The sequence below is a fragment of the Tachypleus tridentatus genome, chromosome 13, assembly GCF_004210375.1.
Source record: "Tachypleus tridentatus isolate NWPU-2018 chromosome 13, ASM421037v1, whole genome shotgun sequence".
In the NCBI taxonomy this organism is placed as follows: Eukaryota; Metazoa; Arthropoda; class Merostomata; order Xiphosura; family Limulidae; genus Tachypleus; species Tachypleus tridentatus.
Genome location: NC_134837.1, coordinates 28,438,096 through 28,582,274, shown reverse-complemented (window position 1 = coordinate 28,582,274; position 144,179 = coordinate 28,438,096). Strand labels below are relative to the sequence as shown.

Sequence of the window (144,179 nt, the reverse complement as noted above, 5' to 3'; positions counted from 1 at the left end):
AATTTCAGCTCTCTAGTACCTGTGCATTATTCAAGGACTTGCAAAAAAACAACAACCAAAAAAAGCAGCAAGTGGCTCACATATCGTTCACCACCTCCAAAACTGTTTAGAGATTTGGTCCAGAAGCTTTATCATTTTTCAACTTTCCAATTTTTACCTTACCCAGCTCAGAATAAATATGATCATATTGTTCGAATTTGTTTCCATGTTTGGGCCTGGCATGGTCAGGTGGTTTCAGATGTTCAACTCATAATCCGAGGGTCGCAGGTTCGATTCCCCGTCGCACCAAACATTCTCGCCCTTTCAGCCGTGGGGGCGTTATAATGTGACGGTTAATCCCACTATTCGTTGGTAAAAGAGTAGCCCAAGAGTTGGCGGTGGGTGGTGATGACTAGTTGCCTCCCCTCTAGTCTTACACTGCTAAATTAGGGACGGCTAGCGCAGATAGCCCTCGTGTATCTTTGCGCGAAATTAAAAAAAAAAAATTGTTTCCATGTAGTAACTGTTCAAGATGAGGAACATTGCATTAAAGGTGAGAGGGGTAAAGTTTCAATATACCAGAAGTATTTGGAGTAACGTTTTAATATATTAAAATGATGTGAAGTGACATTTTGAGGTACCAAAGGAAGTGGGTAAATTTTACATACAAATAAAGTGTCACGTAACGTTTTATTTTATTATTAAAAGGTGAGATGTCAGCCATATAATTACTAGGATATAAAAAGAAGGTTTTGGACAGAAAATTATGGATGTTGGAATTTCTCCAGTCCGGTATGACGTTTCACTAACATTTTGTTTTTTATGTTTCTACTCGAGGCTCGTGAAGCTAACAGGTGCATCATGGTAAGGACAAAACGTAGTGTTCTTTATGCCTTTCATGTACCTTAACAAGAAGTTTAGGTTACACGCATGAATCGATGATGAATTTCTTAACACCAGCAACACGTGGAGAGGAAACAGACAACGTTAAGACGCTAGCCCAATAGCTATCGGCCCACGCGATAAATGTAATGTCTCGTTGTTACCTCAGTGCATAAGTTATTGTAGCGTGATTAAACCGTGTAGGACCAGCTCATCAGGGACGTATAGGGAGTTTTTATGAATGAACAGAGGGAAACACGAACAGATTTATGTCTGAAACTAATGAATTTATGAATTCTTCTGCCACACCTTGAACCATTACAAGAACTATTTTATGGCAGTGCTTGACATAGCCTCCCATTACAAGCTTGCTGCTCGGGGTCAAGCGGCGTTTGGTGTGAAGATACGCCAGCGAAGGCCAATTAAAAGTCTCGCCGAGAATAAAGAGCTCAGTATAATCTAGATCTTCAACAAAAGTTACCTAGTCCCCTGTCGCCTCCCCCCCCCTCCAAAAAGGAACATACAGTGAAAAAAGAAATAAAAACTTTCATTTTATGATCAAAGACTGAATGAATACTCGATGTAAGCAGAAACATGTGCTGTGAAGTGATTTATAACAATATTATAAAAAAAAACAGGATACTTGAATATCTAGTCGACGATAAATTGGAGTGATAAAACACCCACTGTCAGAATGTTACAGAAATGTAGGTTATCTTTCAGGCACTACTTGGGTTTCTTTGCTATATATGTATTCCAGATTTCTTTTGTGTTATATTTCTCCACAGGAATGTTCGACCTTTCCTTTGCTTATTTTTATTCCACGTTAATTAGAACCATTATTGTGTTATTCTTTTCCGTCGAATAATGAGGAAATATTTCATACTGCTGTCTCTTTTCCTTCACTTTATGCCCGGCATGGCCTCGTGGTTAAGAAGCGCTTGACTCACGATCTGAGTGTTGCGGTTAAAATCCGCCGAACATGCTCAATATATACAAGGAACTTTTCTGAATACCTCAACTTCTGTAAAATTTCTAGGCCTCACATGGAGAAACTAAAATACAAATAAAGGGGCTGTCGGATAAAAATGTTCTTTCAGCAGTGGGGGCGTTATAATCTGACGAACAATCCCACTGTTAATTGATAAAAGAGTATCCCAAGAGTTGGCGATGGGCGGTGATGATTAGTTGCCTTCCATCTAGTCCTACACTACAAGCGCATGTAGCCCTCATGTAGCTCTGCGCGAAATTCAAAACAAATCAACCTTTTTTTTTAACAAATATTTTGTTTATTATTTTTCAATGTTCACTCATTAAATTTTAATTGTAACTAGTTGAAAAACAACAGTAACAATAAAGCAGAATGCGTTCTACACTTTGAGGCCTACATTTTGTTATAAGAATGACAGTCGAATATTTCTACGCCATCTTACAAGAGCAGCCCAAGAACCGGAAAGAGATCCTGTTGATGTATTATCTGTCTTACTCCGAGTTTATCACTTCAAAATTAGGGACTAGTTGGTGAAGATAGCACTTGTGCTGCTTAGTGCAAAGTTTTGAAACACAAAAAAAATATGGTTCACTAATATCATAAATGCAGAATTGGTCTTATTATGGAATCACAACATCATATCATGGGCAACAGTTTTAAGCAAGCTTTCTTCTCCAAACGAACAACTTTGTTTGGAATGACTTCCTTATTCATAGTACGTTGTAAATGAAGTTACCCAGTCGAAGAATATTATTTTTTACAAAAGTTTGTTGCTTCTAACGAATTATGAATGAAGGACATTTTCACGAAACTGGAAAAAAAAACAGAATGTTTTAAAAGAAGAGTCGTGGTTAACTTAATTAAAATTTCGAACATTTTAAAATAATACCTGTAAGTACAGCTTAATTTTCTGTCACTAAGAGCACAACTATATTGTACACACCATTCTCCGAATTTTTAGCGTTATAAATAAGGCTTCGGATTTACTGCTCATCCACAAGAGGGCGTTAGATAACAAGAAACTTAAAGTGGCTCTGATTAGATATTTCATTATTCGGTGCATCTTAAAGGCTTAGCGCTACGTTATAAAATTCACGAAGTTTTATCCTAATAAAAGTGTCTAAGATGAACACAAAAGGTTTTCAGGATTTTTTTTTTATCTTTAGACCTTTAACTAGATGTGATATCATCGTCTTTAAGGTTATACATGAGCGTTCTTTGTTTTGGTTTTATTTATTAATTGCGTAGGTACAGAGAAAACTGAATGCCCAGCGGGTGTCCATTAAGATGTTTTTGGTTCAATAATTCAAATAGAAAAAAAAAAAGAACACTAAATTACATGGTGCCAAAAACTCATATTCTAGGGTTAGGTCATCATTCCAAATAAAACTTGGAAACAGAAACAGAAGAACGTTACTTAGATACTAATTCTGTTCTCTGTTATACTGTTCGTGACCATGGTGACGATGCAGGCCATTATTTATGTCATCAGAAAAATCTTCTGTACCAGTTTCTCACGAAAAACCCTTTCGCAGCCCGCCTTCCCCAGCTCTTCATTAAATAGGCCTAATAACACAGCAGACTTCGGTTCTTCAGCATCACTATCATAACCGTCTACAGAATATTCTAGACCTCACACCGCTCTCTGTCCCATTCTTGCATACAAATGGAGACACCATAGTCTTGTGGCAACAAACTGGTAGGTTAATTACATCTTATAATAATGGGCTTATTCAGTGACTTTTGAATATACGGTCTATCCACTCTTGGACAGGCTTTTCACCGATAGCAGATGTTTGCTGTTTCACACGATTTCTGTGAGACTTCGTGATTATGAATAATCAAACCTATTCTACTTACATTATAGTCAGATACTTGCACCAGAATATACCGTGCACGAATACTAATTTTTTTTTTTTTTTGTTACGGCAAATAAATCATTTATTTTGCACGTTCTGTGTATCAGTGTAAAAAGTGTCACATCCTTAGACATATATGTTAGAATAAACGCTTTATATTTTGAATAAATAAATGAAAAATGCAAACAAAACATGTATTAGCTCGTCTATTTTTGATAAGTCACGCGAAAACTTAAACATATTTAAAGCGAGAGGAATGTGGCGAACGTGCATCAAAAGATAGAGGGCGCTTCAGTGTATGAATAAAGTATTTCATGATCACGCAAAATCCTCAAATATTTTTATGATAAAAAATAGCGTTGTTTTCATGCGCCTTAGATTTAAAAGATCATAAATTATTGAAGCTACTATAAGCTGAAAAGTACAGATTTATTTTTATTTCTAGACGACTGTAAAACTAAAAAGAAGCTTTAAAAAATGTGAGGATATCTTGGTTAAAATATAAAGGCGTCTTATGTAATAATTTTTTTACTTCGTCTCCTCTCACCCATCTTTTTGCTTTCCTTCTTCAACGGTTCGTTTAATATTACGCATACTTGTCATAAATACATTCAACAGTTTTAGGCTACACTCATACTGCCCGGATCTTGAAGCTAATCATCGTTATAACTTCCACGCAAAAATGCACTGTCTAAGAAGGGCCTGAGCCTAAACTCGCACGTGAAACGTTGAGGGGGGGAAGGGAAAGGTTAAATACATTGATGTTATGAGCAGGCCTAGTGGATGGAAAAGAAGGGTAAGGGAAGATGAATAGAAGAGTCAAGTTATAGCCTGTCCAGGTCTTCTGAAAGTTGAGCGACATCTCGGTAGAAAACACACCATTATCACGTGACAGTGACAAACGACGTACATTAATAAGCGCGCTGTTTACGCGAGTCTTACACTCACGAGACGGTATCAGCAACAAGTTAAGGAAGGGATCACCATATGTCTTGTCTACTCCTTATCGGCTCTCTTTCTGAGATTACGGCTTCGCGCCATTCCGTTAATTCCTTTTCGGGATGCTTACTTTTGTTATCCATGCCAAGTTATACAACGCACCGTAATAAAACTTGCAAAAGTAGGGATAATAAGATGCAATTTTCACAACATTTCACTTCACAAATTAATAAATAAATAATAATAATAAAAGTGTTAGGGTGATACTAATTCTAGTAATTGGCGGTAGATGACGCTACTACACAACACGACTGGTCTGAGATTCCTTGATACTTGATTTTGACATTTTTAGCTTGCCTTCTATTTACCATCTCACTTTAACCATTAAGCTAATTGGAAGAAAACCAATAAAACAACAAATGGAATGTTAATTTAACAATTGGAAGTGTGCAACAAAAAAGAATCGGTGTGAGCTGTATTTCTCCTTTTGTAGTTCCAGGCTGAATGATTGATTCAGAGGATTTTCTGAAACAGTCGAAACCTAACTTGTGCTCTGACTAACAAACTCGAACGTTATAATCTCTAAGTTAACAAACTCTACATGATCACTTGTACATTAAGAATGCATGTTGCGGTAATACATACATTAACAGTTTATTCTATAACAACTTACACATGAACAAACTGTCAGTGATAACTCTTACATCAATAATGTACACTGTTGTTGTAACGTGCGCTTTACAAGATCTATATTTCATTAATATACGCTTTAACAAACTTTGCTCTTTTAGTGTTTTATTGCTGTTCAAACTCCAATTTTTATTGCTGCTTAAACTCCTATTTTTAGTGCTTTACATGTTGCTTAAACTTACATTTTTCGTTGGTCTTATATTTTACCAGGGTTTTTATATTACTGGTTCTAATTTCAGCGAAAATGACTGTATTTATTCTTTGTCAACCTTCTCTGTATATAGGTGACTCATCATGGCCTGTGACATATGACACTTGACTCGCAATGTACAGTTCGAATCATATCACTGATCACGATCCACCTTTCAACCTTATGGGCGTTGTGGTGTAACGACCAATTTCAATATTCGATTAGAGTTGTCAGTTGGCGGTGGATGGTGTTGACTGGGTGCCCTTCTTCTAATTTATCATTTCTTATGCCTGACATGGCCAACCGCGTAAGGCGTGCGACTCGTAATCCGAGGGTCGCGGGTTCGCGCCCGCGTCGCGCTAAACATGCTCGCCCTCCCAGCTGTGGGGGCGTATAATGTGACGGTCAATCCCACTATTCATTGATAAAAGAGTAGCCCAAGAGTTGGCGGTGGGTGGTGATGACTAGCTGCCTTCCCTCTAGTCTTACACTGCTAAATTAGGGACAGCTAGCACAGATAGCCCTCGAGTAGCTTTGTGCAAAATTCAAAAACAAACAAACAATCATTTCTTAATTAGGGACGGCTAGCGCAGATATTCCTAGAGTAGATTTGCGCGAAATTCAACGAATAAGTTGTAGGAGTTACAAAAAGTAACTTTTATTTGTTTTTTTATTTCGTGGAAATCTCCTGAGCTAGCCTTCGTTAATTTCGAATTGATGAACAAGAGAGAAAGATAGCCAGTCAAAACACGTACCGCCAATTCTTGAGCTGCTACTCTTCGCAGACTGAATAGTAGGATTTGTCACACCCATGGTTCCAAAGTACGAAGAGCGATATATATATATTTTCTTTCTGTAAGGAATTGCGTACCGCAAAATCCATAGTCCGACACGCTTGGTCCAAGTAAAATACACAGCGATTGTGCAACTAGTGTCATCTATTGGCCAAAAGATAATTATTTATTTTTTGAGAGCCAGTATTAAGAATTTGCTGGTGTTAAGAATCTACCATTCCAATCTATGTTTTAAAACAGTTTTTTTATAGGCCTAATGTTTCCTAAAGCCCAGAAGATTTACAGCGAACATAAAGCATAAAACAAAACTTTTCAACGAAAATTTTTAAATTTATTTTGAAAGTCAGACGTTTTCTCTTCGCTATAATTATTTATAAAATTTGGCAAGACCAGAAGAATAACCATGGTAATCTAAGATACGAATGTTTCATTAATTCAGGATATTTCGAAACTCATAACACGTTAATATTTTGCACAATTTTTAACCAATATTGATTTACTGTTTATTTTTAATATTATTTTGTTGATGAACCGAAAATCATCATTCTTCTATTAATTAGTCAATTTTAAGATTAACAAAAACCTTCCTGCAACCGTAAGCATGAAATAAGTCTTCTATACTTATGGCTTCAACTAATTTGTTTATTCCACCTAAACGTCAAATAATCTTATCTGCTAATGATGTGTAAGTTTTACCATTTTCTCACATTCCCTGAGGTCGTTTGTGTGTGTGTATATATATATATATATGATTACGTATGTTTGGTATTGCAATTAATTTCTCGTAAATATTTATAATAAATTATCATGTTGGAAGGAATAAATAAGCACGCTGATGCAATTGAAATTTTTATCATTCGTATTGATGAAACAACTCTCTAAGCACGTCAAGTATCCATGGTGACACGAAATATTAACCCTCCGGTTACCGCGCTGTAGCTGGTTGGCCACATCTTATCTTAAACTTATAATGAAAGAAAAATCAAAAGAGCTACTCTGACGTCAGCGCCCTCTACTCACAAGGTGCTGATATACATCACTAACGAACTGAACATGACACCGACATGGCTTCTAAGATCACTTATAAAGACCAGCGTCATAATCTCAAAGCCCGAGCCCTCCACGTTGTATGTGATGCCTTGAGGCCAACACAAGGCTGCCTTGTAAGTCCAACATTACACCAAATCGATTTGCCTTGCAGTGCTCGTAAATCTTATCAGGACACTAACTCTGCTCGCGCTGCAGTCTCGCGTGCGACTTGATATCACTAACAGATGCGCTAGACACTGAGACCATACACATAAACTAGAGCCGTGTTTAAAATCCATGGATAAATTAAAGTTCCTGTCAAACCCAGGGATCATCTTCGGTAGTTTAATTTAAATAAGTAATAACCTTCCTCCCCATCTCTATCCTCAAGCCAGGACGTAACTACCACGGGAACCCTAGTCTACCAGTTACAGTTCAACGTTAGATGGCGTTGATCCGGAGACAATATCATTTTTGTGGTTTATAAAAATTCATGTTGAGTTAAACAGTATTCAGCTGTTGTTTTATTTTATTTACTGTATTATTAGAAGTGACAGTACGGCAGCTTTCTTTATTATTATTATTTTTAGTGCTTAACTAATTATAAAATGTCACTTTAATAAAAAGAATAAATCTTGGAGAAAGTTACCCCAAGTGGTGAATCAAATAACTATATTTATTACCGTACGATCGGGTTAGTAAAACATTCCTACTGTAACACAGTACTGGTATACATAACACGTTTCTATCAAAGTAACAGAACTACTTTTTTGTCTCTATTTTAACTGAATATTTCAAAGATTTTATGGATTACAACTTATACCAGCTAACAGCTACGTGTCATTGTACCTGATATTGTTTCAGGTAACGACCCAAGTTATATATGACATGTTATTTCTTCGTCTAACAACAGTTGTTGCTTTTAGAGATAATCATTATCAATTTGCCGATAGATGGCACTACTTCAACTCAATGCTAGCGTAGCGTGCGTGTGTTTTCTTATAGCAAAGCCACAATGGGCTATCTGATGAGTCCGCCGAGGGAAATCGAACCCCTGATTTTAGAGTTGGGCTAGTGTAGAAAGAATACAGAGGTAAATATATATCGCTATCCCCAATGTAAACAAAATTACGTGTATTGAACTGTTTTAACACTCGTTTTTTTTTTAATTCAGGTCACTAATATCATGTCAAAATTTTGATTATTAATAATTTAATAGCATTATTTATCTGTGCTAACAGATTCAGGAACCAATTATTTTGGGGCTTGTTTCGAATTTCATGCTAAACTAAACCAGGGCCATCTGTGTTAGCCGTCCCTAATTTAGCAGTGAAAAACTAGAGAGAGAGAAAGCAGCTAGTTATCACCACCCACCGCCAACTCTTAGACTACTATCTTACCGATGAATAGTGGGATTGACCGTAATATTAACGCACCCACTTCTGATAGGACGACGTTTATAGTGAGACGGGGACTCGAACCTGCGAACCTAACCACCTGGTCTTGCCAGACCAATTTATTTTTGGAAGTATATGTAGTTTTGCACATGCTATTACCGGTATCACGTATTTAAACAATAAATGTGTGTATCAAAATAACAAATAAAACATTAGTATAGATATAAAAGTAAAACTAGATTTTTAACAAAACGCAACATTTTGGGTCGATCTGACCACCTTTCCACTATTTGAAAGTGTTTGTTTGGTTTTTTGAAATTTGCACAAAGCTACTCGAGGGCTGTCTACGCTAGCCGTCCCTAATTCTGTAGTGTAAGACTAGAGGGAAGGCAGCTAGTCATCACCACCCACCGCCAACTTTTGGGCTACTCTTTTACCAACGAATAGTGGATTAACCGTCACATTATAACGCCCCCACGGTTAAAAGGGCGAGCATGTTTGGCGCGACCGAAATGCAAACCCGCGACCCTCAGATTACGAGTCACACACCTTAACACGCTTGGCCATGCCGGGTCGTTCGAAAGTGTCAGATGTTTATATATTTGTTTGTTTGTTTTATGGCTGAACTACAATATACGTCCACACCCATTTCAAATTTTGAGTCGCTAATCATAGGAAAGAAAACTGACATGCAGCGCCCACCGCCAACTTTTGGACTACTTTATACTACCGATAGTGGAGTTGACCGCCACGCTATGACATTCTAACGTGTGAATAATTGCCAGGTTTCGATCCACAAATTGTAATCCAAGTGCTAACAGCTGGAATAATAAGTTGACGAAATAAGGTAGCAAAACAAAATTTTAAACTATTTTTAGAAAATATATTTACTTTTTTGGACGTTGGAATCCTCTAGTTATACGAATAATTTTCTTGAAATTACAAATACGTAAACAACAAGAAGTGTTCTGTAAACAACAAGAAGTGTTCTGTAAACAACAAGAAGTGTCATGTAAACAACAAGAAGTGTTCTGTAAACAACAAGAAGTGTTCTGTAAACAACAAGAAGTGTTCTCTTACACACTTCATCTTTCTACATCTTCATTTTCTGTCTTATTTTCTTCTTTCTCGTCGGATCTTATTTCTGTTAAATTTTACTTTGTATAAAATATGGGCATTTGGTATCGAAAACATATATAATACACATATAATTAAATGTGAATTCAAGAGAAAGAGAAAAACAAATTGAATCCACAATGCAAACATCCAACACCAGGGTACATATCATAAGGTTGGTCATTATATAATGTATCCTGGTTTGTAAAGGTATTGGAAAAAGTAAGACACATATTGTGTTGGAGATACATCGTCTATTTAGTTTAACCTCACCTTCGATGGTCTCGCCTGATTAAGAAAAAATAAAATACACATATTGAACAAATGTCAGTGCTCTAGCCCACAACGCCCCACATCTTTACCACCTTTCGCTGTCTGCAGCCAGATGTGAGAAAGGTGGTCGGTCGCTCAGAAGAAGAAAACCAAAAATAACTAAAAATTAGCAAGAAATAATAGAATACATTACATCAATGAGGAGATAGCAAAGACTGTTCTAGAAGCTAGTATTCCAGCCCCAGTATGATGTTTCGGTATGAATACTAAGATGTTAGGGTATTAGTATACTAAGTCCAACCAATATTATAAGTATAGCTCCATCTTCCACCCTTGGATGCTACTATCTGGATCTTCGATGGTTCTAAAGAGATCCACACAGTTACAGGTTTTATATAGGGAATGTGTTATAACTACCAGTATATTAATATAATTACAGAGATCGACGCAGTAGCAGGTCCAGTTTAGGGAAGGTGCTATAACTACCCTATATTGATATAACTAAAGATATCCAGACAGTAACAGCCTTATATAAGGAAGGTGATGTAACTACCACTATATTGATATAACTAAAGATATCCAGACAGTAACAGGTCCTATATAGGGAAGGTGCTATAACTACCACTATATTGATATAACTAAAGATATCCAGACAGTAACAGGTCTTATATAGGGAAGGTGATGTAACTACCACTATATTGATATAACTAAAGATATCCAGACAGTCATAGGTCCTATATAGGGAAGGTGCTATAACTACCACTATATTGATATAACTAAAGACATCCAGACAGTAACAGGTCTTATATAGGGAAGGTGCTATAACTACCACTATATTGATATAACTAAAGATATCCAGACAGTAACAGGTCCTATATAGGGAAGGTGCTATAACTACCACTATATTGATATAACTAAAGACATCCAGACAGTAACAGGTCTTATATAGGGAAGGTGATGTAACTACCACTATATTGATATAACTAAAGACATCCAGACAGTAACAGGTCCTATATAGGGAAGGTGCTATAACTACCACTATATTGATATAACTAAAGATATCCAGACAGTAACAGGTCCTATATAGGGAAGGTGCTATAACTACCACTATATTGATATGACTAAAGATATCCAGACAGTAACAGGTCCTATATAGGAAGGTGCTATAACTACCACTATATTGATATAACTAAAGATATCCAGACAGTAACAGGTCCTATATAGGAAGGTGCTATAACTACCACTATATTGATATAACTAAAGATATCCAGACAGTAACAGGTCCTATATAGGGAAGGTGCTATAACTACCACTATATTGATATAACTAAAGATATCCAGACAGTAACAGGTCCTATATAGGGAAGGTGCTATAACTACCACTATATTGATATAACTAAAGACATCCAGACAGTAACAGGTCTTATATAGGGAAGGTGATGTAACTACCACTATATTGATATAACTAAAGATATCCAGACAGTAACAGGTCCTATATAGGGAAGGTGCTATAACTACCACTATATTGATATAACTAAAGACATCCAGACAGTAACAGGTCCTATATAGGGAAGGTGCTATAACTACCACTATATTGATATAACTAAATATATCCAGACAGTAACAGGTCCTATATAGGGAAGGTGCTATAACTACCACTATATTGATATAACTAAAGACATCCAGACAGTAACAGGTCTTATATAGGAAGGTGATGTAACTACCACTATATTGATATAACTAAAGACATCCAGACAGTAACAGGTCCTATATAGGAAGGTGCTATAACTACCACTATATTGATATAACTAAAGATATCCAGACAGTAACAGGTCCTATATAGGGAAGGTGCTATAACTACCACTATATTGATATAACTAAAGATATCCAGACAGTAACAGGTCCTATATAGGGAAGGTGCTATAACTATCACTATATTGATATAACTAAAGACATCCAGACAGTAACAGGTCTTATATAGGGAAGGTGATGTAACTACCACTATATTGATATAACTAAAGACATCCAGACAGTAACAGGTCCTATATAGGGAAGGTGCTATAACTACCACTATATTGATATAACTAAAGACATCCAGACAGTAACAGGTCTTATACAGGGAAGGTGATATAACTACCACTATATTGATATAACTAAAGATATCCAGACAGTAACAGGTCTTATACAGGGAAGGTGATATAACTACCACTCTATTAATATAACTAAAAATATCTGTACAGTTACAGGTTTTACACAAGGAAGGTGATATAACTAAAGATATCCCTACAGTAACAGGTTCTATACAGGGAAGGTGGCATAACTACCACTCTATTAATATAACTAAAGAGAGCGACACACTAATACGTCTTGTATATGGAAGGTGATATAATTATCACTACATTAATCTATACAAAAGTATGAAAACCTCAATAAGTAATTCCAATTATTTCCCCTACAATAAATTTGACAAATTATATTTTATTCTACGTATTATAATTTTGTTCAAATCACTATTTTCAAAGCTGTATAAATAGCTTATATATTTATTATAGAATAATTTAAAACATTTAAGTAAAGTTTTTTTCTTAGAACCTGTTAAAATACCTTAATATCTTGATATCTATGCCAAAACTGGGGTCTAGAATTCTAACTTCAAGAACAGCTTTGTTGCCTCCACCATGTAATGTACTCTATTATTTCTTCCTGTTAAAGGTGTTAAAGATGTGGTACGTTGTGAACTAGAGTTTCCACACTTGCTAATTTATTATTATTTATTTATTTATTATTCTTAATCAGGTGAGACCAGCGAAGTTGAGTTTAAACTGGATAGACGGTATAATTTAGGTCTGACTTCTGCCAGTACATTTAAAAAAACAAACTACATTACATATTGAACGACTGATTTTCGCCCTGGTGTTGGATGTTTGTATTGTGGACGCAATTTGTTTTTATCTCATTTGAATTTACATTTAATTGTATTTAATCTAAGATTTGGATATGCTGTCTATGATTCGCGCTATCCTTCCATTTGATGTATTCTCTTCTTTAAGTTTTAGCTTTTCTACATATATATACTACTTGTGGATGGTGGCTTAAAGTTATAGCGTATTAAATAAAATAGAGCCTATTTAACCCACAAAATAAATAAAAAAAATTGTTGTATTTCATAACCCTTGTCTCGTATTTTCCGCTACTTCACCAATGATGCATGAACCAATATTAACCAAAGTTTTACTTTTCTGAAAAATGTTCTTCAAGTTATGGTTATATGGTTACATAGCACGAAATTATCTCTTATTTACTATTACTTGAGACTTTCAGTTCTTCTAATAAAACAAAGAAACAAAAAATTAGTGATTTCCGTAAATTCGAAATCGTGGTCATACACAATAGTCCAAACAATATATTGCATTGCCATCTTTAGACGCTTTTAAGAACTACATCAAAAAATGCAGATAAATTATATTTCACATTTCTTTTCAAGAAGTATAAACACTTTTATTGAAACTTTCTTTTAAAAAAAAAAAAAAAACTGATATGATAATTTTTACCATACTAAAAAGTGACCATAGATAATAATTTTACCTTTCCCAAACTGATAAAAGTTGATTTTTACAGTAATAAAATTAATTAGAAATTATCGTTTTTATTATATTAAAACAAATGACAGATGATGAATTCAATGTACTGAAACTAGCAACAGAAAATTTTTCCTTTACGCAAACGGATCACACTTGATAATATTTACTATTCTGAAACTGATAAATACTTTTAATGACAGGCGATAATTTTGCTATATAGAAAACTGACGAAATACAATACATTTTACTATTTGTTTGTTTTTGTAGTTAAGCACAAAACTATACAAAGGACTATCTACACTCTGCCCACTGCGGGTATCGAAACAGGGTTTCTAGTGTCATAAATCTGCAAATATATCGCTGTGCCACTGGGGAGTATTTGACAACAGACAGTCCCCTCCCCGCTAGTACAACGGTAAGTATATGGATTTACAACGCTAATATCAGAGGTTCAATTCCACTGGGTGGGCTCAGTAGATAGCCTCATGTGGCTTTGCTATAAGAAAAAACGAAAGACGAAATTTGCTATACTGATGACAAATGATAATTTTACTGTATTTGATAATGAATGGTTATTGTCCTGTAAAAACTTTAAAAAAACAGATGACATTTTACCGTACTGAAAACTGATGACATTTAATAATTTTACTGGACTGAACCTTACAACGAACGAATACTTTACTGTACTGAAAACTGATGACATTTAATAATTTTACTGGACTGAACCTTACAATGAACGAATACTTTACTGTACTGAAAACTGATGACATTTAATAATTTTACTGGACTGAACCTTACAATGAACGAATATTTTACTGTACTGAAAACTGATGACAAATGATAATTTTACTGTTCGTATGTACGTTTGAAGTTTCAGTTTGCTGTAGTTCCATCCAATCGATCAATCAATCTTTATCCTTATTAACAGACTTTCCACTGTCCTCGTCTGCGTCAGCCGGTGGGACAGATATAGAAATGTGCACTGAAAATGTTGAAATTCGCGGATAACACAGTAATTCGCCCATTATGGTTTCGTTCTCAAACAAAGAAAGAATTCACGTCTTCAAGACATGGGCACGGACAAGGTTAACAACGATATGGGCTTTGAACATCTCGTTTAACATCATTTCGAGCAAAGAATTGGTGTAATTTATTTCATACCTCTGTATACGAGGAATAAATACGTCGAGGTTGTTACTAGAGATTAAGCTATAACAATAATAGAACGAAAGGTAGGTTTAAAGATACCTTGAACATAAAATCGTGTTCCCAAGATATAAGTTAGTGGAGCGTTCAAGTCTCGTAACAGTACATTGTTTGTGAGAATTGTTCTTCCAACCAGAAAGAAGGCTATTATACTCTGTGATGCAAACAAGATAATTATAATGCAAGCAAAAAAATAATTGGGGTAAAATATACTATAGAACAATTTTGAACTCTGTGGTGCATTATTTTATCTGAACGATGCATTTTGGTGAAATTCGTGCAAAGCTATACGACGCCTGCCCCAGCTAGCTATCCCTCATTTTGAAGTGATATACCAGGGGTAAGGCAGATAGTTAACAACATTCACCGCAAATTCTAGGGCTACTCTCGTCAACCCCCCCCCCCCACACACACCGATAGTACAGCGGTAAGTCTCGGATTTACAACGCTAAAATCAAGGGTTCGATTCCATTCGGTGGGTTCACCAAATAGCCCGATTTGGCTTTGTTTTAAGAAAAACACACACACTCGTCAAACCGAATATTGGAATTTAAGTGGCTCTCTTATTAAGCACCAGTGTCACCAAAGTACAAAACACAATTTGATTTTTATTTTATTTGCGTTGTTATTATTTTTTGCAATCACGAAACACGAACCACAGAACCTGAGATCAGCGTTCATCAATGAGACATTCTTGGTTCTATGTAAGTTCCGCTGAGTAACTAGAAATAATAACAAAATAAGGAAAGACCTTCTAGTACATCATAATGTGGGAGTTTCAAAATCACTGTAATAACCGCCCTTTGCACACGTTTTTCGAATTTTATTCTACTTCTTTTTGAACAAGCTTTTCCATTGGCTGACTGATAATTACCAAATGCCTGTATAATCGCTCACATCATTCAAGGGTGTCATCTATTGGTGACTAGCAGAACTAAACATATTGAATTAAAGTTTCGAGGATTGATGCGTTTATTTTAATGCATTTTATGTGAAATATGTATTTGATTTGTTGATTATTCTAAATATTTTAGCCATTCTATAAATCAGCGGAGACTTTGAAGGCTTACAACGCTAAAAACTACAAAGCAAACAACATTTAACAGTGTTTGACACGTGTCAATTTGACTTTAAGACATAAAACACAAACAGATCCTCAAAAAAAAATCCAAATGTAAGCAAATGTTAAGTGTTTGAGATCATTTTCTAGGACATGGTGAAGTTCAAAACAATATATTAAAAGGCAAGTTTTCCATTTGAAACACTTTGGCTCTCCTTAAGTGAGATCCGGCATGACCAGATGGTTAATGCGCTCGACTCGTAATCTGAGGGTCGCAGGTTCGAATCACCGTCACACCAAACATACTTGCATTTTCAGCCGTGGGAGCGTTATAATGTGACGGTCATTTCGCCATTCGTTGGTAAAAGAGTAGACCAAGAGTTGGTGATGGGTGGTAATGACTAAATGCTTTCCTTCCAGTCTTACACTGCTAAATTAAGGACAGCTAGTGCAGATAGCCCTCGTGCAGCTTCGCGCGAAATATACAAAAACAAACAAACATTTTAAATGATTGAATAGTTGCATCTCTTATGTGAGTACACGTGTAAAGTTTCACCCTGTTTTAGTGATTGATTAGTTACGTCTCTCAAGGGAGTACGTGTATGAAGTTTCACCCTGTTTTAGTGATTGATTAGTTACGTCTCTCAAGGGAGTACGTGTATGAAGTTTCACCCTGTTTTAGTGATTGATTAGTTACGTCTCTCAAGGGAGTACGTGTATGAAGTTTTACCCTATTTTAGTGATTGATTAGTTACGTCTCTCAAGGGGGGACTGTGTGAAATTTTCACTCTCATTAAGTGATTGATCAGTTACACCTCTCATGTAAGTTCGTGTGTAAACTTCACCTTTCGCACTATTAACAATTCTTCATTAATTATACTCTGCTGTAGGTGTGAGAGTTATGTGACGCTACTAAAATAATAGAAGCCTTGCCTTCTTACCATATTATTATGGAAATACGAAGCAGTGGCAGGGTCACTCCTCAATTTTAGCAGTCCAGCGCATTTGCGGTTCAAATAACCATTTGGATTTTTAATATATCCTCTCAACTTTAAAACCACGTTTTAGATGGGTGATGCACGTAAGGAGTAACGAGGGAAAGGAGGTGGGTGGGAGATGTTGTTCCCAACTGTAGGGATATAATGAGCGCTTTGCTAGGTCCAGCCTAAGGGGGAAAAAAGAATTAATTTAGCTTTGCTTCTGTTAGCAATGCATGTCTTTGTTGATTAAAAACACGTGCTTACTGCATCGTGATAATCGTATTGATTATGATTAAAAGCGAGCTGCGCTTATGTTCCTGAAGGCAACACGAGAGTACAGACAAACTGTGCTTCAGGCTGGCCCAGGGACTCGAATGGTTGACTTAAGGAACTTGGACACGTGTTTTTGACGGATGCTTGCTCACTTGGCAAACGGTTGTGACACTTTGACTTGAAAGTTTACGTAAATTTACGGCTCGAAGCAGAGGAGCCCGTGTTACTTCTATGTATGGATGATCTGGGTTTAACAATACCTTATGAGGCTTCATTGCGACGATAAAAAAAACCGGAACGTTATGCGTATAACTCTAAACCTTTCTCTGTAGTTGTAATCAAGTGATAGTATTTTTTTTTCGATGCTCGTTAATGTTACTCACATACCACGTAACATTGAAACTGGTTGTTCATTCTGGTTGAAAAAAGGTTTCCAAATAGCACCTAGTACGGCAGTTAGTGATAACAGTTCTATCTGCCAGATGGCTGAAAACATATTGGAACAGTTAAGTTTAACTTCATAGTAGTAGCTATAACGAAATATCTCAAACTATATAAAGTTAAAGATGATTTTTACTACAAGGAGGCGCTGCACAACACTACATAACAAAACTTAAAATTCATACCAAACAACGATTTTTTGTTTTATAACACTCTATTGAAGTGTTCATATCACAAGGCTAAAATAGTAAGACCATCTGCCCCGTTCTTAATTTCGAACTACCGACCAGAGAGAAGGATTGTTGTTGTTTTGTATTAAGCACAAAGCTACACAATGTACTATCAGTGCTTTGCCCACCACGAGTATCGAAACCCGGTTTTTAGCGTTGTAAGTTCGCAGACATATCGCTGAGCCACTGGGGGGCCCAGAGAGAAGGAAGCCATTCAGTAGTTCTCTACCACCCATCATCCACATGAAGGGATTCATCGTTATATTCTAAAATGCTTGAATAACTTGTGGAACCGCACGGATTCGAACCCCGTTCACCACATCCAGAGCTCTACCAGAAGACTGAATCATGCCAAATTGTTTGTTTGTAATTTCGCAAAAAGCTACTCGAGGGCTATCCGCGCTAGCCATCTCTAATTTAGCAGTGTAAGACAAGAGGGAAGGCAGCTAGTCATCACCACCCACCGCAAACTCTTGGGCTACTCTTTTACCAACGATTAGTGGGATTGACCGTAACATAATCACACTCCCACGGCTGAAAGGACGAGCATGTTTCATGTGACGATGATTCGAACCCGCGACCCTCATATTAGGAGTCGAGCGCCTTAACCACCTGGCCATGCCGGACCCAATTAAAGAAGAACGAACAAACTCGTGCTATTATAGTATTAAAGTGTGTCGCAGGTTCGAATCCCCATCACCGAACATGCTCTCTATTTTAGCAAGGGGAAGACATTATGATGTTTTAGTCAATTACACTATTATTTAATAAAAGAGTGGTCCAAATGTTGGCGTTGGGTGGTATTGACTAGCTCTCGTCCCTCTATTCTATCATTGATGGATTAGGGACGACTAACACAAATAAACCTTCGAGCAGCTTTGCACTAAATTTAAATAACAAGCAAAAAAACAATTAAAGAATCTTTTATACACCAATATGCACCACATAAATTAAATACAACGTTTTGGCTTGTAACGCGTGATGAATTATTTCTCGTGATAGCAGGCAGGTTAAGTTGTTGGCAGCTTTCTCTTCATCAGGTTAATTCTCTGGTAGTTAGGATATAGAGAGACATGTAGTTTTTTACTTTCATGTAAAATTCGTAAATGGATTAATTAATTAAAATAAAACTGGAAATGAGCCAGTATCTTTCATATCGGTTATCATATTTTATTATACATTTATCTTTCTTTTAGAGCAGAGTTTCTCAAATTTGTGGCTCGTTCCACGGCGGCCAAAAACTGCTCTTTTCTCGTCCCACCGATTGTAAATCACCGTTTGAGCGCAAAGCTATACAATCGTCTAGTCTATTTGCGTTTAGTTCAACACGTGAAATCGATCATGGATTTTAGGGTTCTAAGTTCATAGACTCGTCACTGATCTACTTGGGAACACTACGTGTGCTAGAGTTGTCTAGTCCTGACTTACTTATACAATTCGTTTTCTTTAAATCCCGAGCGCCCCCTTGAGAAAATTTACCCTCACACATAACTCTATTATTGGCCCTGCATGGCCAAGCGTGTTAAGACGTTCGACTCGTAATCCCAGGGACGCGGGTTCGAATCCTGGTCTCACCAAACATGCTCGCCATTTTAGCCGTGGGGCGTTATAATGTTACAATCAATCCCTCTATTCGTTGGTAAAAGAGTAGCCCAAGAGTTGGCGGTGGGTGGTGATGACTAGCTGCTTTCCCCCTAGCCTTACACTGCTAAACTAGGGACGGCTAGCGCAGATAGCTCAAATGTAGCTTTGCGCGAAATTTAAAACAAACCTTTTCTTTAAAACAGTGAAAGTTATTGCTTATATTGTATTATTTTATTTCTTAAATAATTCTAAGAATCACAAATGCTTGTTATGAAATACTGAGAAAAGCGCTTATTTAATATCTCTAGCTCTCCCTTTATAGATATAGTTAATACAAAATACAAAAAAAAAAACAATAAACAAAACATTTCGAAGTTTCAATATATATATTTGTCATCTATTGAGTATGTTGCGCCATCTATCGTACTACTAAGGTAACAAACATACACTTTTAATAAACTATTTATTCAAATAACTTACTTTACAGTCGTATCACGGAATCAAACCTACTTCTTACCGGAAAAAAACAAAGAGTTAAATATCACACTTATTAGACTCATCTCTCCATCAAACAAGTTTCATATTTTTTCATGCAGAATTTTAATAAGTCGTAAAAAAAATTGTCTTTGGAAAACATTTTTACTTGATGCATGGCGACACGGATGACTGCATGAGGAAATTGTTCATTTTTAAAACTCATAAGGGAAGTCGTAAAAACCAGGGATTTGTCAAAACGTAGTTAAGTATAAACACAGTTAAACACTGCTGAATAGATTGCACAGAATCTTTCGTCCATATTGAAATTCCTTTTAAGATTTTAAACAGTTTTTGACGATTATATAGAGTATAATAAAAATAATCGCTGACGAAAAACTGATAAATGTAATGAGTACTTAAACATAACAAATACGTTATAGTGGCATGCATACAAACCTTGCCTTCTCTGGCTTCTTGTATTTTTCGGTATTTTCCAATTATTCTCGCATGTGGAGTTTTCACAGAACAAATGGTAAAAAAAGTGGACAAGTTGCTATCTTTCTAGTTATTTTTGTCTTTGCTATTTCCACGAGAAAACACCTGGCTGTGGGTGGGGGGCGTCAGAAGAGCTACACAGTGTATGTTAAAGATATAAGTTACTCCTAGTCAGTCAACTGATATGCCAAGGTGTTATAACCATCTTTATATCTTAATAGGACAAACCAATGGTCCTGGGAATATATGGAATTAAGTTTACAATGTTGTAATATCTTAGTTATCTTTCTCTTTGTTAGAGTATAAGTAGAGCAAATGGGATTTGTTTAATTTCCGAGCAATCGACATTTTCAACTATAAATAAATCCCTACAACAGCAACTAAGTTTTTTCTCTTTTAAGCTCAGTAATTTATTGAGAGAGTTAATACTGTTAATTATCTAATTCAGTACATATTTTGATTTCCTTCGTAAGTGTCAATAAAGATTGTTTCACTGCTCCTAGTTTACTTATTTCTAAAACTGGCAGAATTCAGGATTAATTTGTAATGTAATTCCTGGTCGAATCTCCTGTTATTCTGTGGACATATCTTGAGAGAAAACAGTTTTTTTTTCTGAGAATGTTGAATACTAACATGTGATATAAGAGGATACACAAGCAGGTCTGTACCTTAATTCAGTAAACACTGTTTGCCAATCAAATCTCTCGTAATTAATCGTTTGACTACTTTGTGTCGTGACTTAGATGAATTGATGCAACATTTATAGTTTAATTAGTAACATATCACATTCCGTAAACATGCGTCACAGTATGGAGATATATCTAAAATATCTGTACTGTCCTCTAGTGATACCAGTACGTACAGAACACTTATCAGTATGAGTAACATTAAACGCACAAGCCTTCCAGCACATATGAACCACTGATATGAAGATCATAGACTGACTTACAGAAAAAATAAAAGTGTTTTTAACTTTTTAAAGTTACTTTAGGTGGTTATTATTATGTCAATATTTGCTTTACTTTAAGCTGTAAGAACAACATAATACATAGTATGAGATATAAAATATATAAATAAAGTACCCATGAAAAACTTTACTCAACTTGCAAATTACACGTTTCCCATATTGCTACTGAGGTCACCACTGTCGTTTGTTTTTCACATTTAAATGAATATTAGTGGACTTGTTCATCTCATGCAACGAACATGGAACTGACAAGTGTGAAGAGAACCGAAACGTTATTTTAATAAAGAATTAAATATCGGGTTAACTGTAGGGGAGTATCGTAGAATGGAAAAAAAAAAATCTTCAGGGGTTGTGTTTCTGGGAGACAATATTGTTGAAAAAATAGGAGACATGCTGCTCTTGTAATGTGTACAGGCAGACAACTGACACCTGCTAAAGCTATATCACTGAGTTCAGACAAGCCATAGTAAAACACACCAGCACATTGGTGCAGCAGGGAACATCACGTCATCTGATATCTGAACCGTCCGTCAGTTTCAACTCTTTGGTCAACATTATAAATGTTGCCTTACAAGCTGCATCACGTTCAAGCACTGAAGGAAATTACGTTTTGCAGTTCTCGACAAGTTTGGAGGTGGATGATCTATGGCTTGCCAGTCAATATCGTATGGACTCCTGAATTTCAATTCACCCTTTATGGACTTTTCAACACAAGCAACTTCATAATCCACACGTAACATTTCACAAACACCTTCACGGTGCCAGTGAAATAAAATGTTCAGGTTTCATGGCTGACTTTGTTACAGGAACATCGTCTTGAAAAACCATCGGCACGGCTGGTTGACTGGAAGCCTGCAACTGAACGCTTCATGGTAACAAGCAATGTCAACATACAATATAACTCCCATGATGCACCATCAACATGTGTTAGACGCTTCACTTTACACGCAGGATGGTTCCTTCCACACACATATTGATAAAGCACGTCTTGCGGTAACACGTTCGAATTATTTCATGTCAGTTTCTTTCACTTTCCTTGTGACTGTGTGTGTGTGTGTTTGGGGGGACGTCCTGACGTCATGCCTATACCGTGAGGGAGCATCGCGCACTTCTAGACCACAGGGAGGAGATTCACACTGTTGCTCTAATGTCCGTTTTCATACAGATGCAATGCATTCTTGGCACTGTATTTGATCAGACACTGGGTCATAATGACACCCTGGTGTCAAATGTGATAACTAAGGCAGTTGCATCCAAATGTACCTTTAACACCATTGTTTAATTTCTCTTACGTAACACTGTTTGTGAGATGTGGCTCGCTGAGTAGTGGATCTACTCACCCTTTAATACTGTTTTTTTTTAACAGTTTACTGCTCAAAATAGCTTCTTTTATTTTGCGAGGGTTTTCGCTTTTAACTTATCTATGTATAACCAATATTACATATTATTTGTATAAAGTTGTTTTTTAAATATCTTTCAGAGCATATAGATAAAAACAGAATTTATAAAAAACTTAACCAAATTCAATGAGATCTCGATTGTAATTATCAACATAAAAATATGATAAAGCATATTATACTCTAATAGCTTTATCTCTAAAAATACCCATTTGATTTTATTGTGTTTGCTGTTGGTGGGATCCTCGTATTGCATAATTTTACGTTTCTCACAAAATACACCACTCAGTGTAAACAACTGATAAAAATTTAAGTAAATCACCAAATTGTTTTGTGAAATAAACAAGAAACACTAGCAGTAACTAATGACATCAGCTATGATACTGATAATATATTCTTAAACGTTTTGTGTACTTTCTATCTTATTAGCAACCGTACAGTTAAGGAAACCATGGTTTCACAATTTCTTGCATAAATAGTTCGTGTTTGATATTATAGTGGGGTCAGTATCAGTTCCCTTCAGTAAATGTATGTTTAAAGTACCAGGTGGTAATACAAACAAACATAAATTTACCACATGAGCTAAAGAAAACTTCATGATTTTACACAAAGTTGCACACGAGTCATCTGCTTTTTGTTGTCACTAAGTTTGAATGGATGCTCAGGCTTGAAGCCCAGCAGTTCACTATTTGGCAGTGAGTCATGAATTATGTGTTCTTAGGTTCACAGTCTTAATTATGCACAAGCCATACTTAGTATATGCACGTATGGGCTATCTCTGCTGGACCCCTCTCTGGCATGGTAAGCTTAGGTTCACAGGCTAGGTAAACTAATGACGAGGCCACACCTAGTGTGTAGGTGTACATATTATATATACGTTTGTAAAATTAATTTGTTAGTGTATTTATATATTATACTAATAACGACTAGTTTCATGATACGTATCACTTTTCAGATACATCTAGGAAAGCAAAAATTAATACAAAGTGTTTGACATATGATATTAATAAATTTCGCAGACAAAGGTGAATATAGTTTTTGTAGTAATGAAATGAGCTATATTTAAGTTTGCAAAGCTTCTCAAATGTTAACTCTTACAAGACTGTTTGATTGTGAAACATCAAAAGTATCTCTGTTTATCCCCCCCCAAATGGCACAGCGGCATATCTGCGGACTCATACTGTTAGAAACCGGGTTTCGATACCCGTGATAGATAGAACACAAATAACCTATTGTGCACCTTTGTGTTTAATTCCAAACAAACAAAATATTTGTTTAGATGCAGGGTCAACAATAAGATTATTGTTTGTATTGTTTTTGATGTGTAAGTTAGAACTCTGGTTTGTAAGTTTCTTGTAATATTAAGAGAGGGCAGAAATTTTATTGAAATATCACCCCCCCCCAAAAAAAAAAGAGAAGAAAATCTTTCGTTGGCTTCTTTATGTAATAACTATGTGTTACAGCATGACTTCTTTATGTAATAACTATGTGTTACAGCATAAAGTACAATTTTTAATTACGAGATTTGAAGCATTTCTATAAATATTTTATCATGTTTTTCGTTTTGTTTTTGAATTTGCATACAAATCTACTAGAGATCTCTCTGTGCTAGCCGTTCTTAATTTTTAATGTGTTAGACAAGAAGCGACGCAGCTAGACAACTACCGGTGTTTCGATATCTATCGCCAACTATTGGTCTACTTTTTACAAACAAATAGTAAGATTGACAATCACTTTATAAAGTGCTCGCAGCTGAAAGGACGAGTACATTAAGCACGTGGTCTCGTTATATTTTAAGAGATTTAGTTTCAGTCTTATATAATTGTCTATTTGACTTTAAAATCAATATTCTGGCACAGTTGTGGGTATGAAAGAACTATATATCCAATTATTTTAATGGGTTAGTTTGAGAATAAAATTATTCACGTGTTACTAAATTACTTTAATTGATTGTATTAGGTAATTAAAAACGCCACGAAACGTTTTTTCTTAACACATTGCTTTGTAAATTGTAATTGTTCAAGAGAACCATGGTGATTTTTATCAGCCAGTCAACTGGTCTCCGTTTGACATGTGAAAGGAATACTAATCAACTTTCATTCCTAGTGGTTGTGGTTATAATGTATGAAAACCGATATTCATGGTGTAAGTGATGTTTAATTTAAAGTGACCAACTATTACAGATATTTACATTTTTACAGCAGCTGTCCTAAACACATCAATATTATACAGGTTGGCGTTTAACCTTGTGTTCAGCTAAATAAAATTAAAAGGGTTAAAGTATTATTCATAATAATGTCACTACCTCAAAAATATAATTAGTAGAGATTTTTATACTTTTAATACTGTCAAGTAAAGGCCTGAAGAGTGCAGAAATCTAAATAATAGAAAAGATATTCTACCATTCGATTTTAATTGATTTGTTACAAAGTACAAAGCTACACAATGGATTATTTGTACTCTATACATAGCTGGTGGTCCAGCACAGCCAGATGGATAAGGCACTCGACTCGTAATCCGATGGGCGCGGGTTCGAATCTCGATCGCACCAAACGTGCTCGCCCTTCCAGCCATGGGGGCCTTATAATGTGACAATCAATCCCACTATTCGTTGGTAAAAGAGTAGCCCAAGAGTTGGCGGTGGGTGGTGACGACTAGCTGTCTTCCTTCTGGTCTTTACTGCTAAATTAGAGACGGCTAACGCAGATAGCCCTTTGTGTAACTTTGCGCGACATTCAAAACAAACAAACCACAGCTGGTATTAAAACAAGATATTCAGCTTTAACGTTGACCACCAGGAGGCCTTTCGCTTGATATTACCCACGGTTCAAATGCACACATAAATTAAAATATACTGAACAAAAATCTTTGGATCAAACTAGCCTCTACCTTGTGAAAAAAATAACGTGTACTCAGAAAATAACCATTTGTGGAATGGCCGATCCCCTAACCATTAATTATGTTTGCTTTCTAGTGTAAATAAATAATTTAAAACAGAAATACACCAAAAAAATCACCCATACTAGACTATATGTTCCTTGGGACTCAGCACATGAAACAAAACAAAAACTCAACATACTAAGAAACCAAATAAACACAGCCATAAAACTATGCTCACCAGATAAAATAAACGATGAATTAGACAAAATAAAACAATACTTCATCAACATCAATAAGTTTCCTCCACAAACCGTAAAAAACATTATACGCACACACCTAGACAGAAAGCAAAATCAACCAACTAAAGTAAATATATCTCACGAATCAAAAAATCACGAAACCATATACTGCTGTATACCATATATTCCTGACATCAGCAAACAAATAACCAACATTTGGCAAAAATTAGTAACAAAATATGACATTCCAATTAATACCAAATTTATTCAAAAAACCAGGCACAAAACTGAGGTCTATACAATGTAAAAACTACACTGACAAACACCACACCAACATTATTTATAAAACACAATGTGATAACTGTCACGACTTCTATATTGGAGAAACAAATAGAAAAATGGAAACCAGATTTAAAGAACATAAAAAGTCACCTTCACACGTTTTCGAACACTGCAAATCAAATAAACACAACATAACCATAGAAAACACTCAAATACTAAATAAAGAGACAAACGCAAAATTAAAGAAGCCTTACTTATACAACAACTCAAGCCCAAAATAAACCAATACAAAGGAACGCCTTTACACCTATATTAATAAATATAATCAAACATCTAAGCACGCCCTCTATATTCCTACACTCAATTACACAACCCCCTTCAAACATGTAGTCAGCTATCGGTCAGTTACCTCTTTCTTTCTCTGTGAACCTGACGATGATCGAGAAAAGTCGAAACGTTGTTCGCTCCTCTACATAACAAATTTTCTCAACCCATACCAGCCGTTTTTACATATATATAATAATAATTCCAACATAGTGTTTCTTTCCAAGTATTCACGGTTAAGAGGAAATAAACTCTAACAAACAGTAATAAAATTAATGCATTCCCGGCTGCCAGCAACATTTTATGTCATAAACACTGGTATGACCACATGATTCGCATTACGTGTGACTTATCTGAAGAGCGATCAGAACTCTATTATTTTCTCTCAGTTTTTTATTGTTACGTTTCATTAATCATATTCCTGAATAAGGTGCTCAAGTGCAAAACATTTACAGTGTTATAAAGATGAATTTCCGACCTAAATTCTAACTATTAGAACAAAAGTAAAGCAATGCAAATAATTTACTAGCAGCAAGGGAACATTTGGTTCATCAAGGCTGTTCTTGTAAACCCACCCTTTAGATTCCAGGAAATCATTAGTACCTCGGTCACATTCCTGTAAAGTGTCGGAACCCAGCATTGCCGATGGCTGTTCATTCCATAATCCAATTATACTGTTTGTTAGGAAAATAAAACTGTCTAAACTGGAGACTGGTCTGTATTTTTTTTTCTTCATTTTAAACTTGTGTTATTTTGTTTTATTAACTTCAGAAGTTAAAGGGTTTCATTAACAGGATTAACTTCGATAAGATCACATTTTAGTTTCCCCTTCTCATAGAGATCTTAATCTGTCTCTATAAGATAAATCTTCTATCTTTAGAATAATTGTCCTAACCCTTTTCTGAATCCTTTTAGTTGAGGTAGTATCCTTTCTCATACATGGCCCAGCATGGCCAGGTGACTCGTAATCTGAGGGTCGCGGGTTCGCATCCCCGTCGCGCCAAACATGCTCGCCCTTTCAGCCGTGGGGGCGTTATAATGTGACGGTCAATCCCACTATTCGTTGGTAAAAGAGTAGCCCAAGAGTTGGCGGTGGGTGGTGATGACTAGCTGCCTTCCCTCTAGTCTTACACTGCTAAATTAGGTACGGCTAGCGCAGATAGCCCTCGAGTAGCTTTGCGCGAAATCCAAAACAAACAAACAAACTTTTTTCATATAGAAAAATTGAAACTGAATACAGTATTCCATATGATGTCAGATAGTGATATGAAAGATAATTACATCTTTGGTATTACAAATAGTGTATCTGTAAATACATCCTGGTATTCTACCAGATTACTATAATCCAGCTTGCATATATTATAATTAAACATAATTTTCGAAAAGTTTTCCCAACGTATAAAGAGTCCTTTTGCAATACTTAAACATTCTCAATAAACTATAAATCTCTGGGAATTGTAACATCATCAGCCAAACTGATAAGTGGACTTTTCCTTCCTCTAGAAATCAAGTAACATCCTCCACATAAATATAATAGAATGGTAAGTGAAGATAGTTCCTTGGAGAATATATGTTGCCTCTCATACATAACATTGTTGTAATTTGTTCTATCATTCTTACTGATTATTTTGTGAAAATAAGAATAATGTAAAGATTTAATCTATTTCTTCAATAACGTTTGCTAAAGTCTAAATTTACTGGTAGGCCAAATTTCAACAGAAAGTCAGAAACTAATGTACTCCTAACTCATAAAATTAGTTGAGAAATTCCTCACTTGTCAATTATAACAATAAAGGAAACAAACACGTTTACTTTTAATAAGCTTACAAACTGAACCACTGTCTAAACCCCTTAACTGAAACTGATTCCAGTCTTTATAACATGACGTTTTGGGACAACATGGGACCTATTGCACCATCTCAGCTGTTCCAAGCTCTAAACTAAATTAACTTAAAGAAACCATCGTAAAGCTTTTAGCCAGATATCCAGATTTCTAATCATCCCGTATATAAACAGAAGCAATATACGCAACTCTCTAACTGCTGACCGACCAAAAATGAGAGATCCTAAAATATCTAATTTTGGAACTTTAGGAAAACCTTGTTCAGATATAGTACTTCATATATTTTCATTCCCTCGAACTGTTTACTTATCACCAAAGGATTAGTATCTACGTGATCTAGGCTTTTATACTATAGGATGGTCTAGACTAATAATATTGCTAATACAGTAGTAACAGTTTAAACGGAAACTTTCAAACAGTGACGTAACGCTAGGCTTTTAAACTATAAAATGGTCTAGAGCTCAAACCAATAATGTTGCTAAAATAGTGGCGACTGCGTAAACGTTGATTTTTGTAAAATGACGTAACGCTGGTCTTTTACATTATGCGATGTCATGGTAACCATGATAGTCCGTCAATCACTCGTTGTAACAAGATTTATAATTCTTGTTATTGTTAATACTTGCATGTGCTGCCAAGAGATGGCAGCATCGCATTTGAGAAAAGGTAATAAGCTCATAACCAATAAGCACAAATATTTTTTTTTTTATTCTATAGGCAGCTAAAGTGTGCGAGAAGTAATTTTATCTTCTACTTGTAACAATATTCATTAAAAAGTGTGTAATGGTAAAGTTACACCAGGTTATCAGCTGTGTTCACTGGAGAATAAATCCCCTGATTGCATTGTCACACATTTTAACAATGAGTGAAAAACAAAAATAATCATAAACGTAAACGTTTCGTAAAATTCTCGTGTTATTTGCAAAATGTATAGGAAGTCCTAACTGTAATTAATGGAATTGATTACAATATTTACATTACTCCTGTTTTAAAGATTTTGAGAGACTCGTATATCATGAAGGGCATTGAATCAGCAGAATTTTGGAAGATAGTTTAGAAATATGTGTTTATAAAGACTGCGGTAATTGCAAGTTTAACATCTTCACATCAGTTTAAAACTTGCAACTGCTGTTTCATAATTGTTTAAGAGTTGTAAGTAAACTGAATAATGCTACTGGAACAACAAACAAATTATAGGACTTATTTGGTGGAGTCTTACCGCCTTCCCTAGTACAGCGGTAAGTCTACGGATTTACAACGCTAAAAGAAGGGGTTCGATTCTCTTCGGTGAGCTCAACACATAGCTCGATGTGGCTTTGCTGTAAGAAAAAAACCACATTCTTATAATTATGATTTTTAACTGAAAATTCAATTTTTGTCTGCCATAAAATACGTACGTAGAAGAATCATACAGTTTTTAACGAAAACCATTAGCCTTGAAATTATGATTGAAATATTTCATAGAAAGGACAACAGTGTTTTACCACCATGGGTCGTGACATCAAGCTGTTATTTAACCAAGTGTTAAAAGTGAACTTGTAGTACCACCGACTGGATTTTATTAATTTTTTAAAACTTTCAATTTATTTTATTGTACTTTTGTTTAAGTTATTGAAGTGTCATGTTCTCAGTTACTAAACAAAATGTTAAACGAACATCAACTTAGGCCTAGTCATAAGAATACATTGTAATATATTGCCGCTCCCTAAATGTTTTCCGCACGTTATGTTCAGTCACAAGTGTTCCAATGCATTAAACATTTTTTATCATTGAAAATAATATGCATATAAACAAGCACAACTCCGTTAACTTTAATAATCTAAAGCTTCTTTGAGTGCAATTGTTTATCATTAACCTTGCTTGCGAAATAAAACCGGAGACAGCCTTTAAATATGTAGCCTTAGCTTCAACACTTTTGAGGTTTGTTAGTTAATGTTAAGTAAACGTGCTTGGTTGTTAAACTTTTGTTATAACAAGTGAAAACCTATTTTAAAACAATTGAAAGTGTAGGAATGGATACATCAAAAAGTGAGGCAACAGGGTAGGAATGGGCATGCAATGAAACTTCCTATGTGCAACTTCACAATGGGGCTATCCAATATCCTGTCCATACGTACTTCATTCGTTCATTTTGTTCTTGATATAATAATTAGGTGGACTAAACTTATCAAACTTAGTTATGTTTATCATAAAATGGGTAGAGGTTTTTGTGAATCGAATTATTAAAGACTTTAAGTATAAGTTCTGTTTATGCAACACAAGAAGAATCAGATATTCATGTGGACCTATAACTTGTGTTGGATATTCAAGACTGTTCGATTTGAGAGTTATTATTTAGATTGTTAATAATTATTTAGTTTTCTTAACAAGAGTGTTAAAAGCTAATTATTTGAAATATGATAGTTATCACATGTGTAGTTACGCGACTCTGTATGAGTTATAGGCTGTAGTGCAGTTTGATTGTTTTTTTCTATTACATTTGATAAGTAGGTGCAGCTATAGAGAGGACGTTAAGTAACTGAGAGATATAGATATAGAATGTTTTTAAGTTTAGCCATAAGGAGGGTATCAGGTCATCTCTTGAGTAATGTCTTTATAGATTCATAAAAAGAGAAAGGATTTCAAACGCTTTTTATGTTACTTAATCGATAATGTATGTTCCATTATTATTAATTACTTCCTGTCAACAATTCACAAGCTTCTGAATGTCACTTCTATAGAATTCTTGGGGTTTGAAGGAAAAGAATGTAGAGAGGGTAGTTTTGACATCTTCGTGTGTTCCAAGCTCTTTTCCATCAAGATAGTTCTGCAAACTTCGGAATAGATGATAATCACATGGTACAAAGTCTGGAGAATAAGGAGGATGTGGAAGTTTTTCCCAGTCTAGCTCTTCAGTCTTTACAGATGTGATCCTTGCTGTATGGGGTCGTGCATTATCCTGGTGTAACACAACACCTTTACGATTGATCAAAGCAGGCCTCTTTGCTTTCAATGTTATTTCTCGTATTCCAGGTTTACCAACATATAGTAGTTGTAGTGGGTAAGTGGATAACCAGGTGTTACTTCTTACCTTTGTTTATGTTAAGCAACTTCCATATTTGCCTTCGAGCACACTTTTGTCCAATTACTTAAGCACACGTGTAAAGGTACTGGAGTCTTTGATTAACAGTAATTCGTCTGTAGACAGCTGTTAGAAAGAGTAATCCAACATTTCACTCTAAAATGAACACGAGTACCGTTTGAATACGACATAAGAACAGTCCTATAGTGCATTATACTACAATCCTAGAATAGCTACGTCAGAGACTGTTCACATTGTAAGTATATCCACTGTGCATGTGTGTGTGACTCCTGGTTCGTACTAGCTTTGTCATTACCTTTCTACTTACATGTTTAACCATGTAAAATTGCATTTGTCATGCTTACGTGTTTAACCACGTAAAATTGTATTTGTTATACTTACGTGTTTAACCACGTAAAATTGTATTTGTTATAGTTACATGTTTAACCAGATAAAATTGTATTTGTTATACTTATATGTTATATGTAACCCAGGTACCTGACAAAGATTCGTTCGAGTTTGTGGATATTCAAAGTCCGTTTATTTCAACCAACCCTCTAGAACTTTGCGCACAGCTACACAAACCGCTGAGTTTAGCCATCGCTAACTTTGAGCTGATGCACTCGAGGGCAGCTACCCGACAACAACTACTGCTAAACGAAGGTCTGTTCTTGTCTGACCGAATGATATGATTTGATGATCATTCTTATATCGCAACAACGGCGCCAGAGTAAGAAACACATATTACATCAATCGGCCACGAACCAGGAAACCTTGGATTCACAGTCCGAACACACTAACCTTCGGCCCCATCCTACCCACATACATTTAAATTAGGTAGGGGTAAAACAGGAATTTTCTAACAGCGGTCATCATCAGTTAGTGCTGCTACCTACAACATTAGTGCTGTTTAAGGGTCAAAGTATAAAAGGTCAGTATGTACATTTCCTCTTAATTTGTTCGAAACGTATTTTTCTTCATTCTTACCTGTGTTAGAAGCTCTTTTGTTTTTAAGGTGTTCTATCAGACACTCATAAAGTTACCATTACTATAAATTTACTGGTAACGACGTAACTTCTGTAAAACTGTGTTGTTTGTATCTTTCCAAGTGATATCTTTAATTGTTCTAAACGTTCATAATTGGGCCATTTCATACTTCGTTAATTTAATTTGATCACTTTGAGTCTATTATAATAATATTCATTTTTCACTTTTTGTCTGTTCTGATAAGGCGCGCGCATCTTACTATTTACACATAAAGCATATGTACATATACTTGAAAAGATTTTTTGTGCAACATGTCAGAAGCTTATGAAAGTTTTGAAAAGGTCTAATGCCAGGCTTTATAATAGTCTTATAAGGTTATTTACTGATAGTGTGTGGTAAAGTTTAACGCTAACTAAACTATAGCAGTAAACATAGATAAATTACAGTGATAAATTATCTCGTTATCGAATATCAGCAAAACGTAATAAACGCTTAAAAATATAAGGCCTAAGACAAGTGAACTTATAGATTTTGTTTGTTTGTTTTGTACTTCGCGCAAAGCTACACGAGGGTTATCTGCGTTAGCCATCAATAACTTAGAAGTGTAAGACTAGACGGAGGGCAGTTAATCATCACTACCCACCCACAACTCTTGGGGTTACTCTTTTACCAACGAATAGTGGGATCGACCGCCACTATATAACGCCCCCACAGCTGAAAGGGCGAGCATGTTTGGTGTGACGGGGAGGATTCGAACACGCGACCCTCAGATTACGAGTTGAATGCTTTAACCACCTGGCCATGCCGGGCCTTATAGAGAGAAAGTGAGGTATGCGCGCATTTTCAAGACAGGGAAGAAAACTGTATGTTATTATGATACATTTAGAAAAAAGAGACGCTTGCATGGATTGCAAAAAAAATATATTTTAAGGAAAATATTTTTTGAGACTTGAGATAAAATTAAATTCGGTTTATCCCACTATAATAAAGAGATAAGACATATAGTAATGCTGAATGAGTGGATTTAGTTATTAAGATGTGGGGTAATGAATAGGTTTTAGGTTTGTACAAAAATATTCTGAATATTCAGGAGAAAAATTACAAATTGTTGGCAGCATTACAGTTGAATATTACAAAATGAGTACTTTGAAGAGCCAGCTTAGCATAGTGTGGAGCGAATTGAATCTGTGGATACTAAATTACAGAAAAGTGTGGGTTAGAAAAGATACAAGTTTTTTTTTAAATAATTGCAGATACAGTTGAAAAACAACACACTCTTTTTAAACTGTAAAAACATAACACATATAAATGTGTTGATCTTCACATAGTTTACATACACACTATGATAAAAAAATAAATTACTTAAGAAAATGAATTCATCTCAAACAATGCATAAAAACATTTAAAAATTGTCTTTTATGAAGATTGATTCGTTTCAACAATGTATGTGCTATTCCTATAAACGACCCAAATCAAAAAGTATTCAAAAGGCTAACCGGTATGTTTAGAGACTCACAATCCTAAAATTCAGGATTTGAATCACCGTGGTTTACTAAGCTCAGAATGCCTGTTTTTTTTTTTTTAGCTTTGTGGTAAAACAACGACAACCAAACCTGAAATAGTGGTCAAAATGTAGTTTCACAAAAGCGTTTGAAAACCTTAAAACCGTACTTCAAAAGTGTTGCTAAGAGACATGAAAAAGTAGCAGGTATATAATTATCAGTAACTTTCACCTGCACGTGAGTAGATATTACTCATGAAACCAAACACAACTTCACAGCCGTCAGTTATAAACTGTACAACACAAACACAACGTTCATGAAATACAGCGTTTCCCAAACTTTTCCAACTAAGGACTGTTTTATTTTCGTAATTTTTCACGAGGCCTGCCCTCTTCAAATATCTAATTAGATAACCCCCTAAGACATGGCTAGGTATTAATATGAAACTGGAAGCAATAGTACTATAATACATCACCGATAAAATAATATACAGGTGTTTTATATTACTACTATGTAAAAAGAAATAAAAGAAATTATACTTCATTGTTATGTAATCTTTACATGAACTGTATAATTATTAATGCTCTTTTAAAAAGTATCTTACCTAATGAGAAGGAGATGCTGTTTTTCGTCACACGCCAACTTCAAATCAGGAAGAAATGAAATGTAGTTCGACATCTAATCTGTTCCTGTACTTGTTTCATTTAAGAAAAACAATGTTGAAAAGTCTGATGTGCATTTATAAGTCCCCCGTTAGTTTACAGCGGCAAGTCTACGGATTAACAACGTTAAAATTATGGGTTCGATTCCATTCCGTGTACTCAGCAGAAAGCCCGATGTGGCTTTGCTATAAGAAGACACATACACACGCATTTATAAGTCCCCCGTTAGTTTACAGCGGCAAGTCTACGGATTAACAACGTTAAAATTATGGGTTCGATTCCATTCCGTGTACTCAGCAGAAAGCCCGATGTGGCTTTGCTATAAGAAGACACATACACACGCATTTATAAGTCCCCCGTTAGTTTACAGCGGCAAGTCTACGGATTAACAACGTTAAAATTATGGGTTCGATTCCATTCCGTGTACTCAGCAGAAAGCCCGATGTGGCTTTGCTATAAGAAGACACATACACACGCATTTATAAGTCCCCCGTTAGTTTACAGCGGCAAGTCTACGGATTAACAACGTTAAAATTATGGGTTCGATTCCATTCCGTGTACTCAGCAGAAAGCCCGATGTGGCTTTGCTATAAGAAGACACATACACACGCATTTATAAGTCCCCCGTTAGTTTACAGCGGCAAGTCTACGGATTAACAACGTTAAAATTATGGGTTCGATTCCATTCCGTGTACTCAGCAGAAAGCCCGATGTGGCTTTGCTATAAGAAGACACATACACACGCATTTATAAGTCGTGAAAAAGGTGCCTACAGTGAACTACACGTATAGAAGTTTCTTCCACATTTTTCACCATATCCACAATTCAACACTTCACTGTATTAATATATAGGAATAGTAAATTCAACTAATTTTCTTGTGTGTGTTTTTTTTTATAAACACGAGTTGTAATTATTGTTACTGCAAGAAGTATTAATGTTTCATCCAAAGTATGTAAATAACATGTCTCGGCTGTTAGCTTTGAAATGTCATATGAAGCCATAACCAAGTCTTCATTGGAAGATCTCGTGGAAAAAGTGTGTGAAATTATTTGTTTGGAAAAAAACTTTCATTTTTCTTTCTTATGAAAAATCTATTGGCCAACTGGAGTATTCCGGATGTCTGGTATCCAAGTGGCGTTTCAGTTTCGATGGTGTCATGCACTCATTTGATAATGTCAAACGAAGAACACATAATGACAGGTCATTATTACTACGACCATTTATAAAACCATACTTCAAATATTCTTCACAATACTGTCCAGTTTAATAGATCTTTGGTTTCTTTTCTTTGCTGCCAAGCTGCACACCTTTTACACGTTTATAATTAGTCCTATTATTTTCACTAACTTTAGTTTCACTGGAACTAGACTGCACTCGCGCATCACTTGTGGTTTTCTTGTGTGATACGTGTTTCGTCAGCCATATATATCCATGCTAGACAGCAGTTTTCTTAAAAATGAACTACTTTAAAAAATCTTAGTTTGCAAAACTAAGTCGCAAACCATTATCTCTCTTCTCAGAACAAACTGATGCTTCTAGCACCAGGCACCAGCAACTTGTCTGCTGCAAGACGTAAGACTCGGGTCTCACATGTCTGTCAATTTCCATTAACAGAGTAAGCAAATTTAACGCATTTGGAATAAAACTTTGGTGTTGAAGAACCAGTTAACTTGGATAAACAAATGATCCTTTTATGTGAGACTAAACCACATCTTTGATCTTACGTGCAGAAAGAGGAAGATCGGCCTGGACTCATGAGGGAGAAGGGGCTATCTAGCTAACATGTGGTTTCAATTTACGGCCCTTCACAAGAATCTCAATGTTATCAACACCGTAAAACGTAATCTAAGTATCTCGAACTTGTACTAAATGAGAGCACTTGAGGGTCTGACGGTATAAAGGCAAGTGTCAACTTGTGAATTACAGTTTTGTAGCCTTAGTGCAATGTTCCACTTTTCCTTCCTGTTATATTAGCTTAGTTGAAATTCTAAAAACCCAAATTACATAAAACGGAAATTTAACTTATAATGTATTTGAAAGTATTAATTTTATAAGAATATGTTTATATTAACTGACTTAAATACATGTTTCTTTAATATACAACATGGACTTGTAGAAAATTTTAAAATGGCGGTTGGTAGTAAATAGTTAAAAGTAATTTAATTTAATTTGTTTAGTTTTCTATGGACTAGAATGTTTTTTTTATCATGGACTTGTACCGGATCACGAACTACAATTTGGGGATCACTTAGGTAATACTCACCACTCAGTACAAAGTCAATTTGAATGAAATGTGATACGAAAGAAACTACCATGAAGTTTAAACTATGTGAGTTTCCTCTTGTTCTTCAAACGTATACTGGGGTAATAGTTTTATCTAGAGATTATTGTGTGTATGTTCTCAAGGTAATATGCACAACCTGAGGATGTCATTTTCCCTAAATTCACTTCATAGATGTACATTGTGTATACACGTGTGTTTATGTTATTTTGTTGATGTGGTACCTTTATAACGTAATAGAAGTGATAATTTTCACGCCAAGAAGATCGTTCGACATCAGGTTAGTAAAGTTTGTGTTTCCAAGAAATATAATAACTTAAGAAACTATAACAACTGGTATAAATTGTGAAGTAACATTGTGTTGAGATCTTAACCGGTCGAAGAAGTTGAGTTTTAAGTCGTCATAAACACTGTGTTAATTCACAATAAAGTGAAATAAATACCAACTGATTATTCTACGATATATATATATATATACACATGTTGCCAAAATTTATTGGGTTTAAGAAAACCAAACTTGAAATTAAATTTTTCTTAAAACAATATAGTTGAAAAATAAATGCTAAGCCTTATTTTTCTGAATATTTCCGGTTTAGCTGTCGATAGTTTTATTTCATCACAAAGCTACACAGTGAGCTAACTTGGTTTTGTCAGTCGCGGTGAATTGATTCTCGGGTTAAGTCCCTTTAAGCTTACCACTAGCCACCGGGAAACTTTCAAGTTTGGGTCGTTTGGAAATAACACATACCTGGCAGAAATTAATAGCCCTTCATAGGAGTTGTTTTTATCTAGTATTTAGTTTATGTTGTAATATGATTTACTATTTACTAATATTATTATGCGTGTGTAAGATTTTGTAATAGTCAACATATTAAAGTGTGTTTTGTTTTTTTATAAATCTGAAATTTTTATGTTGTTTTGAAATTAAACCTGCAGTCACTTAAACAAGTGTTATTTCTTATGCAAGTTTTTGAGTTTATCACTCGCAGTTTATTAAATGTGTTATCCAACATGGTTAGCTTGCTCTTCGGGGCACACATTTTTCCACGTGAAATGCTATCAACAGTTTTAGTCGTTTCTTGATATCTAGAATATCTTTAAAAAATAACCTTTTCATTACGTAACAGGCTAATAATACTAATAATGAAAGCCACTCCCCAAACGTTACGTATGTAACAGGCTAATAATACTAATAATGAAAGCCACTCCCCAAACGTTACATATGTGACAGGCTAATAATACTAATAATGAAAGCCACTCCCCAAACGTTACGTATGTAACAGGCTAATAATACTAATAATGAAAGCCACTCCCCAACTAATATTTATAAGATATTTGTAATGTTACCACTAGTGGTATTACTTAACGTTGTCAGTAGTGGTATTTACATCATGTAAAATATTTGTCTCTGTTGTTAGTAGTGATATTAACATTCCTAAGAGAATGTTTGGTATCCTTAGTGATACCAGGCTTAACAAGATGTTTTTTTGTTACTCGTCGTGGTAAAATATATTATTCTATTGTTTGTTGTGACATCAATTTTACCAAGACATTTAAGAAGTTTTCTGACACAAGTATAGGTATTGGGTTCCTTAGGATGTTTTCTAATGCTAGTAATGACACTGGGTTTCTTAGGAGGCTTTGTGATGCCAGTAGTGATGTGGGGTTCCTTAAGAGGTTGTTTTGAATTAAGCGCAAAGCTACACAATGGGCTATCTGTGCTCTACCCACCATGGGTATCGAAACCCGATTTTTAGCGTTGCAAGTCCGCAGACATACCGCTGAGCAACTGGAGGGCTACACGAACCTAATACACTGAAAACACAGGCTTTAGAAAATAAAATACATAAGCTGTCTAAAGGAAGGGTCAAGCTTCTAAAAGACAAGTCATTGACACTGACAGCACATAGGTGGAGCATGCACAATATGTATCAAACAAAAACCTAACGCCTTGGAAATATAGTCCACTGACAATGAAACTAACCATTATAGAATACAGTCTACAGACAACGAAACTAACCTTCATAAAATATAACATGCACACAGCGAAGGTAATCATTATAGAATACAGTCTACAGACAGCGAAATTAGCCTTCATAAAATATAATATATATGTACACATTGAAAATAATCATTATAGAATATAGTCTACAGACAGCGAAACTAACCTTTATGAAATATAGTCTAAAGACAACGAAACTATTTGTAATATTTCCACTATGAAATATTCTGGAACCACCTCCTTTTTCTTGCTTCATAACTCCCTTAAAACAGTTCAACGGCTGTGAATTGTTTGTTTTAGATTTCGCAAAGACGGCTATCTGCGCTACTTGTTCTTAATTTCTGACTAGATGGAAGACAGCTAATCAACATTACCCAGTGCCAACGCTTGAGCTACTTTTTTACCAACGAACAGTGTGATTAACTGTAACTTTATAACACCTCATGAATGAAAAGGCGAGCGTGTTCGATGATGGGGATTCGAACCCGCAATCCGCAGATTGCCTTAACCACCACGCCAAGGCTGAAAAATTAATATCTCATATCCACCTTTCTTAAATTCCACAAATTCTGTGTTTCAAAGACGTAAAAGCTCAAAAACAGTTTTTTTGTTTTTTAGAATACGATAAACAATATATCGATATTTAAAAAGTAAATTTATTTTACAAACGTTAACATACTTAAAATAATACTTTTATGTGACCCAAACTTGTGCCTTTTTACCACATAGTTTGAATATGAAAGAACGTATTAATAAAGGCAGATATATAAAGTAATTTTTAATAATTTATTTTAAATTTTATTTCTTTGTGGTATTTAACATTTCCGCGTTCAAAACTTAATTAATTAATACCTGTGTTTAACCTATACTTTCTGTGTCATTCTGGCTTCTTGTATCGTCATGTATATATGAAAAAAATATTTTTTTGATAACAACCTGCATACTACAAGCCTGCAATAGCTGTTGTTAGAGATATTGCGTATATCAAGAGTAATATCCGATATCTCAAAAGATAGCTCTTTTATGGGAAATATACCTTTTTATCTAGTTTTTTCCATCAATGTCACCTGCGTTGAGGTTAATACGGAATTTTTCAAATGCAATATTATTGGGTTGATAGAAATGTCCCCCCGCTAGTACAGCGGTATGTCTCCGGATTTACAACGCTAAAATCAGGGGTTCGATTCCCCTAGGTGGGGGTGAGCAGATAGCCATTTATGGCTTTGCTATAAGAAAAACACACCCACACAGAGAGATATACTTTATGTTGACAACTCAGAGAACTACGACGTGTGTTTGAAGGTTTTTTTTTCACATATTCGTTAAAAGGAACTTCGGAATTAATTATCATTTCAACATACAAGTAAAAACAAGTACACGAAGCCGTTATTTGATATAGAATACCCCTACATATAGAAATGAGACATTTATCAAGGCAAGCCTCGTTTTGATACGGTGACGTGTGGACTTTATGGTACGTTACCAGTATTTCCTTACTACTAATTTTGAGCTTTTATTTACTATTTAACAGTACAGCAACTATCTTTTAACTATATAGCAATTATATTTTACAACATTTAAATATCAGTTGTTTTTTTATTTAGCTCATTACGTTAACAATATTTTGCTAAAGTTAAATGTGGGACTTTTATTTAGTTCTCTACAAGATGTTCAGTTCTGTTGTTGTTAGTAATGGTTTGCAGCATTCATGGTGGGTACAGTACAGATAGCCGATGATGTAGCTTTGTGCTTAACAACCAAACAGAGAGAGCAATGAAATACAACCTTATAAATAAAGACCAACGTCCTTTCGAGTCGAGAGATCAGAGTTCTTGTTTTAAAGATTCGTTTGTTTCATTAATACGTGCATGAAAATCACTTATTAACTTATTTTATGTTAAACTAGTAATGCAGAGATTTAAACACTTAAACAAGTATAACAAAAACAGACACACAGGGTCTTTCAGATGTGTGCTGTATAAATGGACCATTGTGGTACGAGACTTTCATCTCAGCAGGCGGGGAACAAACAATCCATCTACGATAAGTTGGTTTTGACCTAATAGTATTTTATGCGTAATTTATGTATAAGCGTGTAACCATGGTCTTACTTTAGTGTGCAATAATGGATAAATTCCATGTCAAGCAACCAGGTAGCACTACACACGAAGTGCTTGTGAACTTATTGTTGATTCCATAAGTATATATACTCTTCAAAAAAAGAAACGCAAAAGGGATATTTTTGTTATTTTAAAGAGAAATATATGTAATAACGTTACAAGCTCAGAGTATGTGATGTTACACGTGTTAAGGCACTGATTGTCAGACCAAAATGACAATAAAAGTTATGCACTTTGAAAACGGAGGAAAACATCGGATTTTTCGCCAAAACGCATTCGTGTCCAATAAATTTGTTTGAGAGATCTGCATGTTCTGCAAGTGCAACATGTGCAAAATCCCTATAAAAGTGACGGGTTCTAGGTTTCCATAGCTCAGTGTTAAGCCACCGACATGCAATACAGTTACGCCAAGACTGACTGAAGCACAACGCAACAACGCCATTGGTCGCTTGGAAGCAGACAAATCTCGATCAGATGTTGCCAGAGCTGTAAATGTCCACCCAAGCATCATCACAAGGCTATGGAATCGTCACCAACAACATGGATCAACTCGTGACCGTCCACGATCTGGCAGACCTCGTGTGACCACGCCCGCACAAGATCGCTACATCCGGTTACGTCAACTTCGGGATAGGACAACCACTGCGACGTCTTCTGCCTCAACCATACCAGGGCTGCGTAGGATTTCCGATCAGACCGTACGCAACCGTCGACGAGATTCTTAGGCCCCATGTGCAACCCATCATGGTGAACGTCAACGACATTTTTCAACATGACAACGCCCGTTCTCACACAGCCCGACTCACCACTGTCTTCTTGAGACACCACAACATCAACGTCCTTCCCTGGCCCTCCAGATCACCAGATTTAAACCCCATCGAACATCTTTGGGACGAGTTGGACCGACGTCTGCGACGGCGACAACCTCAACCGCAGACTCTACCTCAGCTTGCAGCAGCTTTGCAGGCTGAGTGGACAGCCATTCCACAGGATGTAATTCGTCATCTCATCGCTTCCATTGGCAGGAAATGCCAAGCAGTTATTGATGCTCACGGGGGGGCATACTTGTTATTGACGTTGAGTGACGTTAAACGTCAACTAGTGAGCGTGGACTTCGCCTTTGCAGACTTTGGATGTTCAGCAGTGAATGTGCAAAGTTTTACACATGGCATACAGAACTACCCGGAATAAACTTGTTAACAATATGTCTCAAATTTTGCCTTTTGCGTTTCTTTTTTTGAAGAGTATATTTGTGAGAATGGAGACTGTTTGTTTAAATACATTTACAGACAGAAATTTCAGTAATCAAATACGAGGGCTGTTCAAAAAATACGCGGACTGACGTCATAAAACAAAATGTACTTTATTTAGAAGTTACAGGTCTGGGACCCCTTCAAAGTACTCTCCTCCCCAACGCACACACTTATCCCAACGGTGTATCCACTTGTTGAAACAGTCCTGATACGCTTCTTTTGTAATGTCCTCCAGCTCCTTCGTCGCATTTGCCTTAATCTCGGGAATCGTCTCAAATCTTCTTCCTTTCAAGGGACTTTTGAGTTTGGGGAACAAGAACAAATCTCAAGGAGCAAGGTCAGGTGAGTAGGGGGGGTGGGGAAGAACAGTGATCGAGTGTTTGGCCAAAAACTCACGAGTTCTGAGGCACAAATTTCGCAGCAACGCGGTGCATCTTCAATTTTTTTGGTCAAAATCTCGTAACAAGATCCAACTGATATCCCACAGTCTTTAGCAAGCTCCCTGACAGTCAGACGTCGATTTGCCCGCACCAGGGTGTTGATTTTGTCGGTGTGTTGGTCGTCAGTTGACGTGGAAGGACGTCCAGGACGCTCATCATCTTCAATGGACTGTCGACCATCCTTAAAACGTTCATGCCACTTGAAACATGCCGTACGCTTCATAGCAACAACACCGTAAGCCGTGTTAAGCATAGCAAAAGTTTTAGTCGCAGATTTTCCAAGTTTAACACAAAATTTTACAGCAAGTCGTTGCTCCTTCAGGTCATTCATTCTAAAATCCGCCAAACGAAAAAATCGCACTTCACTTAAAACCGCGTAGCTAATACACAAATGAAGATATCTGCAATCGGGAAATGGCGTCGTAATCAGCTGATCTGTGCGAACCTAGTGACCTCAAGCGGATTTCCCTGGAACCAACTGGAGCCGCTCAATTCAAACAGTCCGCGTATTTTTTGAACAGACCTCGTATAAACCTAGATTAAAAAAAACATTTTATTTTCAGAGCTTTACATCATAAACTGATATAAAATTATATATTCCTATATTTCTCAAATATTCTTCCTTTTTCAAAGTGAATTTGACAATCACAAGAGATTAATCATTAATCCTAATAAATATATTCATTATACATATTTTTTAATCTCAGTGAAAGGTTTGGGTGACACTAACTTTTCGTTTAGTGAATATCAGGGTGAAGACATCAGGGGGAAGTGAAAGGGAGGGTTAAATGGACACCACACATCTCTCTTCGAGGACCACAAGAAGTAAATGCAACTGGTGGCAACTGGTTTATTGGTTCGTCAACTGCAAACGAGCGAAGTGCAGGAGCAGGACAAACGAATCTCTGGGGATGACATGTGGGAAGCAGAAGCCAACGCTAACATATACGTACCATTCCCAGACACACACACACAGAGACTTTTGTCAAATAAGGGTTTACACATTTGATTTTGTAATCACAAAATGAATGCTTAAGTAAAATGAAATTTCTATATTCCTAATACACACACATACACACATGTAAGTATGTATATATATATGTATGTGTATATTTACATATATATATGAATAAAGATAATCCAGAATCAGCTAAGTCAATGTTACAGAGGCTTAAAGTTTCTTAAAGTAATCTTAGTAGCTACTAGGCGTGAATTTCTTAAAATGCTTATATTTCTTTAACATAAATTTTGGAAAATATTCAATTCACAGTGTGGGCCATAACTTTATGTCTATTTTTTATAGCATAGTAAAACACCTTCATTTTGAAAATGAACTTCACGCGTTTTCTGCGTGTATTGACTTAACTAAGGAACAACTTACGCTCTTACGTTGGCATCTAACTTATTTGTAACATTATTATCTCGTACTGTCTGTTAATATTTTGTTTTATTTACTTTACGAAGACTTACTTCATCTGTTGGACATTTCTAGAACAATGGATCTGGACAATATTCTTCAAGAAATTGGAGAATTCGGTATATATCAGAAACTCGTGCTTGTTTTCTTGATAGCACCTGCTTGTCTCTTCCATGGCTCTCAGAGCATTACTCAAGTTATTGTCTCTGTGACTCCGGACCACTGGTGCCGCCTATCGGAATCAAAAGACGATAAACTCCTATCATCAGTTATTCACTCGACCCTACTTAACCGATCTATCTCTGCTTCTTGCTACACTCTACAAGGTAACAGAAGTTTTTCAGAAAATTATACCGAATTTGTTGTAAGTGAGACCTCCAGTGCTCATCCAGTCAAGTGTGAAAATGGCTGGGAATACGACATTGATCAGTTTACGTCAACAATAGTAACGGAGGTATGACTTTGTGAGGCTAAGATTAACATATATGTATGAACAATTAAACCCTAACTCATTTATCACATTAGATATCTATGTAGTGACTCAGGTAACGAAAGGGTAATTAACAATTACAGTCATTGTTTTTGAGAAACGTCTGCACTGAAATCCCAAATCGAATTACTAACAGCTTAAAAATATTAAAAAATGAAATAAATTATTATAGCTTAATAACTTGTAACCCTAATTTAAAAATAACTCCAGTTATAATACAGATACAGATATATAACTATATCAACACATCAAACAAGATTTCAATAGACATTTTCCTTATTAAATAAAAACTGACTTCATCTTTGTTTTGGTTTCGTGCCAAGTTACACCATAGGATGTTTAATGTCTATCACAGGGAATCGAACCTTAGATGTTATAGTTGTAAGACGTCTTGATTCATTTTAGTCTATTTTCCTAGTGTTCTAACAAGTTTATTTTTTTCTAGTGGGATCTGGTTTGTGACGTGGATATACTCCCAACTATTGGGTTTTCCATCTTCTTTTTAGGGGCTTTCATTGGAGCATTTTTCTTTGCAAGTGTAATCGATAGGTTTGTGGGATTATTTATTCTCTTAGGTCACAATACATTAATAGAAAAAAAAAGACTTTAACTAAGAGGAAAAATATTCAAGCAAATTCTACATTTTTTAAAATTCAAAGTGTTTTATTAATTTATAGATGTTTGCCTACTAGATATATTATTTGTCTTTGGTACTTCAAACTGAGAAACATATTATGTATCTAAATCTCAAGCAGACCGTGCCCACCTAATCCAGACTAATCTAGGTGAGCTTAGTCCTAACCTAATCCAGCTTAACCCTAACCCAACTTATCACAGCCTAACTAATTTACAAGAACCCAAACTAACGTAATTCAAATTAGACTTAACTAGCTAAGTGTTGTTTAACTTAGAAAGTGTAGTGTAATTAAACCTATTGAAAGTTACTTTGAAACTTGCTGATTCTAAAAAACAAAATTCAAACAACCTTGGATAACATGTTCTGACTTCATTATATTCATCTAATATATTTTAATCTAACAGAAACTCAAACAACTTGTACATTTTACTTAGGTTGGCCTAATTTAGTGTCAGCTAGCCTAGTTGCTTTGAGTTAAGGAAACTCAATCTAACATACTCTGATCTAATATAGTTTAATCGTTACTTATTTTAGTCTCAGTAAACTAGTTTAATACAGTGCAACCAAGGCCTAGTTATCTAGTTAGGTTTATCTAACCTCTAAACAGCGTAGTTTTGCTGTTCTTAGTAGAACTTGACATAACATTACCATAGGTGGCTTGTTGTTTTAACATAACCAGTCCTAATTTATTTTGATTCAGATTTTGTAATCAACTAAACATAAACTCCGTTAATAACCGTAGACTGTTTACTGCTAGTTTGCTTATTCTCAGCTAACCTACTCGCTTAAAGCAAAATATACAGTTTAATCCACCGGCTTAACTCACCTTAACCAAGCTTAAGCTAACATAGTATCTTAAACTTATTTTTGTAAGTTATGTTTTTGGTATATAAATTTACGAGTTTGTTCGCTAGAGGGAGCTCATAATTATGTAATAACGATGGCTTCATGATGTATGTAATCGTGTAGTAAGTATAAAACAAATACAATATAAGTAAGAGAATCGTTGAAGCGGTGAGTAATTTGACTGGATTAGTTCAATGCTAGTTAGACAGTGAGAAGTGCTGTATCTGTGATCCAGCTAGAAGTACGATTGTAAATGAAATTCTACAAGTGAATTTATTTGTCAGTTAGATTTATGTTAGTTTTCGAAACTTTTGTTAAATATCATTTGAACTATTGTATTTGAAATTAGTCTTACAAGTAAATGTAGCCTTTAGCAAACGCTATTAAATTAATGAAAGAGTAAATAAATTTGTTATCTTTGCATTATTACCAAGTAATCTAAACGAATATATCCAAAAATCAGACCTTGGAACAATACTAAAAAAGACAAGAAGAATGAGAAAGAAAATGAGAGAATAAAACATTTCAAAAACAAGCAGGTGAATAAAGCCAGACACACGTCTTCCACCCAAACATTTCAGTTTAAGGCACTCTTTATCATAAAACATGAAATAGTAAATCCTATTTCGTCTACACTTATTACCTGTACTGCTGTGCCACCTCTGACTTCAGGTGTTTCTTGGACTACTACAGACTTGTTAGCACCAAATCAAGTTCCGAAACTTATCCAACCAGTTCAACAACATGCCCTAATCAAGAAACCAGCAGCTTGAGATATATCAGGCTCACTCTAAACGAATTTCCAGAGTTATTAGGAGTAATAATGAACAGTAAACTGATCATACTGCTGCTCAATTAAATCAACCAGCTTTAACAATGTTGAGTAACATTCCAACTTAGAACCATAACAACCATGAAGCATTGGTGTCTGTTTTATCGTGTAAGTTTTGAATGACACATTAGAAGAAAACATTCAGAGCAAATTTCGAGATCAGGATAGAGTGTAAAGAAAAGACCTTACTTAGGCAAGCTTGTGAAAAATCTCGAAATGCTTTATCAATTTTTTATCCAGATGCTTCACGTGAAACGATGAATTTGTTAGCAGGTGAGCACTTTACAGATTCCATAAAATGTAAGAATTAGGCTGAAGCAGAGGACGTGTACTACTACAAAAGGAGCTCTCTGATTGGTAATGGAACCTGAACTCATTAAAGTTGCAGTTAGACAAATAAAAATACCATCTATATGACGTTATATCATCAGATGAAGTAGTACTGGAACATCAACTTCTTCTGATGGTAGTCTAGAAGAAGTGAAAATACTAGTTGGAATCATACAGAATGGAAAAAAGTAAACCATAAGACAAAAGGTATTTAAAATGTAACTATAAAGAACATATTACCCACAACTGCAGATAAAAGCCTGTATGAAAAAAAAATCCAAATTGTGTTATAAAAGAGGGACTGCGATAATTGTGAAGAGCAAAGCCATTATAACTCAAACTGTGAAAACTATAAGTCCTAGAGCCCAAAGTTATAAAAGGACTAACAAACAGATTTTTAAAAATCAGAAACGTCTCTCTGCTTCTTGATATTTGTCTAATTTACATCAAGGAAGAGTGGATATTTGAAATTGACCTGTTGTAACCATGAAAATCCTGTTGTTCGTTATATCACAATTATTACACCAGAGGTATAGACTTCCGTCGACAATTAAGAGGGTAGACATTATACCATTTAATTCATACCAAAATTTATTAGAAATAAATGTAAATTGAGTGACTGGAGTGTTGTAGAAAAGTTACACTCTAAATTTCAGAAGCGTTGGAAAGAGTCATACGTTTTACTGATATTAATCAATAATGTGGTTTACAGACTCTAGAAGAACAGATCAAAACAAAGATCACCTACGCTAATCATGATTATCTTTGGAAGTCCACCAGTGAGAGGATGGCCAACTGGGTAACTAAAACGTTAGTGCGCTGAACCATCTGGAGGATCACCAAAGATAGATTCTCCAGCAGAGTTGCTCTTCCTGCTACTAATGGAGGACCTCAACAGTAACAGAACATCATTCGATGATAAAGGACAAGAAATCCTCCCATCTATAAACTATAGTCCTGGTAAAAGAAAATAACCCAAAGTACTCACTGCATGGACAGTTTAGTTTACTGGTTTAAGAAAATAACCCAAAGTACTCACTGCATGGACAGTTTAGTTTACTGGTTTATTTATATATTAGGATTGTAAGAGACCTCACAATTCAAGACAGGGTTTGTGTTGTAAGCTATAGTTGAATTTTCTAGAGGAAACTCTTCCTTATGTAACGATGATTTAGGTGTAGTGAATAGAAGACCAACACAAGTTAATTTGAAAACCAGTAACTCAGTGAATAATTTGACTAAGCTAGTTCAATTAGACATTCTAAGTTATCCCGGTCGCACCAAACATGTTCGCCCTTTCAGCCGTGGTTGCGTTATAAAGTGACGGCCAATCCCACTATTTGTTGGTAAAAGAGTAGCCCAAGAGTTGGAGGTGGGTGGTGGTGACTAGCTGTCTTCCCTCTAGTCTTACACTTTCAGTTAACGCACATTAATATAATTTGATCTAATTTATTCTGTGCAACGTATCTAATTATTGTACATAAGTTTCTAAACAACGTTTCACTAATACTGTTTATCTGTTAACTGTGTTTCACTTTATTCCTCTAAGAAAGTTACACATGTTTTAAACCAAATATATTTCATGCATAAATGTGATTGTTTTTATGTTTTGATATCATAGATATGGAAGGAGGACCACTTGTCTTTTGACTCTTTTTGTCAGACTGATTGCTTCTATAATTACATCAATGTCTCCAAATTTTCCAGTTTGGGTAATTGGTCGTTTTACTATTGGTCTCTGTGGAACAGCTGCATACCCTTCACTCTTTGTGCTAGGTAAATCGTCACCATCTTTACTGCATACCCTTCACTCTTTGTGCCAGGTAAATCGCCACCATCTTTACTGCATACCCTTCACTCTTTGTGCTAGGTAACTCACTACCATCTTTACTGCATACCCTTCAGTCTTTGTACTAGGTAAATCACTACCATCTTTACTGCATACCCTTCAGTCTTTGTGCTAGGTAAATCACTACCATCTCTACTGCATACCCTTCAGTCTTTGTGCTAGGTAAATCACCACCATCTTTATTGCATACCCTTCAGTCTTTGTGCTAGGTAAATCACTACCATCTCTACTGCATACCCTTCAGTCTTTGTGCTAGGTAAATCACCACCATCTTTATTGCATACCCTTCAGTCTTTGTGCTAGTTAAATCACTACCATCTTTACTGCATACCCTTCAGTTTTTGTGCTAGGTAAATCACTACCATCTTTACTGCATACCCTTCAGTCTTTGTGCTAGGTAAATCACTACCATCTTTACTGCATACCCTTCAGTCTTTGTGCTAGGTAAATCACCACCATCTTTACTGCATACCCTTCAGTCTTTGTGCTAGGTAAATCACCACCACCTTTACTGCATACCCTTCAATCTTTGTGCTAGGTAAATCACCACCATCTTTACTGCACACCCTTCAGTCTTTGTGCTAGGTAACTCACTACCATCTTTACTGCATACCCTTCACTCTTTGTGCTAGGTAAATCACTACCATCTTTACTGCACATCCTTGTCTTTGTGCTAGGTAAATCACTACCATCTTTACTGCATACCCTTCAGTCTTTGTGCTAGGTAAATCACTACCATCTTTACTGCACACCCTTCAGTCTTTGTGCTAGGTAAATCACTACCATCTTTACTGCATACCCTTCAGTCTTTGTGCTAGGTAAATCACTACCATCTCTACTGCATACCCTTCAGTCTTTGTGCTAGGTAAATCACCACCATCTTTATTGCATACCCTTCAGTCTTTGTGCTAGTTAAATCACTACCATCTTTACTGCATACCCTTCAGTCTTTGTGCTAGGTAAATCACTACCATCTTTACTGCATACCCTTCAGTCTTTGTGCTAGGTAAATCACTACCATCTTTACTGCACACCCTTCAGTCTTTGTGCTAGGTAAATCACTACCATCTTTACTGCACATCCTTCAGTCTTTGTGCTAGGTAAATCACCACCATCTTTACTGCCCATCCTTCAGTCTTTGTGCTAGGTAAATCACCACCATCTTTACTGCATACCCTTCAGTCTTTGTGCTAGGTAAATCACCACCATCTTTACTGCACACCCTTCAGTCTTTGTGCTAGGTAAATCACTACCATCTTTACTGCATACCCTTCAGTCTTTGTGCTAGGTAAATCACTACCATCTTTACTGCATACCCTTCAGTCTTTGTGCTAGGTAAATCACCACCATCTTTACTGCATACCCTACAGTCTTTGTGCTAGGTAAATCACCACCACCTTTACTGCATACCCTTCAATCTTTGTGCTAGGTAAATCACCACCATCTTTACTGCATACCCTTCACTCTTTGTGCTAGGTAAATCACCACAATCTTTACTGCATACCCTTCAGTCTTTGTGCTAGGTAAATCACCACCTTCTTTACTGCATACCCTTCAGTCTTTGTGCTAGGTAAATCATTACCATCGTTACTGCATACCCTTCACTCTTTGTGCTAGGTAAATCACCACCATCTTTACTGCACACCCTTCAGTCTTTGTGCTAGGTAACTCACTACCATCTTTACTGCATACCCTTCACTCTTTGTGCTAGGTAAATCACTACCATCTTTACTGCACATCCTTCAGTCTTTGTGCTAGGTAAATCACCACCATCTTTACTGCATACCCTTCAGTCTTTGTGCTAGGTAAATCACTACCATCTTTACTGCATACCCTTCAGTCTTTGTGCTAGGTAAATCTCTACCATCTTTACTGCATACCCTTCAGTCTTTGTGCTAGGTAAATCACCACCATCTTTGCGCTTATTTATATGCCTATTTAATATATTTCTAGCTTTGGTACGTCACTTATATTATTGAAAAATAAGTCTTTCTCTTTAACTTTTTCAAGCACAAGAAATTATCGGACAGCGACACCTGGCAACAGCTTCCCTTCTTCTCATCACGTCTTACACCTCTGGCCACATTGTAATTGGTTTGTTGTCTTACGCCATTCGAGACTGGAGAATGTTAACTCTATGTATGAATGCACCTTTCATCATGACTTTGATACTTCAGTTCTGGTACGTTTATTTATTTTTATTTTTCTTCTGTTTCTGCTCACTGGAAAATTAGTGGACAATTAAAACTGTTGGGTTTAGGACATTTCTTTACATAAACGTGTAATTTTAAATTTTGTGTGCTAAGAAAATAAAAATATATTTCTCTGACACTTTTTTGATAAAATGGATAAACTACTAGAGATAAAAAGTAAAATCTCTCTTGAAGTGTTACAACTGAGAGTGATGCTGTTTACTTATTTATAATGCAATAATACATATTATTCAGAAGAACATTCGTTTCTAGTTTAAGCCTTATCACCACTAACATATTCGCCTATGGCCACTTATTTGTAGCTGTGCGGACTTGAACGTTAAGGGCAATCTGCGGACAAAACGTATTTTGCGTGTTTTGTTTTAAACTGCACGTGGGCTATATTTGTTAATTTTTGGGGAAAAAAATAACATTTTAGTAATAAAACAGCATAAGGTTTGTCACTGATGTTGTATTAACCCGCTCAGCCCGAATTCCCGGGTTATGGGGAATTTCAAACTTGACTATCAGCCGAATTCCAGAGAAAACAGGAATGTGGACGCCTACATTTAAATTGAAAATAAATCAGAATAAAAGTAGGTTGTGAGTGCAGTATTAATATTAGTTTGCAAATAGCAGCCTTCTGTTAGAAGGTAGGTTGTGAGTGCAATGTTAATATTAGTTTGCAAATGGCAGCCTTCTGTTAGAAGGTAGGTTGTGAGTGCAATGTTAATATTAGTTTGCAAATGGCAGCCTTCTGTTAGAAGGTAGGTTGTGAGTGCAATGTTAATATTAGTTTGCAAATGGCAGCCTTCTGTTAGAAGGTAGGTTGTGAGTGCAGTATTAATATTAGTTTGCAAATGGCAGCCTTCTGTTAGAAGGTAGGTTGTGAGTGCAATGTTAATATTAGTTTGCAAATGGCAGCCTTCTGTTAGAAGGTAGGTTATGAGTGCAGTATTAATATTAGCTTGCAAATGGCAGCCTTCTGTTAGAAGGTAGGTTGTGAGTGCAATGTTAATATTAGTTTGCAAATGGCAGCCTTCTGTTAGAAGGTAGGTTGTAATTGCAATATTAATATTAGTTTGCAAATGGCAGCCTTCTGTTAGAAGGTAGGTTGTGAGTGCAATATTAATATTAATTTGCAAATGGCAGCCTTCTGTTAGAAGGTAGGTTGTGAGTGCAGTATTAATATTAGTTTGCAAATAGCAGCCTTCTGTTAGAAGGTAGGTTGTGAGTGTAGTGTTAATATTAGTTTGCAAATGGCAGCCTTCTGTTACAGGGTAGGTTGTGAGTGCAGTATTAATATTAGTCTGCAAACAGCAGCCTTCTGTTAGAAGATAGGTTGTGAGGGCAGTATTAATATTAGTTTGCAAATGGCAGCCTTCTGTTAGAAGGTAGGTTGTGAGTGCAGCATTAATATTAGTTTGCAAACGACAGCCTTCTGTTAGAAGGCAGGTTGTAGTGCAGCATTAATATTAGTTTGCAAACGGCGGCCTCCTGTTAGAAGGTAGGTTGTGAGTGCAGTATTAATATTAGTTTGCAAACGGCGTCTCTTCTGTTAGAAGGTAATTTGTGAATGCAATATTAATATTAGTTTGCAAATGGCAGCCTTCTGTTAGAAGGTAGGTTGTGAGTGCAATATTAATATTAGTTTGCAAATGGCAGCCTTCTGTTAGAAGGTAGGTTGTGAGTGCAGTATTAATATTGGTTTGCAAATAGCAGCCTTCTGTTAAAAGTTAGGTTGTGAGTGTAGCATTAATTATTAGTTTGCAAATGGCAGCCTTCTGTTAGAAGGTAGGTTGTGAGTGCAATATTAATATTAGTTTGCAAATGGCAGCCTTCTGTTAGAAGGTAATCAGAGCGCAATATTAATATTAGTTTGTAAATGGCAGCCTTCTGTTAGAAGGTAGGTTGTGAGTGCAATATTAATATTAGTTTGCAAATGGCAGCCTTCTGTTAGAAGGTAATTTGTGAGTGCAATATTAATATTAGTTTGCAAATGGCAGCCTTCTGTTAGAAGGTAGGTTATGAGTGCAGTATTAATATTAGTTTGCAAATTGCAGCCTTCTGTTAGAAGATAGGTTGTGAGTGCAATATTAATATTAGTTTGCAAATGGCAGCCTTCTGTTAGAAGGTAGATTGTGAGTGCAATATTAATATTAGTTTGCAAATGGCAGCCTTCTATTAGAAGGTAGATTGTGAGTGCAATATTAATATTAGTTTGCAAATGACACCCTTCTGTTAGAAGGCAGGTTGTAAGTGCAGTATTAATATTAGTTTGCAAACGGCAGCCCTCTGTTAGAAGGTAGGTTGTGAGTGCAATATTATTAGCCTGCAAACGGCAGCGTTCTGTTAGAAGGCATTCCAGAACGCAATATTAATATTAGTGCAAACGGCAGCCTCCCTATTAGAATAGGTTGAGCGCAGTAATATTATTTTTCAAACAGCAGGCTTCTGTTAGAAGGTAGTTTGTGAGTGCAATATTAATATTAGTTTGCAAATGGCAGCCTTCTGTTAGAAGGTAGGTTGTGAGTGCAATATTAATATTAGTTTGCAAATGGCAGCCTTCTGTTAGAAGGTAGGTTGTGAGTGCAGTATTAATATTGGTTTGCAAATAGCAGCCTTCTGTTAAAAGTTAGGTTGTGAGTGTAGTATTAATATTAGTTTGCAAATGGCAGCCTTCTGTTAGAAGGTAGGTTGTGAGTGCAATATTAATATTAGTTTGCAAATGGCAGCCTTCTGTTAGAAGGTAATTTGTGAGTGCAATATTAATATTAGTTTGCAAATGGCAGCCTTCTGTTAGAAGGTAGGTTATGAGTGCAGTATTAATATTAGTTTGCAAATGGCAGCCTTCTGTTAGAAGGTAGGTTGTGAGTGCAATATTAATATTAGTTTGCAAATGGCAGCCTTCTGTTAGAAGGTAGATTGTGAGTGCAATATTAATATTAGTTTGCAAATGGCAGCCTTCTATTAGAAGGTAGATTGTGAGTGCAATATTAATATTAGTTTGCAAATGGCAGCCTTCTGTTAGAAGGTAGGTTGTGAGTGCAGTATTAATATTAGTTTGCAAATAGCAGCCTTCTGTTAGAAGGTAGGTTGTGAGTGTAGTATTAATATTAGTTTGCAAATGGCAGCCTTCTGTTAGAAGGTAGGTTGTGAGTGCAATATTAATATTAGTTTGCAAATGGCAGCCTTCTATTAGAAGGTAGGTTGTGAGTGCAGTATTAATATTAGTTTTCAAACAGCAGGCTTCTGTTAGAAGGTAGTTTGTGAGTGCAATATTAATATTAGTTTGCAAATGGCAGCCTTCTGTTAGAAGGTAGGTTGTGAGTGCAATATTAATATTAGTTTGCAAATGGCAGCCTTCTGTTAGAAGGCAGGTTGTGAGTGCAGTGTTAATATTAGTTTGCAAATGGCAGCCTTCTGTTAGAAGGTAGGTTATGAGTGCAGTATTAATATTAATTTGCAAGTGGCAGCCTTCTGTTACAGGGTAGGTTGTGAGTGCAGTATTAATATTAGTTTGCAAATAGCAGCCTTCTGTTAGAAAGTAGGTTTTAAGTGCAGTATTAATATTAATTTGCAAATGGCAGCCTTCTGTTAGAGGGTAGGTTGTGAGTGCAGTATTAATATTAGTTTGCAAATAGCAGCCTTCTGTTAGAAGGTAGGTTGTGAGTGCAGTATTAATATTAGTTTGCAAATGGCAGCCTTCTGTTAGAAGGGAGGTTGTGAGTGCAGTATTAATATTAGTTTGCAAATGACAGCCTTCTGTTAGAAGGCAGGTTGTAAGTGCAGTATTAATATTAGTTTGCAAATGGCAGCCTTCTGTTAGAAGGTAGGTTGTGAGTGCAGTATTAATATTAGTTTGCAAATGGCAGCCTTCTGTTAGAAGGTAATTTGTGAATGCAATATTAATATTAGTTTGCAAATGGCAGCCTTCTGTTAGAAGGTAGGTTGTGAGTGCAGTATTAATATTAGTTTGCAAATGACAGCCGTCTGTTAGCACCATATTCGTTGTTTTTGTAAAGATATTTGCTTATTTTTTTACCATGAAGAATAGTCCTCTGAAACCAAGCACTTACAGTGATAAAAGAAAAAGGCCTAAGATATTTACAATTGCTGATATGAATCAGATAAAGATGAACAGGAATTGGATCATGTGTGTCTTGAGGATGACTTGAAATCAGTTGAAGATGAAAAAGGTTTATAAGAATCTGAAAGTGATGATGATATACCTCAAGGCAGAGGTCGTGATCCTCGATCGGCTGATGGTAGGAGTGCAGATGTTCCAGATGGAGGTTGGAGTAATTGTTTTTCTGCACAAAAGATTAATTTACAGTTTGATGGTAACAATGCACGCACGTCTGGGAGTCATATGTTTGTTGTGTGCAGTGAAAAAAAACACCTTAAATATATATTAAAATAAACCACCCTGGAGTATCATACAAGGACATTCCTTTCACACTGGTCAAGAGCTACATTTGGTGCTTCCTCTGCAAAAAATATCTCTGTGTCAAACGCGGGTCAGCATACTGGGAAGACTGGCACACCGATATCCAGTATTGGTACTAGATTAAAGGAAAACCTATTACAAATAATATCCTGAAATTTTATGTGTTTCTGTATAGTATTTTTCATGTAATCTCTGTTTCTGAGACACATGTGTTTTCATGCATTTTTACTGTGGAGCTCAGGCCAAGGGACAATTTGGCTCCCTTGGGTCAGGACTGATAGGGTTAAGTCCTTTGCTTCTATTAACAAATTTGTAGTTTGAGTAGATTAATTTTTGCTCCCTAGTGGCACAGTGACGTGTCTGCGGACTTACAATGCTAAAAACCATGTTTCGATACACATGGTGGAAAAACCACAGATAGCCATTTGAGCTTAATTACAATCAATAACAACAATATACTAATTTCCATGTAGCTAAATGGTAATCGTGTGGGTGCTAAATGGCTACCATTTCGTTAATAGTAAAGTACTACAACTTAATATTTTGAATTTTTAATTGTTATGTGGAAATATCAGCTGACCTTAAAAACGGTTTCATTTCAGATTTAAATAAATTCGTCTTTAGAAATTATTCTGACCTTAGTTTGAACTTTCTTTAAACTGTTAGCTTCTGAAGCTCCTGTCAAAAGTGAGTCCTAACTTTCTTTTAACAGCATTGACAGGGTTTTGAATGATCTATCCAACTCTAAAAATTAGCTTATTTCTTTCTAGAAATTCAAGCATCAAATCAATAGGAGGCGTTAATTTCATAGTTAGTTGTCAAAAAGTCATTTATCCATACATAGTATTAACCACTGTATTTTACATTTCTATATGAATTTAGAAAGATATTGTACACATCTTGTTTAACAACTGAACTCACTAACAAATTAGAACTGAGATTGTTTGTTGTTTTTTAACAAATTCGAAGTGAGATTGTTTGTTCACTTTTGTTTAACAGACTTTAAGTTAGATTGTTGTATATTGTTGTTTAACAAACTTGAAGTTAGATTTTTTGCTGTTGTTTCACAAACTTGAAGGGACATTATTTGTCTGTTACTCTTTGACAACGTTGAAGTGGGAATACTTGTTTGTTTAATAAACTTGAAGTTAGATTGTTTGTTTGTTGTTGGTTAACAAACTTGAAGTTAGATTGTTTGTTTGTTGTTGTTTAACAAACTTGAAGTTAGATTGTTTGTTTGTTGTTGCTTAACAAACTTGAAGTTAGATTGTTTGTTTGTTGTTGTTTAATAAACTTGAAGTTAGATTGTTTGTTTGTTGTTGCTTAACAAACTTGAAGTTAGATTGTTTGTTTGTTGTTGTTTAACAAACTTGAAGTTAGATTGTTTGTTTGTTGTTGCTTAACAAACTTGAAGTTAGATTGTTTGTTTGTTGTTGTTTAATATATTAACCCTCAGATTACCATGAAAAAAATTTCATCAAATAACATTGTGGGTTCAATGAACCCAGACCAGATTTTTTACGGTTGTTGGGTTAAAAACCGCTGTAAAACAGTAATGAAGCTTATTAATAACATGCTTAAGACAAAAACGCTTAGAACACATTGTTTTTGTTGAACCAAATAATGTTAAAACACTGAGTTTCTGACAATCAAGACAAACTACACTGGAATGCTCAGTGCACACGTGTCTTTGCAGCACGAACATACTGTTAGTGAGCTTCTGTCTTTTCTTGTAACCACAACTTGTATGTCTTCATTTTCTGTCTGTTTGGCATTGAGATGAGGTTGATGGCGCTGCCTTCTTTGTTCTTTTGCCAAACTGGATGAGAAATGTCGTGTGTGTCTTTATACCCAGTTGTTGAATTTGCAAATTCAGTTCTTTACAGCACTATGGAAGAATTTACTGCATTGATATCAATTTTGTTATAAAACACAACCATCGGCCATCTTCGAGTCATCTCATCAAGAGTATCAACACCAAACTCTGAACTGTTGTGATATAAAATAGCTTCTGGTTATTTATCTTCTGTATTGGTATCAATAATAGGCTGTGAATGCATGGTGGAAAGGAAATTGTCCACATAGTTTTTCATTTGGCAACACAATACTACCATTCAACTAGCTCGGAATCCAAATACATATGTAATGTACTTCTGGAGATCCTTCATTTTAAATTGGTGAATTCAGTAGGCAGTTCAGCTCTGTTTTTCTGACGGTTTTCAACTATAGTGAGCTTTTTATTTAGTAGTTGACATGTTGATGATAAACTGGTGAAAAATTTATCGCAAGTAATATTTTTGTCTGACCTGTCCCCCGGTGGGACAGTGGTAAGTTTTCGGACTTATAACTCTAAAATCAGGGTTTCGATGATTTCAATTAGTGGACACCACAGATAACCCGATGTGGTTTTGCTATAATATTTCATCAAATCAAGAAGGACTCTTACACCTTGATCCATTTCACGTACAGGAACTCGATTTTTCCCTGTTTATTTCTTAATATATTGACAATGGCAGCTTACTCGTTGTTGTGGATCTATTCTGACAAAGCTTTCAAAGATAAGAATGACCTAAAATGAACACAAAGCAGGTTACCAGTGCTATGAAAAACGGTAAGGTATTCATCTGCTAAACCAAAGTTTCATCATTTTTCCGCTGATGGTAATGTTGTGTATAACATACTCAGGGGGAAGAAAAGTAGCTGTCTTGATTTTGAATACATTTTTACTGTATAGAGCGTTTAATGTACGTATGAACGAGCATTTTGAAATTTATCTTGAACATATAGATAAGTGGCAAATTTTCCATTAGCCTGTGGATCCAACAGACCCAGATGGTAAAGTGTGAAACTATTTCATTATCAAGTATTTATAAATTTGTAAGCATTTATAAAATTCTTCTATCAAAACTTCTCTATAAGACAATAAAAGTCAAGAAGTTCCGTGATTCTAGTAATAAATACGGAACCGTAGTACCACAGTAAATTGAAAATTGGATTCAATGGATCCAGATGGTAAAAAGACGGTTAATTAAATTATTTTTAAGTATCTATCAAAAAGGATCAAAGTGACTTTTAATATTTAATGAGTGAGAAATGAAATATGCTGTACATTTTGTTATAGTACAACATATCGTTCCTGTACAGTATATTTATGTTCATATGGTACTCAGACTTTTATGTATCGTGATGCAATTGCTGGTTTGTCACTTTATACTTGAACTAGGTTTATATAATACAAGAATCTTTACACTAGGTTTTCATGTGACACCTGGACCTTTAAAATGTGTTTTCACGTGGTATTTGGATCTTCATATTGTATGTTCAAATTATATCTTGATCCTTACGTAATTACTTTACTCTTTACTTTATTTGTACTTGAGCCTTTGAGTAATACAATCACGTGACACCTGTACTTTTCTCTAATATAATATCCGGACCTTTCCATTATACCTTTACGTGATACCTTGACCTTGGACTGTTTTCACATTTACCTGAACATTCAACTAGTGTACTAAAACTGTACCTTGATATTAGCCTAAGTTGTATCTTTTGCTCCTACATATTATATATGAGATTTTATGTAGGCTTTTTATTCGGTGACTGAGTCTTTATATAGTGTTTTCATATAATACCAAATATTTACACAGTGTGAACACGCGATAATTTACCCTTTACACTGTTTTACTTGTTTTCTCCAGGTTCCTTCCGGAGTCTCCAAGATATCTTTTAAGTATTGGAAACAAGACACAGCTCGTAAAGGTTCTCGGTACAATTAGAAAATTCAATAGAAAAAGTAAAGTCGACATTGGCAAAAGTATTGAGGTACGTTCCTAATTAAAAAACAAAAACAACAAAACGGGAAACCTTGGTTAATTAAAATCCCTTGTGTATGTGTGTGTGGTTGGTTGTTGTTTTTTGTGGGATAATGAAAGCCTTTTAAAGACCTTTTCAGAGTTTTATTAAGCCGCTTTAGACAAAAAAGTAATTAAAAACATGTCATTATTCAGAATTTAATCCTAATAGATCAAGGTGTATGTAACATCTCATTCAGCTCAGGAACTAGTGACACAGATGAAAAAAGGGAAAATTAAATGTGAGATGAAAGAAGGGAGAATATTACAATATGAAAACTGAACAAACAAGTCGGAAGGATAAAACTGTGGACAAATTACACCAATTGAATAATTACAGTATTCATGTGAGGAGGAAGTGAAAGGTGGATAATAGCTTTGTGGTTTCTTAACCTGTTAACTGCCAAATATTTCAGCTGCTACAATACAACTCTAATGCTTCTTCATTTTGTAACTTTTTTCGTGACGCCATTTTGGATCGAAAGTGAAACAATTTGTAAGTAGGTCATGTATGTATGGTGCTGTCATCTAGCGTTGAAGTTAGGTATTATTGAGAACGAATTAACTCGTCCGTGGCACTGTGTTACCGATTGGCTTGGACGAGTTATCTCGTTTACGGCACTGAACAGGTTAATCATGAGGATATCTTTTATTCAGAAGTGAAAATATCATCAAATTATTCCTCTTCATAGGAACCTTCCAGAAAAATGTGATAAGATATGACGATCTTGAAAAAACGCGTTGGTTTGACATTTAAAAATGATTTTATGTATTGGAGTTTCAGTATTTCTAGTGCAAAGTCAATTAGCGGCACAGCGGTATACCTACGACCTTTATAAAGCTAAAAACCGGGTTTCTATCCCCGTGGCGAGCAAAGCACAGATGACCAATAGTGCATCTTTGCACTTAATTTTAAAAAACCCAGTGCAAAATTGTCAAATAAATATTGCCACTGAAAAATGAAAGATCCACGTGACGTAGGGAGACACCAGGTTGACAAGTTGGTTACACAAGGCTGTAAGAATTGTGATAGTTGGTAAATGACAGAGGAAGTAAAAGGAATCCATAGTCTTGTTGAAGTAGGAACTGATTCAATGTATTACCTTAATTTGCACATCTATTTCTCAAAAGGTCAAGTCGTATATCCAGGTTTGACTTGGCCATATAGAAGGAATCATAAGTCTAAGACGAGAGAAAAAAGAGAACTTCTTGCACGTGAGAAATGTTGAAAGGTTTTGTTTTTTATTGCGGTCTAGGTGCAGAAGACATTTTCATGATGACTATTGGTTGTTGATAATATTTCCAAGTACTGATAAATAAGCCTTAAATTCGATTTAAACATTCAATCTGAGACCATACAGAATAATAATTATAATCGTTTTATTTGTTTGCTTGGTAATCTGAGTGACGATTAACTAAATGACCATTCTGGTCAGAAATTATTATTGTTCAAGCATAATTGTCTTTAACTGTGAACTTCGAATCAAAACGCAGGCAACTAGTAAGTTTCAAAAGATTATTTGCAAACAAAAGATAGCTGAATCAACTGTTATTCTTAAATATTGCAAGTTTGGTAGCGACCAGTCAAAAACCAGAAACACTGCAATCCTCAGTGTGACATGCTGACTACAAGACCAGACATGAGGTCCATCGTAAATGGAGATAAAAGCTTAGAGATAAAATGAATTGATAATTATTTTCTTAAAATAATATATTTACATCAATCAACACTCATCAGAATAAAGACCAATGACCATTCATTCTAATAATCACCAGTCAGTTGTCAGCAGAATAAGAACCAATTACCATTTGCCCAAATATCCATCAATCATCAGTCATCGGAGTAAAGCTCAATCACCATTAACTCAGATGACCACCGATCAGCAGTCACGACAACAACGACCTCTATACACTAATAATATTTTGAATTAATCTTTTCTTGTGGTGAAGAAGTATGTTACCCACCTGTTAGCACTGACGTTAATGTTTTCTATGTGGCGACCGTAAGCATTGCTGACACATTCATTAAAATTACATTTCACAAGTTAAGCATATAGGTACACAATGGGCCATCTGTTCCCTGCTCACTTCGAGTATCGAAACTCGTTTTGCCCTTGTAAGTTCACAGATATTCCGCTGTACCACTTGTGGGAGGGGAGGACAGTTAGAGCAAGCTATGCCCTCAGATCGAAACCAAACATCGATCTAAGAATCAATATAGCTAATTAATTGTACATTTCTACTTACTGAGATTAGAATCCATTGTTTCATGAGAGCGGTTAACGATATTTTCTGCCTTAACTATCATTAATATACGAAGTTATTATCATATAATATCAAACATCATTTACGTTTTACTGACTGTGACTGACATTGAATCTAAGTTTAATCTTTATTTTATCGGTTAATCAACTCCTAGGCTTCACTTTTATCTCTCATAAATATATCAGCATGTTTCTATTGTTTCTCAAGGCCCTCTAGCAATTTCCTAAATTCATTTTTAATACACTTTCTTGGAAACTTTTTTGTCAGATTAAATTTGTTGAATAAAACAGACTTTCTCAGAGATTTTTGTTTTGCGATTTTTATCAACTCTGGTAAAGTGCGTTTTATATATTTCCTCGCCGCTTGAGTTCTTTTATAGTTGAATGTTTTGTGTTCTCCATATATATATATATATATATATATGATCGCGATATATATATATACATATATCCATGTTTAGCGCGATCTTCCTGCTATTAATTTCAATTTTTGTCCCACTCATCTGTAAAAGCGAAAAAGTCAAAGATTCCTCTGACACACTAGAGGTATATAGCTTAAAACACTATTGTTATTCCATTTTCATTCACATTTTTGTCTTAACTACATAATAACAACGTAGGAAAGACCTCGAAACGTCTTCTACTGTGTATAAGAATAGCTATGAGATGCTATGTTAATCAACCTAATACACTACTTAAGTTCTGTTTTGAAAGGTACGTGAGAGAGTAAATTAAATTTCTTTTTTATATTTTTAGCTCAGAATGTCGATTTATTTTCAATATTTACAGGGGCTATTGCACGAGAGAAGATCTGATCAGGGACAAAAATTCGAGTTAACTTCATTTCTGGACTTGTTTCGAACACCTAATCTAAGGAAAAAGACGTTATTAGTATCATTTTTGTGGTAGTATTAAAATAATGTTTGACCTGGAAATTTAACTCACTTTTAAACGTATTTAAAATACTTATTTTAAACTTGGCATTAGTAGATTTAATTTTCAATGCTTTCGCCAGGTGTCGTTTTGTTAATTTAAAAGTGTAGTTAGTTGTTAAACAAACGGAGAAAGAACAACTAGTTTTAAAGTATAAAAATATTTATCACGTATCGCCATTTAAAGAAATAAACAACTGATAATTTTTGTTAAATAACCGATAAAGTTATTTAATCATATTTGTATTTTAAGACTTTGCAACTTTTTTGCTTTATTATTTGCACTGTCGGAAAAAAAATGCTTTTTAAAGTAAAGGTAAACCTGTTCACAAGCTTCAAATACATTTGTTGAGTATAATGCTAATAGAATAGATAGTAGATACAATAAGTTTAGTTTCCGTTGAAACCAAGAGTAAATACTTTTTTTTAAAAGTAATATAAAATTATTCTGTAGCTAGATTCATATATACTTGAATGTGTTGCCAATTTGGAGAAACAGTAAATTATGTATGTGTTTTTCTTTATCTTCAATTATAGACAAATTATTTAAGTCGGTAGTAACACACGGACACCAAGTTAATTTATTGTTTTATTTTCTGGATATCAAACTTTTAAATCAATAGGAATCTTATATATCATGTTCAATCTAAATATATATATATATATATATAAACTCAGAAACGAGTTAAAATAACAAAGTATATAATTAGTCAGAGGTTTCAATTTGGTGGTCTTATGACTTTATTTATTTAACTTTTTTGAAATGTAATTACTTTCACTAATGTATATATATGTATCATTCTTAATCTAAATAATTGTTTCTTTTGTATACATACATATAAAGTGTAATCTGAATAATTGTGCTTCTTTTGTATACATATGTATAAAATGTAATCTAAATAATTGTTTCTATATATAGCACTGCAAACGAAACTGCTTGCAAAGGACTTTCTCTTTACGTTCCCAAAATGTGGTTCGATGCACGCTTTACGTTCGTGATGTCTGGTATTGTGGAACTTCCTGGTCATTTTCTTATGTGCTACCTCATTGACCGATGGGGCCGTAAATGGCCCCAATTCTTATCAACCGCTTTTGCAGGAATTGCATGTTGCTCTATAGTCATTTGGTCTAATGGTAACTATGTTGTAAGATATATAATGTGTTTATTATCACAAATGTCAATAGATAAATATGTAGATACAATGTCTAACAGAACTAGAGATTTAATACTGAAGGACAAGTGAATACAAGTAAGAAGTCAATAAAAGTGGAGCAGTGACAGATACAAACCTACCCAGGTTACAGGCCTGGCGTGGCAAGATGGTTAGGGCACTCGACTTGTAATCTGAGGGTCGCGGGCTCGATTCTCCGTCACACCAAACATGCTCGCCCTTTCAGCCGTGGGGGCGTTATAAAGTGACAGTCAATCCCACTATTTTTTAGTGAAAGAGTAGCCCAAAAGTTGGCGGTGGGTGGAGATGAGTAGCTGCCCTCCCTCTAGGCTTACGCTGCAAAATTAGGAACGGCTGGCGCAGATAGCCCTCGTGTAGCTTTTGGCGAAATTGAAAAACAAACCAACCCAAGTTACAAAGACAGAAATATTTCGTTCTGCCAGTAATGGATATGAAAGTTTATGTTGTACATTAAAAACAACTAAAAAAGTAAACTTAATTTCGAATATAATATAATATAATATAATATAATATAATATAATATAATATAATATAATATAATATAATATAATATAATATAATATAATATAATATAATATATAATATAATCAGGACAACATTTTATTTAGTGTTTGAAATAAATCCAGCTAAAATAACAGTTTTTGCATTTTGATTGATTTTACTATATTTCGGTTCGATTGGTTCTCTAGTGGCGCAAGCGGCATGTCTGCATAACGCTAGAAATTGGGATTCGATACCCATTCCGAGCAAAGCTTAGGTAGCCCGTTATGTAGCCCTGTGCTTAACTTCAAACAAGCAATTCTGATTTATTTATAATTAACTACCAGTTCAGCTATTACTTGTGTGTATTATAAAAACTCTCTTTTTTTTTTGTTTTCTTGTGAGTCTTATGGAGTTGTTCCATATAGAACGTTATTATTCTGGCCTTTTAACGAAAAAACTATTAATTTCATGCATTTATATTAAAGAACGTATCGTTACTTATATATATTCAAGTATTTTTCTAAATGTTTGTACAAGTTTTCTGCATGTAGTTAGTGACACATTGTAAAAACGAGGTCAAAAACTAGCACAGATCCTCTCTGTTACGAAGACTAAGCACCACTAAAATTCATTCAATAGGAACTGTCTTTGCTTGGCTCTGTTTCTGTAACACGCCCCTTCTGCAGTGACGTCATACTTACCCGAAAGAGACTTGCAAAAATTAATTACAGCTATACGTTCATCATCCTTCAATATGTGTAATAGGAATGATGTTGATGTAAGTAATGAGTGAGTGTGGGATGTTACAGAAGGACTTTGGTCTCACTTCAATGTTTGGTATCATCAGTATTTTACTTCATGTCCTTTTCTTGTTTCTTTCTTTAGAATTAAGCACAAAGTTCCACAATGAGCTATCTGCATTCTGCCTATCACAGGTATCGAAACCCGGATTTTAGCGGTGTGAGTCGCAAACCAACCGCTGTGCCACTGGAGGGAAGCTTTTCATGTAATGAGCACTATTAGCCTATCGTTTCTAATAGCACTTATTCAAATCCCAGGATTGTGATCAGGAACATTTATAAAGAAATTCTGAAGTGAAGAATGCTTTTGTTAATATAAAGAATAATAAATCAGTTTATTTGTTTTGAATTTCGCGCAAAGCTACACGAGGGCTATCTGCGCTAGTCGTCCCTAACTTTGCAGTGTAAGACTAGAGAAAAGGCAGCTAGTCATCACCACCCATCGACAACGCTTGGGATACTATTTTACCAGCGAATAGTGGGATTGACCGTCACATTATAACGCCCCCATGGCTGAAAGAGCGAGCATGTTTAGTTGTTTGACAGATTCGAACCCGCGACCCTCGAATTACGAGTGGAGTGCCTTAAACACCTGGCCATGCCGGGGCCCATAATAAATCAATCTGAGACATTTTAAACGAAAATGCGAGGGTTCACTTGCCGCATACACCGTCATAATGATTTCAGGTCGTAATTTGTCACCTAAATTTAGGTCTCTAATAGAACCCATTACTAATACCAAGTGACTGATCTTTCATTAATATTAGACTGTTACTTGAGTCGTGTCATTATTTTCAGTCCAACGTTTTCGATCTGAATACGATATCATTGAAGAAATCTCACTGATTTGCCTGATAGTTTTGAATTTATATAGTATAGTAATTATAAATCCCCATCAACTGGATTGATATGTTTTAAATTTTGTCGTTCATTTAAGCAACTCAATTACTCCTCACTATTAAATTTGTTTTTCTAAGTTATTTACTTCTAATAAATGAACTATTTTAGAGTAGATAAGGCTTTTGTCAGGATTTAGCATTACCTTTCATTAATAATCTTCCTAAACCATAAAATGTTCACCCTTCAGTTTAGGGCCTTTAATATGTCACGTGTTTATTATTCAGAATCAATTATTTTACAATAGATAACTTGTTTTTTTATTAAGTACAAAGTTACGCAATGGACTATCTGTGTTCTGCTCACCACAGGTATCGAAACCCGGTTTCTAGCGGTGTGAGTCTGGAGGCATACTGCTGTGCCACTGAGAGGACTCCTTCATATTTAATTTTGAGAATGTTTGTATAATCTTTATTCTAACACTTGAAAGGTTGGCAGAGCCAGATGATTAACTCTCGCAATCTGCGGGTTATTGGTTCGAACCCCGATCCCAACAACAATGTTCATACTTTCAGCCATAGGAAACGTATAATTTAGTGGTCCATTCTACTATTCGTTTTTAAAAAGGTAGCCCCAAGAGTTGGCGGTGGGTGGTGATGACTATCTGCTTTCCCCTAGTTTTACACTGCTAAATTAGTGACGGCTAGCATATGTGCATAGCACTGCTTTCGTGTAGCTTTGCGCGAAATTCATAGCAAACAAATCTGTTTTGAGTAACATTAGATCTCTTCCAAAGACTTTCTTATGTTGATTCGCTTCTTGAACTTTTATAAATTAATGGTAATGATGAAACTTAGCCATTTCGAGTTTTCTTATCTGCTTCATAACAGTGTAATATGTTTAATAAACTGCTTCACAACATTGTGATTTGTTTAAGACACTGCTTCAAAACAATGTGACATATCTAAATAAACTGCTTCATCGCATTTTGATATGCCTAATAATATTCTGATGACATTTTAAACTAATCCATTAGCACTGAAACGTTCGTAGTTAACCCTGTTTTCCTTGTTTCTAGTAGCTTACGTATTTATTTCATTAATCTCAAGATACAAGTTGTGCATTTAACAGTCAGTAAATATTGTGAAAATCCATGTCAGGTTACGATTTGGTTTATGGAGGTTATCACTATGGTTTCTGCTTTCTGATCTGCTAAATATATTGTTTCCAGGAACTGAGTTACATAGTGTGAAAAAAATATGTATTTATTTCTTAAATGTAACGTTTGTAATGGACGTAAAATATCTCTGACAATCATCTAAAAGTGTGTGGTTAAGCTTGGTGTGCTTTTTAAGCGAGCGTTTCCTAAATACGGAGACGTGTTTTACATTTCTAACATTTTAAAAATTGTTTGATATCTTTCCTCATATCTTGCCAAAAGAATAACTTATTGGTAAGTGTGAAAAACGTTAAAAATGTTAACTGCTCAAAAAATTTAAATTATATGGCATAACTATCTCCAATAAAACGTTATCTATTTCCATATGGTATTAATATTTGTGGTAAAATATTTTCTACAACTATAACGTAATATTATATCTGGTATATAATATTACTATCGCCAGTAAAATGTTTCCTATACGTATATGGTATAATCATATCAGGTAAACTATTACCTACACGTATAAGATATAATTATCTCCAGTAAAATGTTTCTTATACGAATATGGTATAACCATTTCTAGTAAAATTTTTCCTATATAGTACAACTATCTCCGGTAAAACGTTTCTTATATCTGTATGGTATAACAATCTCCGGTAAAGTGTTTCCTATACATATATGGTTCTAATAACCAACATTATACACTTTCTTTATTTAAAGTAACTGCCGGTGAAAGTTAATTTACATTGTGTATGGTCAATCTATTAACTAACACTAGGATAACTAATTGTGCTTTCCTTTCTTAATTCCAATTATGTTTTGTTTTATTTTTTTGTAACATGGACAGCTATTTGCTTTTCTAAAGCCTTTATAGATATTTACTTACATGTTCTAGACTTGGGAGTTTGTTTAACCTTAATTTTCTCGAGTGTTTACAATTGTGAAACGTGTGATCTTTTAGCCTGTATTAAAACCATGTTACTTGCATGTGTTCCTTACTAAAATAACTTATATGTCCTTGCATACTGTCATTGAAATATCTCCTGTTTTACTTAACTGCATTGTTCTCGTGTTCCTATAATATATATTAGGTTGAGGAATAATTCGTGAGCGTTTTTAAATCATTTCATTCAAGCATTACATGCAAGACTATACAATACTTCAATGCATGAACACATTACACCCAAAACATTTATTATGATACTTTATTTCATGTAATACCTAGGTATATAGTATGCATTGTTGTAAATGAAATTGCAAGAAATTAAATGCGAAAAGCAGATGGTGTCGAAAATGCTCGATTTTGTCCACTTGACATTCCATTTAATGAGCTGAAAATGAAAGCAAAAATTAAAGACATATGAAAATCAAACACACCATCTATTAGAGCAAAAAATTATCAACCAAATGACATGAAATATTTTGCGAAAGCGTTTCATTTATGAATATATTTTTTTAACTTGAAAAAACGCTCACGAATTATTCCTCAACCCAATATTATGCATTTATTCTGTTGTTTCTCTTATTTATTGAATTCATCTGAAAACGTCTTCGTTTCTTAGCAACTTCTGTAAAATCTAACAGTTCTGCTCCTGATGTTCTTGCCTTATTCACATTTGATGTCATTAGATTAATAACTAGCTTTTCCTCAGAGTTAGATCTCAATGTATATTTTATCATCAGCTCATTGTGGTGTTTATAAGTTATTGTTAACCTATTACCTAGTTCTTATAATTTATATAAATACACTCGGATAGATTTACCTGTTTTATGTGTTAGCCTATTTACTTGTTTCATCATAGAGTTTGGTATTTCACTTTTATATTCTCTTAGTACTCCCCCTAGCGGGTGAACTGGTAAACATCTGGGTGCAAGTGATCATTTCTCTATTAGGTTCAATGTTTTGCTGCATACAGAGATAAAGTTGTTGTTGTTTTGAATTAAGCACAAAGCTACACATTGGGCTATCTGTGCTCTGCCCACCACGGGTATCGAAACCCGGTTTTTAGCGTTATAAGACCGCAGACACACCGCTGAGCCACTGGGGGACCGGAGATAAGAAATAATGGCATTTTAGTTACAAGTTTCAAAAAAGGAAATTTTAAAAGAATGTAACTAAAATTATCTGTTGTGAATTGAGTAGACGAGTTCTTTGGAGACATTCATGAGATGTAGATTTTTTTTTAAATAAGTTTTTAAATATTCAAGGTAAATATATTATTTACAGAAAGAAAATGGTAGCTGCAGGTAAAAAACCAGGTTGGCTTACAAAGAATATAAAAGATAAAATTAAAGAAAATCAACATAAATTTAAGAAATTTAAGTTCACTGGTATAAAATTTAGAAGGTTTATAGAAAATCGAAAAAGTTGATGATATAGCAAATTCGGACATTAAAAATGATGTATGAGAAAAGGTAAAAATGTAAAAATTAACATTTACAAAATGTTAGGATGGGGTAGGACCCATGAGGAATGGTAAAGGAAGACTCATATCTGATGATTATGGGATGAGTGGGTTATTAAATTATGTTTTTCTTCAGTTTATACAAATGAAGATCTAAGCAATGTTCCACATCTTGGACAGTTGGTAGATGGAAACAAGACTGAACAAGATGACTACATTATTTCTGAACTAGTTAAAAAAAAAAAAAAAAAAGGAAATTACAAAGAACGATAAGGCTCCTGGGCAGGGGCGTAGATCCCGGGGGATGGGGGATACACCCCCCTTCATTTTAGATGGGGGTATGGTGCATACAGTCATCCCCCCTACAGTTTGGTCTGTTGAATTGTTTTATTGCATCACAGGCCTACAAATTGTGTGTTTGTTCTTGTGATTCTCGTGTTCTTACCAATCGAATTACATAATTAGGCCTAGATGTAGGCTTTTTAAGTAGCCAAAATGTACATCTTTAATATAGGCGTGCTTCTAAGTTTTTCGATCTAAGCGATAGTTCGTATCAGTCAGTAGGCCTAAGTATACATGCAAGTATCGTGGCAACAAGATTACTCTGTGACTGCATGTTTACAGCTTTCAGGTTCACGTAATCAGAGATTACAAGTTTGCAAATTGAACAGTCCACATAAGTGGTTGCAAAAATCATCCCCCCCCCCCATCGGGTGTAAAAAATCCACGCCTCTGCTCCTGGGCCAGGTAATATTTCCTCAAAGGTTTTAAAGGAGGTTAAAAATAAGATATGTGAGCCACGTACTACTATTTTTGTAAATCCTCGAATTGTGAACAAATATCAGAGCTTTGGAAGTTGTTCCAGTAACTATAGGCCTATTAAACTTTCATCAGTTATGTGAAAAGTTTTGGAAAGTCTCATAAAAGATGACTTGCAAAATCATTTAAAGTTTATAATTTTTTGGATAGTCAACACGAGTTTCACTGAAGAAAAAATCTAGCCTTACAAGTCTTGTGGCATTCTTTGAAAAGGTTACTACTCATACAGATAAGAGTAAAGGTGTAGATTTGATATATCTGGATTTTTAGAAAACATTTGAACATGTGCCACATACATGACCTGTGAAAAAATTGATATTATTTATAAGTGTGTGGAAAGGTTAGCTAATTGGATAAAGAAAATAGTTAGATGGAATAAAGCACAGAGTTGTTACAAATGGAGTTCAGTCGAAAACTGGATTTATGTCACAAGAGGGAGACCTAATGGCTCAGTCTTATGACCTTTGTTTAAATTTGCTGATGTTATACAGGTCTTGGGTGTTGCTAGCTCTGAATATTGCTGTTGATTAAAAATATATATTTAGAGGATTTTTTTGAAGTGGATAAATAAATGACAGATGCGTTTTAATTATGATAAACGCAAGTTAATGCATGTGGGTTATCGTAATTTGAATTATAAATATAATTTAATTGGGAATAACATTAACAGTGTTATGAAGAAAAGAAATATTGATGTTATAGTTGATCAGTTTCTAAAGCCATTAAGAAGTGTGCTATTGCTGATGGTAAGACAAATAGGATTGTACATTGTATCTACAGAAATGCTGAATAAAGATCTAAAGAAGTTATAATTTCGTTGTACGTGTCATTGGTTAGACTACATTTGGTTTATTGTGTTCAGTCTTATCAGTTACTATTGTTTTCTTTAACAGGTAGGTACTCATGCATTCTTTGTTATGACTAAAACCCGAAAGATTGGTTTGGATTTCGCGCAAGTGTAAGACTAGAGGGAAGGCAGCTAGTCGTCACCACCCACCGCCAACTCTTGGGTTACTCTTTTACCAACGAATAGTGGTGATTGACCGTCACATTGTAACGCCCCCACGGCTGAAAGGGCAAGATGTTTGGTATAACGAGGATTCGAACCCGTGACCCTCAAATTACGAATCGAGTGCCTTTACCACCTGGCCATGCTGGAGCCAAACCCGAAAGACGAAGAGTAGAATAAAGTTACAATGATTCGTTTTTCACCATTTCTGTTGTCACAAAATTCATCAAAATATCCACAAGGTTTCTAAATTATTAATATTTATTTTATTGTTAAACCTAAAACTCAGATTTGCGCAGTGAATGATAACTGAATCATTGTTGATATTGTAAGGAATTTTTTTTAACCAAAAGCTGTTATAGTCCAAATATATTAGCAGACATGCCAACTATTTCAAATGACTAAGCGTAATGATTATAGACAGATCCCGTACAGATATCGTACAACCACTGATACAGTTTTGAGTCATCCATGTCTGTGGATCCATCTGTGGCTAAACTGTAAACACTGTTAGTAAGTATGCTTGAAATCATTTTGTCATCTTCACAACCTAACATTTGTACAATGTAGTTTTGGTTCTAGCACAGTCATAGTTTTTCGCTATATCAGAGTCTGGGAACATTTTTCTGAATAGATGTCCTACATGATCGGCTACAGCTAGGGGTAAATTATGAACAATGACGAATTGCGTGAACATCACTTCTGCATTTATGGTTTCATATTCTGAATTCTTACTCATAAATGTCGTTATCTGTATCGTATTTGTCTTCCCCCTCAGCCTTTTGTTGGTGAGATGCAGATTTTGTATGTCTGGAAAAATCGTTTATCCTGCCATGTGCCACAGAAAAATCGATGTGACAAACTGTACAAAACACATGACTGTCACTGATTTTTGATGCAATGACCGGATATTTTGCACTATACTCTTTCCTAAATTTTCGATTCACAGTTTTAGACCTTTTAGATTTGCCAGAAACAAGACAATCTGGTAAACGAGGCCTCTTGTGAACGATTGCATTGGTGTTTCTGTGCCGCTCAGAAAACGAGAAATACCCATCTACGCGAGCGCTGATTGGCTGACAAGCACTGATGACGTAACTATGGATTCCCCGACGTACCCAGTATGGAGAAGAAACTGCACTCAAACTACTGGTAGACGTCGGAGATACAAATATTTTTTACTATTTCAAGTACAAACATGATTATCGCAAGTAGCCATTTGGACTAAGTCTTTTATTTATTATCAAAATTTATTTGTATCTCACTAGAACTTTTCTTTTCACCCTTTTCAAGCCCTGGGGGAACAATTTATCACTTTATTGTATAAGCCTGTACAATATATAATAATTAGAAAGTTGCAACAAGTCGTAATATTTGTCTGTATGAGCGTATTGTCGTAATGTATACACCAAAATCATAATGGTTGGCATCTCTGTATTAGTATTAGTATATATGTAGTCTTCAATAAATGTACGTATGTATATATTCATTTGAGTTAATGAAACTAGCTTTGAATCTTCAGAATTGACTCCTTTCGTCGAGATGTATCATTCGAAATTTTTACTTTCAAACATTTCGTGTTTAAAAATTCAATACCTGGTTAATTCAGAACTGTGGTTAAGAATGACCTTTCCTGCTACTGAACTGTATTTCGTGGTGTAGTTTCTCATCATTACCTTTCATCTAATAAAATATATGATACAAAGAATGATTTCATTTTCGATTTTTCAGGTCCTGGTATTCATGCTCTCCTATTATATCTTTTGGGAAAGTTCAGTGTCATATTTGCCATTCAAGCCGTGCTTATCTATGGAGCTGAGTTGTTTCCAACTACAGTGCGTGGAAGAGGCTTAGTTTATATCAATTTGTGTGTCAGTTTTCTGTCTATCTTCGTACCTTATGTGGACTATCTTGTAAGTAAAACTTACAGAATATATAGTATCTGTTTTAATAACTGAAAAGATTTGTATAATTTCAGTGATTTAGTTTTAGTGTCATTATGGTAGAAACTAACGTCATAATACAGTGGATATTTCAAATGTTTCTCTTTAGTCTGAATAAACAATTAATACAATGTTAAGACTAATATTTCTACCGAACTATTTAGTAGATGTTTTAATGTATTGGGAATTTTAAATGACAGGTATACATAAATAACACTATCTATCTTTTTGTGTCTTAAGTCACTTCCTCTTAATATTAGGTTCATTATCTAAGTAGGATCTGTAAATTCCAATATTATAGTCGAAGTATATTGTATACAGAACTAATAAGCCGAATTTCTAGGTGTGAAATAGTGTTATGATATGGAAGCTCTTTAGGCCTAATTAATTGATTAAAGTGTCATCATTTTCTACTGCAGATGTTCTTCTTACCTGTCTTTGTGTTTGTTCAAATTGCCACAGATGTTGGCTGTTGAATAATGGAGACAAAAGCAGTCGTGTCAGTAGTTAAACACTTTACTAAGAATTCTAAAATAAATTGTAAAGTTTTTCAGTGATAGAAAACTAATATTATTACTTTAGTGATATATACCCTGATAGCCATTTAGTTATACCTATTCAGACATGTGTGGAATACGCAATTCAGTTTCAGCTTCCAAATAATTCTATCATGTGATACGTAATGTGATTGAATCTTTTGAATTCATAAATCAAGGTATATCGTAAGGTAAGAAATTGTACAAAGTTAAAACAATTTCAATATTTTAAATAGAACATAAAGTATGTAGTCACCTAGAAGGTACATTGTTATCAAAGTAGTTTTGGAGACTACCTGTTCATACATATTTACCATTATGATGTATTAAATGCGGATTGGATATTGCTTTGTTGGCAGCGCAAACTGCTGAAGGTGGCGTAACGAAGAGGAAATACCTTTGTGATAAATACATATATTTTATATACAGAAGTTTGAATAACACTCAGAATTTATATGAAAGCTCAATTTATATTTAACAGATATTATTGCAAAAATTTTCTGAGTTCACATTGTTTAAAATAAGTTTATAGTGTTTGTCATTAACTTAATCCATCCTTCTAGGCCAGCACAATAAATTGATTCCAATGCGATTGGTAATTTTTAATTTGAATGCGAACGCTACATGTGGAATTCTGTGAATTAATCGTAAGTAATAATTCTTGACCAATGGTCTGCAATTAAACAAGACAGCTTCCAACATTCTTGTGGAATGTATGTCACACCAAATACATAGTCCTTCTGAAAATGGGTAGAGGAAGTTGTAATAAAGTTAATCTTACTTGACAGCGCCACCTGTTACCAAGAAACGATAAAATAAACCATATTAATGGTGTTTTAATGTTGTAATTTCAACCCTCACTTTATTTTTCCGCTTTTTTGCTAAATTTTAATAATCTAGGTCCAAACAAAAGATGGGTATTTGTATTAGGAACTCTGCGGTTGCAACACTGTTAGCTGAGAGACCCTCGAATTCAGATATAGCTACCTCTAATTTTAAACTATTGACCACAGGAAAGGTAGAACACATCAACCGTTGCAAACACTAAGTATATGTTACTAAGTCTTGGGCAAACCTTAGAACTTGTAGTTCCCACCCCTACATAGTAACAGTTAGGCACAACCAAAACACACACACACATGAAGTATAGCATGATCTTCTTTTGCTAGAAATTAGCACAGAAAACTCCAGTATAGGCGGTTACCTTAAATCACTTTTCGAGATTGTTCAACAGATCTTAAGGAAGAGATCTGATTCTACTTTTCCTGGTATAAAACCTTGACAAACATTTTCGTGTATGTTGTAGAATCAAGTCATGTATATTGTTTTTTTTTGTTACACTCTTATTCAGGATAATGTATATTCCGAATGAAATCAGAATAACCATCTAATTTTTTAACCAAAAAATCACAGTTAATTGTACTAACTTTTCCAACAAATCTGTTGCTCTGATTAAGAGTTAGGAGTCTGTAATGAGAATCCGTCTGAAACTTTCAACAAAACAAAATCTGTTTTCGCCTTTCAACTTCATTTGCAGGCGAAGAACTTTATAAATGTTAACAAAGTGAAACTATTTGTTCTAGAAATTATTACTCCTAATATTTATACCTCACTGACAAAAAATGGATATTTTCTTTAAAACGATTTGTCTTCTGGAAATTACTGCACGGGAAAAGTGTTTGGAGCGTATTCTTTTAGATCTGCACCCCTAGTGGCACAACGCTGTGTCTGAAGGATTGTACTCCTTGGACCCAAACCCCCAGTGGCACGACGCTGTGTCTGAGAATTTGTATTCTTTAGATCCACACCCCTAGTGGCACTACGCTGTGTCTGAGGGATTGCACTCTTTAGACCCACACCCCCAGTGGCACAGCGCTGTGTCTGAGGGATTGTACTCTTTAGACCCACACCCCCAGTGGCACAGCGCTGTGTCTGAGGGATTGTACTCTTTAGATCCACACCCCCAGTGGCACAGCGCTGTGTCTGAGGGATTGTACTCTTTAGATCCACACCCCCAGTGGCACAGCGCTGTGTCTGAGGGATTGTACTCTTTAGATCCACACCCCCAGTGGCACAGCGCTGTGTCTGAGGGATTGTACTCTTTAGATCCACACCCCCAGTGGCACAGCGCTGTGTCTGAGGGATTGTACTCTTTAGATCCACACCCCCAGTGGCACAGCGCTGTGTCTGAGGGATTGTGCTCTTTAGATCCACATCCCCAGTGGCACAGCGCTGTGTCTGAGGGATTGTGCTCTTTTGATCCACATCCCCAGTGGCACAGCGCTGTGTCTAAGGGCTTATAATGCTATAAATCGGGTTTCGATAACCGTAGTGAGCAAAGCGCAAGTAACCCTTTATGTAGCTCTGTGTTTAATAAACACACTGTCCTCACTTTAAACTGTACTTTTTAGTAAGATGCAACATATTGCATCAAAATGATTCAGTGTGCAGAGTTAAAACAGTTCGTAAAGTTGACCGATATAAAATGTAATGTTATGTATGTTAAAAGTGGCGCCCATTTAAGAGCTCCAGTTTCTCGGTGCTACATTTAAAAATTACATCAATAAAGATATAACCAAACTCACGTACAGTTCTAGTGAAAGTTGTATTCTTGTTGTGAAGAGATTACATTTTTTAATATCGTATTCTAAGATAAAGAAAAAATTGTTGAACATAACAGTTGCTTTTTTTTCTAGTTATCTGAATCTTCAAGACCCTAAGTGTGAAATTATGTAAGGATTTGTGTTTGTGGTACTATTCAATAGATGGCGAAGGAGTTTTAGTTACATATATGGATACTGGCATACACGCTACGTTCTTTATTGAAAGAATTTTATGTAAAATCCATAACTTGTTAAACAGGAGACATTTGTTTTAAATAGAAAAAGCTTACACTAGTTTCGCTTTACTCTAAAGCTTACAATTTTCGTGTGCACAATCAAGAAATATGTGTTTTGTCATTTAATATCTCCAAGTAAAAGCAACAAGTTATCATAAGATATTATAATTATATGTATATACAGAAAGAGCACTTTATAAATCCTTGGCTCATGAGACACTGGTTAAAAAAATACGAATGAGTCACACAAAAATACTTGAAAACTGTTTTTTTTATTCAGGGTTCTAGATGGTTCAACATTGGTATTTGACAAAACTCTAATTTAAGTTTACGAAAACATCTTTCTCGCAAGTATAATTTTTTTTCTGTTGCATTCTGTTACTTTATACTAGGTTCAATAAACCAACTAAAAAAAGAAAAACACGTTAAGAAAGCCCGCTTTTATTTCATTGGTTTCATTCTAACTTCACACGTATCGAATGTTGAAATGGAATGTGTTATATTTCTGTCACTCATGCTAATTATTCGGTGACTTGGTGTATCACACTGTCCAACGAAGTCGTACTTTTGTGAACGAAGAAACTGCTCATTGTGGATGGTTATTTTTATGTAACTTCCTTTTTTGTTATAAAATATTTATTACTTCGCAATTTATATTTTAAGGGAAAATGGGCTTTTAAGTTGCCACTTTTTATACTCGGGATGCTGCTGGTCTTGGGAAGTTTGTCTGTATTGTTTCTCCCAGAAACTCTTGGTCAACGAATTCCTCAGACTGTTGAAGAAGGAGAGCGTTTTGGAAAAACATTAACTTGGAAAGAACTTCTGCGATGTCCCACCAGGTAACACTTTTCACTATTAAGATCAGATAGTTATCTCTTTGTTTTTGTAAGTTCCTATTGCTACATATTGTTACGGCCCAGCATGGCCAGGTGGTTAAGGCGATCGACTCATAATCTGAGGGTCGCTGATTCGAATCCTCCTCACACCAAACCTATTTGCCCTTTCATCTGTGGGGGGCATTATAATGTGACAGTCAGTCCCACTCTTCGTTGGTAAAAGAGTAGCCCAAGAGTTGGCGGGGGGTGGTGATGACTAGCTGCCTTCCCTCTAGTTTTACGCTACTAAATTAGGGACGACTAGCGCAGATAGCCCTCGTATAACTATGCGTGAAATTCAAAACAAACAAACAAATACAGTGGTATTTATATCACCTTCCCCATATAAGACCTACTACTGCGTTGATCTCTTTAGTTATATTAATATAGTGGTAGTTACATCACCTTCCCTATATAAGACCTGCTACTGCGTCGATCTCTTTAGTTATATCAATATAGTGGTAGTTATAACATCTTCCCTATATAAAACCTGTAACTGTGTGGATCTCTTTAGAACCATCGAAGATCCAGATAGTAGCATCCAATAGTGGAAGATGGAGCTATACTTATAATATTGGTTGAACTTAGTATACTAATACCTTAACATCTTAGTATTCATACCGAAACATCACACTGGGGATGGAATACTAGCTTCGAGAACAGTCTTTGCTATCTCCCTCATTGATGTAATGTATTCTATTATTTCTTGCTGATTTTTTGTTATTATTTGTTTTTCTTCTTCTGAGCGACCGACCACCTTTCTCACATCTGGCTGCAGACAGCGAAAGGTGGTAAAGATGTGGGGCGTTGTGGGCTAGAGCACTGACATTTGTTCAATATGTGTATTTTATTTTTTCTTAATTCGGTGAGACCAGAGAAGTTAAACTGAATAGGTGGTGTACCTCAACACAATTTGGGTATTACTTCTGCTAGTACCCCTAAACCCCAGGGGTGCATAACATAATGACCAACCTTATAATTTGTGCGCTTGTGTTGTGCGAAATGAAACACATACAAACTTATTGTTACGGGTAATAAAAATGTCACTAAAACATAAATATAATTTATGTACATATAAAGATTTATTTATTTGTGCGTGTGTGTGTGTTGTGAATGTCCATTAAAGTTCTCAAAGCCACTAAGTCTACTCTTCCTAAAATTCCATTTAAACAACATGTTTGTCTCAATTATGATACATTTGCTGTATGAGAAACATCTGTTTGGTTTGAAACATTTAAGAATCTATCAAACTCTTTTGGTTAAAGTTATCTTCATCCACAGTGACAATGAAATATGCTTAGAAAGAAACGAAGAAGAAGAAATTGTGTTGTTAACTGCTGAAGATAATAACGTGTTAACAGATGACGTAGAAAACGTGGAAAATAAAGAATGAGAACATATAATTAACATAGTTTGAAATATTGAGTTTATTCCTGGTTGTTTTTCTTGTAGTAATATTTGAAAAATATGACGTAATGTTTAAGGTTTTATCCCATTAAAAGTTATATACAAACTGCTAAACTGCTAAACAGTTTCGTGGATTTTCAAATAATGAAACAGAATAAAAGTATTTTAATCAACATTTTTTTTCTCGTTTCTTGATTTAAACTGGAAAACATACTCAGTGAAACTAGTACATCATGAAACACATCCACAATATAAAGATCAATAACGAATATAATACTGCTTTAAGCTGTATTTTTAATATTTTAGTCTTTAAGCTTATTGTACTAAGTAGAAATACGATACAGTAAAGTACCAAAGTCGGTGAACTGATTAGTTAATGATTGATTCAATTTAATGTTTATAGTATTTATTAATGACTTAGTCAAAGTTATAGCGTCTGTTAGTGAGCTATTCAACATATTTTTATTAATCAGTATGCGAGGAAATTTTGCACATGAGTTTATAAGTAATTTAAATGTATATTTTAGAGTTTATGTTGAAATGTTATTTTTGCAGTTAGGCCTATTAGAGAACGTAGCTTGTAGCAAACGCTATTGAAAAAAATAAGTAAATAAATTAATTACTGTTACTTGGACTGAACTTTGCAAACATTTTGTCAACATTTTAAACACACTCGTCCAAATGTAAGACCCATCAGAACAATATATATATATATATATGTACAATGTACAACAAATATGTGACCAATAACTTAACATTAACTAATAAACCTCAAATGTGATCAAGATAAAGGAATTGTATTATCATTTGGCATTGCGTCTAGTGTTAAAATAATAAATATCACACAATATTAAAATAGATACACAATTAGAAACATTTTAATTAAGGTCAGTATACGACCACTAAAAAGTTGACCTTACATGTTTTGATCATAAAAAGTGGACTTTACATGTTTTGATCATAGATCTATATTGCTCTTTGTGAACATTTTAGAAAGGATCACTCAATACTTTTCATAAATATTTGCTGAACATTTATCTTCATTTAATAATAAATCATCGTTTTTTATATTTAATTATTTCCAAGAACATTCGAATATTATTAGTTATAAAACCTTACAGCTTTTCCCACAATACCGCATATTGTGTTTCATGTACATATCCTTCTATGGCCGAATTTTCAGGGTTTTCTTTTTTAAATACCTTATATATCCTTTATGTTTCAAAAACTAATATTTTAAATTACGTTTAGTTTGTCTTATACGGATATTACCACTCTCACATTCGATTTTGTAGATTCCTGTTTTCTCCATTGACTGTATGTTATTTTTCGTATTATCTAGGCCCGGTACAGCCAGGTAGATAAGGCACTAGACTTGTAACCCGAGGGTCGTGGGTTCGAATCCCCGTCACACCAAACATGCTTGTCCTTTCAGCAATTTGGATGTTATAATGTGATGGTCAATCCAACTATTCGTTGGTAAAAGAGTAGCCCAAGAGTTAGCGGTGGGTGATAATGATAATTTACCTTCCATCTGGTCTTACACTGCTAAATTAGGGACAGCTAGCGCAGATAACTCTCGTGTAGCTTTGCGCGAAATTCAAAAAGCAAACGTATTACCTGAATTTTGCTGTATTTTATTAATCGGTTTAAACATTGATAAAGTATTTATTGTTTTCTAAACATTTTAAATAAATTATTATTTAAACCCGGAATGTATGGCAAACTTAAAGTTTTCTTTTCAATTTTTCATATTGATCAAAGTATCACCTGAAAACCCAGTTCCAAAAACTTAAAAAGGAAACTTTAAGTTTGCCATACATTCCGGGTTTAAATAATTATTTGTTTAAAGTGTTCAGAAAACAATAAATATTCTATCCTATATTTGAACCGATTAATAGGATACAGCAAAATTTAAGTAATAAAAAGGAAAATAAAAATATAATAATGAAAACAAAGGCTTGAGGTCACATACAACTGTTCTATAATTGTAAAGCAGTATTTATATATTCTATATCGATGTGAAGATATTGACCCTAGAATTACTGACAGTCTTTATAAACAAATATTTCTAAAAGTATTGTTTATTTTCACGAGTTTATTGGATACAAGGTCCTTAATTGGATATAGGTCACGAACAAGCTTTGAACATGAGTAATATAAACACTGTAGTTAATTACACTAATTACCATTTATTTCTCGAGGAAAATGAGAGATTTCGTCATATGTTTATAGTCAGTTCTATGAATGAGTATTATTACAATTAAGAAGATAAATAGTTTAGTGAGGTGCAATACATGAAGCGCACCAGTAGAAAACACCACATAAATTAGACACTAATTTGGTGACTAAATATCCATTTGGTAATGACGTTTTTGGGTAGACGAATTACAATCCATAATATTATTCGTGATCAGTCAGTAAAAATAATATAAAGTCCAGCTACTGTAACGTAAAAAATAAATAGGCCAGAAGATTTTACGAACTCATAATAAATAAACTAACAAACTAAATTACAAACTTATTTGTCAAACTCCTTATCGTATCTATGATACAAACTCAATAAAAATTAACTGTATTGATAAAATTATTAACTAACTAACTCACAGTCTGCCTCATTAACGTATTGATTAGTTCTCTCTTAATAACTGACTGGTTTGTATTTCGACGTATTATAATTTTTGTTTTTCTCAAATTTCCGAGAAACTTCAAAATAATAAGTCAGATCTAAAACTTCAGAGAACTTCTCGATGTCACACATAATCGTCATATTAAACCATCTGCAGCAAAGAGTGTATGTTTTTCTTATAGCAAAGCCACATAAGGCTAGCTGCTCAGCCCACCGAGGGGAATCGAACCCCTGATTTTAGCGTTGTAAATCCGGAGACATACCGCTGTACTAGCGGGGACTGCAGCAAAGAGAGATTTATATTGTAACACTAAAAATGTATACTATGCCAGTGAACTATGAAGTACCTTGAATCGTAATAAACAAATAAATCAGTAATATTTCAAATCTGAAGATACATAATTAGTAGCAAAGTCATTATTTAGAATTAGCAAAAAATACTGTTTATAAACAAGCACTACAGCAGATCAACAGTTAAGGAAGTTCAACTGAGAACAAAAACAAATGTGATTAATAAACCAAACGTTCCTTTGCTTTATTGACTGCGATAATTCAACAGTTTGTTCACTAACTCGTTGTTGTGATTTTATTTTGTGTGGCACTAGAAAGAAATTTTGTCTTTTAGTTTCATTGTCTGTCCTGTCAGTAGAGGAACTGTTTCGTGGTAGATGGTAATCTATCCTTAGTAATGCTATAGAAGTGGTCTTGACAAAAATCCTGGACTATTTAGCAGGTTGTCTTTCCACTAGCAAATTTTGTTCCGGAATTGTCGTGACAAAAATCTGGGTTTCTTCAGAGAGCTATATTAAGACTGACAATGTCAACTTTGAAGATAATTCAGAATTGGTTTGAATTTCATGGTGTGTTTTGTTCACGGTCCTAACGATGACATCCTTATTTTTTAGACCTATAAAAGCTCTTCAAAGTAATAATCTTTCAGAATATTCTGGAGTGTTTAGTTCTACTACAACCAGGCAAAAAAAAAAAAATTATAATAAGTCTTTGTAAACGCGTAAGGCGTGAGACTCGTAATCCGAGGGTCGCGGGTTCGCGCCCGAGTCGCGCCAAACATGCTCGCCCTCCCAGCCGTGGGGGCGTTATAATGTGACAGTCAATCCCACTATTCGTTGGTAAAAGAGTAGCCCAAGAGTTGGCGGTGGGTGGTGATGACTAGCTGCCTTCCCTCTAGTCTTATACTGCAAAATTAGCACAGATAGCCCTCGAGTAGCTTTGTGCGAAATTCCAAAAAACCAAAAAAACCAAACTAAGTCTTTGTATGAGTATTATACTGATTGGCAATAACTGCCTTCCTAGTTATAACTGAAAGTACAACTTCTGCTGTTTTAATTGGCAAGTAACGCAGAGAGATTTTCTAGTGATAAAAGGCCTGGTCACAACCAGAGAAAGGCTAACATCTCATTTATGTTCCCACAGAAAATCTCTTTCAAAACACATTTTTCACTGAAGTCAGTTACTTATACGTCATGCGGTGTAGCGAAAATTCACATAGTGAGAAGCACTTTCAACTTTCATCTTGTTGAAACTTTCTGTTTACATCAGTCAATCTTCATTTTCATTTTTAAAACAATTTATCGGCATTTATTATCAAACTGGCTAGAACAATTGCAGCTACAGAACCACCGTGAATCAGTTTATTACCATGGTTCTTATTAATAACCATGATCCTCAAGTTTACTTTACTCCGAAACTTTAGAATCTAAAGCAAGTGTTACTTACTCCAAACCTATTTTGTAAGACAGCCACCAGTGATCAAAAGATGTTACAGCTCTAAGCTGGAAGATTTATTAATATTGTTAAGGCTGGTCCTTTTAAATGGCTAGTGAGATAAAAAAAAAGGCTTGTTGTTTACTACTTTATACATTCATTTTGGAAATTATTTCGAGCTCTAATGGTTTTTCTAAAGTGCAGTATTGTTCAATTGGTCTGTTACATTCCTAAACTTGAAGATATAGTAATAAAACTAGTCAAGGCTGGTCCTGCAGTCATAGAGGGCAAATCAGTGTTTAAAAGAATAGTAAACCAAATGAGCTATCCTGTTCCATATTTAACATTTAGAGATATGGGAGGATAGACGTTTTATCCTTGTATTTTCCAGCTAATTTCATAGACGTTATTAATGTTCTTCTCATATTCTCCGTATTTCTGTATTTCTTCAGATTTACTCTTATGACCTTTCTGCATGCCATCACGTATTCATCACTTCTTCAGTTTGTCGTTACAGTCTTTCTGCTTTTCATAAGTGTCTTGTTTTATACTACGTTACGTTTATTATCAATCTGTACATTTCAAAAGAAATTCTTCCACGTTGCCTTCAATCAAATTTGGGCCCGGCATGGCCAGGTGGGTTAAGGCACTCGAATCGTAATCTGAGGGTCGCGAGTTCGAATCCTTGTCACACCAAACGTGCTCGTCCTTTCAGCCGTGGGGGCGTTATAAAGTTACGGTCAATCCCATTATTCGTTGGCAAAAAAGTAGCCCGAGAGCTGGCGGTGGGTGGTGATGACTAGCTGCCTTCCCTTTAGTCTTACACTGCTAAGTTAGGGACAGCTAATGCAGTTAGCCCTCGTGTAGCTTTGCGAGATATTCTAAAAACCAAACAAATCAATCAAATTTAATTGGTTTTAAATATTACGTTTACTTCTTTTAATTCCTCCTTTAAAGTCCTATCTTTTATGTTATTCGTCTCTTCATACTTCTCTATAATTTTCTACGTGTTGTACTTTCAATTTTATTATTCACCATCTTTGTTTTCTGGTATTTTGTAATACAGGGTCTTCTTTTTGATTTTCAATAAATTTCTTTATTTTTCTGTAAATCCCTTCTTAATCTTATTTTAATATTCTTCCCATGTTTGCTTGTTCCAAATTACCAAGGTTCGACAGGAGACAATCCAAAGTGCTAAGGTTTGACAGGAGACAATCCAAAGTGCCATGGTTCGATAGGAGACAATCCAAAGTGCCATGGTTCGACAGGAGACAATCCAAAATGCCAGATTCGACAGGAGACAATCCAAATTGCCAAGGTTCGACAGGAGACGATCCAAAGTGCCAAGGTTCGACAGGAGACAACCCAAAGTGCCATGATTCGGTAGGAGACAATCCAAATTGCCAAGGTTCGACAGGAGACAATTCAAAGTGACTTTTTACCAAAACAGACAAGAAATCTTCTCTCCCCTGTTTCACTATCACCAAATTTTACTCACTTCGACCACGTGTCGTCTTGTAGTTCAATTTAGATTCTATTATATTTTTCAGCAAAATAATTCCACTTCTAACAGCAGTGTTGTAGTGATATATATTATTAGGTGGGGTTCTTTTTTCTTATTCGGTGTAAGTAATGTAACATCCACTTAATTGTATCGAATCATTTATTTATTCGACTATAAAGTACAAGATCTTAACACTTTTACAAACAAGTCACAAGTCTAATCTACAAATTCACACAATTCGTTTTTATCATTTGTTACAGTATTTACAGCCAAAGCTCTACAAAATTCTAAAGCACTGAAATGACTTAAACCAAACAGCTGATTGATTCTACCAAACTAAGTGATTCGCACGTGCTTTGAAATATTAGAATCTTTGTTTTTGTTCCAAAACTCGAAAATCCGAGATGTTACATCGGGTCTTGGGATTCAGAAAACTTCATTTTTACGTTATGGTAACACTTCTTCTAACAAACGAAATACGTGTATTAAAATATTAAAGACAGATTATAACTGTTGCAAATAGAGACGTTTTCTTATTTAACGTTCTGTAAGTTTAAGTACGTGGAAGTCTATAATAATCCGGGAATTGTTTCAGTAGTAAAACGTTAAGTAAATTGGTAGAAAACCCCTTTCTAAGAGTGAACAAATGAGTTTTTAAGCAGGCAACGTTTACCAGTTTTTAAAAACACTTATTTTACTCCGAGATGTACTAATAGTGTTTTGTTTCATTGTGAAATATTTTGATTTTCACGACAAGAGTTACACTTCTGTTCTTGCACTTCGAATTATGTGGAAACATTTATCACACGAGTTGATAAGTAAAAATACTCCAATAACGGGACTTGAACTCAGGATCTTTAGCTAAGAATACTAGTTCTTTATTACTGAAATACCCAAGAGCACAACCTGTTCTTGGCCCATAGTGGAACAATAGGTAATCCGTCTGCAGACTTACAACGCAAGTAAGCGGATTTCAATACCCGGGGTGGGCAGAGCACGGATAGCATTTTTTGTAGCTTTGTGTCTAATTACAAACAAAACAAAAGGTAAAACCTGTCCTCGTCGCTGTACACTACTGTGTGTGTGTGATAATGGTACTATATTAGGATGAGGCGTCAACCCAACCAAATTATATATAGTATATCACAAATTCGATTTATTTATAAACTATGTTAAACAGCATTAAGAGCTCTATGTTTATAATATTGTAGAATTTTTTTACAACATTCAAATATCTAATCAAACCTCATAAACCTAGTTAATTTTCATACCTTGCACATGCCAATTTTGGGTATTTAAGTCCAAACAACAGTTAAATTGTTAAAAAGATATATTAAAGTGCATTGTTTACAGCTCTATTCGTGTTAACTGTTTTCAAAAGAGGTCAAGAGATGGCAGCACGCTTTACTAAAGCAGCTTTGTGAAGATCCTTGGTGCCATTCTTAATGTAAAAGATTGACATGTAACTTTATGAAGGCTTTTCTAACCAACATTGCTTTAGTCATTTGCATCGTGAAAGAGTTCTTTTTACCAAGTTAGCTACGCTAACCTTTGACCCTTTTCATTCTTAATGTTATAAATAGTCATGACCTTCTATGTTGACCTGCAAATTATATTCATGAAATTATGCGCGAAAGCAATTACAAACTTAAACCGTAATATGGAAAACGTATTTAGTCCGTTCATTCATCTACTTTCTTGTAGAGAAAGCCAGGTTTTTAACAACTTCTGTCTGTATTTTTATTTGTTTCTGTTTCATTTACACAAATTAACCAGAAAATTATAATGATTCGCCGACACATTACTTAAAGATTGGGCTTCTCTCACACGGGAAATAACAGGTTACATATACACAGGTATCTTGGAACTGAATACGCTTGTCATTTCACAATAAATTAACCAGATATTTTGTTTTTGTTTTTTTGCTTTCACGTTAAGTTTCCAGTTGTTGTTTTTTTTCTGTTTCTGTGCTTAAAGAAAGTACGTTTTTCGAAAACGTTTACAATCTGCATGCAAACCGTCTGTTTTTCGTTGTATTTTTTATGCTTTTCTTATTTCTCCGTAGTCAAACGGGGAATACAATTTTTCTTTCCTACATACGCGCCTACGTTACACAGATGGATCAATACTGGCTTTCTTTCTCTTTTCTTTTTTTACTTTGAGATTGGCGATTTAATTTACATTTCGCTGAACTCAAAGCAAAAGACGATCGAAAGAGAGATGGAGGGGGGCCACAAAAGTAAGGTTTGTAGTTCCGATACCAGCCTGTACTTGACACTCCCCCCTCCCCCCGTTTTAACGAGCGAGGTATTTTATCATCTCCTCCATGAATTCTCTCGTGGTCTTTTCTGAATATGTATATATATATACATACCTTGATTAATAACTAACCTTCGAAAGCGTTTGGAGGAAAGACTTTGTTTTTAATTTGAAATTTTTTTCGCTCCACCAGATCAAATCTTTCGACTTTTAAGAAAATGAAAATCAGAAATATTGAAAATAAACAAAGCAAAATCGTGCAGTCGCGATAACTCAACAATAATACGAGACTAACCTTCCAGGTGATTTTTTTTCAAATTACGTAGTCTATACGTATATGGTAACCTGATAGATGTCTTTGAAAAAATAATAATTTTTAGCGAAAAATGTTCCATTCTGTGATTTACGTTTTCTCAAAACAATTTGGGTCAAATTAATGAAACCATTTTGTTTCAACGAAGGCCCTGGCATGGCCAGGTGGTTAAGACACTCTACTCATAATCCGAAGGTCGCGGGTTCGAATCGCCATCATACCAAACATGCTAGCCCTTTCAGTCGTGGGGGCGTTATAATTTGACGGTCAATCCCACTATTCGTTGGTAAAAGAGTAGCCCAAGTGTTGGCGGTGGGTGGTGATGACTAGAGTCGTGGGGGCGTTATAATTTGACGGTCAATCCCACTATTCGTTGATAAAAGAGTAGCCCAAGTGTTGGCGGTGGGTGGTGATGACTAGCTGCCTTCCCTCTAGTCTTACACTGTTAAATTAGGGACGGCTAGCGTAGATAGCCCTCGTGTAGCTTTGGGCGAAATTCAGAAACAAACATGCTTCAATGAAATCGCAGGACGTTGTACCTAATGTGCTGTACGAGCTTACGTGCTATACACTTTTTGCCATCTGATGGTTTCTGTGTTAGGCTGCGTATCGAAAAGTCTAAGGTGCGAGTCGAGATATGTCATTAATCATGTTTCGTAATTTCACATCTGGGTGCTTGATAAAAATGACACTCAGTACCTTTATTCACTTAAGAGCTGTTATATAGGCGGCTTATGCTTCTGACCGGTTGCTCTTTCTCTGATAATAAACTGTAAACTATGGACATCTATGTAGGATCATACGTGTTTCTCACACACACACATATATATTAACAATTCTTTACGTATATACTGTAGTTTTAAAGTACATTTATTCTTTAATATTTCATTATACATGTATTCGTAATAAAAAGAATAACTCTGAAACTAAATAAATAATATAATCGTTGTGCACAACCACCAAGAAACAATTATGATTTATTCGAGTAAATCTTTGAGGCTCAATTTCATAAATGTATCGAAACATAACAGTTTAGATTTCAATAAAGAATGATTATTCCCCCAGTGGCACAGCGGAAAGTTTGTGAGCTTACAACGCTAGAAACCGGGTTTAGATACCTGTGTTGAGTAGAGCACACATAGTCCATTGTGTAGCCTTGGTCACAACTTCAAACAATCAGTCAAACTTTTAATATGATTTCCGTGTGCTTTAAGATACGTGTGTCTTATAACACTGTATTCAAGTGTTTATTATGGAGTCTATGTCATTTGATACTGTTCGGTGTATTTTAACACTTTACGTCAACACTGTATTCCTATATTTGATCTCTGCATATATGATCTACATGTGCGCGAACTTCGTACGCTTACATTCCTTTACCCAAAGGCCGAGCATGGCCAGGTGATTAAGGCGCTTGACTAGCAATCCGAGGGTCACGGGTTCGAATCCCCGTCACCCCATACATGTTCACCCTTTCAGTCGTGAAGACGTTATAATGTTACAGTCAATCCCACTATTCGTTGGTAAAAGAATATCCCAATAATTGGCGGGTGAGTGGTGATGACTAGCTGCCTTCCCTCTAGTCTTACACTGCTAAATTAGGGACGGCTAGCGCAGATAGCCCTCATGTAGCTTTGCTAGAAATTAAAAAAATAAATGAAGATTCCTTTATTACCAGTTAAAAAATACATCTTCGCACACGCGAACACATATTATTGTCAAAAGTTTTATTCTAATAAGATTTCTACAGTCACCAAACATATAGAGTTTATGGTGATATATTTCCGTTATTAATGCCCAACCTAAAAGTGATGGTATATTCCCACATGAGTTGTGCTCACACGAGCTGCAAAGAAATCATAAAAATATGCTCTAAAACATTTGAAATGGGTGTCGAGTTTGTTATTTTTGTTTGGTGGACTTTGCTGAATTAAAGTAAAAGCGAATGATGTGCTTATATACACGCCACGTGAATTATTTTACACTATTTTTAGAACCAATAGAAAACTATTTCTCCGTAAATGCAAAATGTGCGTGCATCAATTTCACCAATAGATGTCGTTGTCGTTACGCGATACGGCGTCTGAATAAGTAATTGGTTTCAATTTCAGCACGTGTCTTCGATGCAATACTCGTGTTTCTAATCGATGATAGATAATTAAGTTATAAAAACTGCCTATGTTGGTTGTAGTTATTAGTGCTGTGTGAAAGTTTAAAAAACTTGTCTAGTATCATTAGTTTCTAATTGTAATACAAATATAAACGCACGTGTCCCCATATATAATTACAATTGTAAATATTTTTGTTCTGTCTCTCAGCTGTTTGTACACAATTAAAAGATTCGATTGTTCAACGCTCATTACATAAGCGAATTTTAATTAAAACTTCGTAATATTTTCTCGTAATCTGCGAATCCATCATTTTTATGCGTTGTTATTTGTTCTATTTTATTTTTATTTATTTTACTTTTAGGATTTATCAGTTGGATTAATATTGCATCAGTTTTATTCGCGTTTTAATTAATTGGATTAATAAGATACATTCTTATACCATCAATTGTATCGGAAAGCTGAAAAGTGCGGGTGGCACTAAACGTTTTTATCCAAGATTACTTTGACCAAAGTCACAGCAGAGTTAAATTAAAACACACATATTCTGTCGAAAATATATTAAAACTTACACGCAGAGTGAGTCCTGCCCCGGAATTGGTTAGAATGAAAAATGGGACCAGTCACGTGTGGAGCGAGTTTTAAAACATTCGTATGCGCTCCTTGTCTACTTTAAATTGCAAAATTTCTCTTTTGATGACTATTATAGCAGTCTATTTTATGTCGCTTTTCGACTAAACGCTATTTCTCCCTAATATCGACTCACGGCTTCATCAGGAATGCATTAAGCGATGTCATTTCACACCGACCGTGGGCTCTGGATCAATATTCGCATAAGCTCGTGCAGCAGTCTGCTTCTACTACATTACCATGATGAAATACTTAACAAAGGCTTTGCAGAACTGAATGGAATTTCAATACTATTTATTCAGATTTTATGTCAAACTAATAAATTTAATTGAAAATGTTAAGTGTGTGTATATAGGAACTGAGCCTACACTGGCTAATGTATATAGGAACTGAGTCTACACTGGCTAATGTATATAGGAACTGAGCCTACACTGGCTACTGCATTGTATGTTTAACGTGATTACTAAACACCAAATGGTTCTTGAACAATGAGTTTCAGGTGGTTAGGGCGCTCGACTCGTAATTCGCGGGTTCGAATCCCGGTCGCACCAAATATACTCGCCACTTTTAGCCGTAGGGGCGTTATAATGTGACGGTCAATTCCACTATTCGTTGGTAAAAGAGTACCCCAAGAGTTGGCGGTGGGTAATGATGACTAGCTGCCTTCCCTCTAGTCTTACGCTGATAAATTAGAGACGGCTAGCGCAGATAGCCCTCGTGTAGCTTTGCGAGAAATTAAAAAAACAACAACAAAACAATCAATGAGTTTTCACGCCGTTTTTTTTTTAAGTATGCAAGTCACATTTCACTGATCATTTAACTTTGTTACTTTTAACCTGGATAACACAATATGGATTTGTTCGTTTGCTGTTGGTACAAAGCCACACAACGGGATACTTGCGCACTGTCTACCACAGGAATTGAACCTCGTATTTTAGCGTTGCGGGTCCACAAATTTCACGCTGAACCAAGTGAGGACAACAACACAGAAAGCGCATGCGAAACTGAAAATACTGTAGCGCCCTCTTGTATTCGTGCGAAGCAAGCTGACTACAGTACAATAATGGCAACTGAAACTCGTGTTATTTGTTTTACATAAAACGTAATAGTTTTCTGATGTATATATATATATATACATATTATATATTATCATTTCTAACCTATGGTAGTAAATAATGCCAATAAAAGGTAGAGCAGCGAACAAAATAAAATATTGTATATCTTTTAAGAACTGGAGAAAATTCATAACTTTAAAAACTCATTAAAACTCACAAATACAATTTTAACCAAACCTAACTTGAAACTTTCACTAAAAACAATCCCTATATGAAATCTGAGCATGTTTTTAGTGTTTTTGTTTCCTTTTAATTTGTGTAAATATTAATGTTCTTCCAGTCTGCACAGTTAAAACCCCAAACCATGAAAACGCACACGATTTTCTAGTCCAAAGGAACCGAAAAGAAGGACCTGATTGTTTAATTCATGAGATATTCGGACAAAGATTCAAACTTAATGCCTGTCTTCTGGGCGAGTTCATAAATAATCACATCGTGATAAGAATTGATTTTTCACGAGCGATAAATACGATTAAGGAAAATCTTCTCCGCTAGGTAGTTTATAACCAAAAGATAAAGTTAAAAAAAAAGGAAAAATCAAAGCAGTTACCATGGAAAACGATAACAAAAACAAAGCATTTTCGCAACAAAATATGAGTAAAACAAACCAACATCTGTGTTTTTGAAGGCTTTTTGTGTTAAATCAATGAATTTTATTTTCTCAGAGTTAGAGAAATATTTTTTGGTCAACAAATACACTGAGTAATATAAGTTTAATTTATTTGTTTTTATTAATGTGTTTAAAGCTTTGTCTTTTATTGAATACGTTATTCGTAATGCAGCTTTCTTACGTACATTGAAGTACCTTTTCTACACTGGAGAGAGATATTGAGTTTTCTTACTTGCGAGTGTTTTGTTTGTTCTTTTTCCACACAAAGTTAAGTTAAATGTTGATTCACACGCGTATTAAATTACTTGAATTTTCGCTCGTGTTAAGTTTATTACAAAATAAGTTCTTAATAGTCATACTAAGCCGTTTATTTATCTGAACTGTAAGTAATTGAAATGTTTTAGCTCTATAGCCTGTCATGATACACGATAGGCGATCTAAGACTTAACAATAAACCAGATACCGTAAACATTTGATTAAATGTTGTTCTATTTCAAATAAAGAAATCCATTTTCACATCTCGTACTTTACCTGTCTTATTAAATGATGTTAAAGACACTGCAAGGCTCCACTAGCACAACCGTACGTCTACGGACATACAGCTCTAGAAACAGAGCTTCGATACCTGTGACAGGCAGAGCACCGATAGCCCAATATGCAACTTCATGCTTAAACAAACAAACAGGGCATTGCGCATAACTGTTAAATAATCATGCTAATTCAGCGACTTGTTTGTTTGTAACTAAGTACAATGGGTTTCTAGCATTGTATGTCTGCAGACGTACAGTTGTCCACTGGGGAGCTTGTTTGTTTGTTTATTGAATTTCGCGCAAAGCAACTCGAGGGCTCTAGTTGTTCCTAATTTTGAAGTTATAGGCTAGAGGGCAGGCAGATAGTCAGCGCCACCTATTGTCAAATCTTGAACTACTCTTTAAAAACAAATAATTAAATCGATCTGTTACATACTTCCGCAAACAAAAGGGCGTGCACCTTCTATTACAGGTTTCGATCCCTCAACTCACATATCGTGAGTCAAGCATCCTTATCACAAAACCGTTTTTTAGTGGCAGATATTAATTGTTTGTTTGTTTTTTGAATTTTCGCACAAAGCTACTCGAGGGCTATCTGTGCTAGCCGTCCCTAATTTAGCAGTGTAAGATTAAAGGAAGGCAGCTAGTCATCACCACCCACCGCCAACTCTTGGACTATTCTTTTACCAACGAATAGTAGGATTGACCGTCACTTTATAACGCCCCCACGGCTCAAAGGGCGAGCATGTTTGGCGCTATGGGGATGCGAACCCACGACCCTCGGATTAGGAGTCGCACGCCTTAACGAGCTTGGCCATACCAGGCCCAGCAGGTATTAAGATAATCGGAGAATTATTAGCAGTTTAACAGAAAATATAATTTTTTTTATAAAGCTTCCTAATTGTTACCTTTAGTGCTCCAGTAGATTTTTATTTCATTTCGTTCTCATATTTCTTAAATACTTAACACAGTAGTAAATACTGTGTTGTTTACTGGATACACAATTTCGTGTAGAATCCAAATAATCATACGATATCAACACTTCCAATTTTCTCTGAAGGAGAAATTGCTCTTCGAAAGTGTCTGAGTTATCGTGCTTCTGTCCTATTTTAAAAAAAAATGAAATTGTCAAAGACTTAATATGCGAACTTCATGGAGTTTATATTCTAGCATTTTCGACCTCTCATCCACATAATATTCTCGATTGTAGACTAATGTTTTGTTTAATTTCTCAATTTCACAACAAGAAAAGAAGCGTTCTCTTGGTGAGTCGTATTGTAATATGATTTTAGAAATTCTTGACTTCAAGACATGGAAAAAAAGAAGAAAAAATAAAAACTAAACACTATTGTTAAAAACTGAAGCACTATTGTTAGTAAAATTGTTTTTTTTTACTAAAAATTTTAGTATTATACTTTAAGAAAATTTTTTTTTTTTGGAATTTCGCACAAAGCTACTCGAGGGCTATCTGTGCTAGCCGTCCCTAATTTAGCAGTGTAATACTAGAGGGAAGGCAGCTAGTCATCACCACCCACCGCCAACTCTTGGGCTACTCTTTTACCAACGAATAGTGGGATTGACCGTCACATTATACGCCCCCCCCCCGGCTGATAGGGCGAGCATGTTTAGCGCGACGCGGGCTCGAACCCGCAACCCTCGGATTACGAGTCGCATGCCGGGCCGCTTAAGAAAATATATTTGAACCATAAGAAAATGTGTGTTTTCATGGTAAGCAACTAAGAAGATGTTAAATCACGTATTTGTATACGATGTTAAATTAAAAAGGTATTTGACTGTGTGTTACCTGTGTTAATAAATCAGGAAGATGTTTGATCAAGTATTTGTACATGATATTACTTCAGAACGATATTTACTGGTGTATTTGTGTGATGTTAAAATTTAAAAGATATCTGATGATTGTATGCGACATTGACCCTTATTGTTTCAAGTAGCATTATTAGGTGTAACCTGTGACCTTTACAGGTCACCGAAACGTATGGATTAATGCAACAAACTAGGTGTTGTTTTTAATAAATTATGGTGCACGTTTTATGCCGTGACGTTTCCGGTTTATTTACTTTGTGCACGAACATCAGCGTTTATCACACCTACGTCATAAACACTTTTAATATATATTCGTCCATACAACAACCTCGTTTAGATGGGAAAATGAGAATTGTGAACGTTGTTATTTAAGATGAAACCAAATTCAAACGGAATATATTAGACGCTTGAAAATTAATTTATAAGTTGTATTTATATTAAAATGCCGGAGAAGAATCTTGTATTCAACTACATTGTTCAGGTGAAAGACGAAGCCGTGTGTTTACTGTGCTCTCCGTGAGAGGGAGTCAAAACGTATTATACTTGTTTTGAAAATGGTGAATTATAGGGTTAAAATGTTTTTAACATTGTTTGTATTAAGTGCAGTGTGTTGGTAAAATTATTTTCCACTAGAAAGTGTAGGTCGTTTCCAAAAAAAATGTAAACATTTTTTCTTCACAAAGAGTTTAAATTATTACATTAGACTCAAATATTCATTTAAAAGAATTAAAAGGTAGAGAGCTTTTCAGACTCACACCTGGCTATGCCCCTGATTTGTATAAAACACACACTTGTGAGTGAAATTCACATCTTTAGTTTTTATTCTGGAAATACGTAAAATATTTCACACATACAACACGTATGAAAGATGATGTCGCATTTTTAAACAAATAGTTTAACTGGTTTGGTTTGTTTTGAATTTCGCTCAAAGTTACTCGAGGGCTATCTGGGCTACCCGTCCCTAATTTAGCAGTATAAGACTAGAGGGAAGGCAGCTAGACATTACCACCCACCGCCAGCTCTTGGGCTACTCTTTAACCAACGAATAGTGGGATTGACCGTCACATTATAACGGTCCCACGGCTGAAAGGGCGAGCATGTTTGGTGCAACCGGGATTCGAATCCGCGACCTTCAGATTACGAGTCGAACTCCTTAACCCATCTGGCTATGTCGGGCTTCAACATAAAAAAGAACTTGATATCACTCTGATCTACAACATAGAAAACTTGATATCAGTCTTATCTTATTTAACATAAAGATGAACGTGATATCTGCCCTATATCCTTTAACAAACAGAAACATGAGTTACTTTGAGCAGAGATTAAATCGGTGGTTCCACAATTACAAGAATGAAGACTTCTGTCAAAAAAGAAACATTAACAATCAACATCCAGCTTCTCAGATGGATGTTATTAACTATTTCTCTACATTTAGAAAAGGGAAGGTTAGGATTCACTGTACAGTTAATTCATATGTAAAACTATCTTACGTTTGATCTTCAGCGATGGGATCCCAACCAGATGCTCTGATCAACAAAGTTTCGTCTTTTGTAGTAAGTTTTACGATTTCAGTAATATTTTTGTAAAACAGAGTTAAACGCTTATTAAGCACCGACAAAGAAAAAATTTGGTAGAACAATGTAAGTTTATTGTATTGGGAGACAACGTCTAATCTCACTTAATCTCTTTATCTGCAGAAAAGGAAGACATAGATGTATTTGTTTTAACACAAGCCTATAAATTGTTAGAGAGATAGAAAATCTCCAGACGTATGTGAGAGACATATATAGGCTGAGAATGTTGATACTTTATTACGTCACTTATACTGGGTTAAAAGACACCCAAACATCAGTGCGATAAAAAATAAAAATAGAAAGAAAAAAACACTGATTTTGAACAACTGCGTTGTTGTCAGAGTGAACAAGACTTTTAACAGAAACTGGTAAACAGCTATGTAGTTTGTCAGAGTGAACAAGACTTTTAACAGAAACTGGTGAACAGCTATGTAGTTTGTCAGAGTGAACAAGACTTCTAACACAGACTGATGAACACTGTATAGTTGTCAGAGTGAACAGCTACTGATGAACAAGTAGTTGTCAGAGTGAACAAGACTTCTAACAGAGACTGATGAACAACTGTGTAGTTGTCAGAGTGAACAAGACTTCTAACAGAGACTGATGAACAACTGTGTAGTTGTCAGAGTGAACAAGACTTCTAACAGAGACTGATGAACAACTGTGTAGTTGTCAGAGTGAACAACACTTCTAACAGAGACTGATGAACAACTGTCAGAGTAGTTGTAACAGAGAGATGAACAAGACTTCTAACAGAGACTGATGAACAACTGTGTAGTTGTCAGAGTGAACAACACTTCTAACAGAGACTGATGAACAACTGTGTAGTTGTCAGAGTGAACAACACTTCTAACAGAGACTGATGAACAACTGTGTAGTTGTCAGAGCAAACAACACTTGTAACAGAGACTGATGAACAACTGTGTAGTTGTCAGAGTGAACAACACTTGTAACAGAGACTGATGAACAACTGTGTAGTTGTCAGAGTGAACAAGACTTCTAACAGAGACTGATGAACAACTGTATAGTTGTCAGAGTGAACAAGACTTCTAACAGAGACTGATGAACAACTGTGTAGTTGTCAGAGTGAACAACACTTGTAACAGAAACTGATGAACAACTGTGTAGTTGTCAGAGTGAACAACACTTCTAACAGAGACTGATGAACAACTGTCTAGTTGTCAGAGCAAACAACACTTGTAACAGAGACTGATGAACAACTGTGTAGTTGTCAGAGTGAACAACACTTGTAACAGAGACTGATGAACAACTGTGTAGTTGTCAGAGTGAACAAGACTTCTAACAGAGACTGATGAACAATTGTGTAGTTGTCAGAGTGAACAACACTTGTAACAGAAACTGATGAACAACTTTATAGTTGTCAGAGTGAACAAGACTTCTAACAGAAACTGATGAACAACTGTGTAGTTGTCAGAGTGAACAACACTTCTAACAGAGACTGATGAACAACTGTGTAGTTGTAAGAGCAAACAACACTTGTAACAGAGACTGATGAACAACTGTGTGGTTGTCAGAGTGAACAACACTTGTAACAGAAACTGATGAACAACTTTATAGTTGTCAGAGTGAACAAGACTTCTAACAGAGACTGATGAACAACTGTGTAGTTGTCAGAGTGAACAAGACTTCTAACAGAGACTGATGAACAACTGTGTAGTTGTCAGAGTGAACAACACTTGTAACAGAAACTGATGAACAACTGTGTAGTTGTCAGAGTGAACAAGACTTCTAACAGAGACTGATGAACAGCTATGTAGTTTGCCAAAGTGAACAAGACTTCATGATTTAAAACAAAGCAAATACAATGAAACTTGAAAACAATTCTGAGAAAACTGTTATGATGAACTGATGAACAACTGATCAACTAGTTAGATATGTTGCAGCCTTTGGAGTGAACAAGACTTCTAACAGAGACTGATGAACAACTGTGTAGTTGTCAGAGCAAACAACACTTGTAACAGAGACTGATGAACAACTGTGTAGTTGTCAGAGTGAACAACACTTGTAACAGAGACTGATTAAGTTCCATAGCACTGCGTTTTTTAAAGTAAGCAATGTTCAGAAACTTGTTGATTAGCGCAATAGAAGACATGATTTAAAAACAAAGCAAATACAATGAATTATTCTTGAAAACAATTCTGAGAAAACTGTTATGATGACTTAGCATAATGAACCTCATAAACACTGTAAAGGTGCACGATCAACTAGTTCAGATATGGACGTTGCTAAACCTTTGGACGTCGTTAACATATTACATTGGAGTTATGAGTGTACTATTATGTCACTGAAAATTGATCACTTTTGGTAAGGGTGTTGAACGGTGTATTAAGATGACAAATATATCTTCAGAATGGTGGTTTAAGATTCCCCCAAAAAATGCCCGTTATTTACTGTCATTGGAAAACAAATGAATAAGTATCAACTTGTGACCCATAACAATCAGTAATGAGACCTGTGATAAGTCGTACCCTAGCCGTGTTAAGCAAACTTCGGCGTCTTGTAACAGAAAGATCAGTGTTCATTAGTGTACAATATAATTAGGAAGGTAGTCGCGTGTTTACAATCTACTTCCACGATGTAGGTGTTCAACCGGGTCATAGGTTAATAGGTTAGAATATGAAATAAGAATTTAAATTATTATGACGATGTTATATCGATCAATTTGCCAGATCTACCTACATATATAGGTTTCTGCATTAGTGGACCGTTAAAATTGATGCTAGTTAACGGAGGTCATTGTAAACTAGATAGAATATATAAGATGATTAGTGGAGTGCGTCTTAAATGATAGCGTTACGGTGAAGACATTTTCAACAGAAACTGCGCGGCAGGATTATTGGTAAGATTCACGATCGTCAGCCAGAGTGTAACTGGACGTAATGACGTGGTATCTAATGATTGGACATATTCAACTTTTGTATAATATCCTATTTATTTAAGAATGGAGTGAGGATGAGAATAAACATTTTGATAAGTAGTTAAACCCATCAGACCTTTAATGATGGGACATCAAAGTTTATGTCGCTCGTAAATTGACAATACGCGAAGGACTGAGATCGTAATCTAGTCATCTTTCTGGTAGATATAAGATTGAGTCTCTAGAATAGGCCTCACATGTTCTCTTATACATACAGATAGACAAGCAGTTTCTAGATTCAATGCAACCTCGCCCACAGTGAGACAGATGAAGTGATAAACCACACACAGCCGTTGAATTGTGGGAATTCCATCATGAGCGAAGAAACAAAAATATTTAGATAACTTGTGGGTTAAAAATAAAATCGAAAGACGCGTACAGACATCATAAGTTATAAAATATATTTGTTCTTTTAAGGTGCACACGAAAGGTGTGTTTATAAACAGTAGTAGAGAACCACAGTAAATTTAGGATTGCCAAACTACCTACAATGAGACACGTTAAGCTCAGTAAATTGCTTCTTATGGCGTTGTTACAAAGAGAAAATATAAAGCCAGTAAAATAATCATTTTAAGAGCCCGGAGATTTACGTTAAAAGTTCAAATGCTGTTACTAAAGTTTTATGAAGGAAATTCCTTTACTTAAAGCTGATAAAGTAAATAATAATAAATTTATAATAAAAAATAGTCTTATGATAATAAATACTAAAATGTTGCAAAAGATTGACCTGGATTCAAACCCTTTAAATCTAAAAAAAAGAAGAGAGAATTGGAAAATTGTTCTGTAATTTTAAAGTTAATGATTTTATGTTATTAAACAACAAACATAAACAAAAAATTTCTGTTTGAAAGCAATAAAGATAAACATTCATATGTACGAAGATGTAAGAAGACATTGAAGTAAAACAGTTATTTTCATTAGAGTAGACAAGTAACTAACATTTTATAAACACTAAAACTACGAAAAATAAAAACACATTTTAAAATATTAAAACAGAACCTCTGGTAAGAAATAAGTAACACCTTAGAAACACTTTATAGACACTTGAGATAAAACCAACTATAAGAGTAAATATAACAATATAAATATAAAATAGATAAAAATCTAGGGTCAGGCATGGCAAGGTGGGTTAAGGCGTTCGACTCGTAATCTGAGGGTCTCGGATTCGAATCCCTGTCTCACCAAACATGCTCGCCCTTTCATTCATGGGAGCGTTATAATGTGACGGTCAATCTCACTATTCATTTGTAAAAGAGTAGCCCGAGAGTTGGCGGTGGGTGGTGATGACTAGCTGCCTTCCCTCTAGTCTTACTCTGCTAAATTATGGACGGCTAGCGCAGATAGCCCTTGTGTAGTTTTGCGCGAAATCCAAAAACAAACAAACAGACACAATGTATAAATACGTAAAACGTTAAAAGCTGAGTGAAGATTTTCTTGAAGCGAAATGTGTCTAAAACAGGGGGTATGGCTAAGTTTTTATTGTATCAGCATTGTATTATTCTTGTGGAATATGAATCTTTTTTCATATCTATATATATATATATATATACATGTTTGTGTATGTTACATCAAAATATTTGTAATATTCGCTGCATTTCGAAGCGTATTGGGGCATTAAGTTGCAAAATAACCCCAACAAAAAACAGGATTTATAAAACATTATTTCCTGTTTCTTTTCAATTTTCCATTTAATTAATCTTCTGTCGAACTTTTCATAATATTCAACAACGAAAAAAGAAGAAGATATTTCCCAGTGGGTTTTATATCGACATTTATATCACTTCAATCGTCAAGGTGTTCTTTCCACGTCTGATATAATATGTCACGTTAGGCATTAGTTATATTGAAATTACTGAGGAAGATGGTAGCAAAACAAAACCAAAACCTATAACAACAAGGAGAGACGAGTACCTGAAGAGGACATTTCGAGCCATTAGGTTTACAGTGGAAAATATTCGAACAAATTGACGGACTGGTGGTAAACTCTGTCGCTCCATCTTCACAACATTATCACATAAATAACCCGATATTCTCCGGAGATCAAGCCGCACAGATTGCAGGCTCCGGGCGTGGAAATACATCTAACAGAGCGTAGATAATAGAGGCATGGCGTGATTAATTGCCATAATTCTCTCTTCTCCTCACCCATGTCTCCCCCAACCCCCGCCAGATTCGGATTCCAAGTTTTTCCTCCTAAATCAGAGCACTAAGATGTAAATGGACCTTTTATTCGAAAGCGCAATTTTCCTTCTTAATTCACGCGTCTCGGACTCAACAAACCGAGCACTATAACATGCACTTCGACACTAAGATTAACGTGACGCGTTTATTTCTAAGCTAAGCACGTTTACGTGATGGTAGCCAGATTCTGGCTTTCTATAATCAACATTTGTTGTTGTTTTTTTTGTAACTGTTCAACCTTGCAGAAAATAACCAGCGTTTAAACCATTATTCATTGCAGTTAATTTAAAACTTACAGATATAACCGATAGTCACTCTAGAAATACTTCGAATTTAACAGTTTCACAATTATGGTTATCCAAATGAAATCATGATTCTATTGGTTTTCGTTTTTCACTGTATGTTTGATTATTATTTATTATTATGGTTTATTACAGTTTAAAGACTAAACCTACATTGTTCTTACCACATTATGTGTTTAATTAAAGCATGTCACGGCATTAAACACATTATTATACACTGGCTCCTGGGCAAATGGCTACGTGTTTTACTCAAAATAACCAATTTAATGGCTATATGCATTGTCTTGCGTGTCTAGAAACGGTAGACCTAAACCATTAAAATAATCTATATATTTGTATGCGCCTTACATTGAACACAGTTCAGTGTATTTGTAAAATATGACTGTTTGTTGTTGTTTTAGAATTCGATCAAAGGTCTTTCAGAACGAGAAGAAGAAAAAGCTGCTTATTCAAAACGACGTTCTTTCTTATTGTAACACTTCTTGTTTTATATCAAATATACTAAAATTTCTTGAATTGAGTTCACAACTGCTCCATGTCGGCTTAATCTATTCGAAAATGTAAAAAAGAATTATGCCGTGTTGTACTTGGTGTTCGGTGCGTTAAGGTAACACGATTTTGAATAGCCAAATCAGCCATTATAAAGTAGTGGTAGAACAGAGTGTATCAGAACTATATTTTGACTTCGTTTAGCATTTTGTAAATGGTGTGATACAACCAAAAATTGAGTGTTTTTGTAAAGATTATATAACAATCCTTATTATGACTATTAAATATTATACGTCAGATCATAAATATATGTTCAGCTCGAGAATATAGAAGTTGTAAATAGGAATATCTCTTGTACTTGATGTTATTGGAGAGAAATGAAATACGAATGAACTTGGGAACCAAGACTATCTAGAAAGAGACCTTCAGAAAGTCATATAACAGCCGTGGCGCTATCTACTTGTCCCAGATACCAGTACGGGACATAGCAAGAATGATGTATTTCTAAAAGCAAGGTTAAAAGAGCTGGGTTCATAAAGTCTCTGGACGCAGCGGCTATAGATTTTTGTGCAATCCGACTGTTGAAATAAATACTGAGAAACCATTTACTAGAATGTTAAGGATTAGCATTGTGTTTCGAGTGTGACAACCTTACGACAGTGTTTCGAGTGTGACAACCTTACGACAGAACGTTTTCGCAACAAAAATTTCGCTTCAGGACAATTGTGAAGATGCACAGTCATCAGACATAACATGTCCTAACATGGTGACATGGATTGTAAGGACATGATACGTTTCCAAGGATGTTTTGATATGACATACTTAGTACTCTGTATAATGCGTGTTAATACACGTTTAATTACAATCGAAAGGACAAAAATCTATATCTTTCAATAACAGGTATATCCTTAAAATATCAAGAAGTGGTTTCAACAGTTTGATGTGAACATTCAATTACATCATATCTTGTTTAAAGAAGAAATCAAAACGTATTTTGAAACGTAGAACTTTGGAAATTAATGGTTTCACTAATATTAAACATGCTTGTCCTATCAACTAGGTCCGGCAAGACCAGATGGTTAAGGCACTCGACTCGCAATCCGAGGGTCGCGGGTTTGAATCCCTGTAAAACAAAAAATGATCACCCTTTTAGCCGTGTGGGCGTTATAACGTTACAGTCAATCCCACTATTCGTTGGTAAAAGAATAGCCCAAGTGTTGGCGGTGCGTAGTGTTCACTACCTGTCTTTTCTCTAGCTTATCATTACTATATTAGAAACTGCTGGCGTAGATGACCATCGTTTAGCTTTGCAAAATTCCAAACAAAGCGAAACCAATAATGTTTTTCATACCATGATTCGACTGGATAATCATAACATTGTTTGTTTTTATTTAAAAAAATAATTAATTAATTAGTTTTTATTCGAGCTGAAGTTAACACCCTGTTTATTTCACATTCAAAGAATGACATTAACAGTCAGTTTGATACACATTTAAATTGTCTAGTTTTAAACTGGTAGTTTTTCATATATATATATATATATACATGTATACGAGTGCGTGCTAAATAAAAGGCAAAGTACCTTCTATAGGGGGTTGAAAATCTGGTTAAATAAACCGTTATCTATCATAATCTAACTTAATACCTAATTGCACGTCTGATGAAAAGTTGAGCTTCAACGAAATAATTTTCATTTCAAAAATATTTTAGATTTTGCGCAGATCTTTAACAGTAAAAGTTCAGTTTTATAGCTCGTTGGTTTTGAATTATATACAAGATCACGTGGATCGATTAGTAGTAAACATTTGTATCAAAATATTTGAATATGAAGTGTAAAGAAGGTAAACTTTGTTTTTATTTGAGGATTTTTTTGTGAATTTAAGGGATCACAAAAAATGTTTGTTTATTTTAAATTTCGCGCAAAACTACACAAGCTAGCCGTTCCTAATTTAGCAAAGTAAGACTAGAGGAAGAAAGCTGGTCGTCACTATCCACCGCCCACTCTTGTGCTACTCTATTACCAGCGATTAGTGGGATTGACTGTCACATTATAACGCCCTCACGGCTGAAAAGGCGAGCATGTTTGGTGTGACGGGGATTCGAATCCGCGACCCTCAGATAACAACTCGAACGTTTTAGCCATTGGTTGTGCCGACCTGATGAAAGAAATACTTACTTGACCCCTCGTCAAAAAAAATACCAAAAATACCCAAACAACCACCAGTTCACCTCTCGTACACCTGACCAAACTTGATCTCTACCTATATCTTGTCACCAGCTAACTTCATTTCCGTCATATTTAATCCCTATTGTCTTTCTAACGATATATGAACCTTAAATTACCTATTTCTGTTCATACCTAAAGAAGACAGACCAGTATTTTATTGAGAGGTATGGTGTGTTCCACCAAGAATTAAACTTTTCCTTATGCGTACTTGTTCGTCATGGCCAGGTAGGTTAAGACATTAGATTCATAATCTGAGGTTCGCGGGTTCGAATCCCAGTCGTACCAAACATGCTCGCCCTTGTGAAGCTTTGCGCGAAATTCAAAAAACAAACCTTATGCTTATAAATTGTAGTTTTCCTACCTATTATTATCTCTATGTTTGTCCTATATGTAGAAGCCCTATAATAAAGTATAATGCTTATTAAAAATATCACTAAAATACAGCAAACAAACATTTCCATAATAAAACTAATCAGGTTCTCCCTAATAGGACTCCCAGTGGTCCAACGGCATATCTTCGGACATATACTGTTAAAAACTAGGTTTCGATACACCTGGGAGGCAGATCACAGATAGCACATCGTGTATTTTTGTGTCTATTAACAATTTTCCTGCTAGTGTTTCACTGTTGAGAAATCCAGGAAAAAAAACGCATATGGATATAAAACAAGGACATGTTCTAGCAAGTTCATTGTGTTGAATTTGTTGAGAGATCAAATTTCGAGCAATAAAAATATTATACACTGGAGCATTTTACACATAAAATAAAAAGCAAATAGCTGAAAATAATATATGCTGTTATTATTCTTTATGGAACTTATGAAGTTTGAAGTCGTAGTTTATTTAGCTTTTCAGCTCAGAAGGGCCTTTTTATAATAAGGCCTAGGGAAAGCTACTTTTGCAGTTTGAATCGTCTGTCTTAGATCGATGTTTCGGTATAGAAAAGTTTAACTGCCTACTCATGACGTTATTTCATCAAAACCTAAAGAAGGCGCTGTTTAATTTATCTGCGAATTTGTACACATTTCACTTCATGTTCCTTAATTTTCGATTCATTTTAATGGCACTAGTTCAAAAGTTTGTTTTGCTTGTAATCTTAGAGAAAAAAAAAGTCAGTTTACTTTGACTGAAAATATTGTTCAGAACAGAAAATATCTGTTATGTGTTTGACGCAGAGCTTTCCAAAGAGGGCGTTCCTCGTCTCTGTAAATGAAATTGATTTTTCTGGGTACGTGGAACACTGAACTAGTCTTTGGTCAAATTATGGGAAACCATAGGGCAGTTCTATTTCCTGTATATTTTTTTTCTTCGAAAGTCGCTCTCAGTGGCTTAGGTAATGATTAGGACACTGTCAGTACGAATAATAAAGCTTAGTCACATTGTTAGAGCAAAAAGAAATGACAAAAAACACTCAGTGATGATGTAAGACTATGGGTAGTAAAGGTGTAAGACATTGGTAGTGTAGTTGTAATAATAATCGCTTCCGATCGTAATAAGTTAAGCACCGAAGGTAAACTAAAAATCAACCCAACCGTCAGTACAGCTAAATAAATGTACTTTCCTTACCTTCCTATTTACAGATATTAAAAAGCATTATCTCATCAGTTGCGTATACTCGTTGCTGACAATACTGTTGGCCATAATTCAATTAATATCTCACAAGGTTCGAAGACATAGGTTAGTCCCAAATACATGTCTAAGATAACAATCTTTCAAAACTGAAAGAAACATAAATAATAGATAAAGCTAAAAGGTAATTAGGTTTAATGGGCTAAGTAGTACAAACAGTGTTTTAAATAAAAGCAACAACAAATAAACAGTAAAGTGGTGGTGAAAGACACTGACATTATTGTTAATGATGTAAGATACTATCAGTTTGCTTATAAATTATTTAAGACACTGGAAGAATTGTTAGTGGTTTGTTAATACACGATTAGTATGAAGATTAATTATATAATATATTATTATTAATACTGAGAATTATCTTTGACTATATTTATGGTTGTTAATGAAGTAAAACATTGTGAATAAATTTAATTATACTGTAATACTCTGCCAGTATGACTCTTAATAATGCGGGACATAAAGCTATGAGAAGTAAGAATGTAATATTTCGTCTGTATGTCTAGTAACTAAATAAGTGCAGTTATTAAAACTTGAAGTATCAGAATATGGTAAGACACCATGAAGTATCAGGATATGGTAAGACACCATGAAGTATCAGGATATGGTAAGACACCACTATGACGAGCACAAAGACTGTGGAATAACTGCTGTTGAAAGTGTGGTATTTTAGAAGCTTCGAGTGTGGTTGTGAAAAACGTCAGACACAACATATATGGTAAGTAACACATTACTTTAAGTGTTGTGAGTACAACTAAACATTTTACAACAAATTATAACGAGTACAAGAAACAATTTACAACAAAAATAACAAGTACATGTAAACAAGTTACAACAAATATAACAAATACAGGTAAACAAGTTCCAAGAAATATAACAAATATAGGTAAACAAGTTACAACAAATATAATAAGTACAGGTAAACAAGTTGCAACAAATATAGCAACTACAGGTAACCAACTTACGATAAATATAACACGTACAGGTAACCAAGTTACAATAAATATAACAAGTACAGGTAAACAGGTTACAACAAATATAGATAGAACAGGTAACCAAGTTACAACAAATATAGATAGTACAGGTAACCAAGGTACAACAAATATAAATAGTACAGGTAACCAAGTTACAACAAATATAACAAATACAGGTAACCAAGTTACAACAAATATAACAAATACAGGTAAACAAGTTACAACAAATATAAAAAGTACAGGTAATCAAATTACAACAAATATAACAAGCACAAGTAAACAAGTTACAACAAATATAACAAGTACATGTAAACAAGTTACAACAAATATAACAAGCGCAGGTAAATAAGTTAAAACAAATATAAAAAGTGCAGGTAAATAAGTTACAACAAATATAACAAGTACAGGTAAACAAGTTGCAACAAATATAGCAACTACAGGTAACCAACTTACGATAAATATAACACGTACAGGTAACCAAGTTACAATAAATATAACAAGTACAGGTAAACAGGTTACAACAAATATAGATAGAACAGGTAACCAAGGTACAACAAATATAGATAGTACAGGTAACCAAGGTACAACAAATATAGATAGTACAGGTAACCAAGTTACAACAAATATAACAAGCGCAGGTAAATAGGTTACAACAAATATAACAAGTACATGTAAACAAGTTACAACAAATATAACAAGCGCAGGTAAATAAGTTAAAACAAATATAAAAAGTGCAGGTAAATAACTTACAACAAATATAACAAGTACAGGTAACCAAGTTACAACAAATATAACAAGCGCAGGTAAATAGGTTACAACAAATATAACAAGTACATGTAAACAAGTTACAACAAATATAACAAGCGCAGGTAAATAAGTTAAAACAAATATAAAAAGTGCAGGTAAATAACTTACAACAAATATAAAAAGCGCAGGTAAATAAGTTACAACAAATATAACAAGCGCAGGTAAATAAGTTACAACAAATATAACAAGCGCAGGTAAATAAGTTAAAACAAATATAAAAAGTGCAGGTAAATAACTTACAACAAATATAAAAAGCGCAGGTAAATAAGTTACAACAAATATAACAAGCGCAGGTTAATAAGTTACAACAAATATAACAAGCGCAGGTAAATAAGTTAAAACAAATATAAAAAGTGCAGGTAAATAACTTACAACAAATATAAAAAGTGCAGGTAAATAACTTACAACAAATATAAAAAGCGCAGGTAAATAAGTTACAACAAATATAACAAGCAGGTAAATAAGTTACAACAAATATAACAAGCGCAGGTAAATAAGTTACAACAAATATAACAAGTACATATAAACAATGAGAGAAGCTAGTATAAATATAGTGAATAATCACAGGTTATTATAATTATACTGTTGAACGTTTATTTGATATTCCATATATCAACTGTATCAAAGCTCTTTCATATAATATAATATTCCCTCGAAAAGCTGTAAAGGTTCATAAAATATATGAAATTAGTAGTTAGGCCCAGTAATCCTGTATTTATGACTTTTATGATCTGATAACAAACATAATGGAGCTAAACAGAAGCGATAACTTACCTTGTACAGTTGAATACGTAATGTAGTGATATCACGCTTGTCCCATTAGCCATTACGTCCAGTCGAATGACCTTGTGACAAAAAGTACTTTCAGCTGCCTTCATAAAGTAATCTCCTGGACAGACAGGCAGCTTTACTATAATCACAATTTGTTATATTGCTAGTTGCTTGCTGAGTCAGTGAGAATCTTTGACTTCAATAAATACTTTCGGATTATGGTTTGTGTGTACGGTTTTGGAGAATTAGGTTTTTGTTGTTTTAGAATAAATATATCTTACTAGCATTTACTAAATATTAATTTTGTGGCTCTATGTAGTAATACATCATCAGCAAAGTTTAAGGGTTGTTTTTTTTTAATTTCGCTCAAACCTACACCAGGGATATCTGTCCTAGTCGCCCCTAATTTAGCAGTGTAAGACTAGAGGAAAGACAGCTAGTAACCAGCACACACCGCTATCTCTTTGACTACTATTTTAACAATGAACAGTGAGTTTGACTTCATATTATAATGCCCCACGGCTGGGAGGACGATAATGTTTGATATGATGGGAATTCGAACCCACGACCCTCAGGTTGCGAGTCGAGCGCCCTAAACACCTGGCCTAAGTTTTATGATTCTGTGAAGTAATATATTCATCGTCATTGAAGTGTGAGAAGTCTATGTAGCAATATATCCTTAACGAAGTACCAGCAACGGTAGTATTGTTTGGAGCTCAGCCATTCATAATTTGAAACGTTTTACGCTCTGAAAATACATTGTTTTTATTATAAAAGTAACACATCAGTAATGTTTATCTAAAGTACAATAGTAGTCTGCCGTTATCAGAAGTCAATTACTGAACAAATTATCTATTTTATTAAAAAAACATGCAAGGTCATGCAACTCCTGTATTTTGATTTTGAAAGAGCTATTTGTATTTCAGATGCTACTGAAGACTGACTGAAAGTAAACCCAAGACCACTGATGCATTAAAGCAACACAAATGGTTTCCATCAAAACACGGTTGAAAACTGTGTAACAGCACGTTAAGCACTCTGTCAATGATGCCATGACTGTTTGGATGCTGGTAGATCCCAGTTTGAGCATCTTAAATGATGAAACAGTGTACGAACAGCTAATTTGTTGTAAGACATATTAATAAATATATTTTGATGGCTTGTAGACTCATTTACTATAGTCATATATGCATTCGAAATGATAGTACGTTTTCTAGGCCACCTAGGTATCGAAGGTGAATTTTTTGTTGTTGTTATTACACTTTATATAACATTAGCAGTAATGTAATTACTATAATCAGCTCGCTAGGCTAAATTATAGTTTCTAAATATGTCACAGGTTAAGGCTATTATAACTTGTACACTGGGATCTTTTTAATAATGCAGCCTTTTATATTTGTTATTTTTTAATTTGTATTGTTTCGGCTTGTTTTTCTAAGTTACAACAGAATAACATAATTAGTCAGCAGTTTGAATTTGCTGTTTTTAACGTAGTCCTTCCTTTTGATTTTCTTTATTTAACTTTATCAGTATAATTTTTTAATAAAATATCTACATATAAATGGGTGATGCTAAGATGTCGTATCCAATTATATTGGAGAGTTGTTGTTTTTTTGTGGGAAGTGCCTATTACTGTGTTATAATTATGGGTTGTCTAGTTCCTCACTTTTTATAGAATGGTTGACTGGTTGTTAGAGTTAAGACACCACACCCATAACCGGCTGTGGCTAAGCTCAGGGCTTTGTGAATTTTAGCACCTGAATCTCATCACTTGAACAATCCTGATTGAGTGTCATACTGGTGTTTCCCTGCACTTTGTGAATTTTAGCACCTGAATCTCATCACCTGAACAATCGTGATTGATTGTCATACTGGTGTTTCCCTGCACTTTGTGAATTTTAGCACCTGAATCTCATCACCTGAACAATCGTGATTGAGTGTCATACTGGTGTTTCCCTGCACTTTGTGAATTTTAGCACCTGAATCTCATCACTTGAACAATCCTGATTGAGTGTCATACTGGTGTTTCCCTGCACTTCAGTGAATAACTACAGACTCAGCTATTCCCAACATTGTGTGAATAACTGGAAATACAGATATCGCTAACACAGTGTGAATAAATGGAGACAAAATTATATCCAATACTGTGTGAAGAATAAAGGAGAAACGGATATTTTCAACACTGTGTAAACAACAGGAGACAAAGATATCTCCAATACTGTGTGAATGATAAAGGGGTAACGAATATTAACACTTCTTAAAGACTTAACTTTAGGTTTTCTGTTAAAATAATTCAAGCTGTTGTTTAATAATGTATTATTATTATTCAAAGAAACTCTAATTACTTTTTCCATAGAAACGTCGCTTTTCCTTCTTCCTGCATGCTCAAAACTATAAAACGTCAAAAGAATTGCTTTAAATTACCCAATATTTAATACATTCATAAATTTACTTGGAGAGAACTAATTGTTGTACCACACGCGTGATATTATTGCAAGTTCATAGGTAATATGAAGTTTTTCAGTGAAATTCATAATATTCAGATAATCAAAAGGTTCATTTCTTACGCTGCTAAATTAGGGACGGCTAGCGAAGATAGCCGTGATCTAGTTTAGCGCGAAATTCAAAAACCAAACCAATCATTTCCAAGAGATAAATAATCTTCTTTTTTCTTTTAAGTTCGTATTATCTGGCCCTAATTTAACAGTGTTATACTAGAGGGAAGACAGCTAGTCATCAACATTCACCGTCAACTCTTGGAATACTCTTTTATCAACGAATGATGGGATTGACTGTAATATTATAGCATCCTCACGGTTGGGAGTACAGGCATCTTTGATGTGATGGGACTTTGAACCCACGACCCTCAGATTGGAGCGAATGCCTTAACCACCAGGCCCATTTTACCAAAATTTTAACAAAAGGAGTTTTTAAAACTGGAAACAGCCTAAAAAAAAACAAACTTCGCATAATAATAATAATAATAAAATAATTCATGAGACTTTTAACACAGAAGGAATAGATACCATCAAAAATATCATAGAAGAACTTTTAGAACCTGGAAACACCTTCAAAATTTCTTGAAAGACCAAAAAAAAAGTGAATTCTTCAAATAATTAATTTAGAAAGAGCAAATTTAATCAAAGCTCTGTGGGAAGGAATTCTGAATACTGGAAGCAAACTGGAGTTTTGACTTTTCCGGAGAAACCAGAAGGAATAAATGATCTGTATATAAAAAGAACCACAGCCACGTAACAGAATGAAATATCTACTAAGAAGTAAATTTTAACAAAATCCTATTTGTTTTAAATCCAACGTAAAAATCAGTTTATCAAAACGAAATAAATCTATTGAAAATAGTTTTATCTTAAATAATAATGCGGAAAAGTAGAAATACTGCATGACTTTAATAGAAAGTTCAGACAAAGGTTTTCTGAACGTAATTTAGAAGACAGAACAATGGAAACTTCAAAATCTAATTTCGATTCCAACAAAGGTAGTAATAAAGTACTGGACATTTTACGGGATAAGGTAGAGAATATTTTATCTTTAAAAACGTCTTAGAGATAAATCCTCAGAGAATAAATACAGATTATTTTTAATTGAAGAAGTACAGTGAAAAATACGGGTTTTTTTTATTTATTTTGAGTCATTCATATTATTCAAAAAATAAAAATGATTGAATACTTGAACCAGGAAGAAATTCTTAAGAAACTTGTTTAAAATAAAGGATTTAGTAACATGACAACAGTTGAGGAATATTTGAAGGAAATTTAATAAGTGAAGAAATTGTGTACATCTTGGGTAGTAACGAAATTTTGTACATCTTGGGTAGTAACGAAATTGTGTACTTTAAGTTTAACTAAAATGACAAAAACAAGAAGTCCCTCGCTGGTACAGAGGTAAGACTACAGATTTACAACTCTAAAAACAGGCGTTTGATTCAGCTCGATAGACATAGCAGTTAGCACTATAAGAAAACACATAAAAACACACCAATGCAAGAAAGTTTCACTATTGAACGTTATGAATGCCTTAGAAGGAAAGATCCACCAATAAAATATCGGAATGCCCAACTGTAGGGGCCAGAATGAGATAATTTAATTTGCTTTTAGCTCAAAGCTGTATAGCCACTAGTTTGCACCGCCAACTCTTGGGCTACTCTTTTAGTAACAATTAGTGTAACTGACCGTCAAACTGTATTGCCCTGAGTGAAACAGCGAACATTTTCGGTGACGGGGATTCGACCCTAAGACATTCGGGTTGCAAGTCGAGTGCTCTAACTTCTACTCAAAAGCAAGGATTAGGTTACTGAGCCTCTGAACACTATTTTGAGTGCGAAACCTAAGCCCTTTGTTTAAAAGCTTTTTCTTTGTTAAAAATTAGAAGTGAAAAGATTTTAACCAAAAATTACATAAAGATCCAAACACATATTGGTATTTCCTGGTGTAACAGCCTTATGTCCTAGCATTAAAATCCACTGGTGAAACAGGGGTAAATCTATAAAAAAAAATGAGGCATCCGATTCCACTCGGTGGACACAGCAAATAGCCTGACATAGCTTTGCTATAAGAAAGAGAAACAAACTCCATAGAATTAGGCATAATTTTGGATTAGGAACTGTAAAACCTTCTTTTACAGCAACCATTTCTCTCTCTCCTTTTTGTTTTCAAAGGTCTGCTTTTAAATAAGCGGTTTCTAATGGTAAGACCTATTTTCAATTCTCGTCTGAAAACAGTACATATGCAACAATTTTATTTGTTTGTTTTGAAGATAAAGTGTTGGATCAATGGTCATACTGCTTCAGTGAGAAGTACGCCAATTGTTAAAACTGCCATTAAAACTGTTTTTACATGATTGTTTTATGACTTGAAATATTTTACATAACCATGGTGATTTTTATCAACCAGTCAACGATATGGATCCTGGTCTCCGTTTGACATGCGAAAGGAATACTAATCAACTTTCATTCCTAGTGGTTGTGGTTATAATGTATGAAAACCGATATTCATGGTGTAAGTGATGTTTAATATAAAGTGACCAACTATTACAGATATTTACATTTTTACAGCAGCTGTCCTAAACACATCAATATTATACAGGTTGGATGTTTAACCTTGTGTTCAGCTAAATAAAATTAACAGGGTTAAAGTATTATTCATAATAATGTCACTACCTCAAAAATATAATTAGTAGAGATTTTTATACTTTTAATACTGTCAAGTAAAGGCCTGAAGAGTGCAGAAATCTAAATAATATGTATATGTATTCTTTAACTCTTATTGTTCAAGAGCGAGTGTTAGTTTAAAATTGCTGTCCAAAACCCGGTCCGATGCCTCAGTTCGTAAAAAACTATTCAGATTTAAATAAAACTCATATCGTAAATAGTTTGAAAATAGAACAAACTACCCAGTCAAAGAAAACAACAACAAAAAATCTCAAACATCCACGAAGAAATATCTATATTTACACATTCGTGTGACTGTGGTTTGGACGGAAACTTTTTCGTGGTTGTACCAGTGTAATATTCTTCTACATTAAATGACCAATATAATTGTAATTCTAAATATGATTTAGGCTTACTTAACTGTACAATAACTTTCATTCTGGGGAACCATCCAACGGTTAGCTCTCTTCAAGCACGTACACAGTATCGTGGACGTACTAAACTAATAATATGGTGGTAATTTAAAGATCCCATTTCGAACAAACGAAAGAAACGACGAACAACGTTTTTGTTAAAAATGTTTCAATCAATGTTTTAAATACTTTGTAAATAATAATTATGTTCCTAAAATACAGAGAGTGTGGCTTTTATGGATTCTAAAAGTTTGGAATAAAAAAACTAATTTATGGAGCTGTAAGCTTTCATAGCGAAACAAAACTAACAGGCTTTACTGCCATGAATCTCAATTGGTTTTTTCTTTTATTGTTACACATACCTTCAATTTCAAATCTGTAATTTTATAGACCAACCATGCACTTTAATTCTATACATGTTGAACTTTAATTGTAATTTTTATAGATCACGTACTTACTTATCACTATATTTCATGTTAACATTTTTGTCTTGTTCTTCTGTGCGTTAATAAATGCACTTAGTAGTTAATATTTTCATTAAGTCGTTTCTGAGAAAGTTGAATTTCTAAGCTAAAGCGTTTCGAACCACACTGACTATAAAAGTAATCAAACAGGGGTTGTTGATGACCTATGGACACGTGAAATGAAGAATAGAAGTTGCTTTTCCACACCTTTAACAAATCTCCTATCTTCGTTTATTAACTTAAACGCGACGTTTCTTATATTACACCGAGGCGCAACGGCTTTTCTTATATTACATTGAGAGCAATGTCTTTTTGTATATTACCATGAAATGTAATGTCCCCTTGTATACTACACTGAGGTGCAACGTTTTCTCTTATATTAAGCTGCTCCCCAGTGGCTCAGCGGTATGTCTGCGGTCTTACAACGCTAAAATTCTGGTTTCGATACCCGTGGTGGGCAGATCACAGATAGTCCATTGTGTAGCTTTGTGTTTAATTCAAAACAACAAACAATTTATATTAAACTGACACCACTGTACACTTCTTTATTACCCAGAGACGTAATATCCCCTTGTACATAACATGAAAACGAAATATTCCCTTGCATATTAAACTAAAAGTAATGTCGTATTCGCTGAGACGCAACGTAGTCTTGCTTATTACACCGAAACGCAACATTGACAGTAAACGTCGTAATGTTTTGAACTTGTTCTATCCACTGGAAATTCTATCCTTCCTTTTTTATTCATACAAACCTGTTCAACTTTAAAGCCAATCACAGTGCTGTTTGGCATTCTATTTCGCATACGTCATGGATCTGACCACTCATCGTTTGTTTTTATGTGTGTGTGTTTTTTTTTGGGATCGGTAAAAGAACTTTCAAGCTCAAGCGCCTCTACGTGAACTTGTTTGTTTGTTTTTTTGAATTTCGCACAAAGTTACTCGAGGGCTATCTGGGCCAGCCGTTCCTAATTTAGTAGTGTAAGACTAGAGGGAAGGCAGCTAGTCATCACCACCCAGCGCCAACTCTTGGGCTACTCTTTTATCAACGAATAGTGGGATTGACCGTACATTATAACGCCCCCACGGCTGGGAGGGCGAGCATATTTGGCGCGACGGGGATGCGAACCCGCGACCCACAGATTACGAGTCGCACGCCTTAACACGCTTGGCCATGCCGGGCCATCTACGTGAACTTAAAGATTGTTTTTTTTATTTACTCATATCTTGTTCTGATATGTAAACCTCTATATCCTTACTAGCAACAAGGATCCGGACTAGCAACAAGGATCCTGACTAGCAACAAGAGAAAGGCGGTAATTTGCACGCCAACGTGTATAACGCGCTTAAAACATTCATTACAAAATATCTCCCTTTGAACAATCGAATTATCTTGAATGATTAACGTTGTAATATTTACATAAATAATACATTACCACGGTCAATTACATATAACATCATACTACAGTCGCATTCGTAATACAATAATTGGGTCACAACAATGACAACGCGCTTATATAACCATATAGCACATTTCCAATACTTCGCATATACCGCTTCCAAATATGTTTTTCGTCATCAAAATTTTGAAAAAAAAACCTTCTTCTGATATTAATACGCAATATGATAAACATATTCTCATATAAGAAAGTAAATTATTAGCTCGATATACCACTATATCACCAAGTAAAAGATATATTAAAAACGCTTTCTTGACGTGCCTGTTTATTATCACAAGTGCCGAATAACAGCCATGCAGTTTGTTGTTATCTTTCTCTAGACGAGTGAATGGCAAAGAAAGTATTATATGTTTAATATTCTTAGCTCAAGTGGTGGATGAAACGGGTTCTCTGGTTTTGACGGGTTTAGATTCGGAGTAATAAAATGTTCCTCAGAGCTGAACGATAGGATTTGGAGTAGTAGCTAAACTTGGACTGGTCTTAAAACCATCCAATCCAGCAATCACAACTTTAAACGAAACGCAGAAAAACACGAGGACTAAGTGACTTTACGTCCACTGTTTGCAAGGTTTGGACTCGCGATGTATCCGGTGCCAGATTTTAAAACTAAAATATAAACTGATGAAACGTAACAGAAATCTTAATATTTCTAAAATATTGTTATCACGACTTAAAACGGTTTAAAATAAGTTTTGGACAATGTCAGCAAGAAATCGCGTTTTATATATATTTTATTTTTATCAGGTTTGCAACAAATATTTGAATATAACATTTAGAGTCAAAGAAAGAAACACCGACATCTTTAATGGAGTTTTATGATATTTATGTGCAATTACACATATACACAAATAGATTAAAGACAAAAATTACGATTTTATATATTTGGACTTAAAATACAAATAGTATAGTATAACTGAAGTAATATTTATATAAATTTTAAACAGTGGGATCGATGAACATTGTATTAATATATTTTGATACACGTAAATATAGCTATACAAAGTTAAAGATGATATGGAAATAGCGTAAAATAATTAAAGATGTGTAAGAATACCCGTGTTAATTCTCGTAACTGTGTCACTGACACAATACAATACTAAGTCTGTAATAATGCTTTTCTGTAACAATAAGGCTTAGATTTTAGCTCCAGTATTCGTAGTCCATTAAGTAAAAGGATCAACTGTTATCTTCCAGCTAGCAAGAAACATTTTCATGAGGACAATAATTGCAATCTTTCTTCAAATGAACAGTACTTTCTACACTGTCTTCAATATTTCTTTCAGGCGAGCAACACTGCCTTTGTTGAAGTGATGTTATAAAGTGTAATCATATTTAAACACAATAATTAATCTACTTCTTCTGTTGAAATACCTTATACCACTAAGGTCCAGCATTGGTCTTGTTTGACCTACATCACCCATTGTCTTCCCAGGCCTACCGTGTTTCTCCGAAAATAAGACAGGGCTTATATTAATTTTCACTCCAAAATATGACACTAGGGCTTATTTTCGGGAGATGTCTTATTTTGATATATTAAAAAAATGAAGTTACAAAGTAAAACTATTAAACTAACCATTTAAAATAAACTATTATTAAACTATTAAACTAACTGATTAATACTTAAACTAACTGATTAATACTTAAACAAACTAATTAACTAACTATTAAATTAATTAATAAATTATTATTTTTTTATTTCTTTCCTCTTCCTGCCACTCTTAACTAGGGCTTATTTTAAGGGTAGGGCTTATATTAAAACTATCCCCAAAAATCACACTAGGTCTTATTTTATGGGTAGGTCTTATTATCGGAGAAACACGGTATGTACTTCGGTAATTTAAAGCCTTTCCTCACTTCTCTGGCTGGTAACTTAATGTTTTCTTCCACTTCTCGGAATGGTAAGTTAATGTATTTTACCACTTCTCTGGCTGGTAAGTTAATAAGTTAATGTCTTCTGAAAACTTAATGTCTTTTCCCACTTCTATGCCAGTACTTCGACACATCTATAGAACCTAATATATTTTTTAATTATTTTTCTAGTCTGATGACATTTCCCAAAATCACATCGAGACCAAGTAACCTATCAGTCAGCACCTGTTATCGCTGAGAAACCTGTATAAGAAGGACCAAGGCTTCAGTGCATAACGAATTAAGGTGGCATAAGACACTTTAATATTAAGCCAGATTTTGTGGATGTTACAAACTGATTAATTATTTTGAAATGTCTTTCCTATCATCTTATCATCTTTTTTGCTTCTTTCTCTGCGGCTCTGTAGCAAGGAGTTCATATACTTTCCTGAAACTAATGTTTTTTTCAGATTAATAATTTTATATTTGTTATTTATTAACTTTTTGCGGTATGAGATAGATGAAAAGTGGAAGAATGTTTTCTCAATGTTCTTAGCTTCGCCAAATATGTATACCCTGTAAGGATAACTGGCCAAAGAAAATAGGAACTTGACCCCGCGTTACTGAATTCTTTGGTGTCAATAGAGTCACTTTTGTGGTTGTGTAATTTTATTAAACTAAATATACAGGTTCGTTCCTATTATCGTAGAACGATGCTTATTGGTTAACATCATTACCGAGAGAGGGCACTCAAGAGTCATATGCTATAAAAGCCAATTCTGGACTGAACTTTGTTTTTATGGATATTTGAAATGGCCCAAGTAAATTCGTCTTTAAGACAAAAGGAAAATGTTAAGCATGGCCACCTACAACAACCTAGAGGCCAAACCTCTTGATTGGGGACGGGGTATTCGGTGTAGTTGTGCATCCAAGCATCTAGCATTTGTTCGACATCAACACTACACGCACAAATGCTCATCATAAGCAGTGTAATTATCTTGCTCAATAGAATGATCGGTCGACTGGTCCCCCTATCACGTTATTTGAATCACATTAGTGGTGACGCCACGTGCGTTTGATCTCCAGCTGTCAACATGATGTGGGCACGTCTAAGGCGGAGCGAGGCATGTCTGACTGACTGAACACCACGTGCTGGGAGAACGCACCAGGTAATGGCCATGTTCGGTCGATTCAATATATAGCACTTTTTTGCTCATTTCATTGATCCAAGGCGATTGTTAGTCCAAACTGTTAGTGTATGTTGACACTTAATCTAGCAGGAAACCTCACTTCTAAACATAGGTTCATCTATTGTGTCTCACAAGAATGTTTTATCATGTTTCAAAACAGTTAAAAAGTTGTTGTTTTTAATTCTCCCTAGGCAATAATGCTAATATGTTTGGCATGGTTGTACCGTATCCACTAATGAGATAATATGATTTATCACATTCCTATCGCAATACTTTATGCATCATAAAGACAAAGACAGTATCAGTTAATACACTGAACCCTAATCTCTATAAAACGAAATTGAACGACTGTACAACAGATATCAACATGTAAACCGTATATACGTATGTACTGTATTTAAAGATCCCATTACAGATTATGTGATTAACCTTCATTAACGTATTTTGGAGATTGGGCGGTTGCTTTTACCTAGGTTTGTATATCGATTCTACATTTTGTTCACAATACAAACCTTTGGTGGTTTTGTCTCAGCATCCGATCATAAATTGTTTCATACCTCGATTCTTTAAAAGCTGATTTAGTATTTGGTCATCTAGTTTTCCAGTTGCTATTGGATTGTAGCTGGTCAGTCACCATTTATGACCGGTCTCTGTGCACTGGTAGTGAATTGCAACAATAATCTGTGCTGTGTTCTGAACTTTCTAATCATTCATTGTGTGCTGATACCGAATTCTGAAGTAACCTGTGTTGTTTTTAACGTTAATTGTATACTGAATGATTTTATACCATTAATTTGGCTGTAAATTTTATACATTTCTGATTGCCAATATATTTATGTAATGTTTTTAAATGGACAGTTTAACGGCAATGGTCATAGATGTTGGATGAATTTCCTAAAAGAAATGTTGATATTTTTTTATTATATTTCTATTAAACATTCTTACTCAAGAACATCTTAATCGATAAGTTAAAATAAGGGAGAAAAGTTAGATATTAATAGTTACCTTTTTTGTTGTTGTTGGTTGTATTTAGTTATAACTGCGCATAGTTATAAGCACGTTCTTGAATTACGGCATCACAATCTTTAATTTCAAAATTCGTCAGTAAATTGTTTAAATAGTTGACGTCGACTGCTGGAGCTAAGAACAGAGTTTCTACAGTTTCTTGTCAGGAAGTTTAGGGAATTTTACCTCGTTACAAATCCCTCTCCGGCCCCACATGGGTAGAGAACAGAGTGTATAGTTAGTTCTCAAGACGTTCGTCACACTTAAAACTAGAAGAGTGATGCAAAACAGATGTTCTAAGATTAGTTTCAGAGATAGCTGGATTCTTGAAACGACAAAATGAGAGAAACCGTTCATTTAAAACTTGACGGGAGAGTTTTACCATTTTTCAAGGTTATTAATTTGACAAATGATCAAAGTTGAGGTAGTCGGTTTATATCTGACGATAAAGTGTCCTTTGTCTGATATTGGACCTTTATCACTTAACAATGTATCATTCAAAAAATGTTCTTCATTTGAAACACTGTATATATATACATACTGGTGTGCGTGAATGTAAATTAGCGTAAGAGCGTGACTTCAACAGTCACACCACTATCTGCCAACAGTTATGTGCTCGGACGTAGATAGAGTAACAATGTAACTTGACCAGTCACACCATTATCTGCCAACAGTTATGTGCTCGGACGTAGATAGAGTAACAATGTAACTTGACCAGTCACACCATTATCTGCCAACAGTTATGTGCTCGGACGTAGATAGAGCAACAATGTAACTTGACCAGTCACACACTATCTGCCAACAGCATGTCGGACTCTTTCATACGTAAAATCTCATGCTTGGGTGAACATTATTATAATTGTTTGGCGTTTACGTCTGAAGTAGCAGAGAACGAATATCTTAGGATTAAAAAAAAAACTGTGATCAAATTCATAGTAACTAGGAGAAAACATGCCTACAGACGAATATGAAAAATACATTTCCAGCTATTACTCTAATCACGTGCTTATTCGTCCTTCATGTCACGAAAATGTGACCGAGAGACAAGAATCGAGTACGAAAGTGGACATTATTCTCGCTTTGAAAGTATGTTTGCCCGTGACGACGAGAAACCCACTTGAAATAAAAATGTATCTCAGGAAGGCTGGTATGGGTGTTAACACTTTTACCAAAATAAAGCGGAGAACAACGTTCTCTTTCGACCTGAAGATGACCTAAGAAGGTCGAAACGTTGTTCTCTTCTTCATTTTGGTAAAAGTGTTAATACCCATACCAACCGTCCTGAGATAGAAAGTATGTTTTTATTTATTGTGTTCCACGTGTGGCTGTTCACTATAACTATAGTGTCTCTGACACTCTTGTATATTTCATTTCTAAACGTTTGTTGACTTTCGTAAATATTTATTTCTAGATGCCTAAAGATGATAAGTAATGTTTGTGTTAAGTGTTGGTGATTGATGAACCTTTTCTAAATATTCGCGTTCAGAACTGGCTGAGTATCAACATTGATTTTCTCGGGCACGTAACAGTTTGGACAGGTTATTGTACCCACTTATTTTTTTACTATGAACTACAACATCCCCCATAGATAATTCAACACACTTTTAAGCTTTAATTTGAATCTATTATTTATTAAGCTCCTAATCGTGACTTTTAAAACTTAAAATCCTATATTTTAGTCCACAATCTTGGGAAATTAAGTTTTTCTGCTTATTCGAGTACGTTAGTCCTGTGTAATGTTTTCTGGACGACTTCTGGACTAGTGTATGCAATTCTTCTCAGCCTGGAAGGTACAAAGGCCTGTACTACAGAGTGGCCTTCACTATAGGGGAAGTCAGGCTTTTTCACGTGTGGTAATACCTTTGTAGCTCTCGCATGCTTCGTAACTTGACAGGAAGGCATTCAAGACTCGCTTGGAGTGTTAGCTTTTCGTGAATCACCGCTCTGAATTATAAAGCAAATTTCCTTTTTAAGCAGCACGTGCGGGGTGAAATATTAAAACATGAGGCTTAATGCCGATTCTGGTACCGAGGATTATAGGTAAATTAATTGGACGAAAGGGAAATTCATGAATGAATAACAGAAGACTTTCTCGACCGAGTAGACACGTGCATCTCGGGCGCCTGTTCTTCCACATCCACTATTTTTCTTCCAACCATCGCTAATCGTTTTAACAGCATGAATGGAACCTATATCTATTGCGGATTATAAGATGAGATTAAGTTCTTAATGTCATTATATAACTTGTGGGGGGGGGCAATAACGCCCTCTTCTGATTGTTTGTTGATGCAGGAAACTGACCGTCATGCATGAGGCTCTGAGGGTTAGAAATCCACTCATTGAATTAGCGACTGGTAATATTTTCATTCTCCGAATCACACGCTGAGGAATCGATTAACTAAACCTTTGCAAGGAACTGTTGTTTAGTTTTCAGATACAGAGCCTGATGTGTTCTTGGCATTGTGGTTTTTACAGACATACATTGCGATTTCTATTTATTTTTTTTAAATAACTATCTCACACAGAGTTTAAACAGGGTTCCATGTTGCGATCGTCCTTAGTACAATCTGTAACTCAGATATGCAAGATCCTTTGCTTTTTTTATTTAACATCCAGAACTGTCACAGAAAATTATTTTTATCGTTAAAGTCTTTGTATTTTTAATTAAACAAGACCTTTAAATGAGGTGTCCTTAAATGTACAGTACACTGACTAGTTTGGTTTGAATTTCGCGTTAAGCTACACAAGGGTTATCTGCACTAACCATCCTTAATTTAGCAGTGAGAGACTAGAGGGAAGGCAGCTAGTCATCACCACCCACCGCCAACTGTTGGGCTACTCTTTCACCAACTAACAGTGAAATTGACCGTAACTTCATAACGCGCTTACGGCTGAAAGGGCAAGCATGTTTGGTAGGACAGAGTCTTCTTGAAAGAAAGACAATTTGGACATCATGACTTTGTGATATTTACAATGTTTAAAATTTAGAATAAGCAAAGTTAATTTCCATGTTCTTGCGATATCATGTTCCTTAATAATAAAAAACATGATTCAGATTTACAGTTTTTACTTTAGGACTTCTTGTTGTTATTTACGCAATTGTGAGGCAACGGGACGCGATCCATGAAATTGTGGATTCCCAATCCAAGCACGCGCTACCCACGAGACCACACTCGAAAATTCTGCTTTCCGAACCATGGTTTACGCGTTTTGCTTCCATTAAACAAGACGTTTGATATTTTGATAACACTCCTCTAAGATATCATTTCGTTAACCCCTTTTATTAGGGTTGTGATGTCGACTTAATGACATCAAAATGAAGTAAGCTTCTCTCATATTTTGTTTTTATTTCCATAAAAAAAAGAGGAAGTAAAGATTACTTCCTTCCTACTGGATCTCATTAATATATCGGTTTGGACTTACTGTTTAGAAGCAAATTAGAATGTACACTTTATATTTTCACTCAATCAATAAAATATTAATCTATAAAGTTACTCGAATATGTTCCTAAATTAAAGCGGCGTGAAGTTAAATTATTCATCAACTTGTACTCTAAAATAAATTTATTCTAGTAATGGCATGCACCCTTGTGCAAATTAATTGAAACAAATGGTCATTTTACAATATTTTCAACATGGCGGCCGGTGTAGGCTCGCTGGACCCTCCGATTTCCTTTAAAAGTCATTTTTTCACACAGACGGCGTCATTAGCTGTGTTTTGCAGTATGGTCGATCTATTTTTGGGATATATGACGACATTTTGAGGAATATTACGTCATTCGAAATTGCGTTAGAAGGACAAGGAGACCAGTCAAAAAGCAACTTCTTACCAACTCAATGAAGAAAAAAACAGTATCAATGGGGTCTGAAATACAAGAACAATGGAGGAAGGTGTTATTCAGTGACGAGACTCATTTTTTCGTACAGGGTCAAAGAAGTCTGCATGTTCGCAGATCTCCAGGTGAGAAACTTCGAAAAACTCACATCAATCAGTTCGTAAAACATCCCTTGAAGAAGATGTTTTGGGGCTTTTTCAGCTACTATGGCGTCGGAGGCTTACATATCGTAGTAGATATGATGCAAGGACCACAGTACATCGAAGTTTTGCAGAGAAGAGTCGTTCCAGAATTGAAAAAGAGATTTCCAGATGGATCTGGCATTTTTCAGCAAGATCTGGCTCCGTGCCACACATCGAAACTTGTGAATTTTTTTTTTACTACAACGCGAATAAAGGTGCTGGACTGGCCTGGAAACTCTCCGGACTTAAATCCTATTGAAATCTTTGGGCAATTTGTAAAGAAAGACTTCAGGGAAAAGACTGTACTACGAAAGATAAGCTAATTGAGGTGTGGTACCGTGATCCAAAAATTAGTAAAGATTGCAGTCAACTTGTGGACTCTGCCAAAGTGGATTAATGATCTTATGAAAAATAAAGGCGGTCATATCATGTATTAATTTGTGAGAAATTTTTGGATTCTCAGAAATAAAACGCAAAAAAATTGAAAAAATCGTAATTTTCCGTCTTGTTTTATAATAAATGCTCTAGCTGTTCACCAGAAAGTTGTTTTAAAAAGTTTGTCATAGTGGTGTGAAGAAACGCTCTAGGTGTTAACCAGAAAGTTGTTTTAAAAAGTTAGTCATAGTGGTGTGAAGAAACGCTCTAGGTGTTAACCAGAACGTTATTTCTAAAAAAAATTGTCATAGTGGTGTGAAGAAACGCTCTAGGTGTTAACCAGAAAGTTGTTTTAAAAAGTTTGTCATAGTGGTGTGAAGAACTAGGTGTTAGTTGTTTTAAAAAGTTTGTCATAGTGGTGTGAAGAAACGCTCTAGGTGTTAACCAGAAAGTTGTTTTAAAAAGTTTGTCATAATGGTGTGAAGAAACGCTCTAGGTGTTAACCAGAACGTTATTTTTAAAAAAATTGTCATAGTGGTGTGAACAAATGCTCTAGTACAAAAAATATTTTAAATGTTTTAATTTTACAAATATTTTTTTTATAATTTCAGCCTTTTTATTGTAAGGAATACTTGTTTTATTTACAAATTATGTTGTTGTTTTTTGCAGTTTGGATAAGTTTATTGCTCATAGTCAGTAATAAATGACAAAATGCTTTAAACCGAATTAAATCAGTAAGTAACTTTAGTTAAACCTAAGCTAATCAGAAACATTCTTTAGACATGTATTCACAGACTGTATCTGCAAACAATATATAGAAGCAAATGGCGCAGCGGGAAATAAGTCTATAAATAACAACTAAAACAATGAAATGTGTTCAGAGTTTGAATTACCCTAAATAAAAGAAGAAACACTTGTTACAACATTTTATGCTTTTTGTTTGTTTGATGAATTTTGCGCAAGTCTACTCGCAGACTATCTGCAGTAGCCGTCCCTAATTTTAGATTGGTAGACTAGAGGGAAGGTAGCTAGCTTGTTAACACAAGCCACTGCCAATTCTTGGACTACTCTTTTAGTAACAAACGATTGGATCGACCAGCACAATATAACGTTCATATGGTTGAGAGGACGAAGATGTACGGTGATGGGATTCGAGCTCGCTACTTGTGGGTTGACTGTTTTAACTAGCAGGTTCGCCAAGATCATAATTTTAAAGAAAAAAATATTTCAATCTATAAAATGCTACGAACTGTGGGCAATCATATAAAATAACAATGATAGTTGTAATCCTATAAAAAGTGTATGAGACACCTAGTTGTCCTAACTGTGGCTCAGAGTGCTCTAAAATAATTCTGCTGTAACATTCAGAAAGTTTGTCCAAAATTAATAGCACCTAACGGAAAACATATACGAAGGTTTTCCAAAACAAACTTGTATGCATATATACATACACTGATTAGTTTGAATGTTCTCTCCAGTTCCATAAAAAAATTACACAAAAACCACTTTACACATGCATGTTTACAATCTACCAAGTGTTGTATGTATGTACACGTGCACGTACTTATTTACAGGTCTTTTTTGCTTGTTCCTTTACTTCATATACGCATTCGAAATTAAACTATAAATCATTTACTTCGACTATAGCTGAGGGCTCACGTAGAGCGCAGATCCAATCTCTCATTCAAATCCTCGTTTAATTAGTACAACTTACGAAGCAATTAAAATTACGAAAACATTTATGTTAACTTTCAATGTATTGATGAATTACTTTTCTATTTCCTATTCTTCAAAATCAGAGAGCGCTGGTAATATAATTAAGAAGCAATTAAAGTCTTAAAGTCTACAGAGATAATTCGTCTTGTCTCTCTGTACGTTCATATAAACGCGTCTGTCCCTCTGTTTCATATTGGATTCTCTGTTCTCTTTTAATTACAACTGAGTTAAAAAACGCGTTCAAATAGTCTGTTCCTACGTATTAACTCAGCATTGCTTCTCAATATATACCGTGAGTTGCTCAGTAAGGCTTTGATTAGGCGACTAATTTGCGGCGGCTCCCAGAATTCCCTAGGGCTGGTAGGGCCAGACTCATTAATTACACTATCAAAAGGACGCAGCAAGTGTAGCGTCGATGAAAGACACCGTCAAAAGCAGATTAAAGACAACTGACTACTGTAGCTAGGTGACGTGTAAAGTCTCGTGCATATTAAAGGCACATGCTTACAGGGTGTTGTTGCCCTAATACAATAATAATGACTTGCTTGCTTGACTGTAAATATAATTACGCGCTGGCGAGTAAATCAATTTCATATGCCTGAATATCTGTTTCCACAGATATACAAATATATGGGAATTCATGTATTTACACACTTATACGTATATGTTAGGAAAACCCTTATTTATTTTCGTATATTTAATTAATGTACAAGCAAGTATAGATCGTGATACCGCTCTCTTTCTTGACATTTCAGTAGACGGCTGATGAACGTTGACGTTCTGGTAAATAAAAGAAACTATTACTGTCTGAGTAACTTTGTACTTTTATTCATATATGTGTGGTAGAAAATCATTACCGTCTTCTAAACACAGTGACGACAAGAAGTATATAGTTGAAGTATATTTATGTGTAGTTCACGCAAAACACAACAACAGACACTGGTTCAACCGGAATCTATATATTTAATAATTATTACTTACTGGTTCAGTTTACCAAGTAAAATGTTTAAATAACAAATATTTCTCTTCTCTAAAATATACTGGTTTTCTTTAACGTTTAGTGCTTCGAGCAGCGTTTGATAAGTTATCAAAATTTATTAACTATTTTAAAATGCAACATTTTTTATCTGTTTGTTTGTTGTTTGGAATTTCGCGCAAAGCTACAGTAGGACTATCTACACTAGCCGTCCCTAATTTAGCAGTGTAAGACTGGAGGTAAGACAGCTAGTCATCATCACCCACCGTCAACTCTTGGGCTACTCTTCTACCAACGAATAGTGGGATTGACCGTAACATTATAACGCCTCCACGGCTGAAAGGGCGATCACGTTTTGTACGACGGGGATTCGAACGCCCTAACCCACCTGGCCATGCCGGGTCCACTTTCTATCTATCGAAGGAGATATTGAAATACAGTTAAATACCAAATACAAAGACTTGGTTTCTAATATCCGTTGAAGACATGAAGTTACTGTTCGATTTGCTTGTAATCAACAAGTGATTAAATTTATATATTTTGTACCAACAGTTTGTTGTAGTAATATACATCACATGACTGTATTTGTGTATTTAGTATCAAAAGTTTATTGTAGCAATATACACAGCATGACTGTACTTATATATTTAGTACCAGTAGTATGTTGTTATGATACACACCACTTTACTGTAATTGTTTATTTAGTATCAGTAATTTATTTTAATGATACATACAACCTGACTATATTTGTGTGTATGTAGTGTAGGCAGTTTGTTGTTGTACACCACTTGACTGCATTTATGTATTCATTACCATTAGAATGTTGTGATAACACAACACATGATTGTATTTATTTAGTGCCAGCAGTATACTGTATCGATACACACAACATGACTGTATTTGTGTTTTTATTACCAGATTCTTTTAATGATAAACACAATATGTTTGCATTTGGTTGTTTAGTACCAGCAGTTTGTTATAAAGGTATAAACTAAATGATAGCCATTTAAATTAATACTAGTAATTTGTTCTGTTACGTATAATTATTTTTTTCGGATGAGTCTCCGATTTATTACGTTACGTACCTAACATGTTACTATTTCAAATAACTGGAAATTTGAATTTCATAGTTAATTAAATGTTAATATGTATTAAATATATGTTATTTGCTAATAAGATTTATACATACAATTTCCTTTTTTAACACAAATATATTTTAATATATGAACATAAAAACACAATTTAAAATAACGGTTATTACTAATAGTTATTATACATGATAGTTTATATATAACAGTTTTACAAACTTACTAACTATACTGAGTCTTATATCCGGTCTAGAACTGAATATTTTATTGACGATCAAGGCCCACGTCAACAAATTGGTTTTGTCACACACCTCGCTTAAGCTTGCTAGCTGCCGTTTCGTGATCGGCCTCACACGGGGACAATATTTATGTAATGTTTAATATTTAAGATTCTCAAAGAAATTCTTACGTTCAAAGTAACTCACTGAATTTGAACGGCTTGTAACGTTCGAAATCTATAATGTTCCTGGTCCAGTTCTGTAGTTTTTCGATTAATAGACGTCAATGACAGTTATAGCTTCTCTCGTCTCGGCGCGTTACTTTTATACAAATCTCGTGAGTTTGTAGAAATTTCGACAATATTCTCACGCGCTTTCTTCAAATTAGCATTGTTGATTCCTACACTTTCAAAGAATTCTCTACAGGTTTCAAGAATAGTTTGAACTTGCGCGATACACTGAAGAACATACGTCACAGACAAAAAAAAAAAAAAAAGAAAAAAGTACAGAAATAAGTTCAGGCACTACAACAAACGTATAACGTGTGGACAATTTTTAACTAAAATATTACATACACATATACATACATTGATAACAATTTATTAAATGCAATACATTGCCAAAGAATTATACAGCTTTAAAAATCCCGACAAAATGTAACGCAGTAGAAATAACTTTATGATAATAAAATTACACAGCACGTGGGAGTGCATCAGCACAGATGTTATCAACCCCTTTGATATGGATTATCTTCATATCATATTCTTGTAATGTTAAACTCCAACAGCCTTCTGTTCTTACCTTTCATTTGGTTCTAAAACGTCTATGTGTGTGTGATCAGTGTGTGATAATAGGCTGTTGTGATGTAGATACCTATACATTGAAATGTTCTAAAGCTAACACTAAAACCAGTGTTAGTTTTTCCAAAGTTGAATAGTTTTTTTGATGTCAGTTAAACTTTTTACAAAATAACAAACAGAGTGTTCAATACCTCTATCGTCTTAGTGTAATAGAATAGCACCAGCACCACAATCTCTGACATCAACAGCTAATGCGAAGTGCTTATCAAAGAAAGGTGCCATAAATACAGGATAGGTACACAATAAAGATTTGACATTTTCAAAAGCAGAGTGGCATGTTTCAGCCCACTCGAACGTTTGATTCTTTTTCAGTAGGCTTGTTAATAGAATAGTGGTGTCAGCAATTTCATTTTACAAAACTTTCTGTAATAACTAGCCTACCAAAAAATCTCATCAAACTTTTGTTGTTTGTATGGGTTGGATAATTCGCAATGCAATCAACTTCGGCTTGAAGTGAAGCAACTTGTCCATGATATACCACTTGACCTAAGTAAACAACTTAGGCCTTACAAAAGTAACATTTTGCCAAATTTACATAGAATTTGGCTACTTAAGCCTCTCAAAAACACCACGTAATGCACATAAATGTTCTTCCCATGTGTTATTGTAGATTATAATATATTATCAACATAAATTCCAACATCTGAGAGATTGTTGAGACATTGATTCCCTATTCGCTGAAAAGTTGCCTGTGAACTTTTCATTCATTCCAAATAACATTACACCTTACGCGTATCAGGGCTAACAAAAGCAGATATTTCTTTTGCTCTGTCAATTAGAGGAACAACGCAGTATCTTTTCAACAAGGCACAGTTTGCGATTCATCTGGTTTTTTCAATTTTGTCAATACAATCTTCCATTCTTGAGATGGGATAGGAATATGTCTTTGTTAAAGTATTCATTTTGCAAAAGTCTGTACAAAATCTAACCGAACTATCAGATTAAGGAACCAGTACGCAAGTTAAAGACCAATCACGTTTACTGGGTTTTATAGTGCCACTACCCTGCATATAAGATATTTTTTTACTCGTTTGTCTCAGCGTTGATTGGATTTACACGATAGAGATGTTGTTTCACAGGAGAAGTATCACCTACTTCAACATCATGAAGAGCAATATTGGTTTGATTAGAAACATCTGGAAATATACACTTATATTCAATCAATAAACTAACAAGTTGATTTTTCTCTTCAAGAGGCAAATGACTGAGTTTTGCATCAATATTTTCCAGTATGTCGGAATTACTTAATTTAATGTTGCATTCATCTCCAGTAATTTCAAATTTATAGGTGTTTGAGTCAAAGAAACTATCATCAATGTGATGAGAACACCCAAAAGCTAAAAAATGTTTTCGGATGCAACTCAGATGTGATAAGACTTTGACATATTGGCGTGGCACAGCTGAGTAGCCTTTTGACGATCAGGTGTTATTACAATATAGTCTGTCTCGTTGAATTTCAGAACAATCTTGTAGGGACCGAGGTACCAAGCTTCAAGTGGATGTAGTGTAGTGGGTAACAATACTGAGACCATGTCACGAGGACAGATCTTACTCTCTTTAGCCTTACGGTCGTAAATGTTTTTCATTCTAGTTTGGGATAACTTCAAGTTTTTTCGAGCCAATTCGCAAACACCTAACAATCTGGACCAAAACTTGGAAACGTAATCCATTAAGTGCATTTCTTTTTGGTCGTCTTCCAATCACTGTTCTTTCAGTAACTTCAAAGACCACCTACAGAATAGCCAAACACCAATTCGAATGGGCTAAACCCTAACAATCAACTCCTGAACTGACTCACAAACAGCAAATAATAATAAATTAACTTTTTCATTCCACTCCTTTTCATTACGAAGATAATATGTTCGCATCATATTTTTAAACGTTGAATGGCATCTCTCGAAAGCACCAAGACATTTGGGATGGTACGCTTAAATTTAATCTGTTTAGTTCTAAGTTGGTAAACCATCTGTTTAAAAAAACCCAGATATAAAATTTGATCCCTGAAAAGTCTGAATTTCTTTTGACAAGCCAACAAAAGTAAAGAAATTAATCAAAACCTTAGAAAGTTTTGGCTGAAATATTTCTTAAGAGCATAGCTTCGGGAAATCAATTGGATGCACACATGATAATCAACAAATATTGGTGTTATCTGTTCGAATTCTTGGTAAAGGCCCAAAACAGTCAATAATCATACGACTAAAGAGTTCTTCTAAAGCAGGGATAGGTTTCAAAAAAACAACGGGAATTTTCTGGTTAGGTTTTCTGACCAACTGAAAGGTATGACAAGCTTTACAAAACCTGGAAACTGCTTGCCTAATTTTTGACCAAAAGAAATGTCTCATAATTTTGTCACACGTCTTGTTGACTCTTACATAGCCTCCTAAGGGGAGTTCATGTGCCACTTTCAAAATATCAAAACAATGCGATTTTGGAACAACAGTTTGATAAACTATATCCCAGTCCCCTGAGACTGGTACACTTGGTGGTCGTCTTTTTCTCATGAGCACACTATTTTTGAAAAAGTAACCATTTGGAACTTTCTCCAGTCCATATTTGGGTAGTCAGGTGGGTTAAGGTGTTCTACTCGTAATCTGAGGGTCGCGGGTTCGTAGGGGCGTTATAATGTGACGGTCAATCCCACTATTCATTGGTAAAAGAGTAGCCCAAGAGTTGGCAGTGGGTGGTGATGACTAGCTGCTTTCTCTCTAGTCTTACACTGCTAAATTAGGGATGGCTAGCGTAGATAACCCTCGTGTAGCTTTAGGCAAAATTAAAAAACAAACAAATCATTTTTGGGAAGTACATCTTTTTCTTGCTCATTGATAAGTCTGCCTACACGGAACTACACCAGGTGAACCAAATCCATCACGTCAATCATTGTAACTCACTAATTAATTTTCAGTAGGACAATTATTCACAAGATCCCAGTTAGGTCCAAAAAACTGTCTGAGACGAATTCCTTGTATCGTCCTCTGAACACTTCCTTATCATTTGTTTCTGGCTTAATTTCTTAGTCAGAGCTCCTGCCACAACACTAGGGAAACACGTCTGGATTCCCCTCAACAACGTCATCCTTGGTTTGTTTGTTTGTTTTGAAATTTGCGCAAAGCTACACAAGGGATATCTGCGCTAGCCGTCCCTAATTTTGCAGTGTAAGGCTAGAGAGAAAGCAGCTAGTCATCACCACCCACCGCCAACTCTTGGGCTACTCTTTTACCAATGAATAGTGGGATTGACCGTCACATTATAACGCCCCCACGACCCTCGGATTACGAATCAGTGCCTTGACCACCTGGCATGCCGGGCCGAATTTTTACAACAACTAACCCTCTTCAAACTACCCTTTCAGCCGCGGCGGCGTTAGAATGTTATGGGCAATCCAACTATTCGTGGGTAAAATAGTACCCCAAAAGTTGGCAGTGGGTGGTGATGACTAGCTGCCTTCTCTAGTCTTACACTGCAAAATTAGGGACGGCTAGCGTAGATAGCCCTCGAGTTGCTTTGCGTGAAATTCAAAACAAACAACATATGTCAGATGATTTTATTTTTGTATTTAGTAGCATCATTATTTTGTAATTGATTTGCACCACATGATTGTATTTATTTATTTAGTACTAGCAGGTTATTGTAATGATACACACCAAATTAATGTATTCCTGTGTCTATTCTTAGCAATTTCAAGTATTAAACTGCACCACTTGGCTGTATCAATGTGCTTCAAACCCAGTAATTCACATCAAATGGTTGTATTTCCGTGTCTCGCTTTAGCTGTTAATCTACAGAAGACGACTATACTCGTGTATCCCGTCACATCCGTTTTGTGAGAATATAGACATCATTAATTCATTTTCAAGCTCTTTCGAGTAGTGTGGGGTATTGTTTTGTTGTGCGGATGTTTACATGTGTCGCAACCCAGACGTTTTGTGTGGTACCCACAGAAAATGATTGTATTTCATGTGTCTCTTTCACCTACTTTGATGTCACACCAACATAGCATGATTATACATGTATACAATTGTATGCGATAACTCCCAACATGTTTCATAAAGAGAAAGCGCAAAATAATCTGTGATTTGTTTCTATACAGATGTCGCTTTGCGGACTGGCGTTGGATTAGGATGTTAGGTTGTTTTACGAAACTTTTATCGATATCAGTTAATCAAATACATTTTACTGATTTTTTAAATTACTTATTCAATAGAAGACACCATAATGAAGTAAATTAGTTCTTGTCACAACTAATTAATGTACCATGTTCACATTTAGTAATATAATCATAGTTCTCTGACGTTTTTGCGATAGAACTTCTAGTTAATAAATGATAAATAGTAACGTGTGTGTTGAAAAATTCAACTTTCAGGAGGAAGTACTGAAACCTTTTCTTTTTTAAAACACATGAAATCATTTAAAATTTTGACATTCGTCTTCTGTATAGATTCAAAATCTCGTTAATAAAAGTGGGGATTTCTTAGGCCTACTAAATACGAGAGATTTTACAAATTAAATCAATAATGAAAGTTAAGGTTCTTAGTCCTACTAAATACGAGAGGTTTTACAAAGTAAATCAATAATGAAAGTTAAGGTTCTTAGTTAGGCCTACTAAATACGAGAGGTTTTACAAATTAAATCAATAATGAAAGTTAAGGTTCTTAGTTAGGCCTACTAAATACGAGAGGTTTTACAAATTAAATCAATAATGAAAGTTAAGGTTCTTAGTTAGGCCTACTAAATACGAGAGGTTTTACAAATTAAATCAATAATGAAAGTTAAGGTTCTTAGTTAGGCTTACTAACTACGAGAGGTTTTACAAATTGTGTCGAGAAGAATGGTTAAGTGATTAACCTGTATCTTCACCAAATATTTAATCTCATTCCTAGTCAAGCTGTTAATCCAATATGAAACAGAACTTCCAGGCAATTCCACGAATCAATGATTTTAGGGGAATCTGTAACTTGTCTTTATTATTATTAGTCTACCATTACCAGACACATTGTTTCTGCTGGCACTAAAGTGAACATTCCCCCCTCTCCCCTACTCACATTAATATTAATTTCGTTAGAATGTTAACAGTAATTACTTGCGCAGGAAGACACTCATCTCAAAAGTTGTACCAGAATCTTTCTTGCTCCATAAGAATATTGATTACGTAGAAAAAAGTGAAAACAGTTTTAACGAATAACATAAAAACGCAGAGCGGCACAAAAATATTGATTTGTACAACTCTACGTAGTAAATGTATATAAATGTTAACACACAGACGAATGGCGAAGGAAGTGCAACCATAAAACACACAACATTCGATTTCTAACCCTTAATCAACTAAATTACTGTCTCTAAGTTGGCTCCATTTTAAGTACTTTGGTTAATATCGAGTTAATATAGTCTAAAGGTAATTACAATGTGCATTAAAAAACGTATTACATCCGTAGCTGAGAAAGAGGTCGATAATTTCGACGGCTTCAGATGTTTACTGAAGATACGAAGTTCATTCTAACACATGCCGTTTTCCTGCTCGTACTCGCGCTGAAGCAGTAGCACTCGGAAATTTTCGTCTAAAATGTTTCATGGCTCAGAAAAGAAAGAAAGAAAAAACATCGATAAAAGAACAACTTGCGGCGTCATTACTACAGACTTGTTCCTTCTGTGCTGTTGGTTGGACTTTTCCCTGATTTAAAATAGAACCAGTATCGATTCGGCTAACCGTCAATATTAAAACTCTTTGAATTGAAGTCAAGGTACCCCATGACATCGGATATTAGTCTGAAACGTTTGAAAGCAATTTTTAGAAAGGATATACGTAACGAAATGGGTTTTTCCACAAATCGATAATGTACCAGGAAAATGTCTAAAAAAAATACAATCAATTTATTTTATATACTGTAGTCACACAGCTCTTAAGAAACGATTGTTATTACTTTGATTCCTTGACACACAAACCTATTCTTTCCATCACATTAGTTATAACTCTTTTGATTTATTATTTCTCTTTCTGTTTTCTTAACCTCCACTTTACTTGTTCAATCAACTGTGATTGGTCGAGAGTGAAAAGAATCAACGCATTAAGTCCAAAATTCTTTTAACTTTTTATCATCACTATTTCTGGTTGTTTAAAGACATTAGAACACGCACCACCTACTGATTTATCTCTCGATATCCCAATAGAACTTCCATTTTTATATAATGTGCACTGTTCAGTATGCATTACGGGATATCTTATTACACTATAAATCTGCGAGATAATCATATTGAGATGACAGTGAGTTTCCACGTTGTGTGTGCATGATGTACAAGTTTTTTTTTTTAAGGTGACTACGTGATATCGAATCGTGGTAGACGTCCGATAACCAACTTGACTGTTAAAAATTTGAATAACAAACTTTATCAATTTGTTTGTAATAGTAGGACCTCCATGTTAAAAAACAGCATTGAAAGACATAACTTTGTCAATTTGCTTGTAATTCTAAACCTAAGTGTCAAATAAATATATTGAATGATCCAGATTTACCATTTTGTTTGTAAATGTAGGACATACGTGACAAATTGTGTTAAACGTTTTTACTGTTTATGAGCATTTAGGCGGAATGTGTTCCATTAAGCCTGTTATTAACTTCGCGTGTCTAAGGGATTTTTATCTTACTGTTAGAGCAGTTTAAAGTGATTAATTAGTTTATCACAGAGTATAACCATTGTAAAGAACAACGTGGACTTTGGACAGTTACTGAAAATTGGGACAAGAAATAGATCAGCAGTTCTTATCGGCAATTAATGTAAACCACGAAACTTACAAGTTCTTTACGCTTTTGCCCTATGTTTCCCATTAGCTCGGCGCTAAGTGTGTAGGTTTGTGACATCAAAACCGATTTTCCACATCCTTAGTAGATACAGCACATATATCCTATTATATATTTGCGCTTAAACAAACAAACAGACTGGGCCCTCTATTTAATTCTTAGCATCATCCATCTGTTTGTTTGTTTTTGAAGTTAAGCACAAAGCTACCCATTGGACTATGGACACCCGGTTTCTAGTGCTGCAAGTCTGCAGAAAAACCGCTCTGCCACTGCGGGTGTCCCATGTACAGAATTTGTTTGTTTTTGAGTTTCACGCAAAGCTACTCAAGGGCTATCTGCGCTAGCCGTCCCTAATTTAGCAGTGTAAGACTAGAGGGAAGGCAGCTAGTCATTACCACCCACCTGCCAACTCTTGGGCTACTCTTTTACCAACGAATAGTGGGATTGATCGTTGCCTTATAACGCCCCCACGGCTGAATGTATGTTTGATGCGACCGGGATTCGAACCCATGACCCTCAGATTACGAGTCGAACTCCTTAATTCGCCTGGCCATGTCGGGCTACCATGTACAGAAAATTACTTGATTATTAATACGTTGTCCATCAAGTGTTTTACTTCCAAAGCTGTTGCATTATATAAGTTTATGAATTACCATGATTACTTCTTGCTGAAAATTCTTTATCATAATCTTTCTGGTGCGCCCTTTACTTTACAAATACGACTTAGTTTTTGTTTTTTTTGGGGGCACAAATTAAAAACTATCTGCAATCTGTACAGTAGGGATGAATAAACCCTAGAGTTAAGCACTGAAATTCTGTAAACTTGCTGCTCACACATCGGGGAACATTTTATAGAGGAAGTTCGTAATTGTAAATATACAAATCAGTAACTCCTCTATAAACAAACAAACAGACAATATTTTAACACTTCCCTAGCTCACACTGTCATTGTGGGAACCGGTCGTTAATTGGCAGTTAGTGTGCCGAGGTTACGAATCAAATGGTTCATGGTTTTCGTCCTTTGCCGACGAAAAAAAAAGTTACACTTTTTGCCCCTGGACTTGTCATAAGACTAAAATAACATAGTTTTGACGGTGGTTTCTATTGGTTACCTGCATTCTCTGTATTCTATTAGTTCAAAATCAGAGATAGTTTTTGCGTAAACTGGCGCGAAATTTATAAATAAAGATATTTTTAAGGGATAATTAGAGCTAAGATATAAGATTAAGCAGCCTATATGATGATGAATGATTGAGTCGAAACCTAACAGTCGTAGTTTTTATTCGAGGTCGCTTTGAACATCAATATTAAGCTTATATGCAATCCGTCACTTTCCTTATCAATGCTTTGCGACTACAATGGTGTTTGTGTTTCCACTTCTTTCTTCATTAACTGAAACCTTTGACTCCGCTCCGTCGCCTTCCTTACCCAAGTTCTAGCACTACAATGGTGTTTGTGTTTCCACTTCTTTCTTCATTAACTGAAACCTTTGACCCCGCTCCGTCACCTTCCTTATCCAAGTTCTAACACTACAATGGTGTTTGTGTTTCCACTTCTTTCTTCATTAACTGAAACCTTTGACCCCGCTCCGTCACCTTCCTTATCCAAGTTCTAACACTACAATGGTGTTTGTGTTTCCACTTCTTTCTTCATTAACTGAAACCTTTGACCCCGCTCCGTCACCTTCCTTATCCAAGTTCTAACACTACAATGGTATTTGTGTTTCCACTTCTTTCTTCATTAACTGAAACCTTTGACCCCACTCCGTCACCTTCCTTATCCAAGTTCTAACACTACAATGGTGTTTGTGTTTCCACCCATTTCTTCATTAATTGTGATCTTTGATCAAAAACCATAGATTAAACATAAAATCATCATAACAGTTTTTGCGATGTTAAAGCCTCTACTATAATAAGTACTCAACTAACACAGATCCTGATGAGGAACTGTTAACATTAGTGATAATAATTTAACAACTATAGTTCCTGATGAAAATATATTAATATTACTAATAATAATTTAATAACCACAATCCCTGATGAAGAAATATATTAATATTAGTAATAACAAGTTAACAACTATAGTCCCTGATGAAGACATATATTAATATTAGTAATACTAATTTCACAACTACAGTTCCTGATGAAGAGATATTAATATTAGTATGATAATTTAGCAACCATAGTCCCTGATGAAAAGCTGTTAATACTATTAATAATAATTTAACAGTCATAGTCCCTGAATAAGAGATATTAATATTAGTAATACTACTTTCACAACCATAGTCCCTGATGAAAAGATATTAACATTCGTAATAATAATTTAACAATCATAGTCCCTGATGAAAAGATATTAATATTCGTAATAATAATTTAAAAACCATAGTCCCTGATGAAAAGCTGTTTATATTAATAACAATTTAACAACCATTGTATCTTATGAAGAGCTGTTAATATTAATAATAACAATTTAATTGAATTTTCTACAAACTTTACTCGCTCCTATGAATGTAACCAGTGCGACGCATCAAGATAGTATATATCATTGGTTTGCTATAGTTGATATATTATAAACCTTGGAAACTATAACTGTAATAAACACTTTTTAATTGAGAACTTCAGATATCTGACCAACAACGTTTGTAGATTTCGAACGTTACAAACCATTTAACTTCAGCGGATTAACATTGGACATTAATATTATTATAAGAACATTACATAACTTTATCGGTGGAAAAAAGTAAACTCGATGAGTGACAGCAAAAAATACAAACGTAGAGCTAGCTAGTTTCCTGTTAAGTGAATTGTACCTACATCAACTCAAAGTTAATTCGCTCATCGTGAACCCTCAATAAGATATGAAGTAATTTCAATACCAGAATTAAAACTCAATATTGCTTATAAGTTTGTAAAACATTTGTATATAGATCATTGTTTGTGATAACTGTTATTGTAAATTGTATCATTATTTCTATATCAAAATATATTTGTTTTGAAAAAAACAACAACAAAAAACTCAGCATTTCAAGCTTGTTGGCAAATGTCATAAACTGGATATACATTGGCATTTAATTAATCTCTAAATTTAAATTATCATTTAACTCAGTTTCGGGCAATTTGAAAGTTTAATATGTGATAGCAGAAATAGAATCGAAAGTCAAAACCTGTAAATATCTGCTGAACACACCTTTAAGCACACACATATATATATATTTGTTTATTGGGTGGGATGTTCTTCGTATTCCCGTCCCATCAAACATGTTTGTCCTTTCAGCCATTGGGACGTTATATTCTACGATCAATCCCACTGTTTGTTTGTAAAAAGTAACTCAAGAGTTTCGCTGTAGGTGGTGATGACTAGTTGTCTTCCATTACTAAATTAGGGACGGTTAGCGCAATGGCCCTCGTGTGACTGTGATGCAAATTTAAAAGAACAACAACAAAAAGTGTTTTTTTTTTTTTCCAGCGGTAACAAACATAGGCTGAGAAACCAGGGACTAAATGTCCCCCCGTCCTCTTTACTCTCTAGCAAAGTGCCCCTTTGAATGGGGAACAAAGATTTGTGTATAATTATTAACTTTGAATTTAATGGTTATAGTTAACTTATCAAATAAGTTCTCCAAAAAGTTCAAATTTGTTGCGTTAGTACGGTGTTATTATACTTTACAAAAGAGCGTGGAAAAATCTCACGACGTGTCACGTGTGGTATTACTATAAATCGGTTTCAAGACGCCATCATATCTTATCAGGTGTTAATGACAGTTTAAATATGCAATTGGCTTTTATTAATCGGGGACCCACTTTTCCCCTGAGGAAGAAGACGTTATTTGAAAGCACTTTCAACATTTTTTTGTGGCACTCTGCTACAACTTTTTTTCTCATTATGGATCAAACAAACAGTATTATACCTACTTATCACATAGTTAAACATATGCCGGATTCTTTTACAGAACATGTTATAATGACAAATATATGACTTACAAGGAAATCACCCTCACACTTGAAAACTTGTTAACTTGTAATAACTAATAACATAGAAATAACATAAATTTGTGGGGGCCGGCATAGCCAAGTGTGTTAAGGCGAGGGTCGCGGGTTCGAATCCCGGTCGCACAAAACATGCACTTTCAGCCGTGTGGGCGTTATAATGTGACTGGTAAAAGAGTAGCCCAAGAGTTGGCGGTGGGTGGTGATGACTAGCTGCCTTTCCTCTAGTCTTACACTGCTAAATTAGGAACAGCTAGCGCAGACAACCCTCTAGTAGCTTTGCGCGAAATTCAAAACAAACAAACATAAATTTGTGTTTATTAAAGTGCTGACGGTACTGCAGTGTTACACAAGCCATCTAGCTTTGTATCCTTCACACTGAGTTGTTTGTTGTTATGCTACACAACGGGCTGTAGCGCTTTGCCCGATATTTAGCATCACAAGCCCTCAGAGTTGTCGCTATACCATCGAGAGATTCACCTATACTGATGACTAATTGGTTATGGCGCTTGACGCTCAGTCTGCTGGTTCGAATCCTACTAAACATGCTAGAAGTTTCAGCCGCGGAGACGTTATAATGCTACAGTCAATACCACCATTTGTTATCAAAAAAGTAGCCCAAGAGTTGGCGGTGGGTGGTGATAACTAGCTACACTCTATCTGGTTTTTCATTGCGAAATTAGAGACAGCTAGCGCAGAAAACTCTCGTGCAGCTTTGCGCGAAATACAAACCAACCCAAACACTTATACTTAAGAAAGACGAGTTTTTTACCTTCCCATACTTATGTCATATTATACAATAATACTTTAAAAGAGTGTGCCGATTTTTTTAATGATTTCTTATTGGTGTGTTTACACAAAGCTGTTACACACATAAAAAAGATAATAATCACGTGAACGATTCCCAGGTTTGCATCATTCAAACAATTAAAATTATCTAGGGTCTTTTTGGTTCAAAATGGTAACCTCTTATTAAATCTCCACATTAAATATCTTTCTCTTTATTTTTTCTTATCATGGTAATATTTAATTGCATTTACAAAATTGTTATTATTATATTTGTATTTATGTATATACAAAAAACTTGTTATTATTCAAATATAAGTTACTTGATATTCTAATATGTATCTATATAATCTCTCAAAAATCCCTTTTTATCTTCACGCTTTAATTTTATTATGAAATTGCAGGGAAACCCTTGTTGGATCCGAGAGGCAAATTCCGTCCACTTTCATAAACATAGCCATTTACATTGCTTCACCCTTAGGTATATTATTAGAAATATCCGCCCTCTGGGATGATATCACTGTTAATTCCTGCGGAAGGATATTGAGCTCGTGACCTTTCCTGAAATTGTTTTTATACTTGATATTCAATAATGTTCACCATCCACGAGAAAAACGATTTTATTGAAATTTGAACTTAAACAGAAGCTGTCACCACAGAGTAGCTTTTATTGAAGTTTCTTTGTTGACCAGTTATTAATGAAAGTGTTTTGCTCTACTGTTGCAACAGTCATGTTCACTAAAGCAAAACAAATACTTTTCTACGTTTGTTTTCTGATTGTTTTATACTTGAAAATTAGTTTTTGTTTTGGTAATATTTATTTGTTAAATCTGAAACATGTCATTTTTTCGTGGAAATGTCATTTGTTTTATTTATTGTTCAACTATAACAATACTACCTAGTTATAAAAATGTTACCCAGTTATGATTGTTGAAGATCGGTGTGGTAGTTTCCGAGATACGAGGTTAGGACGTATACGTCACAAGCTTCGTTAAATTAAGAGTATTCTTCTACTCTATACAGTGGAGCGCCATTAAGCCGCGGACCAGTAAACCGCGAAATCGCTTAAACCGCTGTAGCAAGTCTTGTGAGCGAGGATTATCGCGGCTCACCGCTAATTTAAGAACGTGTAAAAACGCGGCTTACGAATTTAATCCTGGCTTCATAACATCAAGGGATATTTAAAAAGGATTTGCTTTAATTTGGGAAATAAATAAAATATATTACAAGAGAAATCGACCGTTAATCTACCTTATCCGCTCTCTATGTCAGCTTTATGGAGGCCGCGATTGTTACCGAATCACACCTCTCCATACATTAAAGTTACTCCGCGGTAAATCCGTGAAAAAAAGTGATCAATAATTAAAGTATTATTTTTAATTCGATAATCCGACATAATGATCACGCAATGGCTCGGATGAGGCTCCTCGGCGGAGCTGTTGGCAACTTCGGCTTTTCAGTCACAAAGATTTAAGCCGCGGTTAAGCAGGTTGACCCCCCAAATACCGCTGCTTAACGGCGCTCCACTGTACTTAGGACTTAAAACCCAGTCTCGGCCGATATAAGTTGAAATATACATATTAAATTTAATTGGACATATAACACCCATCATCCACCAAATAACTCGAGCTTGAAAGTAGCAGCCTGTTTACCCAAGAGGCCCCATATCAGTTCCAAGTTACTGTAACATTCAAGTCACGTAAGGGGGAATATTCCATTCACCACAACAGAACTCTCAAACTTATAAATACATGTTTTTATAACGTAAGATCTTTCCCTCGTGACGTGACAACTTCAGCTTAGAATCACAAAACTATAACTGATCTCTAAGCTATGAGACGACACACCTATTGTAGTATCATTACTATTATTAACTGATTCATTGCGAAAACTTAAAGAGGATTAATAAACTAATAACTCATTCAACTTCGCAAATTTCGACAATTATATTCCATTTTTTATTTTCTATCAGGTAATATTTTTATACAAGTCCGAAAGAAAAAACACCTCTTATTTAGATCTAATTATTATTTCGTGTGTTTGGGTTCTAGAAGTATCGATAAAACTATCACATCGCGATTGATCTAGAGAAATCTACAGCCATTTGGTCAACATTTTAAGTATAACAAAACTGACCCGATTTCAACGGAAATGAATCACTTATGCACAAAGTACAACATGACGTTTTGTGAAAAGTCTGCACGTGATGGAGAAAAATGGATTCGTATTCAACGAACAAGAATTACTGCAGAACATGTACATATTTCAAAGTAATAAAAACCATCGCAGGTCTGTGTTACCAGAGTGATACATATTTATTTAAGGAAGACAGCTTGTACAATACAGGTTTAAAAATAAAATTAATGTTATTATAAAACATACTGAAAAGGGTCTAGCTGAATATCGAAATAAACTTTATGTCAGAATATTGTAATTGTTGACGTGTTCGTGTTCAGGGTGATTGTTCTACAAGAAGCTTTAAATGTGTACAACCTGGTAATATAATGACATCTTAATAAGAATTAGTGACATTAGGCAACGAATCAATAAACCTATTTATTTTATCGACTTTCACATAAGTTCAGAAAATGAGAGTGCTCAAACAGATAAGTATTACATTGCTGCTACTTTGTTAATGTACATAATACAACTACGCCTTTTGAGCAAGTCACAAAAAGTTAGAATTCTCAAGTACATGATAAAGTAGTGCAAAGAAAATAAAAATCTACATCTTAGTAAACAAAGTTGAATATGACAGAAACATAACAAATTAAATACTAAACGTCTTTCCATTTGTTTACCTTTATACAGAGTGCACTTGTTTATTGACCTAATGATTTCAGATGAGGTGTAACGGAAAGTTTCTTTTTTTAAACAACTAACAAACACGGCTCTGTAACAGTCCCCTGAAAAACAAACACGAAAAACTGTAAGAATCTGTCACTGTTAACTGAGATCAAACAAATGAATCACAAAATCACGTATCTATTTTTTTTTTAGGATTTTGGAACACAAAGCTCACAGGGAAGTGAGAGAAAATACGTGTAGCACATAGCTATATTCACTACAAAAATAGGTCCACTTTGACGAATGAAGGAGTTGCAGGAACAATATCCAGGACATGAGAGGTTTTTTTTTTTATTATTATTGTGAGAAAATGAACTGAGATTCTTTTAGCGTTACTTACATAGTCGCCATAGTCGCCTTAAAGTCATGGAGAATAGTTCAACGGTGTCTCTGGTCTTCCTTCTGTTTTATTTGGTAAGGTCCATGTTATGTTCCACGCTTGGTATATCATAGTACGTATTTTTTCAAGCAAACTTTAGATTCAACCCCGTAATGTACCAACTAATAAAATCTATATGTGTATTTAAAAAAAAATGTCATAAGCTTAATTAGAACTCTCCCACATACTTCATACAGAACCCAAGCCTTTCCCATCAATTTTCTATTACACTGTTTTTAAGTGCGGCCTAACCCAGTAACTCATCCGGGACTTTAGGCACGGATCACTTGAATGTTTATAGTGCAGCACTTGACCAGCGACGAGTTTCACGATCTCTTTCCATTTTTTTTTACACC

General features: G+C 35.0%; 3 protein-coding genes across 17 annotated transcripts in view; 1 reads left to right on the top strand and 2 right to left on the bottom strand.

Moving 5' to 3' along the window:
• Positions 1–31,056: 31,056 nt before the first annotated feature.
• On the top strand, positions 31,057–109,303 carry LOC143237736 (carcinine transporter-like). Of its 10 annotated transcripts, none has more exons than XM_076477280.1 (12): positions 31,057–31,437; positions 31,953–32,389; positions 44,199–44,577; positions 45,059–45,162; positions 48,880–49,034; positions 51,118–51,289; positions 59,448–59,571; positions 62,654–62,769; positions 63,716–63,930; positions 73,236–73,417; positions 77,486–77,661; positions 84,628–85,016. In XM_076477280.1, exons 3-12 carry the CDS (start codon positions 44,203–44,205, stop codon positions 84,890–84,892), a joined length of 1,884 nt encoding a protein of 627 aa, XP_076333395.1. In that variant the 5' UTR covers positions 31,057–31,437; positions 31,953–32,389; positions 44,199–44,202; the 3' UTR covers positions 84,893–85,016. The 10 variants fall into 10 exon arrangements, with proteins under 10 accessions (XP_076333395.1, XP_076333393.1, XP_076333394.1 ...); XM_076477278.1 differs by lacking the exon at positions 31,057–31,437 and adding an exon at positions 31,609–31,751; XM_076477279.1 differs by lacking the exon at positions 31,057–31,437 and adding an exon at positions 31,613–31,714.
• On the bottom strand, positions 42,425–44,294 carry LOC143237738 (protein GVQW3-like). The gene is made up of 2 exons (XM_076477287.1): positions 44,177–44,294; positions 42,425–43,240 (listed from the first exon to the last, which is right to left on the bottom strand). The coding sequence occupies exon 2, from the start codon at positions 43,035–43,037 to the stop codon at positions 42,555–42,557; it is 483 nt and encodes a 160-aa protein (XP_076333402.1). The 5' UTR covers positions 43,038–43,240; positions 44,177–44,294; the 3' UTR covers positions 42,425–42,554.
• A 33,835-nt stretch (positions 109,304–143,138) lies between the features above and the next one.
• The window catches only part of LOC143240536 (transducin-like enhancer protein 4), a 146,939-nt gene continuing 145,898 nt past the window's right edge, over positions 143,139–144,179 (bottom strand). For 5 of the 6 annotated variants that reach the window (XM_076483122.1, XM_076483125.1, XM_076483121.1 and 2 more), the window contains one exon: positions 143,139–144,179. This exon is cut by the window's right edge and continues 145 nt beyond it. The gene's annotated coding sequence lies outside the window, so the exon portion shown is untranslated. The other variant, XR_013021809.1, reaches the window with a different exon arrangement.

What these genes read in the sequence shown, in the direction of transcription:
- LOC143237736 (XM_076477277.1), top strand. Translation starts at nt 37,107, where the DNA reads ATGTGGTACCTTTATAACGTAATAGAAGTGATAATTTTCACGCCAAGA. An exon ending in CCCTTCACTCTTTGTGCTAG is followed by an intron (nt 49,035 to 51,117) that starts GTAAATCGTCAC and finishes AACTTTTTCAAG; the next exon opens with CACAAGAAATTATCGGACAG. An exon ending in ACTTTGATACTTCAGTTCTG is followed by an intron (nt 51,290 to 59,447) that starts GTACGTTTATTT and finishes TGTTTTCTCCAG; the next exon opens with GTTCCTTCCGGAGTCTCCAA.
- LOC143237738 (XM_076477287.1), bottom strand. Translation starts at nt 43,037, where the DNA reads ATGAATGACCTGAAGGAGCAACGACTTGCTGTAAAATTTTGTGTTAAA.